Below are 135666 nucleotides of genomic sequence, written 5' to 3'. Positions count from 1 at the left end.
TCCGAGTTCCAACATTTGTAAACGTGACACCACTGGATATTTAACGAGACTGCAGGACAATTTCCATCTGTGTTTGTGGCAACAAAAAACGTGTATTTTGGAGGAGAAGTTGGGACATCTTGCTGTGTTTGTGGCGACAAAACTGGGTGTTTTTAATGAGACCTCGGCACATCTCCAGCCATGTTTGTAGTGACCAAGAAAAGTATTTTCATGGCAGAACATGATGAACCCTAACCAAATGGGTTTTCATGTCCTTTTTTTTGCAATCTGTCCTTTTGTCGCAGTTAATGATTTTTCAGAAAAGTGTTTTCCAAACCCGGACATTGCCATCATTTGTGCAAACATGGAGCAGCCTGAGTATCTAATTCCTGCTCGTGGGTTAAAGTTGCTGCCCGTGATGCCAACAGATGTCACGGCGGGATGATGGTCCTCGATGCTGCCGAAGTTTCACCATGGCAACGCTTTGCCTCTCGCACCCTGGCGTGTGCCAAGGAGGCCCCTGGCAGCACTCGCTCTCCTCCTCAGCGCCGTGGCAGCCCCGGTGTTCCAGGCCACCACATTGTTTCGGCAATGATTAATTACCGTCCTGATGAAATGTGAAGGCCCTGGAAATGTCACACGGATGACATGGGCTTGTCAGTGTGGGCCAGCAGGGAGGAGTGTATCGCACACAGACATCTGGAAGGATACGGAGCACCAGCCGCTCGCTGGAGAGAACTTCTTATTACCTGAGCTGGTTTCTGTTGGATTTTATGTAACTTCATTTTTTACCCATTCTATTATATCTTTACACTGTCAGTGTGCTCCCTGAGTCTGGATTTCAAGCTGATGTCTTTTGTCGTCTCTCTCCCGATTAAATGAAATGTAAAACCCAATTAAAGTCGAGCCAATTTATCACGCAATGTCAGAAAATGTGTTTTCTCTCCTAACTCAACAATCAATATGAAACTCACGGTGAATGAGCAGTAAACACCTGATTATATTAATTATCACGATGCCTCTAAACATGCACCGAGCTCTTCTCCTTTATGCTGTCGGCAAACAATAACCTCTCATGCAGACGTACGGTAGGTTCGAGATGTCTGCATAAGTGTTTAATCCATTTGTGTCCTCGGAAAAAAAGCGGAGGAAGGTATCGCTTGATGAAAAACACAAATGACATACCAAATTTCCCTGATGAATTGGTCCATTTACTGAAATAAATTGAATTGATGCAAAGGATCCCAGAGGAGCAGAAAATTGTTCAGCTATGGATGAAAACCCTCTCAGAGCTACGGCACCTACAAGCAGCCAGGCTTATTTGTATTACACATAAGACGTGTAAAGATGTGCTGACAGCCCCTGTTTATCCCACTTAATAAGAGCAGGTTCTGGGTTTTTTTTCTCAGAGCTAAAATGTTTGCTAATTAACTGGGGACAAAAACAGGAACAAATGCAATTATTTAAATGGATGAATCTGATTTCTTTTTGTTATTATATGAGAGATGCATGTGTTGAAATCTGAACGATGATGAAATCCCGTCTTTGTTTATTTTTAGCCCATCTGTTTAAGGTAAACCCCCGCCACTGAAACACCAGGTATCCATATGGTGAGGCAGACTGTGAGTGATGTTGAAACCAGCTCCGTGACTGGGAAGCCATCGTTTCATGTTAAAGCACATGTTCAAAAATGATAGAGATACATGCTCATGCTAATTCCTCGTTGAGTTTCAAAGTCACATTCAAGGATCTTTTCCACTCGTGAAACATGATCCGAACACGTGCATTTTTAATCTTTGCTGTTAGTTTTCTCCATTTTGGCAACACATCGCCACACATCCATCTCTCGCCGCCGCCACTTTGAGGTTGCGGAAAAAAACATATGGCGAGTCACCAGAATGGCTTGCGTTGAGCAGATGTTTTTGGTTAATTGAAATGCATTTGATCTTGAATGATTAGTGTCCATCAGAGCATTTCCTTGTTTGGCGTCCTAATGACCGGGATGCTGTGACAGCGTGTTCCCTCATGCTGGTTTTATGGGCCAACTTATCCACACGCCATTACCAGTTCCAGATCACTGACGTCAGCACTGTAGGTCAATTAGATCAGCTCTAGTGGATGCACAGAGAACAACATCATTTATTCAATAACGTCAGTATTCTGTATGTAGAACTTGTGTTTCACCTCAGTCAGAAGAAAGAGAAGCAGGTAGAGTATATATTTTTAACCAGGTTTTGAAGAAAGTGCGCAGTATTGCTCTTACCTCCATCTGAACTGCTCTTACGCCCACAGAGGACGCCAAAGGTCAGTTATAGTTGAATTCCCCGGACCGATGTAGATGCAGGGTCAAAAGCTCGGAGGCAGAGCTACTTTGTTAGACAAGTGTCTCTCTGAACCATCACTCAACCCTCTTTTCATGCAAGCTCAAGGGTTACCAGCAGTATTCAGCGTGCTTAATCGTCCATGCCGACTTTTTATAAGCGTGGTTAACATATCCAATATGTTGAGAGGCTGGCGGTAAATTCACCTCTGAGAAATGTTTGGCTACATTTAATGACTCATGTAAACATGCAAGGCTCCTGTGGGGAATTGGCAAAATTCAGAGGAAATAAAACCTTTTGAAAGAAAAGTTTCTCTTCCCTCCAGACTTAATGAGCATGATTTTTCAAGTCTTTGCATTCCTGAAACAGGAAGCGGGTGAAATTACCCAAACATCTAAAGTGTAGTCGGTAATTGGCTCCACTCATTTTTAAATCTGCAGGCTATAAAAATAAGTACAACAGTAAACTTTGGCTGGAATGCTCATTTTTGGGATAAAATATTAACTACAAAATATTAGCGCGCAGACGGGCCAAGACATATATTATTGGTACAACAGCCTCTTCTAACATCAGCCGATAAAGGATGTTACCACTCTTAATGATTTTCTTGCAATGCCAACACCTTGTGTCAGCGAAATTAGTAATATCGGACAATAAAGTTTATCCTTGAACTTACAATATCCAGCCTGTGTTTGAAAACTGTTGAGGGATCTTTGCAAAAAATCTGTGTTTATTTAAATATTCTGTTTTTATAAGAATATCAGCCAAAATATCGATATCATATTTATTTATTTTTTACTCCATAACATATTATCACAGCAAGAGCGTCAGACTTTTGGACATAACTCTACAAATGTGCTCACTTCAGTGACACAGAGAGGACTGACTAGTCTGTCTTTAGTGAAAAGATGCAGTTTAAAAAATAATTTTGTTTAGTTTGTTGCTGTATTTGCATTGTGTGACTAGTGTATACCTATACAACTATTTTCACAGGCTTGTATCGTACTGGACATGAAGCCTAAATTAGTTTTTGTATGTTTTTCGTTTTGGTGTGATGTTATTTTGCTGAGCTTGAGTGTCTTTGTATCTAATATGCAGAGCACTTAACTGTCACGATGTCAGCTTTAGTATCCCCGCTCATTCTGCCACCTCTTCAGACACATTACCACAGGGCCCCTTTAGCATCACTCTTTACCTGTCCACCAGATGTACGCTCATTTTTCTCCTCCCACACACACCTGCCCGAGCACCTCATTCCTTTATCAGACACTCATATACAGTATATACCGACATAGATCCACTGTGATCCATGTGCCTCGTGCCTTTGAGTTCCAGCCATCTGTATTTGTATCTGATCTGTTACTGTTTTTTTTCCTTTTACCCGATCTGGATTTACCTGGATTTTGGCCTGATGCCTGTTTATCACCTGCCTTCCTGCCTTGCTCCTCTGGATTTGTTTTTGTTTGTTTGTTCAGACTGCCTTCCTGGTGTTGACCCATGCCTGCTTTATGGACCTTATTTTTTTATAAATAAATCATTGAACTGATCCTGCCTGCCTGCTTTCGTCTGCATCACTGTTGCCTGTGTTCACCAGCCATGATACATAACTGTCAATCTCCTGACAACCGAGGATGAAATCAACAACTCAAAGAGCCACAAGAAGCCTAAAAATGGAAACTAAAGAGAGTATTTAGTATGAAACTATAAAAGACTTCTCGTGTAAAAGTCTGGTGTGGGATTTGCTCATTAAGTCTTTCGACAGATAAAAACAGCATACAGCTTTCATGTCTCTTTGGCTTTTTTAATTTCTGCCACGGTGGGTAGAGGTATGGAAATTGCAATCAGAAAATGTGAGAGTCTTCGACGACACTACCACTTTCTCTCAAGATCATTTTTGCTGATTCCCTGCTGGGCTTCGATATCATCAAAACTGTCTCACAAAGTGAAGAAAACTGAGACATCATGGGTATCTAACTTGCAATAATGAAGACATTTTTTGATCACTATCAACCTATTTATAGCTGTTTATTAGTCAGACATTGATTTCAAATGAAGCCAGTCAGTTAGCTTCAAACTAAATGTTTTTTAAAAGGACAAATTATTCCTGCTCAGAGCGCTGCTGCTACATTTTAATCACTCTTACTTCAAACCATCTCCCAACATCAAAGATGGTGTTTGGGGCAGAAGTCAGACAGTTACCTGCAGATGAGAAAAGAGCGGGAGCTGATTTACAGCAGGAATATTCCTGCCGAATGGTAATTTGCAGTTTCAGCCCCATATTGGCAGTGACCCTCTGGCCCCTTGTGCCTTTGAAATGCTCATCTGATTAGGAAGGTCGTGCAGAAAGAGGCAAAAACTGGGAACAAGCTCTCCGAACGCAGCGATGATTATACAAGCTTCCTGTTTTATCTGCAAATGAGAGGGTCTGCAGCAGAGAGCGGACTAGACAACTTTGTTTAGTTTAAGTACATGTTCCTTTAAAAATAATGTAGTTCAGACTGCAGTTTTCTCTGAATCACAGTGGTCATCAGTGGTCTGCTCCCTCCCAAACATAACATTTGGACATTGTAGAATTCATAATTAAGCGCACTACTGAAATGCACCGATAAGCAAACATCACATCAGCACACTTCGCTGAAGAATACACAACAGCAGCCGTCCTTGGGCTCAGTTCAGGCTGGGCAGAGGGGCAACCTAAAGACTCAAAGTGTGTAATGAGGATTTTACTGCTCATGGGGAATGGAGGGAAACAGTGGTCTGCTGCCCTGGTGGCTTGTGTCGTGGATCAATGGTCATTAATCTTTCCAGAGAGGCTCCGGCTGCACTTTTTAGGGGGTAGAAGGATTGCTGACCCAAGTACAGGACGTCTTTCTGGGTCCAACAAGCAAGGTTTTCTGTGTTTGGACGCCACAGCACTTCTCGTCTGTTCTGTGGAGCTCCAAGCAGAGCTCAGTCAGGGTGGAGACTCGAGTGGGGCGCAGACACAACTCGTTAAGCAGCAGCTGACGGATGTGAACTTAGTGCTCTTTGTGATTCTGCAGTAGAATATTGGTAGACTCAGATCCTTTGATCTAAAAACACAACAATGAAAAATACACCTTGCAGTCTAAATTCAAAATCTAACTTCTGAACTAACAGGCCCCTTCAAAAGTTTAGATAAATCTGAGGAGTCATGAGATGGAAGATGGGCTAGGAGCAAAGAAAAAGCTATTGGACCACTGCTACTATTGGATATTGAAGTTATTTAAATGAAACCATATGAGAAGTTTAAAGTGTAAGTTGCTCTTTGTTGGAACGACGTATAGATCATTGGAGAGTACCAGCGACAGCCAAAGCAGACCTTCATAGTCAAGTAATTAACCTCGTGAACTGTGCAAAGTTTGGTTAAGTTTAGGCACAAAAACCACTTGGTTAGGGTAAGGAAAATATCAGGGTATTAGTATATGCAGTATGTGCAGTATGTGCAGTATGTGATGAAGTTTGAGTAAGTTACATAAGTTGCAGTTTATTTTTAGGGTAACACTTAACATGATTAATAAATCGTTAATTTAAAGTTGAAAAATGGTTCATAAAGCAGTTCATTGTTTGTTAAAAGTGAAATAACTATTAACGGGCTGCACCCTAAAACTGATTTATGCTTCGGCGTTGAATCTACACTGCCTCTGCCCTACACGTTAGCCTACACCGTGGCCTGTCGAGCACCTCCCCAGAAATGTAACTACATGTCACAGCAGCGCGAACAGCAGCAGCTACGATTGGTCCAGTAAATGTACTTGAATAATGTTACTTTCCGACACTATGTATTGCATGTAGTAACTGATTATGCACTGTAAAGGCACTTACTACTTTAAACCATTATACCTAAGATACATCAAGTGTTATGATGCAGTTTTACGTCTCTAGTTACAAGACATGCGTACATAATATCTTTTACCAACAATGACAACATTTACAGGCCTTTGAATGTAATATTGGCACTGTAAAACCTGCACTAAACATAATAATTGTAAAATTAAACACTAATATCTTCTGTCGGATACAATCATATCATGCTGATCTGTTCCAGCTCCAAGGTTGGAAAATTACCAATAAACCACCTGGGAAGGAAAGAGCAGTCCTCCCTACCGCTGTGAAAAATATTTGGAGGGTACCTTTCACTCTGAAGTGAAGTCGTGAAATTTAATGGCGTCAGAGTATGGTTGAATAGTTTAATGAACCTGCACATATAATCCCTGTGTGAATCAGCCGCCCACACAAGAGTTTCACACAGCAGCTAATGTAACGTTATAAAGAATTATTGGCAGCGCTCTAAGTAAAGTAGAGCTGACATCACACAGACATAATATCACTTTTTTATACAGTTTTACTAATATTAGTGCAGTGTACCGTGGGGTATTACACTGTATATGTAGCATTCGAGAAAGTCAGGCGACCTACTGCCATTCAGTCTCTTTTCTGAAGAGACATAAGAAGATGTTTGAAGTTGGTGAGTACTTCGCTTTCTCCCTCAGGTCAACACGGCTTGAATAACTAAACACCATTCAGTTTAAGAGTATCCTTCATCCGTCCTGCACTGTGCTGAGCTGCGTTTTGGGGGCGTAGACTGTAAATGCAACCCGGCCGGACTTCAGCATCAGGCACAGCGCTGCTTGACTGGAGTCAAGGACACTTAGTGACATGATACTAATAGAGGTTGGCACTGAGACATAAAAAATACAAACACATTTAGTTAAGAGGACTTCAAGGATCTCATAGGGCAAAGCTGTAACTCTTTACAGCCCGACAACAGCAGCAGTGCTTTTAAGGAACAATAAATATGAGGTTTTCCAAAGGAACAATTTGTCTTTGCTTTTGACAACCTGTCTACCTTTTCATTCCAGTGCCCAGTGCGATGAAATACATGAGAAGCATTGGAATAGATTCCTCAGTTTTCATTAAAGTCGTGCAAGATTTCCATCAATTGAAGCTTAGAAATTTTACCTGAACAAGCTATGCTGTGTAAACTAATCCTCATAGTATACTAAATAAATACAGAATACTGAAAAATTCTGTTGAAACTAATTAGCACTAAACACAATTTTTTCTATTTGGCCATGCTAATAGCAATTACCACCAAAAACAAGTACAAGTAAGGCTAATGGAGACAACATTTATTTCTATTTAACAATTAGCACCAAACACACAACTTTTGTTTGTAGTGATAAACCAAAATAACAATATTTTTGATCTAATGATGGCTTAAGGGTTGGCCGTGTTTATTACAATTCATCCTGAGGGCAACATGAATGTAGGCGCCAGATTTCAAGGTAATCTAGTTGTTGAGGTATTTTGGTTGGGACCAAAATGGTGGCATGACCAATGGTCTTGACAACCCAAGAGCTAAAAAAAAATAACTGAATTAAAAAAACAGTCGTCAGTGAATGATTTATAAATCATGAAGTTGCTGTAGCCCTCGAGAATCATGTTTCTACTGTTCTGTCCAAAGTAGGATGCAGTTAAATCCCCTCTTGGATTTATTTTGACACACTGGCAGACCACAAAGAGGCAGAGAGCAAAACACTTAACAACAACAGCCCATCACTGTGACCAAATGGGAAATGGTGTGAGGTTATTCCAGTACATACAAGGGAACAGTTGACTCCTGCACCTCCAACATGGCAAAAGACTCTGCATGCATCACAGCTCTCCCTTCTCCTAGTCCATTTCTTTTTACTGTCTTAATTGTTTCCTCTGGTCAGTATCACAATGGCACCAAGGAAATATTTTATACATTCACCTCATTATTCACTATGTCTAATTAATGCTACACTCGAAATAAGGAAAGTGCAATTTAGCATCTCCTGCCCGTCCCTGTAGGGGAATCCATTTAGGTGCAATGTAAAATCCTCTTTGATGTAGAAATCTATTTTCATTGGTATCCAGAACTGTTGGTGCGCAACACAACAGCTGACCCTCTATTTTGTATCCCAAAAGGAATTCATTTTGCTGCAGCCCCTGTAGCTGTTTATACTTTATAATTTCAATTTTATAATGTTTTTTCTGGAGTTTAATTAAATGTTTGTGCATCGTCTCCATGATGCGTTTACCACAACTTGCAACAGTTAATATTTGTCTTACATTTTGAAGAAATAAAGGCAGGAATATTAACGCCATGTTCGGATATAAACGATTTAGAAACAAATCTAGAGGTATAATCTCAAATCGACACAAAGGAAGATAGGTAGGATGGTTATAATCACAACATTTTTGCTATTGTTTTGATGCTGCTTGTCAATCTCAGAACATTAACACATCTCCACTCCCTGGTGCGTGTGTGTGACTGCTTTGTGTTTACTTTCAGTTAGTGTTAAGATGAAAGTTAGTGGTGCGGTGTGACAATACGTCAGAAATTTGATTTACTGCCGAGGAACCATTTGTCAACACGGATAACTGCGACAGATCGAGTGAATGAATTCTCCAATGACTTTTACGCAGACAGAGAAGTGTTGTTCTGTAAAGTGTGTCAGCACTTGGTGGGCTACCGAGGGAGACAGACAGTCCTGGAGCATCTGAAGTCCTTCATATTGGTGATGAAATAAATTATCAAGAAGAAGAAGACGTCATTCCGGCTCTCCAAGTCTTCTCAACATCGTCAAAGGCGTTGAATTGACGTCTTTTGGATGTGTTTTGCTCAGTGGGGTAGTGATTCAAACTGTCCTATAAATGGATTGGAGTAAGAAGTATGGTATTTCTCTTTGTAGTGAACAGTACTTTCCACCGCTGACATATTTAACTTAAATACAACACAGTAACGGACACTGTCAGCTGACACATCCTGTCTCCAGAGAGTTCATTCACAGGAAAGGAGTATGAGTTTTAATTGGAGCGTCCCACTTTTTCCAAACCACTATGAGCAAGAAAATAATGGAAAAATTAAGCTCTCAACTGCAAGATGAGGATAAGTAAACAGCCTTCTTGTTATTGCACGAACATAGCTGTGCCCGCTAGCAGGCTGTGGTGGTTTAATATTTAATGATCTTCTCTGACTTCAGGAGCAAACCTTGGCAAAAAGCAACTGTGAAGAGCCCTCTATTACATTTATCAGTGCAATGTTCGAAACTTGACTCACAACTGTGTCGCATACGAGAAGTAGATATGAAGTAGTTCAGGGGAGGTTAACAGATGTCTCGCATTCAAATTACAAAAAAGTCTGTTTGCTTTTTTCTTGGCTCACGGCCGTCCAGCGAACGGGGCCAGATGACCCAGATCAGGGCCGGTCGAGCTGAGCAGAAAGCAAGGAAACACTGCGGATCTCATCTGGTCTTCAATGTGGACACATGACGGACCTCAGCTGGATCTCAGTTGACCACAGCATGCAATCACAGGAGAGCCAAATACACTAATTGGTTACATAAAGAGTTGCTTACCAAAACTAGATATCCACCATCAAACATAGCATTGTTTACTCTTTTAAAACGATTGTTGGCATTAAAGTAGGACTTCCTGTGGAGGCTAAATAGTGGCATTTGTTAATATATATATATATATTTAGCCATTAAACTCATTTGACTTCTTTCTGTGGATGTACAACAGTAGAAGATGCAGAGTAAAAGTGCATGTACATGTTGTCATATGTAAATACATGTGTCTATATTCATAAGAGTGAATTAGCGTGTGTCAGGCTTTACAGTCGCCTATACAATAGAGCTGATTTGTTGTCAAAATAACTACAGTACATCTGCATTTTCTTGTATGGACGAGTGTTTGCTGTCATTTTGCTCACCTAAAAAGCTGAAAATCCCATTAAATCTCTTTCAACATTCTTTATGTTAATGCACGTGCCACCCATGCAGGTCCTGCCCTTAATTCCTTACAGGCGCTATTCCCAGTAATTAGGCTGACGTCAGCTCCCAGTACCGCCCCGGCTTTGAGATTCAACTGTAACAGAGTGGCAAAGTGTGTCAGGTATAAATTATATTTACAATAAACTCAGCCGGTGGAACGTGTTCCTAAAGCGTGCCAGCCTTTCAAACGACATCATTTAGTCTCTGCTGTCCCACAGAGCAACACGTACCATTCAGCATTACCTATAAACTGATGTGTTATTTGGTGTTTTTTGGCCCGCATATCCTGACTCCAGCTCGTGGACATTTGTCCTCTAATAGTAGATGTACCTCTTAGTCACTGACCTCATTTTTGTTATATATTAAGACTGTTTTTGTGTATAAAGACATGAATTATTGTCCTTTTATTTTGTGTTGTCTTCTTGTTTTTCTTGTTTTGTTTGTGTGGGTGCAGCATTTGACTAATGAAATCTCAACTTTTTTACCACTATAAGCAAAAGCAGTGTGCACAATCTTTAATCTCTCCTATTTAAAAAGGTAAAACATTAATGTCCCTGCTTCACTTGTTGCCTCTGGTTGACCTCGCTGTTGTCGCGCAGCATAAAGAAGAAAATGATGTTATGTAGATTGAAGCCTCAGAGAGCCGTTTCTATCAAAACATTTGTCATCCAAACTAATCAAGGCGAGGCAGCTACATTCATTAGCTCGCCGCAGTTCGTGCCCACTTGTCTGCAGACTTCAAGCTCCATTATTGTTACGGGATAGCTCAGTGACATTTGGCTACCACTCTGAATATTCATAATGCTCAAAAGTGCACTGTGAGTGATCTGCAGGCCTGACATTCTCCATGTACAAACAACAACTGGGACAGTGTCCTGATTTGTGAATGGTATTCCAGTGAATTGATTACAATGGTATGTTGATATTTCTTGGTGTTTGCAGTGGTTGCCAACCTTTTTGGCTTGTGATACTTAAAAACAAAGCTTTGTCTAACTGTTTACACTCATCTGACCGATTGACTTTCCTTCACATATTGCTTTATTTCAATACTTTGTAGAGGCCCTTGTGAAGACAAGATTGTCCATTAAACCATGATAGAAAAGTAAAATTATTGTAAAATTTATTTCGTGTTGTTTTTTTTCTGCTTTACTCAGCAGGGCTTTAAGTTGTAATAAATCTTTTAATATGGTGAAAGATGTTTCAAGGTAACCCATGTGTTTTTACAACTAGGGAAATATAAAGATATTTTATATGACTGAGTCCCGTTGGTTTTCATTGTGCATGCCCACAAGGGAGCCTTTCTTCCCAGGAAAGAATGAGAGCATCGATGATTTCAGTCCTCTAATGATGGTAGGATCATGCGTCTTGACCGACATTGTTATGAGCCACATAGTCCGTAGAAGATGGAGGTTGTGGTGGTTGAAACTCCCATATGAAACATAAAATTATTTTCTTATGGGAGTCAGCTGTTTGCCTCCTTCTGACAGTCAACATGGTTTCTTTTAACTGTGAGCACGATCATGACCCGCAAAATCGTCATTTTAACCCAACCCTATGATTCTTCCTTTAATCTCACCAAGTTGTTTTGTGCCCAAATCCAACCAAAATATAACAATTGCTGTGTAACATAAGAAAGTATTTTTATTTTTGCGGTGGCGGTTTGTAAATGCTTTGGAAGGCGCAGACCACTTATGTGATCCTGCTGATACGGCATCAGATTAGAAAATGCTTATTTGTGTCGTTCTAAAGGGCTGTTACAAACAATGCACTTAGTCGTTTAATCTGAAAGACTTGGCACCGGTCAGTAGTTTCACATTACTCCACTGACTGACAGCTGGCAGCAGTAATGATCAAAGTGTTTGGTGTGGCACATTGAATGTAAACAATATTTGTTTACAAGAAAACTCCACAGAGTATGATGCAATACAGTACGGTATGATGCGATGCGATGCAATGCGATACAATACGGTATGGCGCAATGTGATACGATGCAATACAATACAGTACGGTACGATGCAATATGATACAATACAATGCAATACTATACAAAACTGCACGTTACGATACAATGCGAAACAATACAATACGCTACAGTACAGTACAATACGATAAGGTACGATACGGTACGATACGATGCGATACTATATGATACGGTATGATACGATTCGCTACAGTACAGTACGATACAATGCAATGCGATACAATTCATTTTGTATGTAACAAGATTGAAAAAACTTTTATTCCAGTTTTTCGAGTAGAGATAGGTGAAATAAACTCACTCCACAAGCCGATATTTTCATTTACATTAGGAAAATGTATTCTTGGGAGTAATAATTGAATGATTTCTTAAAATTGAGATTTTGGTAACGCAGACTGAACTTTGCATAATTACTTTCTGATGCAATAAAGCAGCAAAACTGTAGTTCCCATTTTCCCAACAAAGCCAAAAATAGAAAGTAGTTGCTCATCAGTCCAGGCGTGTCTTTCGGTGGATGACTTGCTAAACACTGCAAAATTTCATAAGTGGGTGGGAATCCGGTAAACAACAACAATCTCCCCTGTTCATATAGTGAAGATGAAAGTATGTGTCTCTGTCAAAATAAGGGAAGAAAGCCTGACGGTTTTCCAAGTAATGATAACTAGAGGCAAGATGTAAAAGATTAATGAGAGGACCCTGTCAGGAATGAATCAGTCAGGTTAGAGCTCAGTCATCACAGGCAGAATTGGTCTCTTGGCTTTTTCCTTCCTTCCTTTTTTTTTAAACAAAATAACACCTCCGTGTTTCTCTCAGATTGTCATTTTCTGTTTCTTTTTTCCAACACAGCAGACAAGATGACAGACTGGACAATGAACACAAACTGCATGACTAATATACTGTACAAAACATGGCCAGGACCTCATGATGTAACCTTGCATGCAATCAAAGTCTTGCATACTGATTGGTGTTATCCTGCGAAGTGACAGACAGTGAAAGGTCAACCACGGAAAGTCCTAGACAGCATGCAATACTAAAAGGCTGCCATGACCTTCAGGCAGTGGCATTCTGGGAAGAGGAGAGCGGCGTTATGATGTGGGGGTAATTGAAACACAGTGCCGTGATTAGTGGAGGTTTTTATTCGTGACTTCATGATGGTGAAAGGTCGCAACAAAGCTGAGGTCGTTCATTTTGATCTGGCGCCTTGCACTGATGTAGCATGTACTGTATATATCACAGGTGGCAAAGATTGCAAAAGAATGAATCTTGTCAAATGCACAAGTCAAATGACCCGATTTAAAGCATGTTTATTATAAAAAGGAACCAACGTGGTTGCAGGAAATCATCAGTCATCCCCTGAGTTATCGTGGCATATGGTTTGCGACCCCTTCGTGATATCACAGTTTAAAGGATCAATAGTTCACAGCTCGCTCCTTATCAAGAGATAATCAAATGCGGTCTGCCTACACTGGCTTATCCCCTCATGTTTTTAAATGTATTCACTTGCCCAGAGGCACGTAAAGTAAGGTCAGGTAAGGTTACACTACAGTAAAGTTAGTCTGTTACAGAGGGATTAACAGCTTTTTGCAGAAGCAGGCAGAGCCCTTTTCTCGGAAGGAGAAACCAAATTATTCATGCTTTGATTATTTGTTGCAGTCCTGAAAAAGTGAAAGCTGATGTGTATTTATGTGTGTTTGTAAAGGGTGGATTTGCACGTATGGAGACCAAAAGTGTTCAAAAAACTATTAGCGCTGCACTAACCCTAACCCTGCACTCACACTGCTAGAGATTTTTCTGTTAAGAAGCACTCGTTTAGGGGTGCTGTTTGTGCTGTTTTTGTTTTTTCCCTGCTAATAAGGAGAGATAGTGAGGATTTGTTGTCCACACCTCTCTTTCTCAGCTTCGAGTCTGCATCACAATTATTTTTAATCGGTTGATTATTTTTATAATGCCTGGTTTTCTGAGGGTGATGAATCCCCCTCAGCATCCCAAATGAAGTAATATTCTTCACTGTGTTGTCCAGGTTAATATTGCCTGCATGAAACAACAAAGTAAGAATGTACCGGGCGACTACTACTACAACTAAAAGATGACTTTTAGTTGTATGTCTCCACAAAATTGTAGTTTCGCCATGGCAAACACACCCACATCAATCAGAATCTTAAAAGAAGTATCCCTCGCACACTCAATCGACTTCATGACATTTTCCATCGCCGAGGAAAAGTGGTTAGGAAAGAACATAGGAGGTGACTATTCGACCGCACCCTAGACCTTAATTCAAAAGTCTTTATTTGTCAATTAAGGAAGAGCCTGTTATGTGAGTGGCTGTTGTCTGAACAAGCAGAGCAAAATGTAATCTAAATCACTTCCAGATCTGGTACACTTAGTTTAAATGTCATTGAAATGGAAGCAGACTCTCACACGATGGTACAGGTCTATTCCTCTGCTAATGCCGGCCAAAGCAATTAAATTGGTGCTTAATAATACCATATAATAGGAGCTTATATCCTGGCACTTCTTTTACCTTAACATTGTGACATGACTAATATCTTTGTGAATATAACATTAATGCCTAAACAGTCCTATAATCAATGATTGTATTGCAACTGGTTTTAAAACACAAGAATAGATTTTGGCCTAAAAAACAGACAGGTGCTTCTTTTTTTCTCTTAATGTCCAACCGGAGAAATCTATGTACAAATCAAAGCCTGGATGAGTTGAACTACAACAGAAGGCCAGCTTGCTCTATTGCTGCTGACATCCAGGGTAATTGCCCTGCTCCGCTGCTGAAATGTCACGGCTGCTCTTATCCCAGGTGGGCTATTCCATCAACTAATAAATGCCATTGCCCCTCTCTCAGCACCATAGCACCATAACATAATATGATACAACACTCATAAAAATCAGCGGATGACACACACCTCACCGCAGATGTAATTAGCAGCACTTATCAAGATCTAATTTGCTCGCTGCTAATTTGTTGTGTGACTGGTGTTTTACTGCTCGATCTAATCAGATAGCTTTAAGGGGATTAACATGATTCTAAATAAGACTGTTTACCAATGTTAACGTTTGCATTTGCTCTTATAATTGGCATATTTATGATGTCGGGATATCAAATCAAAAAAATTTTTATTCAGGATATCAGCAACGGACAGAGGGTTGAGTAAATAAACTGCCTTGCACCCTTTATAATGTACATTTCTGCCTGGGTGTCACACTTTGTTTCAACAAAGACAATAGCCGTGACATCAGAAAGTATAATCTTCTTCATAACTTGCAAATGCATTAATTCAGGAAACCCAAGTTAATCTACTGTAAGACATCACCATTTCCTTCCACATGCAGACAAACTGTCTCCAATGCATATGACTATTTGGCTTTAATTTCAGCCAGCAATTACTAAAGACCTTATCTCATTTATATGGTAATAACACCTCTGATGTCAGCTCTGGCAGCGCAGATCGCGAGCTAAGCAGGGATGGCCTTTTGTGGCCGGGGCTCGTTCACTTCATTCTCCTGCCTGACTGCACTGACCGGCAAAGAGAGGTCAGTGTCTAAGGGGATCGAGCAGCAGCTCCAGCCTGTGTGTGTGTGTGTTGGGTGGATTTAATTTACTGTGACATATTGTTGGTAGCACTTACAGAGGTAATATGTAGTCTTTTGTTTTGGGATGCGGCCTCAAGGAAGCAGCTTGACCTTCAGCTGTGTTTATTAGCAGCAGGGATGTTGTCATCCATGATAAGACAAACCTGTATTTGAGTGAAGTTGACAAAAAGCAACACAATATTAATAAGAAATTGTTTTGTCATTGGTAAGTCGTAAATGAAACCAAACTTGCGTCACCCCTTGAACAGTGATTGACGCTAACAATAGCTCAATAACCTTTCAAGCATTAATGATTTTCACTATTCATACATGTGAGGCAATCACCAGCGAGCCAGCTCAGGACTTTGTCTGCTCACCCGGTTGCTTTTTTACGTTACCTGCAGTTGCAATGTATCAATTATCAGTTAAAAAAAAAACTTTTTTTACAGACATTTGTAGCAGTTGCTTTCCATTTTACACCTTTGCACACATACCATGGCAATGGTGGAATACATAGGGCAACGGACAGTCCAACAGATAGTGGTAATGTAACACTTAGGGATGCCATTCGCCATAAAACTGCAGCGAAAGACATTAATTTATTACTTTTATTATTTTAAGGAACACGGTAGGTTTGGGGCTGTTTTTGTCTGGTGCTCTTGAATGCCATTTAATAGTCAACAAATTTGTGAGACAAGTATTGTTTTGGTTTGTTGCCAATGAGAAATGAGAAGTATGGTCATGTCTATCTCAGTCTGAATTCAGTGACTAATTGTTTTAAAATTCTTGAGAATTTCGAGCTGTCAATCTGCCACCTTATCATTGTGATTAGCTTGACAGGTAAAGCAACAGCAACTTTAAGGCCGAGTTATGTTTGCATGTCGGATTTACGCAGAGTCTGCGTTGTTGGGGTTGGCGAGCGGATTGCTGGCTGTACTTTCCCTGGTAAACACACCAACCCCTTCGGCTCACAGTTGTGTCTCTGGGCTTGGCAGGGTGGAGTGTCCGCAGGGAGGGCACCCAGCCTGTCCGCTGTCTCTAGCCCAGACACGAATAATAAAAGAAAATGTAATGTGTCTTACTAAATAAACATGGTTGTAAATGAAAGTGAACAAAAACCATCAGTATTCAGGAAATCAAATATCCTCAAAGTCTGGCAAGAGAGTTTTTCAGTTACACTGAGCCACCTGATTACTAATTTCTCACTTCTAATCAGTATTCCAAGAAAACATCTTGCAAGTATTTCAGGAAAGAGTTTTTTTGGCAAATGGGGAGATAATTCTTTCGTTTTTGCCCAGAATGGATTAACAGAAACTTGGCAGGAAAGGGCACTCCACTTCTGCGGTGTGATTTGAATATTGACCTGAAGCAGTGATATCCATGTCAGACTGTGATAGCTGTTGCTAATGGGAGGTCAGCCAGGGGTCACAGGAAAGTGCTGCGAACATGAGAGGTGAGAGTAATGAGATTGCCTAAATATCTCTGAAAAGTGAGCTCAGTTTGAGTCTTGAAACTTTTTTACTGAAATTAAAGAGCTCTTTCAAAGGGAGACATTATTTACAATCTACCCACCTGCCATGTTTTCATGGCAACATTTTTTGTATTAGTGTAGTTACCCCTGACGAGTGTCCGCTCGGACTTCTAAAATTGAGACAGACTTGATCTCACTTTCCTTCATTGTTCCCTACATGTTGAAAAATCTGAGCTGTCTTCTCCACAGCAGTATGAGGACATTAATGAGAAGCACGGTATTGATTTTCAGTGAAAACACTGCACTGCTTTGTTGCATTTCTTTAACCTTGGCTTCCCTGAACCCGAAGCTGCCCAATTCAATTTTTCTTTGCTGGATTTTTCATCTCTCTCTCTCAAGGGGAAATTTCATTAACTCTTTACTCCAGTGCTTGGCATCTGTTGTTCCAACCATAGTTTAGTTGAAAAAAAAAAAAACAAGAAAAGGAAAATAGGGTAGAGTCGACCTATTTTTTCCGAACTGAAGTGTACAGCGCTCAGTCAGCGCTTTGAGAGCTGAAGATGTAAAAGTGGCATTTACAATTCCACAAACGTCACGTTCCAAAACAGGATTTTGTGTGACGGATCTGTACTGTCACCTCTCAACAACTCTTGAATCCGCAGCTTGTGGCGAGCAGACTCCCACTCACAGATGAGTGTCGACAGCCTGTGTTTCATGCTGCGTTTTAAGCTCATTTGGGCTCAACAGTCTTGGCAGGTCAAAGGAGAGCTATGAGCACCATCAGGCTTGTCACTGAGCGGAGCTTTCGGATGTTGGTGGTCTGTTTAACAGGCGTAACATTTCTCCTTGTCAGCCTGGCAGGTGGTTGAACCAACACTGTGCCTCTGGATGGTGCTTAAAGTTTAGTCCTGCAACCTGTATGACTACTGGACTCGAGATCAAGTCCGATATCAGAGGACAATATACAAAAACTCTTTTATTTAGGGAGCTACAGTGTGACAAATATGAGACAAAGACCATGTTCACATGGCGGCGCGCTCAGGGTGGGAAAAATATCAACACACCTCTCGGACACATATATTCGAGCCTGGAAGTGAAACACACTGGATTTAATCACACAGTTATGTAAGCTAGGAAGTGGTTCATTGCTAACGGTAGCTAATGGGCTATCAAATATGTTGTTTTACCTTGAAATATGGCGCAATCACCCTCCAGATTTCCACTATCTATCATCTTTTCAGGTACTGATCAATCAGGAAGTGGTGAAATTAAAACAACTTGTCAGATTCCCTACATTAGGCCTGCAACCTGTCGCACAGTGGTGTGATTTTTTAGCTTTCCACTCTGAGCGTGATGTTGGAGGAAAATGGCCGCCGTTTGAATATAGTCTATTCTGCTCAGTCTTGTTCATTCAGCTTTAATCTCTAAGGCTGTCAAAGGCTGATCTTGTGCACAGAGTTTTTTATCCTGGCCATGGTTGATAGCCAAAGCTACAGGGCTGTAAGTCTCCAGCCCCCTGCCCAACCTGTAAACTCCTGATGTAAACTAGGTCGGTGCAAAGAGAGAGGTGCTGCTGGGAGCATTGAATTATTCAGCCCAGTCCGCTGAGCTCTGATAACACAAGCAGAACAACAGCAGCGCGGAGCTCTGTGCAAGACAGCCGGAGAGGCAAAATCAGTTCATATGGGCGATACATCGCACCCTGTTTGGAGTGAGTTAGCTTCTCTCTCTCTTTCTTTTACATCGGAGAAATGGCTGAGCATTTTTCGGGGTTACATTGGCTCAGGAAGGACTAACGTGCTTTAAAAAAGGAGCATTTCTGTGGGGCAGTTTCTTAAAAAATCTTTATGCTGTACAGATATTGTCATATTTCATCAAGCATACAGTTTAATTGGTGTGACATTACAAGCTTTCCTCCAGATTTTCAGATAAGAAAATGTCATCAAGTGAAGAAATGCTGAAATCTCAATCCCCTCCTGCTTGCCCCTCATCTAAACCCCATCGTAAGCCGTTTTGATCAGCATAACCTGCCGTATGTCAGAGTATGTTTACCGCTTTCCTATTATATGCAGAGGTCGTTAACTTTTACAACCTCTTTTGAATGACGGGGGAAGTGCATACGTCTTCACAAAAAACTGTTGAGGAAATCTCCTTTTTTTTCCCCCATCACGGGCTTTCTGCCGTGTCTGCCAGATCCAAGTGAATTAGATGCGAACGCAGACGTGCTCATAAATCTTACAAACACTGAGGTAACGTGTTTCAGACTTGCTTACCAGGTGTAATTTGTCAAGAATGGGTAACTCTATTCCGCACAAAGCGCAGCCTTCTGCTTCAATAGTTCACCACAGCCGTTGGGGTTTGTTGTTCACTGTGGCATCACTACATCAGGCCACGCCAGAGTTGTTATCAGGACTGAGACAAGACAAAGCAGGGTGTCTAATTCATAACCTATATCACACTTACAATGATGCTTAGGATAGTCCCAGTCTTCCAGCTCTACATTGTAACCAGAAAACAGTGGTAGAACTGAGGTTATATTCACTCAATTACTTAACTTAAAGGGACAGTTCGTCCAATAAACGAAAATTCAGTCGTTATCTACTCATCCCATGCCGATTAAAAGTCGGGTGAAGTTTCATTGTAATCAAAACATTTCTGGAGCTTCACAGCAAAACAGCGTTGCAGCATTCTCCAAAACAACTGAAGTAGATGAGGATGTAAGAAAAAAAGCGAACTATTTTATATAGTGGAGTGCGGAGGATGAATTAAGGAGTCTCACAGCCTGAGGAAAGAAGCTGCTCCGTAGTCTGGTGGTTTGGCAATGTATACTTCTGTATCTTTTGCCAGATGGCAGCAGGGCGAGCACACTGTGGCTGGGATGGGTGTTGTCTGGAGGTGAATCAAGTCTCCAGGAGCACTGATATCCCAAATTGATTTGAAAAAAAGCTTCTTTTTTTTCCAATCAAGTGTCAATCTGGAAGTGAACCAATAGCTCATACAACTCTGTCATTTTATAGTCTCTACACAAAGCAAGTGCGCACTAGATATCTGTATAAATTGTGTCCAATCTGAGTGTATAAGCGTGCCAGTTTCTCAATGATGTTGAAAATGTAAAGAAGATCAGCCTTATAGAGGCTGCAAATGACAATGAGGTCTTCCCGTCGACTTAAACTGCATGTTAATTAGGGGAAACATTTAGCCAATAATGCTGCTCTAATCACACTTAGTAGATTCCCTCCCCAGAGGCTGATCTGTAAGCATGAGACGCCGCAGAGGGAACAGAGGATAACGTCACTCTAGACGAGGAATCACCTCAACGCATCCACATGCTGCCTCCTGATAGTAAAGGTTTATGTGTGATGTTAACAATGTCACAAAAACAGTGTCGAGATTACTTTGTCTTTGTTCCAGAAGAGTGATCAAGGCGCAAGATGGTGTTCTCGCGCTGAGGTTCTTGTAAATACCTGCATCAACAAGAAAAGAAGACAGCATAGATTTCTCAACTGTTCAAGTTTGTTTTGATACCGTTAAATATATATAAGTTCATGTTTTATCAACAGACCGCTCGCCAAGCCTGTAGGCTTGTTGCTAAACCTATCAAAATATCCATCCTGGCACAGCATAATACAAACATGCAGCAGGCTTCCAACACAAACAGGCTGCTCATTTCTAGCTGTCAGACGTAGATTTTGTCAACTTAAATGAAATGTTGCTGGCAGATCATATCAGTTGTTGCTAAATATGTGTGTGATAGCTACATACATGATATAATGCCAAAGAGTATGCATGTAATGTTATTTGGCTTTTAGTAGGACTAACTGTCTTGTAATGGTTGTATGCTATGATGTGGTTTATTGTTCCATGAAGGGGTTTAGGGAACGGTCAATGAAGAATTTAGCACTCTGAAACTCGGCTAATCTGCTTCATGAAGACTGTGCGTGGGCGGTCTATTCAGAAGTGATCGACAGTGGACAGGAAACACGAACAAACAAACCCACAACTGTCAGATTCTGGTTTAAATGTTGCTAATTTCTGATTGGTGGACAGAAGTATGGGACATCACGCTTCTCCAGCTGAAACCTATGGAGGAACGAAACTGCCAAAAATCAACTAAGAAGTCAGTTAATCACCAATAAGTTAATATGCCATATAAAGCACACAAAGAAACTATTTATTTATTTCATTTGTTTTACAATTTGTTCATTTATTTTTTTACTTATGTATTTATTTATATTTCATCCTCCGAAATGCAAAGGGAAAAGGACAAAGGAACTCTTAAAATAAATACATAAATAAATATGCTTAAAAAATGAATTAATAAAATAAAACATTGGGAAATTAAATAAATAGGGGTTAGTATGAAGGTAAATAAACACAAATTAAAGCAGAAATATCAATTCATGTCACATTTTCTATATAAATGTATGCCTACATTTACTTTTAATATAATTTTGGGACATTTAATGGCCTATTGATTTATTTATTAAGCTATTTATTTATTTGTGATTCTGGCAGTGCCAGTCCTGCATAGCCCTCTTCAGACGAGTGACAAAACCTTCATTAAAAAACAGATGGGTGAGAACGTGCAGAGTAGCACTCAGCTCTCTACAGAGTACACACTGCACAGAGTAGAGAGCCGAGTGAGAAAATATTTTTTCTGGACCTCTGAAGAAAACATATTAATTGAAGTGGACGCTGATTTTCCATTCTCCTCTGACTGACATTCAGGACTCTTCCTTTCATTTATTAAACTTTATTTAGAAGCTGAAATCAAATTTAATTCCACTTTTACTTCACTTGAGAGTGCCGTTATAGTTTGCAATATACTTTATTGGGATAACACCTTTAAGGGTTATAAAATTAAACAGCAGAAGGCTGTTTATGTTGCAGAGAGCTGCATTAGCAGAAGATGAACCACAGTTTGAAAAAAATATGCTGCAGATGAGTGAAAGTTTCTTTGCAGGCGGCCCTTGCAGGGATATCTAAAATGTGCATGATAATGGAGCTGAGGTACCTCCACCTCCTCCACACTTCTCATCGTCTCTCTCTCAACACTCCCCCCTACTCACTCAACTCCCTCCCGCTATCTTTTTCTCTTTTTACTCAACTCTGGATCTTTCCTCCTCGCCCGCCCTCTCTGTCACATTGGCTCTGGACTGTCATAGAAACAGCTTGTGATCCAAACCCCTCTCCTGTCCTCTGTCGTTACATAAATGCCACATACAGTTGGAGTCCTGAATCGTATTTTTAGACTTGCATAGACAGGGCCGATAATGATGTGAGCCATCAACAGTCCCATTATATAACATGGACAGGAGGGTGTGCACATGCATGGCACTTTTTTCAACAGCACACTATACTTTTTCCTATATCTGGCAGGCTTGCTTGAAGCCAGGTACAAGCATTCACATACACAGTAAACACTGAGTTGTGTTTCTGTGTGTCATGCAGTGCATCCATACTTGTTTTTTAGAGGATAATACACTGTGACTACTGATCTTTCTACAACCCACCACATGCTCTGCCACGTCTAGCACCTCTGCAACAAAGCCGAACGTGGATGTTACTTTGTTGTTCAGCGACCTGTGAAGGTTTTCTTATTTCACATCAGCTCAAAAGAAAGATTTGTTGCACAGAATCATTGCAAAGTTTCTGCAGGAGGTTTCTCAATTTCTCTATCATATGATACGGCAATCCACATCCATTTTAGCAGGTTCTTCAGGCACAAAATCCTTGACAAATCTGTTGACCCCCTGGTACGTTATCAATTAAACAGTAAGGTTTTAAGTGCAGCTGTCCATTCAGTGCCATCTGTGGCCTGTCAGCACCATGGACAGCATCAAACTGGTGTTGCTTCCCGTTGCGGACCTTCTGTACTTTTTCCTCTGCCGTCAAAATGTTTTTGGAACAAAAGTACCTTGGGAAGGAATCAGATCAAGTTTCACATTCTCTGTGTTGTTCAGACAGCAAGTAAAAGAGAAAGGACAGGAAATTACTGACAACTGTTCACCAGCTTTTCTTGTGATGGCGGAAACAGTGTCTATACAGTTCCTACGCGGCCATATTTTTTGGAAACCATTGCATGTAAATTCCTTAAACATGAAGAAGATAAACAGGATCGTGTATTGTTATTAAAAGCTTGCTTTTGATTGCTACTTACCATGTTACCCACTGGGAAAAATCTACTGTAGCCACCAAGGAGGAAATAAAATGGATGAATAAATACTCTATTATTCCAGTGTTACAGAGAGAGTTTGCTGAGAGATGAGTTGCTTCGAGCACCAGCAGATACAGACATCAGCCCAATCAAAATTAAAACTCTAAGAGTCTACTGTGCTATTGTGATGCCACTGCTAAACAATACTTAGACAAACGTGTAAATGCAAGAAGAAGAAGAGAAGAAAGAGAAGAAGGAGAAGAAGTATCTTTATTTATCACATCACAGTCATACAATCTACAACATAGTGAACATGGCTCGCTGCATGCCAACGTATAGCGCCCGGGGACCAACTCCAGATCCAAGCCAGTGCTTTTGGTCAAGGGCACTGACCGGAGAATTAACCTGATGTACATGTTTCGATGTTGAGGGAAACCAAAAGAACAAGCACAGGGAGAACATACAATCTCCACACAGCTTGGATTTGAACCCAGGACCTTCCCTTCCTGCTGAAAGCTAACAGTGCTAACCTCTGCACCACCATGCTATTAATAGGTTGATGTTTAACGGGTATGATGTTCATCTTAATTCTGCCTTTTAGCCATGCTAACATGGCTTTAAACACAAGGTACTGCTGAGGCTGATGGCAGTGTCGTCAGTTTTGCAGGCATTTTGGTCATAAACTTTAATTTGACAGATACTTTGTCATGTGTCACTTTCCGCTGCCTGTCTTTGTCTGTTTTCCCACCCTTTTTCCTGCTAACCTGTGTTCCTCCCCTGCCTGCTTTCCCTCCACACCTGCCCTGCATCAGCCTCATTAGCCCTGACCTGTTCCTAGCTTTTTTTACCAGCATATCAGCTATCAGCAAGTTTGTATGAGTCAGTAGTTCAGTCTTTGTCGAGTCATCTGTTGTGTTTGCCTGTTCCCGGTGTATACTTTGAATAAGACTTCATCCATCGATCCTCCTGCCTGCCACCTCCTGCATTTGGGCGCACTTTCTTCGATCTTTGAAAAGACAGAGGCTCAAAATCAAGTTCGGATTGATTCTCCAAACTACTTCCAACACATCAGTAATAATGCACAAAGACACATGAGTGATTCCAGAGAAACCGGGTCTACTGTGTATTTACCTTGTGTATATTCTTTCTACATCAACACCGGAGCCAGGACTTGACTGAGCCAATTCTTCCCCGCAACTTGCTCTAATCGACATGACACACTGTCTGCCAGAGGAAGTGTCTCGAATAGCTTGGGAAACATTAAAAAAGTACAAAACAAAGGAGCGCCATTTAAAACTGTGTGGTGTGGAGGCAGAACCATGTTAGCACTAGCCTGGGAGCGAACAGGAGGTGTAAAACAGGCAACCAGAATATACATTCACGTCAGAAGTTTAGAGTTGATTAAATTAAAAGAAGAAAAAGTAACAATACGTGCGAGAAAATATGTATAGATTAAAGGTATATAGGCATAGGGGAAGTTAATCAAACAGAACTGAGCTGAATGGACCTGACACTTCCAATCTGACACATTAGGATGCTGACGAACAAGCCAAGTATAATGCAAGAATTGATTGCTGTGAGTTCCTTTCCAAATGAAGCTTCTTACCTAGTAGGTAATTAGAAGTGAGCAGATGCTGGTATTGAGTGCTTTGAGCGCCTGAGAGAGGCAGTAATTGTTTCCTGTTGATTACATGGCCTTTTGACAGAAAAATGGGTCACTGCAGTAGTGACCACAGACCTTCCAGCATTAAGTGTTACAACAAACACAGAAGCAGAGGAAAGTAAGGCAGAAGTGAGTGGAAATCTATTTTCAATCTATATGCTGTGAACCTACAGAGAATTATCACCAGAATCTGCAGCTCCCCTGTATTAAATACCTTTATCCTGATTTTTTTTCACTTATTGTTTAGCTGGTCATCAGAAACTCACTCTCGCCACTCTCGTAGCATCTTTATCAGCCCAGCAGGCAGTAGTTTTCAGTGAAAATGCCTTAAAAATGAACTGTTCACTACCTGCCCAGTAACAAAAGGCAGACATGAATAGATAGAAACTAGCTGGTGAACATAGTGGAGCATTTACCACTTGAAGAAGCACATATTTCCCTCAGGAGATGGTAGAGACCAAAAACAGAGCAAAAAGAGTGAATATTGGACTTACATTTATCAGGTGGCCAGAAACACACAAAAAAAACGCTAACATCTACTAACATCTGTAGTAGTCACGGTTGTTTATCGGCTCCAGCTCCCATCGATGCTATGACGCACATTGAAGTTAAAGTTGCTGGCTTGTTAATACTTTTAAATCCATCTCTGTTCAAGCAGGGCTCGAACATCATCCAGTCTGTGCTGAGTTTGAGGGAGAGACTTAAGTAAAGTTAAAGATATTTTTACTTTTTAAATATCCAAAATGCGAGATTTCTTACTTCCTTAGCTACTTCTATCATCAGCTTCGAATGAGTGAAGGATGTAGTTTAGAATCTTATTGATTTATTTAATTTTTAACATTCTGCTTTAATTTCCACATTTCCTCCTTGTCTTCTTGAATGCTAGTCTTCAATAGTTGGTCATTCAACTTAAAATAAATTTGTTTTTAATAAATAAAAACAAATTATTAAACATAATGTACAATGTTTGTCGTACATCACTATTCAAAATACTGACAAAAAACAACATCCATGCAGTATTTTTTTGGCTCAAAATAACCCTTGTATAAAGGAGCTCTTTGTTTACTTCCAGTGGTCTCAACAGAACCTTCCACAGAAAATTAAACCAGGAAATCAAAGTGATCAGATGCAGGGCGTCCTCCCACTGTCCTGTACGAGGACCCTTAAGTCTCCTAACTGGCAGGCATCTATGGGGGATCTACTGTGTGGGTTGTTTTCCTTGAATGCTGGCTCCATCTGCTGGTGTTACTCTTCACACTCCTCTCGCCATGTGCTGCTATGGCAACCTGAACCAAATCATGAGATCAGAAGGTCGATGCCTCATCTCTCCCTGAAAACCTTCAATGAGAAATATACTTGGTGTGTCATTATTCATGTGTTGACTGGGAGTAAAAGGCTTGCAGTGAGCACTGAAAAGGTTTCCCACAAACCTCCTCCAGAGGTCGGAAGTTCATCTCTGTGACGTACTTTCAACGTCAACACAACAGCAAAAGCCTTAATTTACATTTAGTAATCGAGCGGATTAAGAGGGATAGCTCAAAGATAAACAGGGCTGCCCCTTCTTCTTTGACTACAGTTGAACTCCTCTTGGCTGCGTTGACTGTTCCCCTGACAACCTTATGTCACCGTGTCAGAGTTACAATATCCCTCTGTCTGAGCTTTGCTCATCTGTTCAGTTGATTACATCTGTGCAGCGTCACGATGGATCTTCTGTCAGACTGCAAAGGAACAAGCTTTGGTTTCCTTTGTAGAAAATGAAGCCTCTATTACGTACGTTCAAAATACTTTCAGTAGCTGACATAAAGTTTGTAAAGCAAGAGGGAATAAATTGTATGCCGCCCACACACATTCACATGCATGTTAAAGTCTATCCATCCCTAGCTGAGAAATGACTGAAATATCTGAACAATACTCTGGTGGACTGCCGTGAAATTTGATTCGGACATTCCTGGCACCCAGAGGATGAATCCTAATGACTTTGGTTATCCCCGACTTTTCCTTTAGGCGCCACCGGGAAGTTGACATTTGTGGTTTGGAGTGAAATGCCTCAACAAGTACTGGATGGCTTGCCATATGAAATTTGGCTCGGACATTCATGTTCCCCTCAAGATGATTTCTGGATATTAACTTCAGTGATCCCTTTGTTTTTCATCTTGCAACATCACCAGGTCAAAATTTCAGTCAAACAGGAGACCCTCCAGATGTAAAGTGTGTATATGTTGGTGTGTATTTCTTCTCGACCCCGTCATGTTCGTGTTTGTGTACTTGGCGAGGGTAAGAGGCCCACACAGTTTTACTGGAATGCCTATCAGCGGGCAGCTGGCTTGTTAAATACTCTCTAGACATTTTGTTTCGCCAGACATATGGCAGAAATGTTTCTTTGAGTCAAACATGACAACAACAGTTTTTATTTGTTGCCCTTCAAATGGAGCCGTTGACTCATGATAATTAAAATTTCTCACAAATGCTTTCCTGCTGTTGGGAGAAAACAAAGGGCATTTGTATTCATGACAGTGCAAACGCAGCTCACAAACAGTCTCATAACAGCCGCAACATCATATCAATTCACATAGCCTCAGAGGATTCACAAAGCCAGCTTTTTTTCCCAACCTTTTCCCTGCGTTGCAAGTCCCCGTCCACGGGAAGAGGAATATTCTTCAATCTGGGAAAAGTCAGAAAAACCACAGTTATGTAGCGAGCTGGGCTGTGGCCTCCGTCTTCTGGCAGATCCTCCCCCTCGTCTGGAAGCTGTTGAGTTCTTCTCCAGATGTGGCCGCCTGATCTTTTTAATGATATACTGGTGCAGAGAGAGAATAACAGAATAAGGGTGGAACAAGACAAACAAGACTCGGCAAGAAGCAGCCTTTGTGTACTTCTACTTTTGGGTAGAGTCTAAAATTAGGACTTGGACTTTCACTTGAGTGGATTTTAATGGTGTCTTGGACTTTTGAAGAGGCAAGCACTAAAGTATACAGTTGTAAAAGTCTTGCACAATCAGGAGGATGTTCCAGTTTTGCTCTGAAGCTCTTTTCCCTTTAAGGCAAACCCAGAGAAGATGTTTTTCATAAAGAAAGGATGAGTACATCTTCGGGCCGCATTAGTGAAACAGAGAGGGACTGTTTAGTAAGAGGTACTCATGTAAAATGGTTATAATCAGGATCGTACAGCAGCGTAGTGGCTGCCATGATGGCATAGACAGATCAGTGATGATCGCTGTTTTGGTTATAACAATATAGTAGAGGAGACCAGGGACCGTTTTTGCAATTTTCCCAAAAACTGTTAAGACTGGAGTGGCCAATTTTCTATATTATTAACTTCCATGTGTAATGACATTCGACCTATTAGGCATGAGGATGTGCTGATTTTTACATGAGTAGTTTTCAGCTTAAGGATCCGATTTCAGTAATGTTTAAGTGAAGGAACAATAGTGTTTATATCTTTCCTCAACATCTTAGACATGTTCTCTAAAATATCAAAAAAGGAAAGCAAGTATTTCCTTGATGAGACATCTGGGACTTGCAGGCTGATTCTTTTTTTCTCTCGCTCTCTCACATTCACAGCTTGGAAAATGCCAGTTGCTTCAACAGCAGGTGTCTTTGACTTGGTCATCCTCCAGAGAGAACAGGTTGCACAGCTGTCTGGCACACACATATGTGCACACACCAGCAAGTAAAGAGAGAGTATGAGGCACTTAATGAAAGATAGCAAACAACACCTTCAGTCCGGGTGAACCCTGGGTTCTTGCCGGACAGCTCTGGCAGGGAGATGCTGTCTTTTGTATGTGCAAGTGGACCAAACAAAAGCTCAGTGAGGAATCTCTGGGAAGCCCAAGCTGTCGGAAAGGAATGCCCCCCTCCCTCCGTCTCTCTTATGGCTCAGTGCTCGAGTCTTAATCAGTCACTGGAGGGGCTGGCTGTGCTGGGGGCCTCCTGGACCTGTCGGGCTGACAGGAACTCACTCACTCCTGACCTCACGCGCCTCAATAAAATCTATTAGCTGAACACAAACAGGTGAAAGGCGGGTCATTGTTGCTGATGTGATGCAGATAAATCAAACTAATTGGACCCTGTTAGCCTTTTTATGGTCATACTGTCTAAGTCCTTATGTAATCTCTTGTGTGTAGGGGTTGTTGTTTTTCAGCTTTTTACAAGTACAAAACTGTCTAGACATCCTCTCCATACATGTATTAAGACATACAAATTCTCTCATGTGTCTCTCACGTGGATTTTGTAGAAAAAAGTTTCGAAAATACACTGTTTTAAAGGTGCAGTATGTAGTTTTGGGGAAGACATTTTAATCAGAAGAGAAAGATCTTCATTTTGTATTCCTAAACAAACTAAATAAACAAACTCTCTTTGTTTTCACGAGTGAATAAACTGGATAAACAAACTGACATTAAAGGACAACACAACTTCATACTGGTTTACTGTGCTTACATTTGGCGGACCCTGCCACCTTTCTCTCTAAGAGTTTTCTCGGGAGCTTATTTTCCTCTGAGAACAGCTTATTTATTCAGTTATGAAAAAAAAGATATTTCTGAGTTTGTATTATTACCTTATTAATATTGTAAATATAAAATTCTGACCAATACTGCATGGTGCACCTCTTTCTTCATTCTCATTTTTAAAAATGTAGAATATATGATGATCCAAAAACTTTATATGTCTCAAGTTTAACTCCTATTTAAGGGTATGCGCACTGGATGCTGACTATTGGACCAGGATCGGATTACAAACTATTTGCAATGTCACCAAACATGCTCTCAAACTCAGATTTCCAATGCGCACAGGGGAACTTTACGCTTTCAGCAATGAATGTGGAGAGAAAAGCCTCCTGGTGTCCAACTCTGCACATGCACCATGCTGCACGGTGAAGCTCAAAGATTCAGGAACAAGAAGAAAAACACACTTTTGACTTGAGGAGGGGACTGAATTCTGGAGCCAGATGCTCTGAAGTAAAACTAGAAGTTACTTTTGTCCAGTAGAAATAATGGAAGTATAAAGGGTGTGTGTTTCCCTCTATACGAAGGCGGAGTTTTCTCCCTGGGGTCCTGAGCCAAACTGGTGTTATGTAACGGATACTTCTCATCCTGATGTGGAGTCACCCGAAAGTTTACAGGCGGCGACTCGAGCCCGGCCCGTGAACATGGAATATGCGATCATTTCAGCGGTGCGTCTGCAGATCAGATCAAGCGGATCATTTTTGGAGAAAAGTGGCCTTCAGAGCTGATTTCTAGCCAAAGTACTGCCTCACGACCGTAAAACTAATTGAAAACTGACCTTAAACGCTGCCAAGGATCAAGTCTTTGTTGGTTAATGTTCAACTCTGGCTGCTCTCGGTGCGCCTGGAGAGGAATCTGGAAATGTGAGTTTAGATTTTGAAAGCAGCCAGACGGAGACATGGGCAGCGGTACAAGCCGAGGGAAGAAAGTTGCACCTGCGTGTGTCAGCGAGGTGAACGCGACCAAAACAGCTGCAGCCGGCACCACGGCCAAACAGGACAGCCGTCCCTTCAAGCCTCTCAAAATCCACGCAATTTTACGCAACGCGCGCAACCGTGCGCAGCCGGACTGCCACAGCGAGGGGCACGACTCTGACTTCTCCAGGGAGGACGATGACATCGATGCGGAGCTGGATACGGTCCTTGCGGACGAAGAGGAGCGAGGGGGAGCTGACGTGAAGAAGAATCCTCCGAAGAAGACTGTCATCAGATCCAAAACGTACGGACTGTGTCATTTCAGGCAGGAGGACGAGGAGGACTTGAGCTCGGAGGAGCCACGTGGCTCACACGGCGGAGGGAGAGTTGTAAACAAGAGGAGCAATGATGCTTTCACGCACTTTGAGAAACACACACCTGCGTCCCCCGGTCAGCACAGTGTAAGGACCCTTTTCCTACTATGTCAGAATGACTTTTGGAGAAGAAGAAGTTTTCTAACCAGTTATTATTGATCATTAACATCAGGATGGTTTTTAAAGTATCAATAAATCTGGAGAATTGTTCATTTCTGAAATAAAAACACATCACATTCTTATTTCCTCTCTGTCTCAGTCCTCCTCTCGGGGCTTTCTGACAAGAGGAGCTCTGTTGGAAGCTGTTCCCACACCAGAAAAACAATCGTAAGTAGACAACTGTGATAAATAATTGATTTCCGAGCTCAGTGGAGTAGTAAAAGCCGAGGAGGGCCCAGATCAAATTCACTTTAAGAGATCGAAATACCAACCCATTATTGTCAGGGCAGATCAGATTAGTTAGACGTCTGCAAGCAGGACAGACAAACAAGTGTCTGTTGTTGCTGCTGCTTTGTTGGAGGCGAGTGTGAAAACCAGAAGAACAACCAAGAAAAACATCTCCATAACTTTGTGCGTTGTAATTACTGGAAATGACTCATCTGATTGGTGTTGTTTTGGGGTTGATTTATTTAAAACTGATGCATCTGGTGTGAAAATAACAACATTTGGAGCCTCGCTCATAATCCCTGTTTTTACCACCATGTTGTTGACATACCTCTCTTCCCTCCCCAGGACTTTTGGCAGCTGCCATAGCCCCTCTCTCACAATGCCAGTCATCCTGTACGATGGGTCAGAAGAAGAGCTGATGGACACTATTGAGAGAGAGTTTAGCTGACCCCCAGCTGAGAGAGCCGCTGTCCTTTTCAGCTGGCTTCATGTGAGACAGCAGTTTGCGGGGGAAAAAATGTTGGTGACACACTTTAATTTACAGGTCTGGAAGGTAGGTGGTAATAACTGAGCAACAGTTAGGATTACCTCAAAATTAGCTGAATCGTCCCAACATCACCCCAATTATCTGCTGTTTTCCAAGAAGCAGCATAGTTGTTATTTTCTTTAGTGCATTTACAGGAGACTTCCAACTGGTTTCTGCCCAACATTCAGTCTCACTTCCCCTCAGCAGGCCACTAAATTGAAGCGAGTTGTTGCAGCTTAACATCCAACTAGTTTCCGCCCAACGTATGCAGGTCAGTAAATGTAAGGACATTTTGTAACCATACGTTTTCTAGTGGGGAAATTAGGCATTCACAGCTCACTTCAATTTAGTGGCCTGCTGAAGTAAAGTTAGACAGAAACTAGCTGGAATTTAAAAAGGCATCATCAGCAGAAACCAGTTGGAATCCTTGAAATGTATTAAGGAAATAAACCAGCTTTTTATTACTTGCTTCTTGGAAAATAGCGGAGTATCATTATTAAATCATGTTGAGGTCATTTTTGTGGTAATTTCAAAGCAATGTCAAACATGTTTCTTTGTAATTACCACCTACTTACCATGGAAGTTCCTGACCTGTAAAATGAAGTGTTACCAAAAGTTTAAAAAGAGAAATGGAACCAGGGTTTCTTTCGACAATTTCCTGCTACTCAGGAAGGCTACGTTGTATTTAAGCAGGGGCTCCTGGATAAATCTAACATTGTTTGTGTTGAGCTGAAACCGCTGCACTCCAGGCCTTTGCATTCACCCTAGTCTTATTTACCAACATGCAGCAGTGTAATCGCAGAGTTATAACACCGACTTGAACAGGTGCCAGGAGGTTCTCCTCAGTCAGGTCTGTGTTGTCTGTTATCTGCAGCGGTAAGGTGTCACTGTCACCCCCTCGGCGCTGCCAGTCTCCCACAGAGCGCACACATACTTATTTGTTACCTATTACTTACTTTCCTTTAACTTGTCTGTTAATGGGTATGGGAGAGAACAGCTATTTCTCTGCTTGCTGAAACTCAAAAAAAAAGTAGCAGTAAAGGCACATTCTTGCATTTAATATGCAAACATAACATTTTCCACCAGCAGTTTTGTACGTGCTGCACAGTTATAGTTTTTCTTAAGTGGCAACCCTGCAAAGGTATGAGCTGGGGTTGTTTATTTAAGGTTTCCCTTCCTGACCACAGTTCCTGCACTTCTCCACCCTTATGAAGAAGGAATGTGTGGCAACAGAGACTTTCACTCAGGCTCAGTTTGACTGAACGTTCAGCCACATTCAAGCGTAAAGTCGTGCTGCCACTTAGTGGTGGAACAGAGGAGTAGTTGGTAGAGCTGCAACGATTGGGCTTTGGTAAGTTATGATAAGGATTTTCAATTTCTTTTGACATTTTATAGACTAACCAATTAATTGTGAAACTATTTTGCAGATTAATCGATAATGAAAAGCATAAGTTGCGGTCCTGCTTCTGTGCTTGAACAGTTGTGAATACCGTTTGTATCGACAAACTGCACTTGAAACTGATTAAGCGAAGGGAAATTTCAACCTAAAATGTAGAGGAGGGCTTTTGTAATTTTGTTTTATATTTCAAATTAAAAAAATGCTACATTTCTGATGCTGTCTGAAGTTTCTAAAAGAAACTGGTGTTGTGTGTTTATGGCTTTTACAGCATAGCTTAGTTGACTAATACCTAAGGGCTCTGGGGAATTCCTGTGTTGTGCTGAAAGCCTGTCATTAGTTTATGGTCAGCGGAGCAGAGAGAGGCACCGAGACAAGCCACTCGAGAACGTTCAGGAAGCCACGTCCTTTGGACTGTTGCAGAAAATCCAATGTGGCTCCTTCACAAAGAAATCCACAGTCCAGCGGCATTAAACAACTTTAACAAATCATCCACAGGCTTGTATAGGCAACAGAGGGAGACGGGGAAGGTCTCATTTACAACCCGCTCACATGCTGCCAATAAAAAAGTGATTCATTTATGTAAACTGCTACAAATTGTTACAAAGAGCCCCTTTAAAACACTGGTCTTACCTACAGTATTAATCCACAACAGGCAAAAACTGTTTGAAGTCCCATTTAATCATCACAGGAACAGGTTTGTTTCGTATTTCAGCAGGCAGACTGTACAAAATGAAATGTGCATCCATACTCACATAAAGCACAACACCATAAAATATTTTGCACAATAGAGTTAAAAAATAAATATGCTACCCAACGGTGTGACTGAGATGTACACACTGAAGGGAGTACAGTACGTTTTGTTTTTGGCAATAAAGGCTTTCTTTTAACTAATACTTGTGTTTCTTTGAAGGTCTGTAGAAAGACATCCTCCTCTGTACGGCTGTCAGTAGTTTGGGAGGCAGGAGAGGAAGCTGATTTCCGAGCGCTTCATAGTTGTTCACATTCTTTGCGATGTAATCCTCACAAATCCTGTCGGGGAAAAAAAGTCAATTCTATTTTGGGAATAAGATTACATAAGTAACCTACAAAGAAATAGACCTATTTAACAGCAGACATTTTTACCTGCAATAACAGAAGGAGAGCAGCTGATATTAATATCACTAATGAAAGCTCTGATCAGTAACTCAAAGCTCACATTAACAGAGCTCTGAAACTGACACACATCAACGTAACATAGTCATTATTAATTAATTGCATTTCTTTCAGCTGTGTTTGACAATTCTGTTGTGTAAAGGTCTATTTCTGCTGTAAAAATTATTTTTGCTATTCTTTTTATAACATGATCAAGCTCAAGATTTATCTTAAGTGTCATAACACCCAGGGGCAACAAAACTTTCTCTCTGAAGTAAAATAAAAGACCCTGGAAAAAGAATGTAGAATAAAGAAAAATAGATAAAAGCTAATAAATAAAGCAGAAAACAATAAAGACTAATAAAAGTATAGAAGAGTCTGTGTTTTTACCGGAACAGAGGATAAGGCTGCATCTGGAAGACAAGTGCATCATTGCAGTGACCCTGAAAAGAAATAATGAAAGTTCATAAAGGTACAGTCTTTAATGTACTTCCTTAACCAGTTTTGCATCCCTAACAGTTTTACAGGTCTCTCCACATACGCTGTTATGAGTGGTTTCAAATGAAGAGTGATACAGAGCTACTCAGTTTTATATTGGATGAGTCTTAATTCAATTAAAGGGAATTGTTGGGCCTTAGCAGAGGTATGCACTTTACCGAATCCCATCCTAGTTTGGCCTTGATAATGTGTCATTTTATTTGTATTTTTTTGTGTTGAACTATGAACAAGGACCAAAGCAAGACTGGCAACCACTAATGGGATGCCATTAAAGATTAAAAAACAAGCAATTTCATTCTTTTCAAGTCTGTAAAATTCGATACAGCTTTCTATAGTGTCTCTGTAATACTTACGGTATCGACAAGGAGGATGTAGTCACAACTTCCGCCGAACACAATCACATCAGAGTCTTTGCCTGGACAAGCTGTGTGCCACAACCTTGAAAAGAGGGGAAAATATGTCATTTAAAATCTGCTCACAATTTACAGTAACTCCTGTATGAGCTATTAAATATAAAACCTGTAACTTTTGGTTGTTGCTACCTTGGCTTATTCTTAAAAGGATGCTCAACTTCTCTCCATTTCTTTGTTTCGACATCAAGCAACCACCCATCACCTGATCGAGAAAATGGAAAAGAAATCAATAAAAGAATATTAAGTGACCAAAGCAACAAGGAAAATAACAGTGAAAAGTGGGTAAATATTCTTACTCATTGGTTTGCAGTCTACACTGAGACCTCCAAACACGAACAGGGAGCCGTCCGATACAGCTGTGAGTGTATGCCACGATCGGCCCACTGGAGAGGAGGACACCGGGACTCTGGAAAACACATTTGCACAGTACTGTCAAAGATGAACCTGGTTAAAGATTAGGCCAGCTAAAATATCAGTGGTAGTGTTGAAATAGAAGTTATTTGGGCACACGTACATTTCTGACCATGTCCATGATTCAAGGTCCAGGCAGTGGATGTCACTCGTCCTGGTTTCCTGCATTCAAAAGAAAAAGAACATGACTTACAAAAGGCAAACTCGGATTTGTGTTGCTGAGCTTTTATCTACTTGACGCTACTGAAGACTTCTTCTTGTCCACTTTTGAATGTGGATATACGTGGAGAACAGAGAAGCATGTCGAGCTCTCACCATGACTCTGCCTCCACAAATGTATCCTCTGCATCCAACTGTGGCACTGGCGTGGGCGGCTCTGGGGGCAGGAGGACGGCCCTGCACACAAAAACTGTCACTGTAAAATCATTTGAGGATGTTTGCAACTGTCTTAAACAGATTTCCAATGCTGCTAAAACTTCCCTTTGTTTCCTAAATCACTTATCAGATGTATTCAGTGTATAAAAGCATGGAACAGTCTCGAGCTGACTCACATGGGTCTTTGGTTCACTCCAACCTTCATGCATGGGGTCAAAAACATGAACCTCGTTGTTCCATCCCCAGAAGACGTCCTCTACCTGAGGACAACAACATAGATAAACAGAGGCAAAGAAACATATTTATATTGAGTATTCCTGGTCAGTACCACTGATTTAGTTGTGTCACCAGATGCTGGAATTGCGTACAGAGAAATATGACATATTTATAGTGAATAAAAACATTACCCACGACGCTTCATCTACAATGAAGCTTCTGTTCCTGCTGTCGACATCAGTCAGTAGTTTGTGACCATATCCTCCAAAGTAAACGAGCCTGCAGAACAACAAAGCTTATCACAACTGCAACCATGCAGGTGTAGATTATGGATTTAGTTTGTAATTTATTGAAATACAACATGATAAAAATAGGTATAAAACAAAAAAAACCCCACAGAAACCAAATTCATGGCACACACTAACCACCCTCATAGTCAGTGTCCAGCCCTCCAAATCTGTGTGACCAGCAAGTACTTCATCAAGTTAAAACTACATGTTACCTGCATTTAATTTTGCTGGAAACAGCGTTCACTTAAATTTAAAATATTTCTCGGTGCTTACCTTCCATTGTAAACCCAGCAGGTGAGTTTGTCTCGAGGTGAGGGAGCAGAACTACTTTCATGTATGATCTTCCTCCATGTGTATTTGCCGTCTGTCAGGTTGACACAATAGATCTGTTTGAAGTCAAACACTGATCACTTCTTCATGTCAACTTTGCTCAGTCTAAGCTGTGACCACACTGATGTTTTGTCCCTTCATTCATACTTGTTAACTGTCAGCCAATGAGGAATGTCCTTTAAACTTATGATCAGTGTGCCCACAGCCTTACTGAAGATTTTACACATATATTGATAACAAAACACTTATTTAACCACATAAAATTATATCAATAAACCATGTAGTTCATGTGAAGTAAACCATAGTTACGGTGTCATTAGCTGTCAGTTATGAGCCTCACCTGATTGGTCTGTCCGTTGTCATCACAACCTCCGAATATGTACATGTGTCCATTCAGGGAGCTGCCGCAGGTCCCAGACATAGAGGGAGGGACCTCCCCAGTCATGTGAAACACTTGCCTTCAAATAAACCAAACAAACAAAAAAGAAAGTTAAAAAATGTGACAGTGCTCGACTGTGTCAAAAAAGTAGAAAAAAATCTCCAGAACACTGGAGAGAAATTTAGATTATGAGAAAACATGCATTATGATTCTTTGTAATTGTAATTTGTTTAATATTCTTACCATACACCCCGTTCTAAGTCATATACCCAGATTTCATCATTGGGTAGGAAAACTTCATCGTCAGCAATTGACTGTAGAGAGTACAACATGTCTATTACTATTCTTACCGTTCTTTTCAAGCCACTTTCGTTTCCATTCAAATACATCTCACAACTTGTACTTTGCTTTTGTACTCATTTGTACTTCGCTACAGTTACAAAGAGCTCATAAAATATACGTGTTAGCTCACTATAAATTAAACTACCCAACAGTTTGTGGAAGTCCAGCTGAAACAATTAGTCGACTGACAAGAAATCTTTGGCGATCCATAATGAAAATAATCATTAGCTGACAAAATAGTTAAAAGTAAGCTCCACCTCAAACAACTACAATAGTAAAAGCTTGCAATTACATTAATGAATGAGTAGTAATAATACTCAAATGATTATTATTTAATAACATCCATAAACAATATGTATGTGAGTGTTTTTACTTTTAATTTTTTACTTGAATAAGAGTTTCACTGCAGGTTTTTCACAGTCTGGTATCAGTACTTTTACTTAAGTACTGAGTGTTTCCCAGTGAATGACATAGAAACTGGCCTAAAGTGGAAAACTGGTTTGGTAATGTGTTTGTTTTTCTCACCATGTAACCTCCCCACTGTGACAGTTAAAGGTTCTACATTTAAAATGTTAGAGTAAATTTAACATTTTAAACATCTGAAATATTCAGGTCAAGTGCAGAAGTATTATCTGCTGAATGTACATGAAGCATGCAAATTAAAAGGTCATGTTATGCTAATTTTAGAGTGTTACTGTGTACTACACTGGTCCCTAGTTTCAAGACAATAGAGTATTAAATATTAGTGAAATATACATGTAAGTACTTAAGGAATTAAATGCAAAAAGCACTGTTTTTCCATGTAACTCTTAAAACACTTTATATTTAACACTTTATTGTCCTAAACTAGGCCCCGTGTGTGACCCTGACACAGCAAAACCACTGGTTGTTACTGTTTTTTCTACTGTACCCTAAATTTCAAACAATTTCCTTTGGGATTAATAAAGTTTTATCTTATCTTAAGCAGCATCTTATTGCTGTAGCTGGTGGAGGTGTAATTCATTTTAACCAATACAGTATTTACTTTTAGGCAGTCTTATCTAATATTTCACATGATGATCATATGTTTTGCGGACAGAAGATAATAATTATTGTCAGATGAATATAGTTGAATAAATAGGGGTGCATGAAATGTAAAGCAGAAACTGGAAAGGCTGCTTGTGTAATGTTGTTTTGGTGAACTTGCTGGTTTCCCTCACCATGTAACCTCCCCACACATACAGCAGGTTGTCCTCCACCACAGCCGTGTGTCCGCTCCTCTCCCGGGCCACCAGCTCCGAGCAGTGCCTCTCAAAGGCTGGGTCCATGCCTGGCTGCTATTAATAGAAAAGGAAGACGTGTCTTCGAGCCTGAAATTGTCAGATTTATCTGAGAAATGTCACCTTCAGTGCATTCCCAGCTGTAGCTGCACTTAAATTGTGAGGCAAGTTAACACACACATGCGAGAAGAGCTAACACAGAAGGAGACTCGTGTTGTTGTTCTCGGTTTAAGGTCAAAATGAGGGAATTATAAGGTGTTTTTACAACATTACGAGGCTACGTAACGTTACACTCCGAGTGCTAACGTTAGTAAAGGCAGGTGAAACAAATACAACACGTTAATATTTCAAACACATGTTTCACAAACACTTTTAATCATACTCACATGTGACAGAGTCCTTTTATGATGTCGTATGTTTTCTTCTCATGTTGTGAAGCTCAGAGGACGACAACAATGTCTCGGTCCAGCCCCATAAACAATATAGCCACAGAGTAACATGCAACTTCCGGTGCTGTTCTCTCGTCAAAATAAAACATCCGGTCAACACCATGTAAAAAGGACCCGGAAGTCATAGATATGAATAGTACTGGGGTAAAAGGCTTTAAAATATCTGATATTAAATGTGCTTAAGTACAGAAGCCAAAAAGTACGGAAGCCCTAAAGAGCCATGCATTCATACATTTTATTTCCTCTGTTTTTCCGTGATAACGAGTTAATGTCATTTGTTTTCTCGAGATCTCAAGTTATTATCTCGAAATAACAACTGCCGTTTTCCCGAGATAAAGGGATAATTTTCTCAAGATCTCGAGATAACAAAACTTTGTTTTCCCGAGATAACGATATAATTAATTTGAGATCTTGAGAAAACAAAACGATAGTGTAGTATATTAAATCATTGCAGGAAACATCATTCAGTGTAGCAATGTCAGAGGAGCAGGAGCATATCGATCACCGCATCACATATCTTTTCAATCAAGGCCTGACATAGGCTGAAATAGATTATGCCTTGCTATTACAGATAATAGTGTGCGTCTAAAAAGACGTCAGCAAGGCTTCAGCTAAATCGGCGGTGCAATCTAAGTGAGCCTGATGTCGTCGTTAACTACATAGTTGACCAGCTACGAGGTCCCGGGCGTCTCCATAATCTCAGGCCTATCATATCACAGTCATTATCTCGAGATCTCGAATTAATTATATCGTTATCTCGGGAAAACAAAGTTTTGTTATCTCGAGAAAATTATCCCGTTATAACGAGTTAATTTCATTTGTTTTCTCGAGATCTCGTATTATTATCTCGAAATAACAACTGCCGTTTTCCCGAGATAACGGGATAATTTTCTCAAGATCTCGAGATAACAAAACTTTGTTTTCCCGAGATAACGATATAATTACTTTGAGATCTTGAGAAAACAAAACGATAGTGTAGTATATTAAATCATTGCAGGAAACATCATTCAGTGTAGCAATGTCAGAGGAGCAGGAGCATATCGATCACCATGTCACATATCAGCTGACCAGCTACAGGTCCCGGGCGTCTCCATAATCTCAGGCCTATCATATCACAGTCATTATCTCGAGATCTCGAATTAACTATATCGTTATCTCGGGAAAACAAAGTTTCGTTATCTTGAGATCTCGAGAAAATTATCCCATTATCTCAGGAAAACGGCAGTTGTTATTTCGAGATAACTCGAAATCTCGAATCATCGTTACATTGCATCACTGCTTATTATAAATTCATTATATAATTAAAACAGATAAGATGTATAACATAACCATGCCATTATGAAGTGATCCAATAACTTTTATTAATGTATGAAATTATAATATGTATTAGGCAACATATTCAATCCTGCTTGCCCTCATATGGAAGCCGTAAACAGTCAGTGGTCAAACATATTATTTCTTCTTTTTTCCCGTGATAACAAGTTAAATTTTATTTGTGTTCCTGAGATCACAAGTTACTTATGTCATTGTCACGTAACGACAAATATTTCCACGGGAAAACGGGATAATTGAATACAATTGCAAAAAAAACCAACAATTGCCATTCCACACCAGTATGTAAATAACAATGTTTATGATGATGCTTTGCACTTGGAATTTAAGAAGTTCGTTGAACTAATGCTGCTTCGTTGAAGGCCTGTCCAAAGACATCTTCCTCTGCACTGCTGTCAGTAGTTTAGGAGGTAGGAGAGGGAGCCGATTCCTCAGCACTTCATAGTTCTTCAAGTTCTTTGCAACGTAATCCCCACAAATCCTGTAAGAGGAAAAAGTCTGTTATCTTTTTATTGCTAATTTGGGTAAAGATATTTATACGATATACTGTGAAAGAACAAGTTTCACCTGAATAGAGGATATGGCTGCATCTGAAAAATGAGTGTATCATTGCAGTGTTCCTGAAGAGAAACGAACATGTCAAGAGCTTTGAACAAACAGCAGCTCTCAGGAGAGAAATCATTTCCAATATTTTTTTGTATTCAATTTATAAAGGTGTGGAAAGTTTTTTTAATCTAAAATTGATGGGGGTTCATAATTCCCTTTAGTACATGTTTCTTTAGTGTCTCTCTGCGATACCTACTGTGAGGATACCAAACATGTATTCAGAACTTCCACCAAACACAAACGCATCGGCGTCTCTGCTGACACATGCTGTGTGACACACCCTTAAACGGGAAACAGACGCAGAACTTAGTGCAAACAATTAAACGTTGTCACACAAGTTTAAATATTACAAAAAATGTATTCAATATCTGCATATATTCATGCTTTTATACCTTGGTTTATCCGTAAAGGGATGCTCGACTTCTCTCCATTCCTTCATTTCAACATCAAACAACCACCCATCACCTGATGGAAGAAAATATGTTTTAACGAAAGAAACATTTCAAGAGGTAAATGAATATATCAGTGGGTACATTTTCTTACTCATTGGTTTGCAGTCTACACTGAGACCTCCAAACAGGAACAAGGAGCTGTCTGATACTGCTGTGAGTGTATGCCACGATCTGCCCACTGGAGAGGAGGACACTGGGATTCTGGAAAACATATTGTGCACAGTACTGTCAAAGACAAACCTCCCAAAATCTTAAATAATAAAGGTAATATTGACAGAGCATATTTGTAGCTTACGATACATAAATCTGGCACAGAATGATCTAATGTGAATAGGTAGTACTGACATAATACTGTTGGTACCCCATGAAGCACTACAGTAAGTGTCCTTCGTGGAAACAACATCCAAAATGAAGCAGAAGTTGGTCACTTGCAGCCCCTATCAGCTGGTTAACAGGAGTGAGGTGTCAGCAGATGTTGGTGGTATAAAGCCGAGCAGTCAATAAAAAAGGGTTTTCAAAAACTGGGAATCAACAAAACCACAAATGGTCCTTGAGCGAACAGTCATAAATGTGCACAAAAAATATTAGGCTGATGAAGTGCTGTGCAAGATTAGCCACAGACAGATACACGCACATACATTTCTGACCACGTCCATGACTCAAGGTTCAGGCAGTGAATGTCACTCATCCTGGTTTCCTGCATTTAAAAAAAAGGGGGAGGTCAGGTTACAAATGACAGACTCTGACTCATGTTACTGTGCTTCTGGTCACATTTGAAAGCATATAGAGATCTCACCATGACTCTGCCTCCGTAAACATAGCCTCTACAACCAAGTGTGGCGCTGGCGTGCACCGCCCGGGGGCTTGGAGCCTGTCCCTGCAGACAGAAACCGTCACTACAAAAGTCTTTAGAGATGTTACAAATATTATTCACATTGTTCTTATTCCAAAACTTATGGATAAATATCAATAACCTGAATCTCTGCATTGTATTCAGTGTATAAGGGTTCACTCACATGGGTCTTTGGTTCACTCCAACTGGCGTGCGTGGGGTCAAATATATGAACCTCGTTGTTCCATCCAAAGGCGACATTTCCTGACTAAAAAAGAACAAAAAAAAACCACCAGGATGATGACAGAATGCTGATGTCTTTTAAGGGAGACATAAAATGCTCATTTTCAGGTTCATAATTTGATTTATGTATAGGTTTACATGCTTTAATACTCGAAAAACCACATCAGTTTTCTCATACTGTCCAGCTGCAGCACTGTATTCCCCCTCTGTCGGTAACACTCTGTATTAGCTCCTGTCTCTTTAAGGCACCCGGCCCGGATACCCAGTGTCCTCGGATTGGTCCACTGACATCCACCACTAACACCAGAGCAGCTGTGCAAAATAAATTCTTATGTGCCAAGCTAGCCACCAGGCATAATGATCATGCAAATGTGTAACTCTGTGTCATAGTGTGATGTCACAAAGTCGACGAGGCATTTCAGGAACTGTGTTCTGTGGGTGAGAGGAGCCTCTGCTGGTGCAGCAGTATTATTGGTGCCCTGGTGTAGACCTGAAATGGATTAGTAATCTGAAAAATACATTACCGATGAATTTTTAATGAAGCTTTCATTCCGGCTTCCGACATCTTCAACTTTTCTGTAACCATAACCTCCAAAGTAGATGACCCTGGGGAATGTTGAAAGAACATTTACTGTATTTGGCACCATGCAAGTACAGATTGTGGAACAAAATCATCGAACAGCAGCTGTTTTTGTTGCAGCTGTTTTTTTTCTTGTGTTATGCCTTTACTTGACGGCAGAGACAGACAGGGGGTTGGTGGGGTGGGTAAGATGCAACAAAAAGCCCTGGCAGGAATCTGTCTGGGAACGGGTTGCATGTGCGTTAGACCAACAGGTGAAGTTTCGTCATTGCAACTCCAAATAGTAATACAACCCAGAAATAAAAAATGCTAACAGGAACATGAGCAATAGTTGGTCACTCTTGACACAGAGTAAAGACAGGGTGTTTAGGCCCTTGAGCTGGGGATCTGGGGTTCCAGGCTTTGCAAATATAGGTTGTATTTTACTAAAACAAAGACATTATGGATGCAGAGTGTATGATTCTAGAAACAGTGTCAGTTTACTTATACAGAGTCTACATCATCATAACTCACCTTCCACTCCAAACCCAGCAGGACAATGCCTCTCGAGGTGAGGGAGCTGAACCGCTCTCATGTATGATCTTTGTCGACGTGTATTTACCGTCTGACAGGTTGACACAATAGATCTGTGTGAAGTCAAACACTGGTCACTTCTTCATGTCAACTTCTGATCAGTCTTAGCTAACATGCAGTTTATGTGAAATAAACTGCATCAGCTTTCAGCCTCACCTGATTGGTCAGTCCACTGTTATCATTGCCTCCAAATATGTACATGTGTCCATTCAGGGAACAGCCGCAGGTATCTGACATAGGGGGAGGGACTTCACCTGTCATGTGTTTCACTTCCCTTCAGAAAAACAGTTAGAAAATGTGGATGAACTACTCAAAGTCACTCATGTCATGAGAGATTTTGCAACAACAGACAGCAGAAAGCTCCAGGCAAATGCTCAGATAATTGTGGCATGACTCGACTGTGTTGAACAAGTGGAATGCAAATCAAGATACAACATGTTCAAAACAAATTGCATGCATTACTTTCTTTGTTTTGACCACAAACATTAGTATAAGTATCAGTATTCTCACCATACACCTCGTTCTATGTCATATACCCAGATTTCATCATTGGGTAGGAAAACGTCATCATCAGGAACTGACTGTAGAGAATACAACACGTCTATTACCATGACATAAATACATGTAATACCAATACTGTATATCTAGAGAGTGCCAATGCTGTGGAAATATGTAATTAATAGGAAACAAAACAATGCAAAAGCATGTGAATACAATTCTGAAAATGCGCAAATCTAAACTTTTCAGGAAGGTTTCCAAAGGCCAGCAATAACTTTACACTTATTTCATGTGTAAAATATTATTTTTTTTTACGTAATGTAAATCTAAAGAATATTAGCACACAAACTAGTGGTTTTCTCAGCTTTATTTATTTAATTAAAGTAGATATTACATATATTTATTTTATAATGTGTGTATGTATGGCTACTGTGTAAATGCTGGTGGAAGAACGAGACAAAAGTAGTCATACCACACTGTAAATTGGAGTACATTTTAAATTTTAAAAGTTTGAAATATTCAAGTAAATGCAGAAGTATTATCTGCTGAATGTACATAAAGCATGCAAAGTAAAAGTACATGTAACGCACAATGGCTCATTTCAGAGTGTTATGTTACACTGCTCCCAGTTTAAGACAATAGAGTATTAATTATTAGTGAAATATACAAAATATGAAGATTTAAAGAACCAAGTGCAAAAAGCACTGTTTTTTTGCACGTAACATGTAATTTCTGGATATAAAGTGTGAACCAGTGTGTGACCCTGACCTATTTCTGATGTATCATTAGTAATGCACTAATATATAGTTGAACAGCATCTTATTGCTGTGGCTGGTGGAGGTGTAATTCATTTTAACCAATGTACAGTATTTACTTTTAGGCAGTTTTATCTAATATTTCACATGATGATCATATGTTTTGCGGAGAGAAGATAAGAAATGTTGTCAGATAAGTATAGTTGAATTAATAGTGCAGTAGTCCCCTGAAATGTGGGAAATGTAAAGCAGAAACTGGCCCTTGAGCAAACTGGAAATCTGGTAGTGTAATGTTTGTTGGTGAACATGCTGGTTTCCCTCACCATGTAACCTCCCCACACATACAGCAGGTTGTCCTCCACCACAGCCGTGTGTCCGCTCCTCTCCTGGGCCACCAGCTCCGAGCAGTGCCTCTCAAAGGCTGGGTCCATGCCTGGCTGCTTTTAATAACAAATGATGTCAGAAATGCGGAAATGTTTTCAACAAGTCTTTCATCCAAAACACCTTCAAATATACTCACTGGTTACAGTACACTTTTAGATGTTGTTTATTTCTGTCTCATGTTGTGAACACCAAAACAAGGCAGACAGAAATGTGTCGTTTCAGCCCCATGAGCGAATCATCTACGTATTAAAGCACAACTTCCGGTCCTTTTGTCCTGTCAAAATAAAATTCCCATTGAAGACAGTATGGAGTCCAAAGTGCGTTTTATTTCATTAAAATTAATCAATAACCCATCATTAAAATGATTACATAAACGCAACAAATACAATACATAACACAACCATGACATTTGAACTTTTATTTAGTGTTACAAAATGGCATCGAGAAACAAAACAGTCACTGGGAAAAATGTAAAAACATAATATCAAGAACAATGGTGATGGTATTCAATACATACATCTTTAATTTCACAATGTTATATATATTATCATTGTTCATTTATAGAATCATTTTTTTAATACTGTCTTGTGCATTGCCACTGCATCAGTGTCATACATTCTTTATGTGCCAAATGAGCAAGAGTGGCAAGCCCAGGGTAAAATAAGAATTAAGCCATTTATTTATTAGCCGGGATTCATTTTTAAAGGTCGCCTTCCAGACTACAGTCTGTTTGTCTTATTTTTAATATTGTGTTAATTTCTTTTTTTCTTTTGCAACTGCAGCATTAAAAAATGTAGACTGATATTGTTTAGCCTAATAATCTAAATCAGATGAGAACTTTCTAATGTGCTATTTAATCATCAACATCAACACAGTAACTGCAGCACTTTTTGTATATTTCATGGGTTAGTGATGCGAAATTGCTCTCTTGGTATTTAAAATACGATAAAGTGCCTTCTAGGATGTCCTTCATCTGGATAGTTAATAGTTCCCTGTGTGCTTTATAACATAATCTAAACCAGAGTTTGTAGCAATTTCTCTATAAATGTATCACAACTTTCTGCACGCTGTTGCCCCACCGCATACAGCTGGTGCTCTTTTTATTTTTTTCGCCCCTGCACCTCACATATCCCTCCAGCCCTCCACTGGTAATATGGAAATGTGTGTGTAAAAAACAATAACATATAAAACCATAGACCATTTGGCACATTCTGTTTAATAAATACAAAATTGTCACTCCTGTATATATATAACAATGTTCATGATGATGCTTTGCACTAGTTTGGTGAACTAATGCAGCTTCGTCGAAGGCCAGTCAAAAGACATCTTCCTCTGCACCGCTGTCAGTAGTAGCTGAGGTAGGAGAGGAACCACAGTCCTGAGTGCTGCATTACTCTTCACGCTTTTTACAATGTAATCCTCACAAATCCTGTCAGAGGAAAAAGTCTGTTATTTTTTTTATTGCAATTTTGGGTAAAGATATTGAAAAAAGTGCTGTTGTTTTTGAAGTTTTACATGTATAAAGGATATGGCTGCATCTGGAAAATGAGCATATCATTGCAGGGATGCTGAAGAGAAACAAGCAAGAAAATGTGTCAGGAGCTTTTTGACATGATCATAAATCATAAAACTGTCAGTGTGTGATACATACTTTGAGGACATCAAGGAAGTATTCACAACTTCCACCAAACACAGTCACATCGGAGTCTGTGCCTATGCATGCTGTGTGCCACAACCTTGAAGAGGAGAAAAGATGGATGATTTATTGCGAATCATAAAAAAAAATCTATGCACAGCTATATTCAGGCTTTTATACCTTGGTTTATCCGTAAAGTGATGCTCAACTTCTCTCCATTTCTTCGTTTCAACATCAAACAACCACCCATCACCTGATGGAAGAAAGTGTGTTTTATTGAAAGAAACATTTCAAGAGGTAAATGAATATATCAGTGGGTATGTTTTCTTACTCATTGGTTTGCAGTCCATACTGAGACCTCCAAACAGGAACAAGGAGCTGTCTGATACTGCTGTGAGTGTATGCCACGATCTGGCCACTGGAGCGGAGGACACTGGGATTCTGGAAAACATATTTTGCAAAGACAACACCAAAATCTTACACCGCAGATCTCCGGCAGGCTTACATTCAAGAAGATAACAATCTTGTCTTACCATGACTAACTTGATTGTAAAATATCTGGGATGGAATTAATCTGCAGATGCTCCGGTTCAAGATGGGACAAAACTTTTCAATGCCTATCAGTTTTTGAGCACTGACAACGGCCAAAATGTGTCCAGCAACACACTAGGAAGGCCTTTTTTTTCAAGTTTCCAGTTTCTGGGTTTACCCTCTGGTTATTTAGCCCACTGAATATGTGCAGTATGCAATCACATACATACATTTCTGACCACGTCCATGATTCAAGGTTCAGGCAGTGAATGTCACTTGTACTGGTTTCCTGCATTTAAAAGAAGGAGGAGGTCAACTTACAAATGACAGTTTTACTTTCTGTGTTTTTGATCCTGCATGTCTACTAATGACTGTATGCAGATGTGAGAGAAGAGCTGAAAAGCATATAGAGCTCTCACCATGATTTTGCCTCCAATAACGTATCCTCTGTGACCAAGTGTGGCGCTGGCATGGGCGGCCCGGGCGCTTGGAGCCCGTCCCTGCAGACAGAAAGAGTCACTCCAAAAATCTTAAGAGATGTTACAAATATTCTTGACATGTTACATTCTTCTTCAAAATGTTCAACAACTTATGAAAAATAAATATCACTAGCTTGTATCTATGTACGGTATCCAGTGTATAAGGGTTGACTCACATAAGTCTTTGGTTCACTCCAACTGGCCTGCGTGGGGTCAAATATGTGCACCTCGTTGTTCCATCCCCAGATCAAATCCACTAACTACAAAAAAAAAAAATAATATGGAGGATGACAATATACATATCTTCGGTATCTCTGGTGTAGACCTGAGACAGATTAGTATTATGAAAAAAATATTACCCATGATTCCTCCTCGACAATGAAACAGTCCTTTCTGCTGCGGACATCATCCGTTGTTTTTTCACCATATCCTCCGAAATAGATGATCCTGGGGAATAAAAAATAAATGTTACCATTATCCACCATGCGAGTGCAAAATATGGTTTTACTTCATATTGGAGCAACACTGCTTCACAGCAAAACAGTGTTGCAGCATTCTCCTACTCAACTGAAGTAGATGGGGACTTAAAAAAATAAAACATAAAACATAAAAAAAAAACATATAAAATGGTTCCATGCAACTTGACTGGTGTAGGCCAAATCTATTTACACCCACTTCAGGCTGGGTGCGTGCTAATGCTTTTGGCTTAGCCCCTACATTGAAGATTTCAGCTTAAAAAGGGTGAAAATAACACCTTTTCATTTAACAGACGCTATTGTCCAAAGCCACTTACAGTAATTCATACACTGATTGCGGTGGCTGCCATGCAAGGTGCCAACCAGCACATCAGGAGCAGTTTTAGGGTTCAGCATCTTGCCCAAGGACACTTAGACATGCAGACCAGGGTAATCAAACCCACGGCCATCCATTAACAAGACGCTGGCTCTACACCTGAGCTGCTCAAATATTTGACCCTGACGTGATTTGAACACGCAACCTTCTGATCTGGAGTCAGACGCGCTACCGTTGCGCCACAGAGTCGATGCGTCAAATTAATTTTTTCTTGGGGCTTCCAGAGACTTGGATTACGCCAGATGGCTTTTAAGCACCTGAGCCACCAACCCAAAGTGTTATCATTTGACAACTTGGAGAGGAGAGTCAATAATCAACTATCATTCTCCAGAAAGTTACATTTTGTTGCTTTGAACCAAACGCCAGAGACAATTTTGCTGACTACTGGGGCTCCAGGTCTTGCAAAAATGGCTCAGAATTTACTTAAACAGATGCAGAATAAATGATACTGGAAACAGCTGTCTGATAAATATATTAATCTGTCTCAAAGACATAACTCACCTTCCATTGTAAACCCAGCAGGACAGTTTGTCTCGAGGTGATGGAACAGAGCCGCTCTTGTGTATGATCTTTCTCGACGTGTATTTACCGTCTGTCAGGTCGACACAATAGATCTGTGTGAAGTCAAACACTAGTCACTTCAGGTTTGCGCAGTCTAACCTGTGATCCTTTGCTGTGATCCACTGTGTCACAGGACTGATATACATTTTTTTGAAGGACTGGTATGTTCAAAAGGGTTTAATTTTTGGCACCCCCTTCAGGGGTAACTCCACTTTCATTCCACTCATTCGTCTCTCTTTTCAAAAGCTGCGCCTGCATAACCCACGATGCAACTTAGCCACTGAGTGACATCACTGAAGGCAACTTATGAGTACATGCATCTTCCTCTGGAGCCACTAAAGGCTTTATACCACTTTTTCACATATGCAGTAGTACTCATCAAGACCTGTAAACATACTTTAATGTGTGAAATTGTTGGAGTAACCCTTTAAGACAGTAAAATGTTGGTCGGTTTGATGGTGCCATCCTTGCTTCTCATTATAAATGTTAAAAGCAAAAAGGTACATTTATCAAATTCCTTGCCATGTGCCAACAGTTTAATCAATCATCTGAAGTATATGTAAGTGTCATGAAGTGTATAGAGCATCACTGTGCTCATCAATGTCCTCAGTTATCACCCTCACCTCATTGGTCTGTCCACTGAAATCATAACCTCCAAATATGTACATGTGTCCATTCAGGGAGCAGCCACAGGCTCCTGACATTGTGGGCGGCACTTGCCCAGTCATGTTGAACATTCTCCTTCAGATTCACAAAAAAATGTGGTTTAACTAGTTAAGTCATAACTAGTGACAACACTGATGCCTGCAGCAACAACTAGACAGTAAGCTTGTAATTACAAAACACAACACTGTCAGAAAATAGTGAAACAGAGAGAGAGGACAGCAAGAAATGTTTGACTTAAACATATTGAATATTCTCACCACGCACCCCGCTCAAGGTCAAATACCCAGAATTCATCACTGGGTATACGGGCGGATGGAGTAGCAACTGCCTGTAGAAAACACAACGTGTTTGTTACTATGAACAGAAATATGGAGTTGTTATATGTCTTGACTCTGTCATTGACTAACCATGCAAAAACATGTGCCATGTATGCAGCTGATAGCCATTTAATTCGGTACACCTAGATAAAACTAATGTTGCTTTTGGACTGCAACATTGCAAAATATTGAGAAGTGTTTGTAATATTTTGTCCACCATGTTTAACTCAATGAGGGTGAGGCAGATCCCAGAGACACCGGTTTGTATTTAAACAGCACCATGAACGGCAGCCTCTAACACGACTACTACTACAGTTCAACCGACACCTCTGTAAAAGAGGTTAAACCAGAACTGAACATTACAACCTTCTTGAAGGCAGCATTCACTTCAGGGCTGCTGTGTTAAATTGATCCTTGTGTACTTAATAAACTGGCAACTGAGTAGGTCGAAATATCAAGTTTGTTAAGTGCTTCAAAACACATCAAAAACTCCCAAACCCATGACTGATATTCATTATGTCATAACTTTTTGGATAAGGAATAATAATAATATCGTATATTATATTATATGCTGTTTGTGTTGCAGAAGTAATCTATTACACATGCAAAAGTTTATTTTCCTTACCCCAGATCCTCCCCACACATACAGCAGGTTTTCCTCCACCACAGCCGTGTGTCCGCTCCTCTCCCGGGGCACCAGCTCCGAGCAGTGCTCCCCAAATTCAGAATTCATGATTGGCTCCTTTAATGCAGTGGAAAGGTGTGTGTCCTTATGCCATAGTGATCGACATTTATCACACCTGTACACACCTGACCCGATTCAGATTCCCAACTTCCTTGGATACAGGGTAAGGTGGAGTCAAGTACAAAATACTAAAAAACAATTCTTAAAAAGTTATTGTAAGCAATCATTCATCGGGCAAATGAGTGGCAGATAAAAAACAAAGCAGAAAATGAATCCTCAATGATAAAATCCAAAAGCTTTTAAATACATATTTTGCTTCTCACGCGCTACAATATGCTTACTTTTTCTTGTTCGTGTTGTTCAACTACATTTGCGTGTCAACACAGGTACAACCCCTCACCTGTCATCCTACCTGAGTCGTAACAACCACAGAAACTACAACTTCCGGTTTCAAAATTAAACTGACAGCTGCCTCCTGTGGATACACGGCTGACTCTGTGAGACTACTATCGCTGATAATAATAATAATAATAATAATAATAATAATAATAATAATAATAATAATAATGGCGTTAATGTAAAATAACCATATTTTTAAAAAAACAACAACTTTATTTTGCGCGCTACAGGAGCGCGTCAGCGGAAGTGACGAAACACATGCGGAAGTTGACATTTAGCGCCAAGTCTTGAGTTGGACAGTCACAAACATGGATGTCGCTCGCAAAATAAAGACAAAAGTGTCGGCTGGCTTCAAGATGCGGGGACTCATGCTACGACCGTATGTATTTTAATAATGGGTATAAGTTGTTAAAACGATTTTGGCGAATGTTGTAACGTTGTTGCCATTCGTGCAGCGACAGAGCTAACACAATGCATCTGTCACCTCAGAGGACACACAGACACAGTGGTCGAAAAACTTTGTGAGCTGTAATAGTTTGATGCAGGCTGTGGTTTTGTGTAGGTTTTTATGTTTTCTTAGGTTTTGCTGTAACTTGTTATAACTTTCATTGCTTAATGTTGGATTTAACTGACTGTTCAGCATCAGCTGCTGAATGCTCATTGCAGTTATTCCACTTCAACTCAACTATTTTCAACACTTGAAAACCTTCAGAGGCTTCAGCTGACACTTTTTTCCCACATTAAAGTGTATTTACATGTCCTTGGGATTACTAATGCATATGGCTTATAATACAAAAACAGCAACAACATATGCCTGTCTTTTTGTTGTGTTGTGCTCCAGTGAAGCCAGCAGGTACCTCGTTGAAGTACTGGAGTCTGTCGATCCCTCTGAACTGGATGATGTCATTGAAAGGGTCCTGGATGCAGTGGAAAAGCAGCCGTGTAAGTACTGCGGTACTACCGGTCTCTCCAGATCAGTGTGATTGGTTCAGAATCTGCTGTATGCAGTGTGTTTCTTTGTTTTCCTGAGGTGTATTTGTAGATTTTGACCACAGTTTGTTTTTTTTCCCGAACAGTGTCCTCTAGTATGATAGAGCTGTCTGTGGTGGAAAGTGCTGTGCAGGATTGCACTCAGTCTTGTGATGAAACCATGTAAGTGTTTCGATCGACTGATCTCTCCATTAGTTTATTTTTCCATTTTATAGCTTATCAGCCTACTATTAGATGTAGTTCTTGTTATCAGCTGCATGTTCCTGTAGAAAATCTTACGAATAAGAATTGTTTAATTCAATTCCAGAGATAATATTTTCAACATTATTGGCGCCTTCGATGTGCCCAGATACATCTACAGTGTGGAGCGGAAGAAATTTGTACCGTGAGTAAAAGAGACTGTTTCTTTCTAAGTGAACCAAAAATGATTTCAGATGGATTGGCTCAGTTTTTTGCTGCTGAAGCTTTAATTTATTATATAACTTTTTTATTCAGAATTAGTATGACTCCCCATCCGGCCCCCAGCCTGTGTGGTTTGGCCAAAGACAAAGCTGAACTCTTCAGGGAGCGCTACACCATCCTACAACAGGTCAGTGAGCTCTGTTCATCACCCAATTCGACCCACTCTCTTTGCTGCTACGTCTAGTATATGTTGCATGCATGTTGTATTTATACGGACATGTTTTTTGTAGCGAATACATCGGCATGAGCTCTTCACCCCACCTGCAATAGGAGCTGCAGTTGAAGAGGGTCAAAACAAATTTCAGGTAACAAATCCTAAACCACTCGAATTACTACCATAATCATTTTTTTTGTTACTTGAGACATTGCACTCATGAATACTTTACTACTTTAATAGTTGGAGATTGACAATAAACCACATTTGACTGTTTTTGTTTGTTTTTGTATGATTTGCTCTTTCTAGCTCAAGACAATCGAAGCACTGCTCGGTAGCACAGCCAAACTGGGAGAGGTGATTGTACTTGGGATGGTCACACAACTGAAAGAGGTGAGTTAGTGAAGAAAGGTTCTATGAGGTCTGTGTTTCATGACAATATAGTTTATTTCCGTCAAGTTTCTGAAACATTTCTTAATTTTTTTAAGGGTAAATTTTTCCTGGAGGACCCGAGTGGAACAGTACAGCTGGACATGTCCAAAGCAATATCCTTTCATTTGTTTGTTGGAGCTCGTCAAACAAAAAACTACTTTATGTTATACAATATTTTGTTACTTCCTTAAGTAGGTTCTCACCAGTTTCATAATGGCCTGTACACAGAATCCTGCTTTGTCCTGGCAGAGGGTAAGTTACACCTACAAATGACAAAACAGAATATGATTAAAACTATTAAGTATTATTGCACTATAAGAAGTGAAGTTTTGCCCCTTGTCCCATAGGTTGGTACGAGGACTCGGTTTTCCACGTCAATGGCTTCGGGTTTCCACCAACAGAGCCGTCATCGAGCACAAGGTCAGTGGATTGAGGGAAACGTGTTCGGACAAACTTCCATTGCAAGTAAAAGTTTGAGCTGTCAGTGTGGTAATATGAGCAGTCTGACATTATATATTAGGTTAGGTCTATAACTTTTCACGTTTAAATTACAGTGAAGGTGAATGAGGATCCAGTGTCCCATCTGCCGTGTTGTGTTACTTTGTGTGCAGTAAATCTTAAGTAATGTAAAGACAAATGCTACATATTCTTTACTTAAGTGTTTAGGTCAGACATCTTTGCCTCATTTGCATCTTTCCTGATTTTTTCTACAAGCTCCATAGACTCTCTACCTCAGAGTGTCTGCAGGTCCTCAAACAGTCTAGAATTAAAATGTATAAATAATAGCCATTGAAAATCATTGAAAGGTATTAAATATGAATTTGTCAGGTCTAAACGTCGACATTTCTGATGTGAAAAGTCTTTAAACCTACCACTGAAGCTGATACTCTTTATTTACTTTATACTTACACTTACTTGTTGGCAAAATGTGGATTAGCTGAACTCACTCTAATACCAATATTCCTGCATAAAACCTACCTCTGCACGGCCTCATACAGTACATGCTGCTTCTCTACATACTTAAGTGAAATACTTGAAAAAGACAAGAAAAAGTAAATTGCTTAAAGATTATCTAAAAAAGCATTCACTTTGAATACTTTATATGCCCCGTTTCTTCTTACTTACTATGTGATCCTTACTTTATTGCCAGGGCATACTACGGCAATATGAACTTCTTCGGCGGTCCGTCCACCACTTCGGTGAAGGCCTCAGCCAAGCTGAAGCAGCTGGAGGAGGAGAATGAGGACGCCATGTTTGTAATCGTGTCTGATGTGTGGCTGGACAACGTTGAAGTGATGGAAAAGCTCAACCTCATGTTCTCAGGTATGTAACAGCATCATGGGCTCAGACCTTACACGTCGAGAATCTGCACTTTATGAGACATTAATTTATTTTAACTTCACTTTGTTGTTTCCTACAGGTTACGCTTCAATGCCTCCCACATGTTTCATTTTGTGTGGGAACTTCTCTTCAGCACCGTACGGAAACGCACAGATCAAAGCGCTCAAAGGTGAGAGTCTTTGGTCCCAATTACTCAAAACATGCTGGAGATATAGAGATAGAATCTCAGAATCTCATTAATGTTTCTGTTTTTAGAGTCACTGAAGGCTCTTGCTGATGCTATATGTGCACACCCCAACATTCACAGCAGGTAGGATCTTATAGAGTTGTTTTTCTAGTATACTCTGCTCTATTCTTAACTGTTTAAGTTTGAATGTGTCTGATGTGAACATGTCCATCCTACACCTGCAGTAGTCGCTTTGTGTTTGTTCCGGGCCCTGAAGACCCTGGTCCTGGCACCATCCTGCCAAGGTAAGCCCTCAGAGACATCTGCTTTTTAACAGCGTTGTGTTCAGTGATTTGGACAAACTTGGATAAATATGTTTCCCTCAGGCCTCCCCTGGCAGACCACATCACAGAGGAGTTCAGACAGCGGGTGCCATTTTCGGTGTTCACTACTAACCCATGCAGGTAAAAAAGATATATATTTATATATTGTTTCTTGTGCTCAGTTGACTTTTGATATACACAAGGTTGATTTGTAAGCCTTTGAGGCATGTGGAACAGGCTCATGACATTTGGTAGTTTCTCTCTTCCTTAAAACTTTTAAGTGGCCTGCTATGTTTTTCTCGTCAGGATCCAGTACTGCAGCCAGGAGATCGTCATTATGAGGGAAGACCTGGTAAACAAGATGTGCAGGAACTGCGTCCGCATGCCCACTGACAATCTTGACATTCCAAACCATGTGAGTTTTAACTTCTCTGAGCAAACCTTCAAACACAATTTTTTTGTATTTACATAAATTAACTTGTCTTCATCCTCCTCCTCTCCCCAGTTTGTTAAGACCATCTTATCCCAGGGTCACTTGACTCCCCTGCCTCTGTATGTCAGTCCCGTATTCTGGGCGTACGACTACTCCATGCGTGTCTACCCGGTCCCTGATGTTATCGTCTTCGCAGACAAATACGACCCCTTCAGCATCACAAACACAGAGTGCCTCTGTGTCAACCCGGTAAGAAACAGAAGAAACCCCAAGTGAGGGCTCTAAAAATGACCGTTTGACAGAAAATGATTGTGTTTGTCACTAATATAATTTGTCAATAATTAATTTCTACAGGGCTCATTCCCAAGAAGTGGCTTCACATTTAAGGTGTACTACCCATCCAACAGAACTGTTGAGGACAGGTGGGTTTCACTTTTCTCTCCATGCAATTCAATACAGATTACTGTAGTTTCAACCACCACTAATGTTCATACTAATCAGTTGTCTTCTTATGTGTTCACAGCAAACTTCAAGGACTCTAAAGAAGTGTGAACTTAGAACTGGATGTGTTTCAGTTGTTTTGTATATTGCCTATGTATGATAGTTATGCTTAAAATGGATTCGCAATCAAGCGACTGTAGTGTTTTATTTTCTTTGTATCTGTCTGTATGTTTTGTCATGAATAATAAAGGTTTTATTCTTTGTACTGAACATTCTGACACCTTAGTTTGTCCTAGGGTTAACAATCTGCCCTGAAGAGTGTAGAGTTACTGAATAAAATTGCACTCATTATAGATGAGTGCCAAATCAGGAGTTTTAGTTTCCATATTTGCAAGCAATTGACTATTGCGATAACTGTTGTTAATGAAAAGGGTTAAACAAGTAAAAACTTTTACTTTGAAAATGACTTGTAAATGTAATATTGTTGTTTTTTCACCAGCTAAAGACAAAAAAGATTATGAAAACTTAGCCTTAGCTTGATATAAAATATATATATTTATATATGTGTATATATATAAATATATATATATTTCTACTGTAAATAATAATTAAGAGATATGAGTGGGGGGAGTTATATTTATGAGAAAAATATATTTTAAAAAATCTCCAAATTCAGTTTTGTCTTAATATCATATTTGCGACTTTTTATATCTCATAATAAGGACTTTTCACACAGTTTCCAGTTTTTATGTTCATTATTTTTCGAATTTTTTTTTCTAAATGTCATAATTATATAATTATGACTGACCATGAGAGTACACTTGTGTATGCAGATGGCTGCTGTTTCATGCCGACCTCACCAAGATGACGGACTTTGGAAGTCGACAACTTCCGGTCGTGCCCCCAGAACGCTTGTGATGACCTCACTTAAATGTCGGACTGCTTTTTGAATTTTGCAGACAACAACCATCTGACAAGGTACGTTAACGACAGGTGTGGATACATTCAACTCAGATTTTGCGATTACAGGAGGGTTAGCGTCGACACCACCGCGGCTGCTAGCATTTTAGCACCTCTCTTTGTTTGCATTTTCAAGTTACAAAACGTGCTGTGGCTTTTCGATCCGATCTCGGAACTTCCTGCCGTGGTAGCCCAAACATTGCAGCCTAAAGTCTCCATTAAGTGTCGAACAGCTGTTGGATGCTCGCTAGCTCGGTGACCGGCCAAATAGATTATGGCATTTTTATTGAAGACGAAAGCCAAGCTAACAGCTAATGTTAATTTAACCCAGTAACCCGAAGGGGTAAGCTAGTCAAAGTAGGTCACCAGTAATCGTGCTGCCAGCTAGCATGATCTGATCTGTTCCCATGATTAATAGTTCCGCTGGTTAAGCTAGCAAGCTGAATTTTCGCCAACAAAGTGACGTAGACTGTAAAGTTGAAGGTATGTGTTTTATTTACCTAGAAAACTGCACGTTGGAGAGGATATACCAATGTTGTTGTGCCCTATTCTTTTACCTAACTATCTGGAAAATCTATTATCATTTCCTGACAGCCATTGTTTTGAATGTGGGTCGTTGTCTGATTAGCCTATTGCAGATCATTGAACAAACAGTCCAAGACTAATCAGGTAATCGAATAATCCAATCAGCTTTAACCTAGTGTAACCCAGTGATTTCTCTTTCTCACTCTTGCCCTGACAGCAGACAAAAGAGGCTGACATGGCAGAGAGAATGGCAGAGATGGAGGAGGACATGGGAGATGTGCCTGCCGGAGAGGATGACAATGACTCAGACAGAGATGATGAAGATGACAGACTGTTCGCATGGATGGTGAATGACGATATGGACGAGGATGAGGAGGAAGAGGAGGTGGAGGATGAACAGCCCTTGGACACTGAAGCGTCGGAGTCGTTTGAGTTGGATACCCCAGCTGAGCGCAGTGGTCATATAGCAGTGATTGACAGAAACATCATGTATGTGTGGGGTGGATACAAGGTGAGAAGTTAATTAGATGTATCTCCTAAAAACTGCCTTTTCTTTATATTTGTTTCTCCCCCTCACAGCCTGCATATTTATTTAAACAACATTTTGTTCCCCCTCTCTGCACAAGAATGCTCAAAACCACGGATTCTTTGACTTGTACCTGCCGAGGAATGAGATCTGGACATACAACATGGAGTCAGGAGTATGGTAATAGCCGTCACATTTAAGTTGCATATCGATAATATCATCCTAACCTTTAAATAAATGTAATTTGCTCACTATGAAAACAAATCAAACTTGTTTGTTTACAGGACGAAGCATGTAGCCGGTGGTAACCTGCACACGTCCATGTCGGGCAGCTGCGGGGTGTGTGTTGATGGGGTCCTCTACCTTTTTGGAGGTCATCACGCCAGGGGAAACACAAACAGGGTACGGTTTGCGTGTTGCATACGGCATCAAATGATTGCATCATGGTTAAGACCTTGAGGCGTGTCGGCCTGCTGTTTGCGCTCATCTTTCAGAACTCCTGTAATCTGTGTATTCTCTCCAGATCTACCGCCTGCCCCTGAGAGCGCCCAGCCTCGTTTGGGAGGAAATGAGGGATCTTAAAGGACTCCCTCCATCCTGTAAGGACAAGCTAGGGTGCTGGGTTCAGAAGAACAGGTGAGTGATGACTAAGTTTTTGTTTTTTCATTATTTGGGTGTTAAGCGGACACGTTAAATCCCCAGTGTTTCTCCTAGTGTGCTTGGGAAGTGGTAGCACGCTAATGAATTTCAGTAAGCTGCTCTTCATCGATAAATAAGCTCCCAGATCATCATCTTCTACTTTTCCACTTCGGTCACATGGTTAAATAGGATTTCAGTGAAGACGAGATTCTTTTGTAACAACATATTGATTTGAACAGTTTTATTTAAAAAAGTATTAATTACAAACTTCACTAAAAGTTTGACTTCTAGCCTGCAAATGCAAAGATGTAATGTCTTCTGGCCACAGTGTCATAAATGCAGTTTCCTGAGTGTGGTATGACAAAAATCTTAAACATGTGGCACATGTCAGAACATGTTAATATGGCCTTCAAGCCATGCGACCATGTTAACCATAGTTTGGGTGATATTTAAAGTATGTTTTGTCTGATATTGTTTCCACAGACTTATATTCTTTGGGGGCTATGGCTACGCTGCACAAGGACCTCATCAAGGGACTTTTGAATATGATGAATCATCTTCACTTGTGGTCTGTAAACCAAAAAATCTCTCCATGCATTACTGACTATGTGTTACTTCTAATTCTAGTGTGTATTTAAATATAATGCTGGAGAGTCTACGTCTGTATTTAAAATATTTGACTTGTTTTGTTGGTTTACAGTGGGACAGCCTCGGGCGAGGCTGGAACAACCACATCCACATCCTGGACCTGGAGACATATACATGGAGCCAGCCCATCACTACGGTAAATACTTGTACAGACGCCACTAATTCCACCTCACACAACCCTAATAACCCACACAGGCTTGCATGCACACACATGTTAAGCTAACTCCCTGCCCATGTCCAAACAGTAGCGTCTCCCCTTTAGGAGATATTACAATAAACACTGAACAATCTCTTACATTGTCCTTCTTCTCTCTGTAGGGGAACACCCCATCACCCAGAGCAGCTCACGCCTGTGCTACAGTCGGTAACCGAGGCTATGTGTTCGGGGGACGATACAAGGTGAAGAAAATAAAACTTAAGAATTCAGGATGTGTGTCTCTTTAGCCTCTTAATAATGAACACGGTTGATATTTCCTCCCTTATTCAAATGTGCATCTCTTCTGTTGTCTAATTCCACCTCCCGTCCTCCTTTGGCACACAGAACTTCAGACTAAATGACCTGTACTACATTGACCTGGACACATGGGAGTGGCATGAAATGTAAGCGCTGTTCTTTTTCATTCACACAAATCTCACTACACAATAATCTTGGAAGACATTAGTTAACAGGATACCTTTTGTTAATGACAGGAGGGGAACTATGCCCAATATTGACCATGTTATCTTCTAACAAGCACCAAAAGTGATCCATCGTTCTTGATTCCACCCTCGAGCATTCTCTCGTTTCTGTTTTCTATCGTGCTCACATTCCCCTGTGACCCTCCCCGCCTTGTTGTAGGAACGTTCCCCAGCATGGTCCCGTGGGCCGGTCTTGGCACTCCTTCACTCCCGTGTCACCAGACCACATCTTCTTATTTGGAGGATTCACCACAGAAAGAGAGACACTGAGTGAGTCTGGCGCTCTGTTCTGGAGTAGCAAATAACCCTCAAAATGATCGCTGGTCTCAAGCCGATATCATCTGTCTTTCAGGTGATGCTTGGCTGTACTCTGTGAGCAGAAATGAATGGAAGCCTTTCAGACACAGTCACGTAGAGCGACCAAGGTACGTCTTGTAGATAAGGTTTCAGCCAAATGACGCACACTGATTTGGGTGTGTGTTTGTGAAAGCAAACTCTTACTGTATGCAGACGGTTGTTGACATTGTGCTGTTTGTTTCAGGCTGTGGCACACAGCATGCTCCGGTCCTGATGGGGAGGTGTTTGTGTTTGGAGGGTGTGCCAACAACCTATTGTCTCATCAAAGAGCAGCACACAGCAACGAGTTACTGGTTTTCAACGTTCAGCCCAAATCCCTAGTCCGGTGAGTGTGTGCAGAAGCAAAGACGATGCCCTACAATGTACACCTGACACTGAAATGATCTTTTTTTTCTAATTTTGTGCTCCCTTTCGCCCACCCTCTCCAGTTTCTGCATGGAGACCGTTCTGCAGCACAAGGAGCGTTTGTCCAGTTACTGGGACTGCTTGCCGAAACACCTCCTGCACAGCCTCAAACAGAGAATGTCACGCGTCAACACACTGGGCTCCTAGGCTGAGAGGAAGCCATCAATCCAGACCGGAGCATTACAGGGGAATATGTGTATATGTACAGTATATACGAGATGAGCGGGTAGTCCTATTAGAGCATTAGTTTAATGTGTGTGGACACTTGCAAAAAAAAAAAAATCTCTAAGCAATAGTGAACAGCTGTGGAACTGTTGGAAACGGTCCTGGCCGTTTATTATCTTACAGGTTGAACTCTTGCAAAGCCAGTGGAACCTTTTTTAGTTGAGTAGCAGCGCTGACGGCGGGAGCCCAGAACTACCTTTCAGTTTTTTGTGCTCCTGGCTCAACATATATTTTTCAAATGGACTTTTATTTTATAACTCGTTCAGAAAAAGCTAAAGTTGAGGAAGAACACTGAAAGAAACCCTGTGTGAGAATGTGTTGTGTTAGTGAGGCCGACGGGGAAGAAATATGGTTTGGAGTTGGCAGGATTTAAGCTTTGTGAACTTCCTTCCCCTCCACAAGATTATGGTTCCTCCTGTACCCGAGAGTCAGAGGGAGAGATCTGGTCCAAACATGCCATTCACTTGTTGAAAATTGTGTTTTCACTCTTCTTGCTCAAAAATCGAACCAACTTAAAGTATGTGTCTAATGTCTTACAACTAAATTCAGCAGTGCAAGGCTGAAACAGGTTTGCTTTAACCGTGCAGACTTTTTTTTAATGATTCCTGTAACTAATGTTTGAGATCTTGAATGCAGACATCTCCTAGATCTTGGGTAGTTTAAGTTGTCACAGACCTAAAACTAGTGCTTCTTTACGCGAGACTATCTACTCTGAAGCCACAGAAATGTTAATTTTTATTTATATATATATATATATAAAGTAATTTATATATTTGTGAGGAAATGTGTGGGTTCTGTGTTCTGAAAGTGGCTTTTAAAGCCTTGCAATCGTCATGAGCGGCTCCTGTAGCATTTCAATTTCATCAATGACTTAAATACTGCAAGTGTATTGGCAGTGGAGCCATGTTGCAGTGGAATGCCTCATGTCAGCAGGGCTCTGTTTGTATTTGCCTGGTTTGCACAATGTACTGTTGGTGTTTTTTATTGTAGAATATGATGCATATTGTTTCTTTGTACACAAAGAATAAACACATACCATAAGACGTGTCGTGTTCAGCTTTGTTAATTTACATGTTTTCATTTCAGACAAATTGTTCAACAAATACAATCTTTAGAATAAAATTTTTCGTATCCACGTCTGCAGACTGAACTGACGGATCTGTGGTCGCTCGTCCTTTATTTCTTCTTGGCAGCCAGCAGGTTTGGTGCGGACACTTTAACTTTGCCCGGCATGTTTCTGGATAGATCAGCATCCTGCAATACGGGTGACGTAAGAGGGGACACAGTTTGAATTGTATTAAAGAAAAACAAACTAATATGTAATCAATCATTTGTTTGATCCCTGTTCCATTATATTGTAATCTGTCACTTCTTTTTTATACAGTTATTCACTATATTGTCAGAAAATAGTGAAAAATGTCCAAACAGTTCGAACTTGAAAGCATTTTTTTCTTGATAAATAAGTCATAAATAATAAATTAAAGTGCTGATTTGTTTTCAAATTGGTCTAAATCACCTTGACACTGCGGAACAGGTCTTTCTCTCTGGTCGACGACTCTTTGGCTTTCATAAAGCTCAGAACTGCAGTGCGTGCAGCTGGTGGCAAGAAAAAATAAAATTAACATCACTGTTGATTCTAAAAGCACTGTAAAACATCAGGCAAAGGCTTTAAGAATATTTCTATTAATCACTATTCTTACCTTTCCCTTTCTTCTGAGAACCTGGTGTCAGTTTCACTTTGTGTCTGCGGGAAAACAAATGGCTCATTTAGATCGTACGCTCCTCACATTCACTGTCTTACACGCAAACGTTAACGTCACCTACTTGTAGTTGGTCAGGGAGGTGTATGGAGCACAGACTGGCACAGCGAACAGCAGCACGTCTTCGGCATGAGGCTGGCCCGTCAGAGAGGTGAGCAGGTTCTCTGCTTCCTGAGGCGGCACGAAGGAAAACTTAGGGTAGACTAACGCAGTTGAAAACGTACTATATGATGCCGAATTAACGTGCTTTTGTCCCCAAAACATTCTTTGAATTGTTTAACAAACATATCATAGAGCAAATACTACTCTATACTCACCTCTGCTCCGGGGTTGTCCTGGTCCACCTCATCCTCCTGAAAGAGATTACAGCATTGATAAAGACTCAACATACAATACATAACACATATAGGTAGGTATTTATAAATCCATTTCTTGGTGAAAGTGTGTCAAGCACCTTTTCCTCCTGTTCAGCAGGAGCTCCCTCCTCTCCAGGCGGTCTCTCCTCGGTATCCTCCGCTCCTCCTGTCTGCTCTGGTTTCTTCGCCGCTGTCTCCACGTTACGAGGTTTCTGAGGTGGTTTCTGAGGGGCCGGTTTCCTGACGGGTTCATCTTTCCCCTTCCCCTTCTTTCCTTTCTTCCCCTTATCCTTCTCTTCCTTGGTGGTACCAGCTGACTAAATAAGTACAGCATTCATAGTGTTATTATTAATTATTAATGAAACCTTTATTGTTTATATTATTACACAGTGACAGCCTCCTCACCCCCAGCAGCTGCATCCTCAGCTCCCTGTCCTCTTCATCCTGGTCTTTGTACTTCTCCTTTATCTTCTTTAACTTGTTCTGGAGTGACAACAGGGAAGAAACACAAGAAACAACACAGACAGAAGAAGCTTTGTTCAAGTTCAAGATTGATCCATAATCATTATGACATGTAACTCTACTATTTCAGTCATGCCTTGAATGATTCTTAAATTTTGTTATAGAAATGAATACTGTAAACATACATTTTGTGATAGAAATTGCAGCCTTCTTTAAGATAGATCTATTACAGATTACTGAATGTGTATATACATGCTGACTATTCTTTATATGTATTTATTCTTGTTTTTATTGCATGTGTCTGATGCATCTTGGGGTGAAAGTGCCTTCTTCAGTACTATTTTATCTCATTTTAGTCTATTTTCTTATTACTACTTTTATTTTTTTTATTTATAGACTTAAACTTGAATCTTCTCGATATTTAGGCCTTGTTTTTTATTTATTTTTTTCACTTTCCAATTTGAATCTCCTTTAAATGTGTGAATTTGAAAAGATTTGTAAAATTAAAAGCCCTGTGTATTGTTAAAAGTAGTATGACTTTGTTTTAGATTTGGTCCCTAATAACAGGACACCTTATCTCCACACTCCTTTCTCACCCTTTGGCCTCTCTTCAGCGGCTGCTGGGAGGAGCCTCCTCCACCTTTGGATCCGTGATCGACCGCTGATCCGCCGGAAGAAACCTCAGTCTTCTCCTCAGTCTTCTCCTCTGTGTCGAACCCTTCCTGCTTCTGCTTCTTCTTCTTCTCTTCTCTAGTGGCAAAGGCAACAAGGGATTCGATTGTTAACTGGTCCGTCAGAAATGTTTATAAGGGCTTTTTGGCATAAGCTTGACAGGAAAAAGTGCTTGGTTTGCTGTGACTTATTGTACCTTCTCTGCCTTGCAGTCATGTGTTTCTTCCCCTGCGAGTCTACCTCCACCTAAGGAGAAATTCATTAATTAACATCATCATAAGTGTTGTATGATTTATGATTTTACTTAATATAACATATGTGGCCTAGGACTGTAACTAATTACCTGAGTGGTCACTTCCTTTTTGAAACCAGGGTTCTGAGCGCTCCTAGAAATAAGGGGAGACAACTTCATTAAGAGCAGTTCATCGCCATGTGCAGTGATGGTGTTTGTTTGAAGGAGCAGCAGTGGTGACATTACCTGCTGGGCTGTAAATGAGGAAGGGAGATGGTCGTATCCGGAAAGCTGAACTCTTCACTTTCTTCATTCTTCATCTCCTCATCCTCCTCCTCGTCTTCTTCTTTCCCGTCCTCCTCCTCTGCCTCCACGTTGTCCTCCTCAGGAACGTCGTCCAGCTCTCGACTCGCACTGTCATCCCCCTCAGCTTTCTTTTTAATCTTCTTTTCCATCTCTCCATCTCCTCCCTCACCCTGATCTTCATTACTGCTGTCATCACCTGCAGCAGGCGACAGAGTCGGTTACAACACCTGCATGTTGTTGTTGTTACACACACAGTAAATAAAGTCAGGCATTTTGTGTTTGCTACCTATCAGCTCCTCTCCCTCCTCCAACAGCTCAGCAGTTTTGGACGCAACGTCCTCCATGTCTTCCTCTACGGTCTTCACCTTTCTCTCTCCTCGGTGCCGAAACACACTCAGCTCATCGACCTGCGCAGACACAAGAATAATACTTAATTGTTTGAAGATGAGAAACAGTTCAAATGTGCTCATGATGGTATTTTACCTTGAAGAGGAATCCAAAGCCCATAATCAAGTAAGAAGGTGGCAGAAAGTTTTTCTTTCCTGGAGAGAAATAGATCAAATGTCAGACATTTTCTAATATTTTTCTTCGGTGAATTTACAAAATGTAGAAATTTTAATTTGAAGTGCCTCGTACCTCTGACCATGAAACTGCCGGTGGTTAGGTACTCTCCTGTAGGAGCAGTCTTAGACACCTAAAACAAAAGGAAAAATGGAAAATCAGTATTTCTAAACACCACAAGTTTGGAAATTCCTTAGGTAGAGAGAGCGATATCTGCTCAATATCGATGACTCACCTGATGATGATGAACCCACCAAGCGCTGGTGATAATCTTGGCATCCCAAGCAGCACTGTAGCACACAGCCATAGTGCCAGCTTCTGTCAGGGTACGAGGAGGGATGGGGTCACCTGGAGGAGGAAGACAGAGAAAAAATTAGGGAGAAAGTAACGTCACAAACTGATGAAATTAAGTCAAATAGCAAAGAGAGACTGACAAGCGACGTGGTTTACCTGACGGGTTTTTGATCACACAGCTAGTTGCTCCGTGGAGGTCAGCATGAACGTAGAGATCACCTGACAAAGTAAAGGAACACATGAAGGGATAAACTTTTGAAGGTGCTTACGTTTGAAGGTAAGAGTGTGTGTATTAATTCATTACCTGCCCGGAGGTAGCGTTTGACAATCATCTCGTTCTGCTGCTGATCTCTTCCCGCGATGACCAGATAATTCTCGGAGCTGATGAACCACAAGAACTTCTCAAACCTGCCAAAAAGGGGAGAAACGGTTCAGAGAATAAAGACTCCACTACTACATAAAAAAAAAATAAAAAGCTGGATCAAAGTCTGAATAGTGTAGATATACATCGTAAGTGTCGTACCAGTAGACCTTCCTGGCCTTCTGAATGGTGGTCACAGTCTGAACCTCCTTTAGTGTTTTCTGTGTTTTTTTCTCTGCAGACTTCATAGCCTTGAATGACACAAATAGAAGAACATGTTTATTGTTTGCTTACATTTTTCATGCCTTAAACCTGAGTGCAGAATAAAACTGCTTTCTTACCTTATCTGCTGCTTCAATGGTTTTTTGTTCCTTCTTCTCAGCGCTGCGTTTGAAGTCATAGTATCTACAAAAAAGAAAAGCACAATGACACTGCTGTAAAAACAATTTCCCTCACATAATTCTCAATTCTGTGTCTAAAGGATTACGTGCAAACCTACTTTTTGGCATTGGCGTAAGCTGACAGGCCAAGATCCACATCCACTAACATGGGCTTGTTCCTTTGCAACTTCTTGTTCTGTCCTTTGTCTTTATTCTTGTTTTTCTTCCCTTTCTCCTCTACCACGTCTTTTTTCTCCTCCTCTTCCTGGTCTTCCTCAGAAATGTATGGATTCCTAGAGGAGAAAAGACAAAAAAAAAAAAAAATGAGCTGAGTCGTCTGTGGTATTAAAGTGTCTTTATCAGTGAGGGTCTTACTTTAAAAGCATGGTGATATGGTTGGTCTGCAGCTTCAGATCCTTGATGGCGCAGGCCACAGGGTCCCCGGCAGCTTGTGCTTCTTTGACTATAATGCCGATCTCCGTCCAGTCCACCTGATTGGCCAGCGCACTGCGCACCACCTGCAGCGCCCTCTCTACCACAGGAAGGTTAATCTCCACCAGTTCACCCTTTATTCGGTCCATCTCCTGCAACACGCAAGACAAGATTTTTGTTGCATATGCGAGGTCGAGATGGGAAAGTATGGGAATGCAGGTGCCATCAAGTGCAACGTTTACACAAAGACAAATGATGCTGACCTGTGCTTGGTGCAAGGCCTCCAGTCTCTGCCCGTGGTCCCTCTTAACGTTTTCCAGCTTCTTCATAGCCTGTTTCTCCTGATGCAAGGCCTTCATGTCAATCTTCTGACTCTCCATCTTAGAAAAGAACTCATCCACTGCCTGAGTGAGAGGATAACACTGGATTCATATCACATTCTTGCAAAAAGTGTGAATTCATTGCGTAAAGAATAAGAAATCAATAAATTAAACAAATGAGCTAATATTTACCTTGTCAAAACTATCAAACTCCAAATAGGGGCTCTTTGCATGCTGGGCAAAAAGGAATGGGTGGAATTCATCATATCTGTAAGTAGACATCATAAATTGATTAATAAAGAACCAGCTAATAAAAATATGTTTAGTATTTTCATATGTAACATGCGTTACACAAAACAGGACATACGTGAGCAGTTCTTCGCTGGGTTTGCCAGGAGTTAAGCTTGGTTTCTTCTCACTCTTCTGAATGATGTAACCCTTGAATACAAAAAAAAACAGAGTGCGTTACTTTAACAGATCCAGTAGAGAGTCCTAAAGTACTTTTCCTCAAAAGAAAATCAAAAATTGCTTATGAAAGTTATCTTACTTTGCCACTGAAGTTCTCAGTCTTTTCCATATATGTTTCGGCAATCTGCAGAGCTTCCAGGATTTTAGGAGCAACTGCAAAAGTAGACGGATCAAATACTGTGTTTACATATTTAGAGAATGGATTTACAGAAGAACAACATTGCGAATAAACAAACCGGTCTGCTACTGCAATTAACCATACTCCAACGGCTCTACTGTACCTTGGGCAGCATCAGCTTGGCTGTCAACTTTAACAGAGCCCGACAATCCCGCCTCAATCAAACTGTGTTCAATCAGAGTGGCTCCATAGGCTGGAGAGGTGTTTGGAAATAAATTATTAAAAGAAGTTTAACATATTCAAACTTAAGAGAAATGTGTATCCATTATAGATTAATAATTGGTTGCTACTTACGGAGGTGAGGGTTTAGGACCCTTTTCACTTGATCCCCATTCTGTGCACTGCTGAGGATTTCAGTGAGTCTACATTTAAAAAAAAACATTAAGAGAGAATTAGTTTACACTGATATGAGGATAATATATAAATGGATGTCCATTTGGGCCACAAACTCAACAAGCACATATAAAGATGTGGTTACTTCTCTAAACTGATGAGAGGTTCAGGGGGTCGGGCGCTCTCCACAGGGTACCGCTCTCTCACAGCAATCTTAACATCCTCTGCCTCTGCTGTACGAAACCGCAGCAGATTCAGGATGGTGTACTCGTGGTCTGCGAGAATGATGTTGCCCTGAAGTTGGATACGGACAGGCCGACACATACACATTAGCGTACATCAGTGGCGTGGTTTGGTATGTTCTGAACAGCACGTAAAGTTCGAGCCATACATCTCACAATGTTTTCTCACCCTGTCGTACAGTTCAATGATCAGGTGGTAAGCAGCCTCATCTGAGCCAAACTGGATGTCAACAATCCTGTCAATCCCGAGTTGCTTAATCTGGGTCAACCGGCGCGACTTCAGGTGTTTTCGACACTGTGGAGAAAGTTGTTTTAAACATTCAGTTTCATCATAACTGATCCATGAATAAACAATCACAGACCTGATAAGAGAAAAAAATAAGACTTCAAAGAAACAGGAGTTTATATGAAAAGTCTCAGTGAAATCAGAATCACAATGCAAAATAGTATAAAAACCTAGAATACAGTTAAAATGTACTTGCAAAAAAGTTGGTCCGTCTTATTAAATAGGCAACAAGATGTTCTTACTTTCATGGCAAAGCCCGAAGGCATCATGTTCTTGGGCCATTCGAAGTCTGTAGAGTGAATCCGTGTCCCAGACTCGACCAGGAGAACAGCTTTGCTGTCAGGCCTGAGAATCAAATGACACTTGGTTAAACACACTGTCTGAAAGTGGTAAGAACAGAAAGTCTATTTACTCAAGTGACGTACTTGTACTTCTGTTTCATGCTATTTTTTTTTCAAAGGAAAATACTGTACTTTTCATTTCACATGTACTTGACAGCTATTATTCAGATTTTATAAAACAAAACATGTGGTGAGCTCACACATGATGCACTGTTAAAGATTGTCTAAACTGAGCTACAATGCAGCTTAGATATATAAATGCATCACCAATACTAATGAATGTAATGTATAATAATTCAGCACTGTCAGACCCCCTCTCTTGCATAATGCATACTTTCACTTTAATAATTCAGTAATGTTAGTGGTAATATTTACTTTCTTATACAGATTATAATCACAATTATGAATGCATGACTTGTATTCATAACTTGGCATTTTCATGTGCTAACTACCAGCTGTAAACAAGTTTTGGATGCAAGTTTTCAAGCTGTTCTTACTTTTGAAGCCGGATGAGATACGTCTTATTGTCGATGTCATACACGTTGTATACTCTCATGCCGATGTAGCTGTGAGGGGGGAAAAAATAAAGCAAAGCAAGAAAATGAATGGCTGCAAAACATCTGTACACAAAGTCCACTTTAACGATGCTAGGTTAGCTTAGCAACCCTGCTAGGGACAACAACACAAAAACACCTACTTGGCATTGACCTCGGCAATAACCGCCCTGATATCCACAGTGGTGAATCGTGTCTTCATGGTGGCAGAATAGCTGACAGCAGCTAGAAAAGGAAATGTAAACGCTGAGGCAAATAATTCACATTTCTAGTGCAACATCAGCAAGGGAAACATGCAGGGAACTTGCGAGCATGCGCACAAGCTATGTCGTTACGGAAGCCGCCTTGGCGCAAAAAGGAGCAGGTCAACGCCTTTTAGACACAAGTGCGATAGTATGCGTAATTTTTTTAATTCACAACGGTGCTTGGGACCGTTATACGACAACATGAACGACTGGAACAGCAGCCGTGATTTTGAAGGGACCGTTATGGATAATTTTTTTAACAATTTGCACTACTCAAACTGGCTTATTGGCGTGAAAAACATGGCAAGCCTTCAAAATGCATGCAAACCACCTAACAATAGAGGAAACGTTGCGGACGCGGGGAATAACACGCTGCCTAATGGAAATACACCCGAGCAAGTGGTCACCCCCACCCACCTCAGGAAAGAAGGTGAGCAGGTGAATTGTGCAGCTGTAGAGGCGTAAAGTCGTGATAAATATAAAAGGCCCCGCGGCGAATAATTGTGCTTGACTGGCATTTTTCTTTTCTTACATGGCAGGGCATATTCTGCTATGTCGGTGCTTTTAATTGAGGATTTTTCAGCGCAGCAGTTTGTAGTTTCCTCCACAGGTCAGGGTGCAGGGCGAAGGCGTGCTCCGTTACCAAGGCGACGGTCAGCTAACAGGGCTCGCTAGCAAGCGTGGCTAAGCTAGCACCCGGATGTCAACTCTCGTGTCCTTTTGACACACCGACACGCAAAAACCTTTTTTTTAATTATTATTTATTTATATTTTTTTAATCGAAATGCATTGAAATGCACCGTCCAGATACGTGTGTCATGGATAATCGACTAACATGCGGCGGCCGAGACTCAAAAGACATGCATTTTAATGTTATGACAGGTCTCAGATCAGAGAGAAATGTTTAGATCCTAATGATGACGTTATCCGCTCTTGAACTGCTGGATTTAACATTTGATCAAATCATTTTTGAGTCGAAAATTGTTAAATCTAAAGATGTGATTTGATTAATCAAGAATATAATCATTAAAATTATTGTTAGTTGCAGCCCTGTTTTTAATTTACTGTGACATGTGTACACTAATTGATTGATTTTTAATCAAGAATGCCAAAAACACACTGGTTCCTGTCTCTAATATATATATATATACACATATATATATATCAGACTCAGGATCCATAGCAAGACAAACACAAACACGACAACAGACAACACAAACAGTAAAATGCTTTCTATGACAGTAAACTGCATTTTGGGAGAGAAAACAAGACATGTAAATGTGCCAATTTGGTTCTGGAAAATCAAGATTTTCATTATTTTCTGACATTCTTTTTTAATCATTTTAATTTTTTTGGCCTTTCATGGCTTTATGTGACAGGACTGCTTGAGATCTGAACCCTGGGCTGCTGCAGTGAGGAAACAGCCTCTGTACATGCTCCATCAACTGAGCTACTGGGGCGCCCCATTCATTTCTGACATTTTAAGACCAAATGATTGATCAAGAAAACAATCCGCAGACAAATTGATAATGTGGATAAGCATTAGTTGCAGCCCTATATGAATGCAGGGCTTCCAGCGGTGAATCAGATTAAAAAAAAATCCTATCCCAATAAAATATTGTGCTTTAACATCCAAATAGGATTTACCTGTGCAGACTTGTTCCGCCACAAGCTGCTGCAGTAATATTATAGATGTGTGTTCATGCAAAACGTTCCCCTTTATCAGTCTTCTTCTCTGTTTTTAATTGTTGTGCAGGTTACAAAGCAATTAAGAAAATCGGGCAGGGGACATTCTCAGAGGTGGTGAAAACTCTGAGCCTTAAAGATTTGAAGTTCTACGCATGTAAAACATTGAAGCAGACAATAAACAGGTATGTATTCTGTGACCGGATGACCTGTGCACAGGCAATCAGTGGTGCGCTTCCTGAGCCATACGTCTGTGGACCCTTGAAACTTGAGTCAGCAGCTTGTAACCCCTTTTGCCTTAAGTATCCTATTAGATGTCAGCTTCCTCCGCCTTTGACCTTGTAGTGATGAGGTCACAATAGATTGCCTGAAATGTGAGTTGTCCATGCACAGGTGTTTAACCTGACTGCCCTTTAAACCTGTGCAACCATTCATCTTGTTAAATTTTAAATTTGCATCATGTTCCCGTCATGTTAAGCTGTGAATATGACCCATTAGTCCTCGTCCTCACTACACATTTTTCATGCAAAGTAAGCAGATATGCAATCTGACTATACAATTAACTTTATTACATGTATACACCTGTCAAACGCAATGTGCAAATGTCACCTGTTTTCCATCATCAAGTCTGGAGCAGGCCAAAAACCTGCGGGAAGTCCAGGTAATGAGGAGACTGAGCCCGCATGCAAATATCATCCAGCTACATGATCTGATTTTGTGAGTACTGGAGTGTCATCTATTGTGAAGTTGTTGTATTGCCTCAAGCAAGTTTCATGTGGCGTGTCATATTAATCTAATACGATGTTTCAGCAACAAAGATACTGGAACCGTGTCTCTGATTTGTGATCTGATGGAGATGAACATCCATGAGTTCATACAAGGTAAGTCTGCGAATATGAAAAACATTATAATAAATTCATCATAAGGGTGACGTGGAAAGATGGAGATGTCGTCTTTCAGTCAAGTTTTGGGCTGATGTTAGTTCTTCATTCCTTGCAGAAAGGGAAACACCACTGCCTGACCATATGGTACAGAACTACATGTACCAGCTTTGCAAGGCACTTAAACACATGCACAGGTAGTTATGAAAGCGCTTCAGTTCACATGAAACGTTAAAATAAACACATTAAGTATGCTGACATTGTTTTCCCCAATATCCCTCTTTTGTTGCAGCTATGGGATCTTTCACAGAGATGTGAAGCCAGAAAACATCCTCATCAAAGTGAGATGCATCATGATCGTAATTTGCTTGACAGAAACACAAACAGTGGCACTCTGGTTCTGGGTCATACATATTTTAACATTTATTTTGCAGCAAAACAGTCTGAAGCTCGGTGACTTCGGCTTATGTTTGAGTGTGTCCTCCAGGCCCCCGCACACAGAGTACATCTCCACACGCTGGTACAGAGCCCCAGAGTGCCTGCTCACTAGTGGGTACTACGACTTCAAGATGGACCTGTGGAGTGCTGGTTGTGTCTTCTTTGAGATCATGAGGTACCTCTGCAGGGAGAGGGCACAACTTTTCACCTGTAGTACCTTAATGGGACAACAGCTCATGGGCTCATAAGACAAGACTGGTTATTCTTGATTACATGTTCAGTTTTCTTTCTTTGTTACTTGAGAAATCCTTTCTGTCTCCAGAGACGTAAACAAATTGTTGTGTAAATACCTTTGTTGCGGCTTACAGATTGATCTATACCCATGTGTGTTTTAGTTTGAAACCTCTCTTCCCCGGAACCAGCGAGTTGGACCAGGTTGATAAGATCCACAACGTGTTGGGGACACCAGATCAAAGCATCCTCCAAAAGTTCAAGCGGTAAGTGTTCATCGTTTCTATAGGTCAATTGTAATTATTATTATTACATTAATAAAAATAATTATTGTAATATTATTATTATTATTTTATGTGCTTAAAAGATAGGACTTCTCATTGTTTTTGTTCAATGTCTGGCAGATCTACAGCGCTGGATTTCAACTTCACCCCTAGAAAAGGCACCGGTATCTCACGGTTGATCCCCAGCTGCCCTGCTCCGGCTCTGTCGCTGCTCTATCAGATGCTTGCCTACGACCCCAATGAACGCATCAGTGCAGGGACAGCCCTGCAGCACACGTGCTTTAGGGAAATCAGGTAGACCATGCAAATCAGAAACAATTCACAACCCTGCAGCTTTTGAATGAAATTTGCATGACATTAATTGCCAGGTTGGTTGGTAAGATAAAAACTGTGGAAGGACTTTAAAGCTGGGGTTGGTAAGATGAGAGGCATGCGTTTCTTTCTTTCTTTCTTCTTTCTGTCAGAACATTTCATTTCTGTTGGGATGTTAAGAGATTGTTATACTCCGCACCAGCGATGGTCGTGGCCTGAGGCATTATGTTTTCGGGTTGTCCACAAGTCCGTCTCATTCTCTTAAACGCGATATCTCAAGAGCGCCTCGAGAGAATTTCTTCAAATTTGGCACGAGTATCCACTTGGACTCAAAGATGAAGTGATTAGAATTTGGTGGTCAAAGGTCAAGGTCATTTTGACCTCACAAAGCACTTTTTTGGCCAAAATAACTCACCAACCATAGCTTTAATAAAAACAAAAATGTAATAATTATACCCTGTCCATTGTAATAGAAGTATTGCCTTTTTCTCCCAGGCTGGCAGAGCAGAATCCCGAGTCTCCTCGAAGACTTTACGGCCCTGCATCCTCAGACCACATCTGGCGCCCAAGGCACACAACTTTAATGAGTGTAAGTCGAATTTCTAATGGTGAAAAATTGAAAGTGAAAATGTCCAAAATGATTCAAACTGGTACCATCGTTACCTTCCCCTTGGCTTTTTACATTTTTTTAAATCAGCAAAGTTCAAAATTAACCAAGAGCAATATCTAATTGAGTAAAACACAGTTGACATGATGTTTTTAAAATGCTTGCTATGTTGTATTGAGGGGAAAAAGAGCAATGTCAAATTAATATAACTGAACAAGTGCCATTAAAGTGGTCATTAAGGGATTTGATTCGGCATTCAGGCTGCATTTCCTCTCTTCACAGCCCCGAGATGAGTCGCACTGCACAGCTTTCAAGACCTTCTACTTGCCACCTCTGGATAAGAGACCTAGAGACTACTGAAAGCCAAAAACACCTTAAAAATGGCCTTTTAAAAACAAGAGAGTCTGTATTAAAGAAACGCAATGTGCACTCCACACAAACAGTATAAAGTCTGTCATATTATGTTGGATTAAGAGTGTGTAGTGTAGTTAAGACCTCAGTTTTACTTGACTTAGGCAGGTGTTACATGTTTACAATTGTTTATAATTATTCTTCAGTCTGAGCCTATTACACAAGCAAAGCAATAAGATATTAAACATGTGAACAGCTGTTTACCGGGTCAATTAAAGGGTGCAACTTCTTTGATGAGGGAGCAGGGTCAGCGCCTTTAAAAAGTAGTCATACTCAAAGGAGTACTACTATCAAACAAATCTCCAGTGAAGAAATAGAGGACTATCATTCTTGGACAGGAAACAAGAAGATTTTAAACATCGCATGGGTATGTTAGTGTCCTGGAGCGACTGAGGGGTTGACTACTTTTTATAGGCACTATATACTTGTGATAATTTTTTTTTTAAATAGCTGTGAATGAGCTGATTTGTAGGGCAACAGTCTTCCTGTACAAAGGTAAACAGCAAAAACATTCACATTAAGTGCTTTGCAATTATTCCGAAGGCACAGCATTGGGGGAACTAGTTCATAGGGAGACACTGTCATAGCCGCCTGCAGGCAACAAAACCTGAGTGTGAATAGTTGATAACAAAAAAAGACTTGCATTTCAGATCAGTGATGTATGTGAAAACATCTGTGTTTGCAGATGGGGCCTTAAGAAAGTCCTGAATATTTTTTTTCTGTGATGATTTGTTTATAATGTAGCGTGACCACCTCCTCACTTGAAGCATCGTGGTTTAAAAAAACAAAGGAAGTACCATTTCATTCAGAGCTGTGAGCTCATTAACATGGACTGTGACTCTGTATGCACTTTATTTTTGTTGGTTATTGTGGCGCATAAACAGATTTAAAAAAAAGTCAAGTATGTGTGATGTTGTCATTAACTTGTCTGCGTAACCTCCTGACACAAAAAATGTTGAGAACAAAATGGTAAGAATTGTGTTTTGTTTGATAAACAAAATGCATTATAGAGTGGGAAATATAAAATATAATCCACTTTAAAAATATATCTGCCTCACCAACTCTGTCTAGTGCAGGGGTCACTGGACTTTTCATGGCACCCACAAGGATTGGTTATTATCACACAAAAATAAAAGTACGTAATACTGCAGTAGTGTCAAATGGGAAAAGACTTGTTAGTTTATCTCAAGTTTCTTATGAGAAATCTTTCCTGTGACTCAAAGGTCCAGTGTGCAGGATTTAGTGCCATGTAGTGGTGTTGTTGCAGATTGTAACTAACTGAACACCCCTCGTCTTACCTTCCCCCACATTTGGCTGATAAAATGCAAAAGAAACGGCCATCGAAAACACAAGGATTCTTAGTTTCTAATGATTACACACTAATGAAAACATAATTATGAATGTTATATTCATTTCCTGCCCCTAAATACCCCCAAAATCCTATAAACTGGACCTTTACAATAAATAAAAAAGAGCCATATCAAGTTAAAGGTGCAATATGTAAGAGTTGCCCACCTGTTCATACTCCAAACAAATAGCGGACAGCATTTTATTGGAGTAACTGCTGTTAACACTGGGAGATCGGAGCATCAGTGGAGCATTGGTGTTGTTCCACCACTAGCACTGGAGTTTCTTACTGAGGGAGGAGGTTTTTTTTAGGCCCAGGACAGGAGGACCCAGCGAGGAATGCTGAGTGCCACAGCCAGGTGAGTGGGCAACTAAACCGGGATCAACAGCCCTCAGTGACCACGGCCAGACTGGGAATGTTTTTAACCTAAAAGTCTTAAATATTGCACATTTAAGGAGTCTTGAGATTCAATAGTTGTCTATGAGAGTTCCATACTTGAAAGCTCCTGTCGTGCACTCTTTTGACACTGTAACCAATTCCAACACCAGAGGCATTACAAGTTTGTTATGTAAATACAGTGTATGTGACACAAAAAAGAACAGAAAACGGTGTATTCAAGATTATTTTAATATTATTAATATGTATACTTTAGGCTTTAGAAATATAACTATCAATGACAAAACTTCCACTGGAGTAATGGTAGTTTGCTTAGGCCCCCATCAAATCAATTAATTACAATATACACATTATGATACAGAGCAGATTTGAATCTGAAATAATATTAAAATAAATGCTCAATAGATAAAGGTTTTAATAGTTTTTATCATTTTCTCCAACCTACTGTATTAGCCATCTGTGAGTTCTGAGCACACCCAAAAATGTAAAGCCATTTTCTTCTAATAAACTAATTTTAAGTGCAAACATTTTTTTTTTCTTTAAAAAGACTCTGATTGCAGCATCCAGCTTTATAGATTCAGATTTCAAGACTGAGGATGTTAAAGCCGAGTGCAACAAGGCAGTCCTCAACCCTCTTTTTTTTTTGTTCCATTAGAGTAGTTATAAAAACAAACAACAAAATAACTAACAAAATCAGTGCAAAGTCGAAATGGGGAGATTCTACTCAAGAAAAGACAGAAGTGGTGGGTGAATGTGGATGGATGCAAAATTTTCAGATGCTTACGCACTTGGTCATAAAAGGATAGTTCACCCAAGAGTCATATTTTAATCAGTAACCCTGAGCCGAGACCAGGCCACGCCATTTGGTAAAAAAAAACAAAAAAACCCAGGGGGTTCACACAGATTATGAAAATTAAATGAACTATCCTTTTAATCTCAAGCCACAATTGTCTGGTTCGCATCTAACAAAGCCAAGCTTTTATTTCCAGAGGGGACAACAGTCTGATGAGATCTGACATGAAAGAAAGATTTTTAAAACTCTAAAATGTGTTAAAACTCCAGAGAACAGAACAATAGTACATCAGCGCAATAGTCCACCATTGCACCACACCTTCTCTTGCTTCATTCCTCCACTAGGTCAAGTGAGTGATAAACGAAAAAGAACAGAAAAGCCATTAACAAAATCGTAGGAGGGGATAGGGCAGGGAGGGGTATCAAAGAAAAGGAAAACTTGCAATGCTTGCAGGGTGAAGAGCAGCATCAGACTCTGGGTTGCAGGGTTCTTTAGCAGCAGAAATATTGTGGCTATACTACTGTTCCACTGGGAGAGCTGGCTTGGTTTTGGGATGACAATAAACCCTGGAAAAAGGAAAACAAGGAGATTTGCATTGGGAAAGTTCACAAACTGTAGCAAAAAATCAAGCAACAAATAGGATACTGTTGCAAATAGCAATGGCAGATAGCAACAAATTAGCCTCTGGCCGCTTCTTTCCATGTTACGGTCCGCTGCATTTAATTAAAAGCCTGCGCACAGCAGTCAGAGTGGAGTGTACAGTGTGACACTAATTATGTCTTTGAGAGGTTTGCTTGATCAAGGCACTTCTAATGTTTTAACATGGAAAACTGAGGCTGCAAATATCAACATTTTGTCTATAAAATGTCTAAGAATTGTCTCATCACAATTTCCCAGAGCCCAAAGTGACGTCTTCATTTGCTTCTTTAGTGCAACCAACAGTCCAAAACCCAACGACTCTTCATTTACTACAATAATGACAAAGAAAAGCAGCAAATCCTGACAGAAGCTGTAACCAGCCTTTTTTAACTTTTTTAAAAATTACAAATGATTATCAAAACAGTTGCAGCTCTGGGGCGAACTTACTCAACTGTTTAGCTTTATATTGTTATTGCACTTTTGGCTAATACACACTGAATCTTCCACCATAAAAACTTCCAACTTGCACTTCCAAATCAAACTTTTGCTGCATAAAGTGGTTTGTTTTCATCAGATACATTTTCTCACTCCTCAATATCACAGCATCGTTTGTGTCCTCATTTTACTGAAGAGACTAGAATTTTAGGGTACTTTTGCCTCGAGTGTTGTTAATGTCTGGCTCTGACAAAAGTAAGAATGTGTCTGGACTCACTAGCCTTCAGACTGCCTGTTTGTTCCAGATCCGCTAACTATCATGTGCCTCGTTCTGGCAAAATCTCTCAAAACACACAGACAAAAGGGAAGTATACGAGGGCGTATACACACATTAAGCTGTAAGCATGTGAGAAACAGCAGAGACTCTTTGGGCATATACAGAGGCATTTGCATAAAAGCTGAAATGTGAGAGTGTATTCAGATGACTTCTTGGCTATGCTGCTATGCATTGTGGGATGATTATGATGGACCAATGAACACACTTCATATGGATTAACGTCTTATTTCCCCTCACAGGTCTACACAGGAAATCCTCCTTTTCAGAATGTATTATATAACCAGACTGGGATATTTTCATAGCATTGGTTATATTTGAAACTTAGGCATAATTGGTCTTTCATTGGAAAGCTGATGCGCATTAAACAAAGTCTGATATGTTCCTTGCCTGCCTGCAGAGAGAGACAATCTGACTATAAAAGCTAAAAAATGCTTTTCCAAATGTCCACAGTTTATTTTATGCTTCCAGTATATGTCTTGATTTTTACTTACAGCCCACCAACTGATTTTAGGACAGCTAAAGACTGACAGACATAACATTATTTATCACGTCAACTTTCCCCCACATTTCCTACATTAAAAAGAACTTACCACTTTGCCTGGCCTCGCCCATGTGCAAATAAATCCCTCCTGACAAGCAGTCACTAAACAGTCCTCTAAAAATATGAGTACAGTCAGTCTCTCGTGTGCTATCTTTTTACAGATGAGGGGCTCAAGGAGGGGCACATCCTCCATGCGCGGGCACAGCAGCGTGCCCAGAGTCTTAGCAGGGTCTGTTTTGGTTTTTGTCAGCAGGTTTAGCTTGTCGCTGCTCTTGCTGCTGATGTGGCCCATGCTGTGGTTGCGTTTGTGGTCCTTCTCATGGTGGCGTTCCTTCCGATCATGGAGTGACAGTGTGGCAAACTTACTCACGCCTGTAGCGATGGCGCTGTCCATAATACCACTGCCAATGCCACCACCACTGCCAGCCTTGTTGGTGTTGTTTGCTGTTGTTGTGGTGGTGGTGCCGGCTGAATGGGGTAGGCTGTTGGAGCGTGGTAATGTAGTAGAGAGGGAGTTAATGCCAGGAGTATTGGCACCACTGTTGTTTCCGTTAGTAGTGTTACTAGAGGTGTTAGTGATTATTGTAGCACCTGCAGGGGGGCTGGTAGCATTCATCACGTTAGTGTGTGTTCGTGTCCGTGAGAGCGGAAGATGGGGAAAAAGGATGTCCTCAGTGAGATCCCATAGGCAAAGCTGAGTGTCCTGGCCCACTGAGCCAAACCGGTAAGTGACACTAACAGGCCGGCTGTCCGTGGAGTTGCGCTTGGAGAGTCGAGACTGCGTGCTGTTGGCCCGGTCCCGTCCAAAGTGGATCATCTGATCCTGGAAGTCCTCATCGCTGCCGCTGAACTCCATTGGGTCACTCTCTTCCACACTGGTGGTGTAGTGGTCAAATGCCACCACACTCACCCATGACTTGTGCCCGTGACCTCGGGCGATAACTCTGCAGTCCAAAAACGACCACACAGTCACTAGATCGTCCTCTCCACCTGCAACAATGTATTTCCCATCGGGGCTCCAGCACACACACAACAAGCCACCAAAGTAGCTCTTCATGGTGCCGTGAAGCTCAACCGCGTCAAAGTTGAAGACCCGTAGGAAGCCATCTTGGCTAACACAGGCTAGGAACTTCCCATCTGGAGAGAAGGCAAACTCATTCAGAGCCCCCTCGCCTACTGTCCATTTAAGGAGAGGGTTCCGCGTGGATTTACTCTTACAAGTGTGGACAGAGTAGTTCTCTCCCTGTTTTAGCAGCTGGTAGTGTGGCGCCGTGGTGCCACACGTATGCTCCACGTTGTACAGGTACATGTTCCCACTGGCATGAGAGACCAGAAACAGGCTCTCAGAGCCTGGCACCCATTTCACGCATGTTACTCTGGACTTGTCTATAAGTCTCTGGCAGGAGGAAAGGAAGGTTGAAGTTTGAGAGGCAGACAGGGGAGGAGAGAGCAGAGGAGGGAGGGGAGAGGAATAACAACAATGTTAGTTCAGTATCATCAGAAAATTCATTTTCTTATACATACAATACTTTTAAAGTCTTAAATCTTTGGCAATGTTATGTTTAAAGGCATTGGGTAGAGAGAACACAAAAGGTAATATAAAGTACAGGAAAAGCTATGGGAAATCCTGTGAACACATTCAGATGCTTTACAGAATGGATATAAACAGTACTACTATGATCAATTCCTCTACTGACCAATACCAGCTACCAGAGGAACACAGAACTCTTAGTGATCTAACATCCGTCATTCATGGACCTACCTCTTCATTGAAGAGCTTGCTTGTTTCCTTCTTGATGGGGTCAATGAGCTGTACCTGTCCTGCTGAGAAACCCACCAGCAGGGACACACTCTCTGCCGTGGCTGTGAGGTGGTTGAAGTCATGACAGGTGGGCTGCGTTCCCTTGTAGATGCGCTTGTCTATGGGCTTGCTCAGGTCAGCAGCCTGAAGAGAAAAATACATGAACGCACATGGAGTGCAATAACGTTTTAAAATATCAAAAATAACTTTTTTTCCTTGTACTTCATTGCAAACACACTGAACTAGAGGAGCTGAAGGGTTGAATGTTAATGAATCACATTTATTATAAAGAAGACGCTCATCTGAAACACAAAATAGTTCTGCATGATCTTTATCAACACAACAAATAGCTGACAGTCGCCAAGTTAAAATAAGGAGGAACTCGAGTATAGAGGTACGTCTTTTTGCTGCAGATGGGTAGATGCTAGCAGTCTATGATGATGTCGAGCTTCTTTCTGAGGTCGGGGAAACAGCATTTTACTACTGCGAACAAAACACCCTAGGCATGTACTGTAGATAACCAGTGTAACTGTTCCATTTGTTAATGATTTACAGTTTACACTACTCATAGAATGGAAAATTCTCTGAGTGTAAGATGATGACTCAGTGGTTCCTCCATTACTGTTGGATGTGACACTGAGTGTTTCTGTCTCACCTCAGAGACACAAAATGTCAAACCAAGTCTTAAAAGTAGTTTAAATCAAGAGTCCAGTCCAAAACACAGTATCTATGCCTCACAACAGCATGCATGGTATTAAGCCAACAGTGTTGAAGAATACTTCAAGTGTGGTTGTACGTGAGTTTTATGGATTTACACACAAGAAATAAGTCTTCAGAGCTGCTGGCTTTGTTTAATGCTGGCTGTGATACAAAGGACGGTCTAACTATTTTTGTTTTGAACCTGTAGCAAAGTAACTGCTCATGCAAATCATATCAGATACGTAAAATTGCCAATCTTTTTCAGCTGAGGGATGGGACAAATAATCAATAAGGTGATGTATTAAGAACATTTTCTGACATCTTACTTATTCTTGGTTGTCTTTATGCCATTAACTACAAACTCTTGATGTAGAAAATCATAAAACAGTCAAACACTCTGTCATAAATGTGGCATAAAGTGGTTTCAGCTGACACATCAGAGGTTGACAGGAATCAGCTGACTTCTAAGTTAAAGCAATGTGTCACAGCCTTGTGCCATAACATGTGCATGTCATGTGTGTCATCACTGCGATACAAAACAGCAATAGACTGGCTAAAGGCTGAACTACTAGAAACTAGAATAAATGTAGCATTAGGCAGAGCATCCATCAAGATACTCCTAAACTACATCAGGAGTTTGAGGGCAATGTATAGTGATAATAGTGAGTAATCATTTCATTCCTACTTCCAACTATTCAACTAGAAAAGCCTCACATATTTGTCAGAGCCAACTTTCACCATGACATTTTGCAGACTGAAACCACTTATTTGTTACTGACTTAACATAACGCAGAAATATAAGTATACTCTGCAGTGACTGAGCCTTTAAAAGATGATCCCCTTTAACTGCGGATGCTTTACCAGATATGCTCCATCATACATAGCACAAGTTAGCATTTCTCTACAAGCAGAGCAGTCAGCTAGTTTGATCAGCTCATCCACTCTGTCCAGACATATCCCCAAGCAATAAGCTGAGTGCCACGATATGAAAAGATGACGGCAGCAGTTAGCTTGTTAGCCAAATGACTGTCCATACACTCATATCTGCATCACTGTTGTTTGTGGACAGCTGTCAATCAGAAGGCGTCGACAGGTGTTATAGCTGTCAGCGTTTAACTGTCAGTGTCATCACAAACTACAACCACTACAGCAGCAATTTCGACCCTGACAACTTAAATAAAATGAAAAAGGTCAACTTTATCCTAGTGATCGTTATCCAACCTCACGAATGCCTCTAACCGGCCAAACGAACACAGAGTGACGGACTGGGGACGGAATTTAGCCCCTGGCCTCGGGGTAGCTACTGGCTTGCTAACGCTAGCTAGTTGCGTTGGCTAGCTAACTAGTAGGCTAGCTTCAAGCTAACTAGGTGTCAGCTAATTTCAAAGTCAAGCACCTGTCGGAGCTATTTAATACAGACAGCACAAGCCTGAAGCTCAGCAACAGCTCAGGCAGCAGTGATGTTTTTCTCAACATGAAGTATCGCGAATTTCCGCTGACATTAGCCGCGTTAGCATGCTACCTTTCTAACGCCTTTGTAGATGTAGAAGTAGAGCTCACGGCCCACATTGAAACAGATCCTGTCGCCGTTGCCCGACTGGTCGTTGACGTTCACGAAGGAGACCTTGACGGGGTTGGAGCCTTGCGAGTTGAAAGGCACCCTGTTAGGACGGCTGTATTCGGAGTGAGTGAGGAGTTTGTAGACGCCTTCCCGAGTGGTGAACTGAGTTTTAATTTCGTTCATCTCCTTCCCTCCTCCCTCCGCCGCCATCTTTGAAATTAACATTCATCCCTTTCCCCCCGGCCGGATCTTACGCACGGAGGGAAACGGGGATTCCGACTCTCTCGTTCCCCCCAATGGTTCAGCGGGGAACTGGTGGAGGAGGAGAGATAGCAGCTATTTTAGAATAATAAATAATGATTAAGAATAATTTTAGAATAACTTTTAAACAATGCGGCAAGAGTATGGTGTGTTTAACGTTGGCGGTAAGTTATATACATGTTTAAAGGGGCACTGTGTAGCTTTACAAACTCAGGTCCCAGGACACTGTTTGAAGCAAGAAAGGTGGCAGGGTCCGCCACATGTAAAAACAAAAAGTCAAAACAGTTTTGTCCTTTAAAGTCAGTTTGTTTATTCAGTCATGAAAACAGAAAAGGTTTGTTTATTTTATTTGTTTAGACTCTTCTTCCCCCAAAACTGCATAGTGCTCCTTTAAAGAAAGGTCGTTTATTTTCTTCGTTTCTTTTTTAAATACTACATTGTTTTATTAGCTGGGATTCGCTGGTGGTTTACAAATTACAAAATATTTACAAAATTCACAAATTAATTATACACAAACTGTTTAATCTTCACTCAGGACTTACAAATGAACCAAAGAAAAGAAAATAAGACTTTCGTGCATCTTTAATAGGAGCAAGAACACTAAGACATAGATGATATCTGCAAATACAATTTTGAGCTTTCGGCTGGATTACCAAGTTAAGGGTTATGGGAATACTGATTGCTAGCAAGCAAAACGTGATGATAAGGGCCTTAAGGTGAGTCCTGCTTTATGGCGGATCTTGATATCTTTATATGTTTATTTTGATTTATTATGATTTGCTACCTTAACACAAGCAACTACAACACAACGAATAACAACAATGGCCACATTACCACAGTCTCCACAATAATATGTGTTAGTCTTTTACCAGTGTGTCTAAATTAAAGAAACGTTTGACATTATTGGGAACTCATTAAATAATAAGACAGTCGACAAGATGGTCCTGGTGAATTTAAAAAGTACGACACGACATTCGGGTGTCGTGCGGAGGCAGTGAGAGCTTTATTTTGAAAAACAAAAATAATTCACCGGACGTATTATTTTGTAACAATTTCAAAATGAGCGAACTCAGGTGCTGTGAGCGCGTGTCCACGCTGCCTGTCGCGTGTCGTTGCTCACCTGTGCTCACACTCAGAGGCAGCTGGTTCTCTGCAGGTTCACCAGACTGCACCACAAAGACATCCTGTCAGTGTTTCACTTCATCTCTGGTCCGTTTTAAAAGTTAGACCCGCCAAATGTCATGGCATACAGGAGGAGGCGGCAGCTCTCACTTCCAGGTATCAATACTTATCATTTTAAAATGTGCATTATTTGTTTTCTTGGACGTAGCATCCTCACACTGCATGGCTAATCATTTGAATGACCACACATCACTTTTAAAACAAAACTTGTGTGTATTTAATTTTGAAAGTGCACTACACTTCCTCCATTTAGACCACAGTGATGGACACAGACCCAACAACATGGACCAGCTTGCTTTAAAATACATGGTGAGATCACTTCCATCTCCATGCTTAGAGAGTGCTCCAGCCTCTTTATCAGAAGCACATGTGTTTGATGTGTGTGTTGCCTTGACATGAATGTGGACTGGAGTTTCCTCTGTTTTGTTTTTTGTATTTTTGTCAGGAGATGTGTAAAGTGGAGTCCAGCACAGATTCTGACTCTGAGATCAGTCCGAGGTGGTCAGACACCAGCACTATGGTATTTCTGAATGGGAACATCACACACACACTGAGCACTAGTGACGATGTCAACCAATACAGCATACATTCAAAGTGGCTGAAGGTAGAGTTCCAATGATTAATCGATTAGTTGTCAACAATGAAATTAAAGGGGCAATATGTGAGAATTTTTGTTCCTGCTCTGAAGCGCCGAAGCAAAACGAGACATTTGCGGATGTCATCTTGGGCTTTTTTCACCATTTTCTGTCAACTTATAGACCAAAAAACTAATTGACAGAATAATCAACAATGAAAATAATCTTCAGTTGCATCCCTGTCTTAATTAAAGACTTTTAAAATGGCTTCAAAATGAGTTTCTATCCAAGAAATTAGGATGATTCTGCATGCCCATTACTACCACCGGACCTTCCCACACCCACAGTCTTTTCAGTAACATCATTAAGGCGTAGCACACTGGGATGGGCTCCAGCTTGTTCTTCAATCAATGAAATTAATTAATTGCCGTCTTGTTGATGTAAAACTAACTGAATTTCTTTTTGAGCAGGGATGTGTGAGCAGTGCACCAGAGAGTGAGACTTTCAGGCGGATATTGCCATTAACACACAAGCCAGCAGGAAGGCATGGCTGTTACTCTTTGGTAAGCTTTCTCCATTTTCTGCTGCAAAAGCATCCTGCTGTTTTGTGTGTTCATCAGTGAATGCGCATATGCTCATGGTTGTAGTTCCTGGACCCGTACGATGGGAGCTCTGAGGATTCTGACAAGTCAGACGTCGACATGGGGGTCCCCAGCAGGCGAACAAGGCAGCAGGGAAGAGGTGGAGGAGGAGGAGGCTGTCGGTTCTCGGGCAGGAGCAGGAGACTCGTTCTTCATCACCCCGCCTCCCTCAGAGAAGTGGTGAAAAATGGGATGAGAGATCATGAAACGGAGCAGGAATGTCTTTTGGACGTCGAGATGAAATGCGGGAGTGACTCTGAGCTGTGGGTCTGCGAGCTTGACCTTCTGCCCTCTCACCATGACCAGGAGGGTTGTGGAGATCTTAAAGAGGAAATGGCCAATGATTCAACAACACACGCCCAAACTATGGATGTAGAACTTCACTGCCAATTTGATGATTCAGGCTTGCACGCTACAAGATCCTCCACGCCTCAAACAGCTGAAGCTTCAACCCCAGTGGACGGTAGTTTGTCCCAGAGGCTGGGTAGCTCCTCAGAGAGATCCCAGAGCCCCTGTCACCTCAGACCTCTTTACAAGAGGAAGCTGGGGTTCCCCGGGGTGGAAGTGGTGGAGCTGGTGCAAAGGAAGAGGCAGTGTGTGGTCAACATGGAGGAGGAGCAGGAGGGAGGGGAGTCAGCATCTGAACCATGTTAGACTCATTAAACCACTGACTGGAGTACTTCACTCATATTAAGTGTGTTAAATTACTTAAGGTAGAATGACATACTATAAATAGCTACTTGTAATGCACTTTTGTTTGGTCATGTAAAGAGACTTGAGGATTTATTTTTCTACCTACATTGTGCGGATTGTTTCTTTAAGAAATTATTATTTTTGTTGGGAAAAGTACTCAATAACAGACGATGAAGAAACCGAAGCAATGAAGAAACTGTACATTTGCCCAGAGACCAATAAAAGAAAAACATCTTTCAAAAGGTAATTTAAGACACAGAATTTATTTTATTTTTTTATCCATATACACTAAATGAGTGTCTTTTGCTGTACTGGATAGTAATGAACACCACCTACTGTAGTTCGAATGAAAAAGATGGAGCAACTGTAGCTCCACTGAATATCAGCAACAGGTGCCATTCCTGTGTAGCTGTGGCTTCACGTTTGGAGTAGTCTAGCTGGAAAATAAATTTTTCAAGTCAAAGTTCTTGCAGACTGCAGCACTGTAGGCTTCCTAATTGACTAACCACAGTCAATCTCCTTCAGTCTTGAAGATTATACAAGTTCGATAGGTTCTCATCTGCAGCAAAAACATGAAACACCGTCTCATACCAGTATCCTTATTTCCATTTCTTAGAAATATTCTCACAAAAGTGTTGTGAAATATATTTTTATACCTTGCAGATTAGTCCAGTTTCATTTCCTTGAAACAATTGTTTTGTACTTTTCTCTTGCAAAACTACGACTGTCTCTCTCCAACCAGCAGGCAGTAATAATACACTGAAACTAAAACTAACATTTTTAAATGATTTTTTCTCAGCCTATTCTGATCCGTGAAGCCTTTATTATCTTTGCATAAAGGTTTGGATGATAAGCTGATTAAATGTTTTTTAAGAGGGTGGGCAGGAACTAACGTCCAACACTATGTGCACTTTGGATCTCAGGTTGAAGTTTCACCATGTCAGGGGTCAAATTATGATACAGGCTGAAACAGGAATGCCTCCTCATCAAGCAGAAAGTCACTGGGTGTGGGATTCCCCTCAGATGTTTCTTAAACAGTGACAAAATGGGTTCAGACATTTCAACAAGGACAATCTTTCCATGTTTATGATGTCATGGATTTATCCTACAATTACCATATTTTATCTTGCCGGTGAATTTGTGATTTCAAAGTTGGTCTCTAGAAGTCTGGCAGACGGAAGTTAATTTCAGTGATTGACAGAGTACATAGACAGTAGTGACAATCAGAAATCTTCCATACTTTTTAAGTGTGAGGATCAGGTAATCAACTTCCTTTCTATTCTCATATCAGACTTAAAATTAAACATTTACCACACAAACACACTGAAGTCATTAATGCAGTTTTGTTAATTCCAATGGACTTTATTTCATCTAAAAACATACAGTTTCTTTCCTAAAAACATCCTTTACTTCCAGCTTTCCTTTCCCACATTTCATTTTCCCTTCCTTTAACATCTGACAACATCCTCTTTACCTTTTCAGACACTTTCCACAAACACTACAAATGGTTACATGTTCATTACTGCTCCAGGAATGTTCCCAACTACGTCTAATATTGGAATGCAACAGGCTACAAACTACTTTGTAAATGGTGATTAATAAGCAATGAATGGAAGTGATTATGTGTGGTTAAATAATCAAGACTCTCTGGTCTTCAGGAATGACTTGTTTCATCTACTCGGTGCACAGGACAGCAACTCCACGCTCGTAGAAGCTGTGTGGATCTTCCTTGGTGGCGATGTCAAAGTCGACAGTGAAGATGAGATCAGACCTGGTGAAGTTCAGGTACACGGGCAGAGTCACCTGCAACGAGACGAAAAACCAAACGTGATGAGTGGTTCAACATTTACCAAGGCAAAATCTGAATTTAACACCATTATTAGAATATTTTTCTAAATCGTTTGATTATTTGATAGGAAGGAGAATATCTTGTTCATACCGTGTGTCTCTTCTCAGCGTTGCTCTGCTTGATCCAGCGCAGCTGAGTGAGAGGCAGCTCAGTGGAGATGGAGGTGGACAGAGAAAGCTTGTTGTTTGCACAAGTAGCTCCCTGCAGTTTCAGACCTGGGAGAAAAAGGACATTTTGAACCCTTGAATTTTACAAATCTTTAGTGTACATGTACGAAAAGTTATTTCAGTGACATTAACTGGACTGCATTTTCAAGAGTAGTGCGAGTATTTGCCAGAATCTATTGTTTCTTTTAGTTTTTAACGATTGTGAATCCCCAAGGGAGCAGACAAAAATGAAAACAGTCCAGCACAAACCACATATATCCCATTTCATGCGCCACAATATAACTTGTTACACAACTCTAGAGTACAACAGATGACGTGCTGCCTGTCTTACCTTTGATGCCGAAGCTGCAGGCATCCAGTGTGGCACCCTGGGCGGTGGTCACAGTGACCTCCAGACACAGCTCTTCCAGAGACCAGCTGTTGGCCTGGGCCACATACTGGCGGGTAGCGGTGATGTAAGCCTCTGGCACAAACAGGCTGCCGAGGCACACGTGGATGTTCTGGAGAGGGAGGAGAAAAGAAAAATACAAGTACTGTGAGTGGCTTGGGCAATGAAAACTCACAGTCTGACTGAGGCTGTACACAAACGGTTAACAAAACAGCACCTTCAGTTCCTTTGCACCCCCGCTGGCAGCTCCCTGGGAGATCTGCTGCAGCTGTTTGATTCTCTCACTGAAGTCTGCCACCCACTGGATCACAGTCATGGCGGCTGGAACTGTGTACCGACACCAGCTGCGAGGGAGGATGCCTGGGGAGAAAGAAAAACAGGTGTAAACCAGTTAATTCCTCAATGTACAAACTGTTCAATGACACCTGTTTGGTCAAGCCTGACAATGGGGAAGAGTGTAGTGATTTACCCGTATTCATTTAAACTTTTAAAATTAGAGAGTAAGAAAGTAAGATTCTACCTTTAACAAGGTCGCTGATGAGTGTGCGCAGGTAGTTGGTCTGCTTCTTCTTGCCCTCACACACTTGCACCACATCGGACAGATCCTGACGGACCTCCTGCAGCATCTTGCCACCCATCTTCACCTCACGCTCAAAGAACCGGAACAGTGGGTCCTGGTGTTTGTGTGTTTGGATAAACAAGACTTTAAATCAAATACAGATGTTTGGCAGATGCATCGATAACACAAAGAAGATAAAATATTTAAACCTTTGCTTTTGTTTCTTTTCATTTTACCTCTCATTACCCCTCACGAGTCAAGCAGAAGGATTTTCAACATTACATTGTAAAGCTTCTTGTAGACAACACAAAACACTTAAGTCCCCAAAGTTCTGCTTACCAACCACCTCTCCCCTTATTACTGCCATTACCTTGATGTTCTCCACTGTGCGTTTGAGTGGATTGACCATTTGGGGCATGAGCTGCAGCCAGTTGCAGGCAGTGGTGTGGAGGGTCCTCATCCAGGCCGGCTGGGCATCGGCTGTGGACGAAGCGCGCTCCTTCTTCTCCGTCTCATAGGCAAGGTCATCCTCATCCTCCAACATCTGCATTTTCAGCATCTTACCCATCATGTCAGTGCCTGCGCAGCCCGGCAGAGGGAGGGAGTGAGTGGGGGAGGGAGGTGGAAGACAAGGCCGTGGTGGGAGGTAGGAGGGAGAAGAAATTAATAGTGGAACAAAGAAACAAACAGCTTACCTTCAGGGTTTGTTAATGTAAGAAGAAAAAAAGGAGTTGCACTAGACAGACAAATAAATGAGGACTACACTGGGCAGGACGAAAGACATTCAAGGCTTCAGGCAACATTTCAATCAAATGTTACATTTTAAGTTCCCAGGAGGATAAATTAACCACATTCTTGACTGGATCTGTAAAAGAAATGAATATAACCAATGTAGGGGAACAGGGTTGATGGAGAAAACTGGTGGGAGTCAGGTGATTCAAGGGGTGGATGCTTCAGGAGCTGGGATTGTGGGAGTTTGGAGGAGGTGTGGAACTCAATTGGAAGAAAAAAATAAACAGGGAGGGAGGATGAGACTGAGGGGGTGGGGAGGTGTGTGGATGTTTTGAATCCTAAACTGAGGGTGGGTTGGGGGTAATAATTCAGCAAAGCGACATGATGGCTGTGAAATACAGCTGCTGGAGGGTGAGGACACACACACCCTTCTTTTGGCAGAACACCTTTTGAAGCAGGATGGCTAAAACTACACAGCTAAATGACTATGATATACAACACTGTGATAAGGAGCTACTTATGATGTCATAGAAAACTAACAGGTGAAGTGAAGATGAGAGATTAGCAGAGGGAGCATTTGTTCTTTCCCACACACACACACACACACACACACACACACACACACACACACACACACACACACACACACACACACACACACACACACACACACACACACACACACACACACACACACACACACACACACACACACACACACACACACACACACACACACACACACACACACACACACACACACACACACACACACACACACACACACACACACACACACAATTCTGCCCAAAGCAGACACAAAAAATAAGATCTTGATCTCCCTCCACTGAGTCACCCTGTCAGGATAAACGTAAAGATGCTAGAACAGAGAGAAAGATGGTTAATGTGAAAACATGAAATCTGGGAGATGGACTGAGGAAGAAGAACCAGGATTTGTTGTGGTCCAGTGACTGTGACACAGCACCAGAGTATAGATGATCACGACGATCGACTTTGCCGTACCCTGAGTGGTGAGCAGGACCTTCTCGGCATTGCTGGGCAACCCGAGCCAAGATGGAGTCTGAGTGTCAGGAAGCATCTCTACCCAGTGCATGAACTCCTCACGCCTGTAACAAAGCAAAATCATGAATAATTTTTAACCAGTTTAGGTCATCAGCAAGATGTTCGTTCAGTATCAATAACCCAGAATACACTAGTGTAAAGCCAGTACTGACCGAATGCCGTCGGGCATCTTGATGTCCTTGTGCCCATCAACCTTGAGAGCCAGTTTGAACTCGCTGTCAAAGCTTCCCTTGGTGAAGATTCGATCCAGGAAGGTGTTGAGCAGACGCTGGTCAAACTCATTGTCAATGCGGCCACCATAGATGGACAGGGCCATCAGCGTTTTCAGAGCCGCCCAGGGGATCTTGTCTGGTGCAATATTCTGACGACCCTGTTTGTGTGTGTGTGCAGAAGCAAAATGTATCATTTTCTGTCAAAACTCTATACAATCATAATTTATCTGATGAATTTTGCATTTATAAAGGTAAGAAGGGTATGAATTAATGGGTTGCTGGTAGAAATTTCAGTTGGCAACAAATAAATCTTACATGCAAAGATCTGTAAACAATTTCTGAAATGTTCTCCAACCTTAGCAGTGTCGTCCAGCCAGGTGTCAACTGTGTCACAGGCAGACCGCAGGTCAGACTCTCCAAACTCGTATTTCTTGGACCAGCCCAGTGGTGCATAGCGCAGACGCTCCTGAATGACTGCATGGAACCAGGCCAGCAGGAAATAGAGACGAGCACGCTCGTTGGGAGCCTGTAGAGGGATTAGTGAAAAATCATCAAGACTGAAAACTTGCAGGGAAGTGTGCAATAGCTTTATTGGTGATGATTAAGGTTTTGGTGGAAAAGTGTGAGTATTTGTGTTTGGTACGTCCAGATTAAGTCACCTTGCACATGCGAGCCACAGGGATGCTGCTGAAGGTTCTGAGCATGTTGGCCTTGACACCAGGAGGAGGCTCAAACACAAAGATACGACCGGCACGAAGCAGATTCACTGGAACCTGACAGGAAAACACAGAACAGAAACTTTGAGGAATGAAAGCAAAAAAGGAAATTTGGGGTTTGAAGAAGTTTCACTGAAGTCTTCAAGTCTATCAAGATTATGAAATGTTGGAAATATTATTTATAAGTGATGCGGTTTACCTTAGGGTTGATCTCCATCGTCAGGAAAAGCCTGAAGCTGGCATGAGGGTGCATGGAGTGGAGCTTCTTTTCCAGCTGCATCAGCCATCCAGGGGCCAGGTGGACGTTCTCCAACATCACCCACCTGCAGGGCCGAAACAGTCAGGATACCAGTACAACAAAACAAAGTGTACATGCTCAGAAAATACACAGAAAAAAAAAAAAGTTAAATAAACACCCACCTGCCAGACTTGACAGCAGTGTTAATGTCTTTGTCTGCCTTATTGAAGCCCTCAGCTGAACCTGTGGACAGTGTAAGAACACAAACATTTACGAACAATATCCTCACTGAACTTTGACTTAATGATCCTCTTTGTGTGTCAAGAGTATGAGCTTATTCATTCCTTACCGATAGAGATGGAGGTGATTTGTTTGTTCTCCTCAGCAGCCAGATCTCTGACCAGGCCGCTGGCATCATAACCTGGTACAGAGCACATCAGCACTGGAGTGCTGGGCTTTACCTACAGACAACAGAGGAATGTCAGAAACAGGTTAAACAACATCAACAACGCCAAACACCATAGTAGGGAATAATAGTAAAAGAAGTATTGGTTTACTACCTCACTATCCACGATATTAGCAAGGTCAAGAGGCTGCTCGATGATGTTCATGAAGGACTCTCCGAGCACCTTTGAGACGAAAATATGTGACATGGCCAGCAGACGATCGGGGCGGAAGGCTTGAATCAGCAGCAGCTGGTGCACTGCCTGGCCAATGGTAGCTGAGCAGGGAAGAGCAGATCAGGTCGTGTATACACAGGACATAAACCTCATTATTTAAAATAAATTTATGCTTGGTTAATCCTTCATTTGCAAAATATAAGTCTATACACTCACTGGACTGCTTCTCCTCTGTCCACAGATAAGGAACAGCCAGCTCTGGGGTGTTACTCTCAATCCACATGAAGAATTGCTGAAATAACAAAACAAAAAACAAAAGATATGACGATCGCTGATGCAGTTTGTATTCAAAGAAAGTCGTTTAATCAGATGCATGTTTATAAATACAAGTTGGTTAATATGCATCTTCTGTATAGTTATCTAAATATAAGTGATACCAGATTGACAGTATCTGTTTACACTCACCTCATCAGCCTCAACTTTGTCCACCAAGTCGCTGAATTCTGGCAGGCGGCTGAGGCGGACCATAGCCTCACACTGCTCAGTAGTCAGACCTTTCACTTTGGGCAGTGTCATGCCAGTCAGAACGATCTCTTTACCACGCAGGTAGTGCTGGAACTCTGAATCATAAGAGGGCTCGCTGGAAAGATAAGGATTGAAATGATTGAGATTTATGTTGTTTTATCTAACACTACAACTGATGGCACATTAGTGTTATACTGGCATCTTACCTGGTAATGCCCTTTAGGCTGATCTTAGCCAACAGCATGGCAAAAGTGATGTGATCCTGGTGCAGCATACCTCTGGCTGCTCTGTTGAACAGCACCTACATCAAAAAACAAATAAAATTAGATTCTGTATAACCAAAACCATCAAAGAGAAGGAGTCTCCTAAGTGTCTGGTTCAAACCTGGAAGAGGTCTTTGGTTAGGACAGCGAGTCTCTGTGTATGATCGCTGATGCTCTTCAGGTTGGGGTTCTCATACAGCACAGTGTGGTAGGTATCCAGGAAAAAGTGAAGGGAGTACTGGTACAGGAAGTGCATCTGTAGCAGGATACAAAGTATTTGTTTATCATTAGACATCATAAAAATATTTCTGATAGTACGTGTAATTTAAAGGGTTTTTATATGTTAAAAAGAAAATAAAATATGGGGTGAAAGTGCAAGTTAGATTGGTCCAGACCTGGTTGAGAGCCTCCATGGTGAAGTAGATGCTGCTGCAGGCAGAGGACAGAGACAGGTACTGCTGTGACACCATCTCCACCTCTGCCATGACGATATCAGTCTCCTCCACCTTCCTGGTCACCTCAGCTGCCTCCTTCTTCAAATTCTCCAGTGTGGTGATGATGGTGTCATCATCAAGGATGCGTCCCTTCACCTCATTGAGGGCCTGCAACAGGGACTTTTCCAGCTGACGCAGACGCAGTTGGAACTCACCTATAAGAGACGGGGGATCAGTTGTTCATTTGCTTTTTTCTCCACTGTGACTCAAGTCTGAATTATCTTGTAACCCCTGCCATTATCATCAACAGCTGTGCCCTGTGATTGTGTAAGCACATCTCTATCTTCTTGTCTCACCCTGCAGTTTGAGGAGGTCGGAGCGTTTCTCATCCACATCAGGCCTCTCAGCCTTTAGGACCTCGTTGAGACACTGGCTCTGAAGGCTGCTGCGTGTCACAGTGAAGTTGACAAATGTAACACGAGAACACAAGTCTGGTGCGAACTCGACCTGCATACACAAGAGACACCATATAGCACAGATTAACTTCTTTGTACAATCATCTTAGTGAGGGAAGTGCTCCATTTCAGTCTGAGACGAATACGATTGAACTGAATTAATTTTCTTTAATAGACTGTTAATCGACGGGTACCTATAGAAGTCTGTTGAATCTAAGTCACTGTCAACTCACCGTTGGGTCTCTTGTAGAAAGGAAGATGACGAACGAAGGAGACAAATCGATGTCCTGGTCTCCAAGGGTGATGAGGACACGTCCTCCAGTCCTGCGGACCTCTCTGTTCAGCACCGGGTTTAGGATGGGGTCGTAACTTTCTACATCCTTAAGGGCAAAAAAAGAAGAAGAACTGACTATAAATTAACAAATCCTTGATGAAAATGAGGGCTTTGCACAGTGAGTAAATAGCAAGTGCACAATGAGATGCTGGCTGTGTGAGGGTGCTGTTCATACCTGGACCAACAGTGGGTTTCCGAAACGCAAAGCACTCTCCAGGTTCTTCCTGAAGGCATCGTCCAGGAAACTGGTTCTGGTGATCTTGCGGTCTTTGTACTCATTCATTATGAACTCTGTGGCCTGGCCTGATGGATCGATGATTAGTGGATACCTGGAAAGGTCAATAGCATGGAATTGATCAACATGGGATATGAAATCAACCTGAGGCTAATTAATGCTCAGGAATACTTAGTATTTTTATTCTAAAACCTAAAAACATTACAATGTCAGAGGAAAAAAAGATACTGACCTGTTGAACCTCTTGAGCATGATGGCGTTCTCAGTGCAGAGATCATCAGCTGGGAGGGAGTTGGCTTGCCAGCGGAGCCTCTCGTCAGCATTGGACAGATACTCAGTTCTGGCAATGTCTGTACGGAACTGTGTGGAAGAAAAATGATGCCAATCAGATATTTGAATAAAACATGTGCCCTGACGGTACGTAGTACATGTGAGGTCTATGTGAAAAGTTAAGTAGAGTGCTTAAGTGCACATTTGATGTCTTCTGACTGTGAACATAGGAACCAGAGTAACAAAAAAAAGTTCCTCCTAATGGTGATTTGGCTTAAGATTTGTGAGTGATAATCAATAATGACTTGAGCCTTGAGTAACCAGACTTTAACTACCTGAATGTTGGCCTGCTGCAGGTGGTGAGACCACGTAGTGAACAGGTTCTGTCTCATCTGCTGTTCAAAGTAACCGGCATATGTTATGAAAGCAGCGGAGAGCAGACAGTCTCCAGCAATGGTGGACATCTGGTTCTTGAATGTCTCGCTGGTCTTCTCCCAGCGGTCCCTTTCAGCTGACAGACTCTTCAGAAGGGCTGTGCTGCGGTTCACCTGTGATGAGAGAGTGAGAGTTCAGAAAAATGCTTCACGAGGCTTCAGTTTTAACTCGAGATTAATAGAGTGAACTAAACATTTGTTTGATGATCAGTTACCTTGGCCTCGACCGCAGCCAGGTCAGCCTTGATTGCCTGGGCCTCTGAAATGAGGACAGCGTACTCCTCCTTGTAGCGAGCAATGCTAGACTCCAGGTCTTTGATCATCTGCTCCACCTCCTCTGCCTTCGTCTTGTTGTCTGTGGCGTCTTCCTCAAGCTTCTGCAGTTCATTACGCAGAGGCTCCACGCGCTTCAGCATTTCAGCATAATTAAGCTAGGGAAATGATAGAAAAGTATATGTTAAAAGGAGTACTCTCTTTACCCAGTCAACATCTTTATGTTCATATTTTTTTTAGGTTTCCTTACCTGAGCAATCGCCCATTTCACCATAGGTCCGCAGGCCAGAGATGCCCTGTTGACTTGGTCATAGTTGTAGCTTGGGTTGGAGAGGTAGTTCTTCTTCATCTTCTCACGGATGGAGTCACTGGATTCAGTGGAAACAGTCCAGTCAGACGAGGTTTACACAGTCAAATACTCCAATGTGAAGTGTTGAACAATGATCATGAATCACAGGAAATTAAATATTGCACAAGATCATTTAGATTTTGTTTGGGATGGGGAAGGAGAGCGATTTCTACCATCTTCACTGTAAGAAATGAAAAATCATGTCAACAACCACTAACATTATAGACATCATCAACTTCATAGTGGTCGTTGCTACCATCAGCTGGTTTTCTGATTAAGCAAAAATAATATGCTAAAATCAAATTCTGATCATGGGTGTCACTTGATTAATACACTGATTGATTGATATAATTTGTGCTTCCATTAAGGACTGGACAGACGTTTTGACACCGGTACCTCATCTCCTCAGAGGAAAAGTTGACTATGCAGTTGATGAAATTGTCCCTGATAATAACTTGTCTGATTTTTTTCCAGTCACTGGTCTCCTCGCCCAGCATGAGGCAGATAGACTCCAGGGCCAGCTTGACTGCAGCTGGGGGATTGGTCATGGCCCGCACTTCTACTAGGTGCTGCCGCTTAATAGAACTCACCGCTAGTTAGGTGAAAGGGGGAATGTGTTTGAAAGAAAGAAGAAGTAGTATGAGGAGAGGGAGAATGGGGAGCATACAGGGCAAGAAGTCAGAGAGAGGAAGAGACAGAGAGGGAGAGAGCTTTAGTGAACAACTCCAGAATATTTGTTTTTCTTATTTCACCTGATCTCTTCAGCCTCGAAGTTAACAATAGTGGGGATGAAGTTCTCCCTCATGATGATGGAACGGATCTGCTTCCAGTCAGTCGTGCTCTCTCCCAGGAGCAGGCAGATGGACTCGAGGGCCAGCTTCACAGCCGCTGGTGGGTTGGCCATGGAACGCACCTCCACCAGGTGCTGTTTCTTAATGGACTTAACAGCTATCGGCATCAGGTAAACGAGGATGGGGATTATGAAAAGGATGGGGCAGTGATGAAGGGAGGATGCAGGTTAAGAATAAGCTGTTAACCAGAAGCCCTTCACCATGAATGACTAACTGATAACATTGTAGGCAAAATGTTTCAAGAAAGGCAAGTAAAGATTGTAGGACATTTATAAAAGTTATATACTTACATAAACTCATTCTGTAACAACAAAGCAAATATAGTATAAAGACTGCTGTGAGGAAATAAACAACTGTACCATTCTGAGCCTCAATAACAGCAGGCTCCACCTGGTCCAAGTCCTCTTTCACACTCAGCTGTTTGTCCTTGATCACCTCCTGCTGCTTGTACACAGCTTCCTGGATCTCCTGACTCATCACCTGAAATCAGATAATGGTAATGGAGTATATTTTAAAGAAATCAGTTAATCCAAAAGTGCAATGCAAGGATAAAAGGATCACTCCGCTACACTACCAAGAAGAAAATTCATCTTTCTAAATGTAAAATTTCTTCCTGTGTACCTTCTTCTTTTCAGCCTCCTGCTGGTCTTTGACCATCTTCTTCAGCTTGTCATTGGCAGCAGCGTTCTTTGCCTCCAACTCCTGGCTCTTGATTCTCAGGTCACGACGAAGCTCCTCCACCTGAATGAAAAGGCGCAAGTAGAATCAGGGAATGAGAAACAAGCAAATGAATCCATCTCGACTGTGGAGACCAACTCTTGTCAGGTTTCAAGAAAAATAGGTGGAATAAAATGGCACATAATCTATACAAGCACATTCAAAGTGAAGTAAAATACAAAATGAATGTACCTGATCGACAGTCTCCTTGATCTTGCGGAGACCAACGTTGAGATGCATCTGCTGCTCCTCCAGCTCGCTGCGTTTCTCATTGAACAGGTTGGCATACTGGTTAATGAAGTCCAGGTAGTGGCGAGGAGTGATGGCCATCGTGTGACCACCTCGCTTAGCCAGACGGTTGTTAGCCTGTGTATAGCAACATATGAAGTATGGATTAGCAAGCTGTTACATGTATTAACTTGGTTTAAAATGCCCTCGGTGGAAACATCCCTACCTGGTGAAGAGTCTGGTGTACAAACACACAGCCGTTGACAATAGCCTCGCGGTGGGATGGTGGCTGGGGCAGTTTGTCATAGACGATGGGCATGTAGTCTGGCACCTTGTAGTTTGGTTTCTCCAGATCCATCTTGCACGTGAACTCCTTACCCACCTGGTACAGGGCCTCTGTGGACCAGTCTCCAAACCAATTCAGCACACACCTAACGCAAAAAAAAAAAAAGGTTTTCAGTTAACTCAGAAACACCATCTTGTCATTTTAAAGTTGTAGTATCTACTCTCTGCTTGTGATGTAATCAGTTAATGTCCACCATGTGTTGCCGTACCTGTTGAAGAGGGCAGGAGATGTGGCAGCCCTGTCCTTCAGGCCCTCTGATGATGGGTTCATGGTGAAAACAACATGGAGGTTCCTGATAACCTGGCTGGTGAACCACTTGTACAGCTCCTCGTGTGTGTCGAGCATCAGGCCCTCTTTCTGGGCTCCCTCTTTACATTGAGTCATCAGGGTGGCATACTCATCTCCCTCAAACAGGCCAGGAACCTACGAAGAACAGTCAACATTAAACATATTAGGAAGCAGATACCAAATAGATACCTCAGAAAACAAAAAGGCAGTACTGTCCATCTTGTTCCCCAATGAGTTGCAGATCATAATGGCAGTTACCTCTCCGTTGGCCAGCAGTGTGTTCATTCTCTCAAGGAAACCAGAATCCAGCACGTTGGATTCATCCATGATGAAGGCAATCTTCTCGTTCTTACATCCTGAACGACGTAGCACTGTACGCAGGTCCTCATCAAAGTCCTCTCCAGTGTACTTCCTGTGTACCTGAAAACACATGCATACAAAAAAATCAATAAACAGACCAAAAAATGTAGTAACATGACCACAAAAATCTTCACGTGTTGAACCAACCTTGATCTGGTACACACTAAGTCCGTTCATCCATGCTACGAAGCGGGACAGGGTCGTCTTTCCTGCTCCGCTCACACCAATCAACAGGAGATGGCCCTGAGGCTGACGGAAGATTCTGGAGGAGGATATACATTTTTAAAATTTACTCCAAAACAATTATTTCAGACCTTAAACTAAACGAACAGCAGATGAAAAGACAATCAGCAGCTGGAGAAGCGGTTACTCACCGGTCAATTCTGAGGACATGGTCCAGCACTTCATTGAAGAGCACCAGAGGGACGTCCAGCTCCTCCTCATAGAACACCTTCAGACGGGCCTTCACATAGTCCCTCAGCTCCTCCTGTTCCACTGGGATGTAGTCCTGCATCCACAAACAATAAACTCAGTGAAAATGGAAATAAAAAATGATGAAGACTCAATTCTCAATATTTCAGCATCATTAGAAAAGCAGGAATTTCTCATCATGTTCAGCCTATTTCTAGTTTACCTTGGAGAGCCAGTTGCTGTAGAGGATAGGCCTGTTGAGGCCCTTGTCCTTATCAATGTTGGGGAAGTGTTTGAGAGCAACCATGTCGATGTTTTCATCTGTCCACCTTCTCTCTTCATCACCAACCAGCCTGGAAAAAGGTTGAAGACAAACAACCTTATCATCAAAATGGCCATTCTTAAAATACTTTTTTACTGCATTTATCACCCACTTTACCATATCAAGACTAATGAACACACTTTAATGTCCAACAGATTAACTGTTACCATAACAAGTCCCTTAAAACAATACCAGGGATAATAAAAACAGTCCCCTCTTGGAGTGTTAAAGCTCAGCCTCACCTGTCCTGGAAGAGACGGAGGGCTTCATGGGCCCAAATGCGGATGAGACCCTCCACAGGCAGATTCTCAAGTGGCCGCAGGGCCTCGAAGATGCCCCTCACCCAGCGGGTCATCTCTCTGGGAGAGTAGATGTAGTGAGGTTGGGTGTCCTGGGTGAACCGCTCCTAAATGGAAAAAGGGATTGAAATTAGATATGCAGGCAAATTAGTAACAGTATGAACAAAAGGACTTAAAAGTTTTATGTGACACATGTACAGATCGTAATCCCCATACCTGAGACATGGTATAGAACTCAACCATAGCAGCAGTAAGAGGATCTGCATAGGTACGCAGAGATGGGATGAGGCGCAGCATGGCACGGTTGAAGGTTCCATAAATCTGGGTTAAAGAGGCTGGACCTGGATAGTCCACATACACCACAGGAACATGACGCAGGAACCTAGAAACAGCACACCACCAAATGGTCACTGTTAGGGCTATTCATATTCATATTCATATAATTGTGTTATTAATGATATTATTGTTTTAAGCAGGTATGAAGTCTGAACTGCACCTGTGTGTGAGAGGCTTTCTGCCAGGGTCAGTGGGAGGATTACAGGCTCCAACAAACTGGATCCTCTCCAGTTTGACCCAAGTCTGGTCTGAGGTGCGGTAGAAACCTCCATGTTCAACCATCTGCAAAAAAACACAATATTTATTGTTATACTGAATTTAACATAAAAGGAGGGATACCACATTTTATGCTGCTATGACAGTCCTATAAAATAGCCAATGTATTGCTACAAACGCAATATTTCAGGTTGTAAAAAATATATCATACCTGTCTGATGAAAGAGATGACTCTCTGTGTGCAGTACTTGTCCATGTCTGGCAGATTGATCTCATCACAGAACAACACCAGCCACTTGCCCAGCTGGACGGGGGCGAGGACCACACCGTTGGGGGTACGGCGGTACTCGCAGTAATGATCAAAGGTCTTCAGCAGCAGCTCTGGGGTAGTGGCACTGGAGAAGTTCAGACCCACAACCTGGTAGAGTAGAAGGCGAATGTGGATATGTTGACAATGTCAAAATCTTTCCTACATTTTATCCCCTTTAATTTATACTCATTCTCTCTCATCCAGCCTCTCACCTCCATATCAGGCAACGCTCTGAGGGCACTGAACAGAGTCATGGTCTTTCCAGAGCCGGGAGGTCCACAAAGCACCAGTGGCTTGTGCTCTGCCAGCCATGTGTAAAGCAAAGCCTCATGGCGAACAGTGTCCAGGGTGGGAACCACAACATCAGGGGACGCCACCTTGTGGGTCTCTACCTCAATCTGGGGCACCTTGACCTGCCAGGACTGCCACTCACCCGAGATGCACACCTGCAGATTCAAAGAAAACGATGCAATGGTCACTCATATCATGAGAATAACATGTTATATATATATGAAATAACATGACTGCAGTAGTTTTAGGTAGATTCTCTGTATCTGCAAGTCACTGAAAGCAAACTATATTTTTTATTTACTCAAGAACCATTTATCACTAAGAGGCTGTACCTCATAGTCGATGATAGGGACATTGGGTGCAGCAGGGAGGGGTACAGTGGTGATGCGACGGATGTATTCTCCAAGCTCAGCCCTCATCTTCAGCCGTCCATCACCAGAGAAGGACCACAGCACAGCGTAGATCAGATATTTCTGTAGAAAGATAAAGCCACAAAAAATATCAGTTTTAAGAAAATGCACATATGTTTTGCAGTGATTAAGTTACACGTCTGTATAACAATAAAATCATATTAGATAGCATAACATTACCTGCATGTATTTCTCCAGCTGATCAATGGGCATAGGGAAATCAGGGTGGTTATTATTGTAGAGTGCCACATTACGGCAGGCCTGGTGCAACATTGAGAACAGGGAACCCAAGCAGCGCAGGCGGGTGAAGTCCATGATGTGCTCCATCTTGGAGGCATGCTCTAAGGCCTTGATCACCAGGCCTGTAGAGGTGAAGTAGGGCTGCAGGACAGCTGCAGAATCACGCTGGATCTAATGTAAAGGAAGGGAATAGGACATTAGTTAAATCAAAATAAAATATCTTTATTGAATGAATTGCTACAAATGTTTTTGCTTAAGAGGTCTTGTTTTTTGTAATAGTGTATTTTCTTTGCTTCAATTACCTGCAACATTGGTGATGCAGTCTCTTCCTCATCATCTGTGCCCTTTCTCTGGCGCTGAGCTTCATCCTCTCCCTCGTCCAATGGGATGCTGCGTATGCGAGCCAGGAAGTTGTTGAAGATCATGTCAGTGCTGAGGACGTCCTCACTGAACCAGACCATACCACAACGAGACACAGTGGCCAGGGTGGCATACTTCAGATCCTGTACTTCAAACATTACACGCACCTACAGAGAGAGAGAGAGAGAGAGAGAGAAATTTCAGGTCAATACACAGAACATTATTGTCTAATAAGATAAAAACAGACATTTGTATTTTAAGTGCCATGCACTTACATTTGGTGGCAAGCTGAGACGCTCTCCATTGGGCAGGGTGAGCAACTTGTTGTCATCCAGGACTGAGTTAAGATTTTCAACCCACTCAGGGTCAACATCACCATCAAAGATGATCCACTGACGTTTCTGCAATTCTCCTCGAACATTGTCAATGATCCTGAAAAAAAAGAACAAAATATTTTAAACCACAGTTATTTTTCAAAAAGTCCTACTTAACGAGATAAAGATGACAGAGCTGACTTAATAAAATGTGTTAGAGAACTCACTTCCTGAGGATGTGCGTGAACAACCCATCGGTCCATTCACGGGTGTTGGGGTCCAGGGTTCCATACAGGTGGTCTTTGCTGATGGCCTTGGGATCGATGATGTGGGCCACACCTTCAACACCCTCCAGCCTCTCCAGGGCCTTGAGCAGCACCCTCCATGCCATGGACTTCCCGCTTCCTGAGGGTCCCACCATCATCAGACCGTGGTTGATCTGTGTGATCTGGTACAGCTGGAGTACCTGGAATGGGATGAATGGAAAGTAGAGGAAAAGTTGGGGAAAGCCTAACAGTGCAGGCAGGGCTGTACAACTCACCATTACTGGTCACACTCAGTAAGATATACGTTGACTTAATTTGTCTATTAACTACATACCTTCTCCACCCACATACTGCCAACATCGTCACCGTCTCCATAGGTGAGGTACATCTCTGCACAGACTTTCTTCAACTCCTCCCTCAGAGCAGTCATCTCTCCACGTAAATACTGGACTCCAGGGAAGACGTCTGACAGCAAGCTGAACAGCAGAGGGATGTCCTCCGCCACCAGCTTGGGAACCATGGTCTCACACACACTCTGGATCAAGATCTACAGAAACAAGACACAGACTGTGTGAAATAACTGAAAGAAAGTACCTCAAATGTTTTGTTGAATTTTAAAAACAACATGTAAAAATTCCACACCTCCTGTTCTGGAAGGTTCTCAGCAATGTCATTCTCATCCACAACCTCTCCACGCTCCAGCTTCTCCTTTTTGATTCTCTGGATTCGCTCACGCTTGACATTACCAGCACTGATCAGCACACTCTTGAGAGCTCGGAGGCCGAAATCGTAGTGACTCTGGGATGACAGCTGCTCATCACACAGCCTGAAATGGAGGCAAGGGATAAATTCAGAGAAGAAAGTACCTTCAAATTTCTCTCAAAGCCACATGCATTTTTCTTAAACAGTACATACTTGAAAAAGGGCACAATCTTCTTGGCGAGGATCTCAGCTGTGCGGAAACCTTGAGAGTACAGCATGACCTGAGCAATGAGCTGGCGGTCGGGCTTAGTCATGGCCAAGCTACGGAACAGCTTCTTCAGATTGTCGGGCAGGTTAGAGCGGCCAGCGTAGCCAGGATTCATGGTGATGAAGATGGCCATGTCTGGACTGACCTTCACCTGCTTGTTCAGGAGCTCTGTGGTAACTGGCACACCTGAGGAGATGACAGATATATAGTTACTCGCAATGTAGTTCTCATGGAAACATTTTGTACAATTTGTGTTCTCTTAAATGTATATTTCTCTGCAGAGAGGAAAGCCATTTTGTTGAATCTCCTTGGACCCCTCTTTTAAAGGGAGTTGGTGTTCAAAGATACGGAATTGAATCTGGATATTCTTATTAAAGGACAGTCTCTCTACAAATTATGACACTTCCCATTTGTATTATACTCACTCCTGTCTCTGTTGGGGTTGCTGTGCTCCCTCAAGGCAACCTGGATGTACTGCACCTGCTGGGAAACGGCAGAGAGCATTCTCTCTTCCAGTCGGTTGAACTCATCGAAGCAGCCCCATGCACCCACCTGGCACAGACCCACGAAGATACGACCCATGGCCTAAAGAACAGAGATTTATAAATTAAAATGACCAATATGAGAAATAGATACATTCTTTAAAAAAGCAAATGATAAGCACAAGAACAAAGAGTGTGAAGGCAGTTGTGTACCTGGAAATCGAACGTCTCGTCACAGTTGAAGACCAGGACAAAGCGACCCAGCTGGTGACCGAGAGCTTTCACTGACTCAGTCTTCCCTGTGCCAGCAGGACCTAGATGGAGGATAAACTCAGTGAAATTGATCGTTGATATGAAAACTTAAAAAAAAAATCTAGATTTCCATTTCTTGTGTGTACAAAAAGCTTTCATACCAAATGGTGACCCTCCAAGGCGGGCCTCCAGAGCCTGGGTCATGGTGAGATAGCATCGGTCTGTCAGTGGGGTCTGGACAAGCTTGTCCTGAACACCCAAGTACTCAAAGCCATAGTTGAACTTAGCATTGGCCATCTGAATGGAAAGCTGCTGCAAGACATCTGTCTGCTTGGGGTCAAAATAGAAGCGCATCTGGCTGAGCCACTCGAAGGACTTGGGGTTGTCAATCTTGATCTTGATCAGAGCCCTGGTCACATCACGCTGGTGCACCAGCTCGGTGATCTACGACAGAGCAGAAGAGGGACTAAAGATACATTTTTTCATTGGAAAACAATTCGTAAGAATGTTTGAAAAAAAGATTCCCTCTAACCAGGTGCTCCAGTTTCCTCCTACGGAGTGGAGGCTGCTCCATCAGCACGGTGTCAGCCAACACGTTGAGGGTGGCCTCCACGTTTGTCTGCACTCCCTGCATGAGAGACATGTCCCCACCACCAGAGATGGTGGTCAAGGCAGACTCGATGTTCTCAGACCAGGCAATCTGAGTGGACAGGACCACCAGCTGGGCCTGTGAGGAGTGGAAACAGAGTAAAATTACAAAAATAAAATACATTGCCCAGTTTCCATTAATGCTGAATAACTATGTGTAGAGTAAATGCTCTCAATACCAACCTGGTAACGGTCAATCCAGTTGATGTACTGACTCAGGTCAACAGCTGTACCCTTGTTGAAGGATGCGACCTCTGTGACAGACTCAGCTAGCAGCTTGGCCAGCGTCACCCTCATCTCCTTCTCCACCAGTGTCAGCCACTCATTGATCTTGGGGTGCTCAGTGATGGAGACTGGTGTCTTGTAGAGAATCTCTTCACCCTCGCGGGAGGAGATTCCCAGCACCACAGTGTTGTCCTCGTTGAGCAGGATGCTAGAAACACCAGCAAACATCTTTTTGAAGTGCTTCTGCAGTTTGGCCACATTCTTGCTGTTGCCGATGATTTCCAGTAGGTCCTCGTCTCCCACGAAGTAGAACCTGGAAACAAAGAGAGTGTGATGGCTCATTAAAGGATAGTTAGTGAATGAATGTGTGAATCAGTGGAATTGATTACAAATATTCAACATAGATTTTTTTCTTGCTTTGTTTTTCATATCTTCTTACCTTGGGAATGAGGATCTTTCTCTCTCCAGATATTCTCCAAGAGCTTTCTGGATTTTTCCCAGAAGGTCAGCCAGTCGCTCCAGAGACCTCTGCACTCCCTGTATGTTCAGCACATCCATCACTAAGGGAGACTTTGACACCTTCTTCATCAGTGCCAAGAACTCGGTGCTGATACTGTGGAATAAAAACAGAGAGATAAAATAAAGTGTGTTCCAGTGTTAAATATTGTTACAATAATATTTTTTTATGGTCTGTTAAAATAAAGTGTAAAAATAAGGTTCCTTTATTTACCTCTGGAATCTCTGAGTTTCTACAGGCAGCAGATGTTTGATGTCAGCACTGCCGGTAAAGATGCCTTCCAAATAGACCCAGCGACGCTGGACATCAATCCAAACGTCAAACAGAGCCATGATGCGATTCAGCTTGTCCTCCCAGCTCAGAGCGTCTTCCTCAAACACCTGGGAGAAAGAAAGGAGAGAAGCAAGGTGTTGATGCAGTTCTGAAAACTTAAATACTTTTAAAATCTTAAAGAACACAACATGTCATTCAGTTTACCTTATAGTATGGAGACAACTTCATGGCAGACACGCTGTTAATATGTTCTTTGACCTTGTTGAAGAGGTCATCCCAGCCTCTAATCAGACGACACTTGTTCTGATAGTTCACCAGGTCGAGCTCATACGAGTTCCACACTTCACGGATCTGAGGACCAAAAAACACAGAATTATTATTAAAAAAGGTCTATAAACCAGAGCGTCATTTTTAATAATCCAGACTGAAAGCTGTAGATTATATAATAACGCTGCAAAATATCTTGAGGGTCTTTCTCTCACCTGTTTGAGGAACTCCTCCAAAGCCATCTCTCCCTGGGCTACCAGGAGAACATCCTTCACCACCATCTCATTCTTCTGCAGATCCACATCCCAGATCTGTCCCAGGGTCAGCTCTGACGGGACCCAGTTCACATGCAAACGCTTCATCAGCTGCTTCCAGTGGCGTTCCTTCAGAGCCTCTGATTTCAGCTCAATCACCAACATGTTAACCTGGTCAGAGGAAGGAAGAGGAAGAGAATTTAATAACCCATTTTAAGTTTTCTTGTGAGCAAACATTTGTGCTTAGTAGGAAAAACTAGCTGCCTGACCTTGAGGTATCCTTTAAGCATCCTCTGGACATACTCATAGGAGGCATACTGTCTCAGTCTTGCTTGGAAGTTCTTCAGCTGGTTCAGAAGAGCATCCAGACTCTGACGAAGCTACAAACATAAAACACCAACACAAAAATAGTTATATACCAAGAATTTGACAAAAAACTTGAGGTTCAATAATGATCTGAATGATTATGTCGATCTGTTACCTTGCGAGGCTGTACAGACACCCATGGCTGCTCTTTCATCTGGTCGATCTGCTCCCAGATCTTTGACAGCTCAGACCAAACCTCCTTCAGGTCATGCAGCTCCTCTAGTGCCACCTACACCACAAAGATTAAAAAAATAAATAAATAAATAAAAAAAAAATCAAAAGATTGTTTTCTTAGGCATCAGTACGGTTTTAAAACATCTATACAACTAAAGATAAGACCTGTAACTCTTAATATAACTGCTGGCATTACCTGCACCCTCTCTTCACTGCCACTGAGCAGACCAGTGTCAGTGAGCTCAAGAGCTTCTTTGGCACGGGCACACTTCTCCCTTTCATCTTTCAGACGGCCAAAGTTGCCCTCATAGATGGTCAGAGACTGAAGAGCCTCCTCTGGACGCAGGTTACCCTGGTGAACCATAATAAAAGTTAGACATCAAAGAAGCCAAAGTTTTTAATGTCAAACATTTGATATTGTTTTTACAAATTATTCCAGTCACAAAAGCAAATGCTTTAGATGATTTAATTTCTCTTACAGCGACTGGTTTGGTCTTCTCCCAATCATTGAGCAAGTCAGTGGTGCGGTTTTCCACAGCTTTGTCCTCCTGGACGATCTTCATCTGCAGGTTGGCCACCTGTTGCTGGATAGCAGTGTCCTTGCGCTTCATTATGTCACTAAAGGCACCCCATTCACCTTCGATGTTGTCAATGTACAGCCAAGACGGAGGGAACTGGAATCGCTGCTTCTCCAGCAAACGCTGTCCATTACGGTACAACTAGGGGTAAAAGGAAGATGAAGCTGATTAGCGTAGCAAAAGTTTTTCTTAAAACCTGAAGTTGGAGGAATGATTGGATATTGAAGGTTTTAGAGTAAATATTTGAGCACTTACATCCACATTTTTCTCAAACTGTTTGATCTTGCGTTTCAGGGTCTGCACATACGTAATGAAGTTGACAGCATCTGACGTGCTAGCCGTGTCCACAGAATGTTGCTCCAGTTCTTGACGAGACTATTGAAGAAACATAAAAAGAAACGTGATGAGGAAAAAAAATCTAGTTCATGGAAAATCTTCTGATCAGTGTCTTCTCTAATATGCGTTACCTTGGAGATCTGGCCATGGAAGTCCTGCATGTTCTGGCCGAGCATCTGACCAAACTTGCTCAACACTTCTTTGTGCCAGGAATCATACTTCAAGTTCACCTTGGACTGGACCTGTTGTCAGGGACAAATACAAACATTAATGCTTGCCTTAAAATAACAGACATTGTTTAATACTGTTAACTAAAATTTGGTCTTTTTTAACAACCTCTTCATGTAAAAGACTCTTTTAGAGATGGTCATTTGAGAATTGCTGTTCTTATATAGGACCTCGGACTCTAGGTCATTATTACCTTGCCATAGTCGATGACCACAGGTCCAAACTCTTTCCGTGTCTCTGCATTGTCAAAGGTTCCACGTGCTTTGCGGATCTGGACCAGCAGAGCCTGCCACTTGGTGAGATCTTCACCCAGGCGGTTGTAGATGTTCTCAGCTTGCATGTCCCACAAGCACTGGTACTGCAGCCACACCTGGACAGGGGCAACACAGGGATGAATCCTCACAAACTAATGTACATGACAGTGTATATTATACATGTTTATGATTAGCAATAAAAGTTATAACACTTTTTTTGTGTTGTTATAACAAGATGACTCTTACCTTCACATACTGTTCCACCTCACCGACAATGTCTTCTACTGCATTGTAGGCCTCCTCTAAAGCTGCAGGGCCATCTGGCATCCTAGTCAGGGCATTTCTGTAGAACTTCTCCTCCTCTGACAGCTCATAGTGAACTCCCACCTGGTGAGGAAGGACAGGTTAGCTTTGATCAAAGCAAAAGCACAAGTGTAACAGGACACAAAAACCACGTCCGTCTATATATCACGTCAGAAGTAGAATGAAATACAACGTATTTTGTGTTTGGCAGATAATATGTTCAAAGTATCTTGTGCTTTTTCACAGCCTTATTATTAAAACCATTCAGAAATCTCTACCTGGTATCTCTGGCTCTGGATCCTGGGAAGGGACAGGATGACCATCTTCCAGGCAAACATCTCCTGGTAGAGCTTGTAGCGACAGTCTTCAATTGGTGGGTTCAGGTAGATCACCTGGTTAGTAATCCTCAGCTCATGGACAACATTCTGATAAAAGAAAATATCACAATAGTCAATCAGCTTGTCAACGAATCCAAGATTTAGTAATGTATGACTGAAACAAAACAAAACAACAGAGTCACTACAGTCACAATGGCTACCTTGATCTTGGGCTCCCCTCCAGGTTTGTGGCTCACTTGTGGAGCCTCAGTGTCCATGTCCACATCAGCTTTGTCCTCTATCTGGCCACGGAGCACCTGGGTCCAGGCCTTTAGGCCAGCCTGCAGACGCACTCCCAGGATACGCTCAATCTATGAAAACAAAACAAAAACCAATCCTGTTTGAAAACCATTCATGCTCGCCATATGTAAAAAGAAAAGAATGGAAATATTTTGAACATTTAAACCTTTCAAACTCAAATAAATCACAATCTAATGAAATGACAATAAATAATTATTTTGTTTTGTGGTGCCAACCTCAATGTCAAGCTTGTTGACCCAGATGGGCAGGTTGGAATAGGAGTGGAGATTGAGGTCGTCCACAGCCTTCTGGACTCTGCTGAGGATGTCAGTGAAGGTCTTGTGATCAAACATGCATGTATCCAGAGAGCGAACCTCAAGATCAATCTTCTCCTCAATCAGCAAGAGGTCATCCACCTGGAAACAAAACAAACAGCAAAAAAAAAAAGTTTAGAACTAATGTTTTGGGTATTTAAACAAGAGCACTTGTTTCCTTCTAAAATGACACTGAGGAGAAGCTTTACTTCTGCAGGATGTATGCTGCAATTTTACAGTTATAGCTCCTCCAGACTGACCTTCTCCTGGAAGTTGAAGACTGTCTCAGCCAGCCTCTGGACATAGGGATCAAGCTTGTAGGATTCCCAGACCAGAGTGATACCTTCAGTAATGAGAACCTGAACCTCTTTCTTCAGCCCAGCCACCAGCAGGGAGATGGAGGACCTCTCCTCCACCTTCTCACAAGTGCGCTCGTAGGTGCGCACACTCTCGATCAAAGAGATGGCAAATGGGTACAGCTGGTTAGCCTGGTGGGCTTTGTTGACGATAGCCAAAGGAACACGGAAGCTCAACCATTTAAGGTTGCGGACCTCTTTGGACAAGGTGATGATCTCTGGGAGGAAGTTGACTTTAAGCCTGAGCATGTTTCCAGTACGCCCGCGGGCACGGGTATTCTCAATTGTGAAGATGCGGCCAGATACACCAAGGTTACGCTGCTGCACCTGATTTACAAACGAAAGGAATAACAAATATTTAGAAACAGAAAAACTGTCAAAAATAGAAAAATGAAGCAAAAACTACAACTTTTATTAAATGTTATTGTCAAAGATATAACATTTGATTACATACCTTACGAGCCCAGTCATCAAATATCTCTTGGGTGTTCAGTTTAGCCCTGAAGCTGTCTCCATCCTGCTTCAGCTTGAGCCCCTCCACATGGTTCTCCCAGCCTTTTCCCAGGACATCCTCCACTCTCTTCATATATGCAGTCAGCTGACGATCGATCTGCTTGGCCCAGATGATGGAGCCGGACACAGGTGGCAGGTCTCGGACATGGCTCATCTTACAGGCCTGGCTCTGAGGATACTGCACTTTAAACTTGTCGTGCAGTGACTCAATATCATCCTTCACACGCTGGATGAGTTGAGTCTGGTACTCCCGGATGGCACCACGGATGTGGGGACGCACAAAGAGAGCATTGAAGCGGGAGAAGATGCGGAACATTTCGTTGGCGTTCTTGGCGGTTCCCAGCTGATCACGCAGGCGGGCGGTGATACGGGTCTCCACACGGTCAATGCGTTCATCATAACGCTTCATGGCAGCTTCCCAGGCTTCCATGCCTTCCTTAGACACATCAAGGCCATCGACCTCTTTGACATTCTCATATGCCAGGTTGACCTCCTCGATAGCATTGGCATCGGCAGCATCAAAAAGAACTCCAGCTACCTTCATGTCCTGAGGCTCAACTGTCTCTCCAGGGGCATGTTGTGGCACAGCAGACACCTGAAGACAAACAAGTAGAAGAACCATTTCTCAGTCAAGTGTGGATGAAGCCAGATATTAATTAACAACATTAAATACATAAATATATAAATAAATAATGGTAAGCCTGATGGTGATTTACCTGAGGCCTCAGCACACGGACAATCACAGCCCTCAGCTGCTCGTGCTGCCTTCTGAAACGTCTCATGTGATCCAGACGTGACTGGAGCTTCCTGTGGGCAGGGCTCAAACGCCACACCATCTTCAGGTTCTCCTCCCTCTTTCTCTTCACAATGTCCCTCAGAAGCACCTGCAGTTTCTCATACTCATCCTCCCAGGTCTGGAACACCTCGAAGCATGCCACCATCACCTGCACAGGAACATTTAAATAGGCATTTAAGAAGACATGTAACGTTTTGAGTAATTACGTAAGAGTGTACTTTTCAGGGAATACAATAGGTTTTAGTTTCAGCTTGAGACCCAAGCACACAAACCTTTTCAAATTCCTCGTAGGCAACATGCATGAGCTTCCTGGTGCCCAACACCTTGAGGAGCTGGGAGCTCAAGTCCCTTGAAATGGCCTCCACCAGACGCAGTGCTCTCTGGATAGGGTACTTGGTGTTCCTAATCTTTTTCAAGTGAGTGAATATGGCCATCAGGGCCTGACGGATCTTATCGAGCTCAGAAGCAGAGAGCAGGTCATTGAGAGGGAAGTCCTTCATCAGAGGATTGTAGTCATTGACGGTTTCCACAGCCTGTTTCAGACCTGTGAGAAGTACAGAGAGGACAAATAATTAATCATACTGTGGCAGCAGAAGTGAAATGAGCCAAAGAAAATTTGTTTTCCGCTTGTTGCCACTCACCAGTGTCGGTGTCAAAGCTGACAGTAGCATGGAAACGTTTGCCGTGTTTGAGGATGTCCAGTGTGAGCAGAACCTCAGGGCTCTCTCTCTTCTCCTGGATCCTGTTGAGGGCTCTCTCCAGATTCAGCCAGAAACTGATCTCCTGCAAGGCTGTGCCTGAAGCTGGGTCACGATCAAGCTTTGTCACCTTAAAAAAGTACAGGTGCAGACAAATATTTATTTTAAATATTTTAATTTTAGTTATTACATGGAGTAGAACATCATTGTTTTGCTTGTGAGGGAACTATGGGAATGTTTCTTACCTTTTGGATCTCCCTGATCCAACGGTTGACTCCAGATTGCAGCTGGTTGAGGAAGGTTGGGTCCTCCACTTTGTCGCCAAAGTCAGTGACCTTAGGCTTCTCCCCACGCTCATAGAGCTGCTTGGCGATGTTGGTGATGATAGGGTGGATGAGCAGGCTGATCTCAGGAATTTCAATATTCTGCTGCAGGTGGAGAAGACCCATCTCCAGCTCAGCAATCTTTTTCTCCACTGAAGGCGCCATCTTATCCCCATCTCTACAGGATTAGGAGAGATTATAGTGTAAATGAATGATCCATTAATGTTACATTGTTCCTTCATGCAGGTTCACGCCTAAGCTTTTTAGATGAAAGGTTTCAACAAAATATAAAGACACTTTTTAGGATTACCTGTCTGCCTTGCCAGACTCGCGGATGTAGGACTTGAAGAAAGGAGCGACAGCATTGCTGATGAAAGAGTGGAGTGTCTCGTAGGGAGAATCCTCACTCAAGGTCAGAACTCGAACTTGGGTTGATATGGGCTTGTCTGCATCGATGACACCTGTCCTCTTGATCAAAGCCAAGCTGCAGTGAAACAAAGGGTGAAAAATTAATAGTTCAGGATTAATAGAACTGCACAATAAGTTGAGGATGAGTGCTATGCAGTAAACTAAGAATCTGCTTTCTTAAATACAGGTTACATGAATAAAGGGAAGCACTTTTTCAGTTTTACTGATGAAATCACATGCAGTTGCATGGCTGAAAGGAAGACTCATGTTCAAAGCATTAGTTTCATTACCTGTTAGACTTGATCCCATAGTGTATGTCAATGCTGACATTGTAAGTGATGCACTCCTTCTCCTCCTCTCCTTCATCTCCAACGTCCTCTGTGTGAGCAACATAGAAAATCTACGTCTTAACTGAACAAATAAACAGACGGCTCATAAAGTCATATTCTTTACACTGCCAATCTTAATCAGTGTGTGTTTGCAATACCTGATGTTTTTCACCATGCAAGTTACTATTTTAAGACTTGACTGAAGCAGTAAGGACTGATAGTTCAAGGCCAATAAAATGACTCTGCTGCTGGTTTTATCTGAATATAAAAAGCCACGTTACAGCAGGATGACAGTGCAATCTGACACTCAACTGCTTCCACCCATTTATGTCCCCACCCTCCTTCAGAAGTGAGGTCATGGTTTGAAGGGAAAGATAGCCATCTGTAATCTCTGCATTGCAGCATTTGTATTCTTAGTGCAAAAGCATGAATAGGTTGGAGAAGTTACTGTCTGGCTGGGAATCCAAATCCTACAGGCTCAGACTGTCGCTATCATACTCAGTATCAGGAGATCAGGACTAAAAATATTAGTGAAGGCAAGCAGCTCTGAAGCTTAATTTGCCTGGAGAAAACTGCATATCATGTGTTCATTGACACAAGCTGGTTCACATGATAAACCCGCAAGAAGGTGCAGACAACATGACTTGGAAGTGATTACAAAGGATTCATTCTCTTTCAATGAATATGATGCTGTTGCTTGCGTCATTTTTATATCCAGAGCTGGGGGCTTTATAAGCACAGTGTTTGTTCTATTCTCTTTTACACAACACAACAGTTGTCTAAAAGTATTAATTGAATGTGCTTTATAAATAATCAGAGCAAAGGTAATGCTCACTTGCAATGAATTCTACAGTACCTTAGCTAAATGTTTATAAAATAGGTCTTAATTTGACCAGTTTTCACCCTTTAAATGATATCCAACACTGAGCAGCTTCATTGCAGTGTATTATGCTGTCATGAGCTTTTTTTTCTCCTCCCCACCCAGTGTGGCGTAGTTGCCTTACAATTAACATTGTCATGGACGGTGGTAGCACGCTAGGCTAGCACTGTTATCGAGCCGGCTGTCAAATAATGCAGGTTAGCTCACATGCACTGTTAACTTAGCTAACTAGCAGCGGATTTAAATACATTTCGCTTGTGAAGAATGAACGGTTAAAGACAAATTGCGTTCATATTGTATTAAAACTGAACAGTCATGTTATTGATATAAAACTAGCTAGCTAGGCTCTTCTGCCGAGATGTACCTTTGAGTGCACTTCTCTCCACAAGGATGGTGTGAAGCTGAGGGTCTGCCAGAAATTTCCTCATCTGCTCCACGGCGCTCTTCTCCTCCAGGGCGGTTTCCAGTGAGGCCGGGGCCTCGCCGCCATCTTCCAGGAGCAACGGTACCAATTTCCGAATGTGCTTCTGCAGCACGGAGGTATCAGCGACCGTCTGAACGGCCGACACCTCCATGGTGCCGGAGTTTTCCTCCGTCCCCCCGCCGTCAGACATGCTTTGAAGCGGTCAACGACGACCGGTCCAGGCGTGAAAGTGAACAAAGAACCAAGGCTGACGTTAACTGACGAGCTGTAGTGACTACCGAGCTGGTCAGAGGCTGACTGCCGCTGTCAGAACGCCGCAATCGGTACCGTCAAGTTTATCAGCGCAATGGATTGTGGTACTTGTAGTTCAAGAGTGATAAGTATTCAACTAGACTATGCCAGCCGAAAACTACAATACCCACAATGCAGTTGAACGATCAGTTTCATTCTCTTTTTGTTTTAACCGTGTATGAAAGATAGGGGGAGAAAGGGAGTTGTCTCTCCAATGATGCAGCAAGAAATCAAGACAAGCTTCTCAGCTACAGCACAACGAAGCTGTTAAAAAACAAAGTGTTGATTATGGTGTTAGCTAAACATCAAGAATAAGTGCTGTGTACTTGGAGCTTGGACTTGAGCCAGCCAGGACCCCACTGAATATGATCCATTTGGCAATCAATCTGGGATATGGTGCATATTGAGAGTAGCATCCTAAATCTGAAAAAATGAGTCATAATAAAGAAGTGGCTGATAGATAAATACTTTCCAGAATGACAGCACAACGCACACATTTCCAAAGATTTAAACACAGTTTCTTGTGGAATGTAAATGTTGTTTTTATTGAATAAATATCAACATGAAGTAAAATCTCAGTACATAGAAGACAACGTGAGTGTGCCAGTATATCAGATCCCTGAGTTTGAAGCATAAACAGCATTCAAATGTGGGAATATATTACCAAGTTACACATCTCACACACATCAGTAGTAACTCTGTCCAGTAACAAATGGCTTATCAAATTGCTTATGGCTTTAACAATTCTTACTGACCTCACTGAGTGATTATGAAAGCACAAATAAAAGGAAATACAGTGTCAGAAACCTGAGAGAAACATCCTGCCATTTAAAACAACCTAGACGAGCATAAAATGAATAAACAAAGGCACACATGAGCTGTAAGCCTCCTTTCGTCCAGCAGATATCAGCTTGTGCACAGCACATACTGATTCCACCTTCACATTAATCCTTTAAGATTCCTAGTGGAGGCGATAAGAAGGAAAGTGTAGATACATCTACAACATCATTAACATAAGAATAATGATTTGGATCAATGACACTTCCCAAATGATTACTCAAATTTGAGATAACAACAAGAGACACGTATAACAGCTGTTCCACTGACAATGAATGGTAACTGAGTTCCTGTTTTGCAGCGAGGACACTGCAGTGTTGAGTTCTGCCTCACAAAATGACACCAGGCTTCTTCTGCACCTTAAGGGAATGTCTTCACATGTGATTTCAGTTATAGGGTGAATTCCAGCTGTATTTTGTGCTTTATGTGAGTACCATACTGTGTTTTAATCATCCCATTTAGAGAAAACAGAAAAAAAAAGTTTGATAGGGTGGATAAAGCACATAGCTGACAACAGTCCATGACCAGGAACTCATTCTTCCTCAGGAAACTTGAATTTGGCATAGACAATGAGCATGACTATGGACATGACGATGCACATTGAACCAATCACGAGGTAGGCAATGCCTAGGAACTCATTCTTGCCACCCATCCAGGACACGTTGCTCAGCACCACCTTCTTTCTCCCGTCAAAGCTCAGAACAGGATAGTCTGGGGGACAAAATGTTAAGGATACACAGCAAAAATGGAAATACAGAAATACAAGAATAGAAAAGAATAGAAAGTAATGGCTGTCTGCAACCAAACAACAAAAATGGTCTGGTTTGCATCGAATATTGTAAGCAAAAATTCAAAGTGTCTATGAGTATTTAGCTTTACTTAAGGGACTTGAACACAGAAACACAGTAGAATGGTGCTTTAAGCATGAAGGAAAATGCCTTTGTGGTATTTACATAAGCCTTCATGGGCTTTAGGTAGACGACAATTAATCATGTGAATAGTTATTTGCCTAGCTCATTTTCTTATGTCAGAAAATTTGCTTCTTTCTTCCCCTCATCTCAAGGAACTCCCGAGTCAGTGTGTTCACTCTGCCCCAGTAAAAACTGAACCGCACCCAACTGGTAAAACAAGTTTGACTTAAGCTGCTGTTGTTGTAACATGATACAATACATGTGGCCAAGTCAATGGCCGACCCATTTAGGTAGATTTGAAGCTTTGTAAATCTCCTCATGTGGATGATTTATTATTCAGATTTATATACGGATTTAATAAAAGTAACGGTGTCTTTTTTACTCATACCCAACAAAATGATTGCACTCGTGAAATGTGCAGAAAGCAGAACAGTCTCATCACTAATCTGTGTGATGACAGAAGATTAGAGTCCAAGTGAAAAATGGCTCATGTAATCTTTAAATGCAGGACCTACGCTAAACAAACCACCCTTAAAAACGTGTGTAAGGATACTGTAGGCAATTTCAAGGGAGTACTCTCCAGCCGGCAGACCCTGTGCATAATCCCCCTCTGTGATTCGTCGATACAGCTTTCTGAAATCTGGCAGGGCCGCCCTCCTCATCCACACCAAGAAATCTTGATTGATGAAGCCGTTGTTAGCAGGGTCTGAGGTGTCCAACTCGTAAGCAGGCCTCGGCCAAAATAGGGGTTTCACTGTACCTGGAAGTCAAACAAACGCCTTTATAAAATCCTTGCAGCAGATCGGGAAGCCTTTTGATGAACAAAATCAATCCGCATCATAGGACTACTTAAGCAGAACAGACAGCAAGTGAATTTGAAGTAAATTTGACTTTGGTTACTACCGTTGAAAGCGTTCCTCAGAGGTGTGACAGAAGGGTTTCTATATTTCACGTTGTAGTCAGTCCACCAAGCAATCCCTTTTCCATCGAAGGGCACCTGCTTTCTGGTCCCGTTAACGTTCTGATACAGCTTGAAGGTGTCTTTAAAAAAAACAAGCAAGAATCAGAACCTCGACACAGCCAAAACACTTCATGACAGACATGTTATTTCCCCTTACGTACCATTGAACATGCTGTTTGCTACCGATCCACATGGCACAATTGGTTTGTCGTTGCTGTCAAACTCATAGGGGGCACAGGTGTCACTGGGAGACTTCAAGAGAGACGGAAAACAGTGTTTGAACGCTCAAAGAAAATCTTCGTGTTACCAAGTCTTTATTTCAATTTAGAACAGATGATTTTTGTTGAGTGTCTCACTCACTGTGAAGCTATCCAGGTCTCCAGACAGCTGGTCATCATCTTTGGAGACACCATACCTTCTGTAGTTCTGGAAGTAGTTGGACAACCCATAATAAAAGAACACGGGCCCCTGAGGAGGAAAACAGAGTCACAACCCCACAGCCAAGGGTCAGAGGCCGGGGTAAAGGCTAGAGTCAGAGGTAGAGTTCAACTTAACTGAATGAATGAACGCACTAGTGCAAAGCTTCAACACAACCTCAAATAGACTGGGAATGGAGAAGTCCAGCTGGCACACACAGTTCTTGACATCCGGGTCAGAGCACCTGAAGCACGGTGAGGAATTTTCAACCCCTGTGTAATCCAACTGCGGAGGGAAGAACAAGAAAGGTTACCATTAATTATTGACGGCTACAACACCTATCTCCATCGAGTGCTACTGACACCACACCTCTTTAAACTCCAAGAGTACGATATGGCTCACAAGTGATAAGCCGATCCTTATTTTCTTTTATCTCAACACTGAAACACACATTGCTTCAACACGGTCTCTATTAAAACAATCTCGTCTCTATTCCCGTCTCTTGCCGTTGACATCTGACTCCCAACTCTCAGCATGACACCCGGCTGATTTGTGTGTTCAGTGGCCACACAGCCTCACCTCCATCACTTGGATGCTCCGTGACGTCACAAAGAGGGCAACGCCGATGCCGATGAAGGCCAGGCCGATGAGGATGAACCCCGGGATGACGATGCCAGCTGAGAGCATCGGCTGCCATGCTGGAAGCCTCTGCTGAGTGAAGGCGGTGTTGTCAGGCCGGTTGGCTATCTCCCGCTCCTCCTTCACCATTTTCTTAGTTCTGTTGGACAGATTGTCGATCAGCTGTACCCTGCTTCAATAGTCATGGCAAACATTTAACTTAGATGAATGATCCTTTCACTTCCTGTGCTCTGACACTAAATACTTCACTATTTGTGTTACTTTAAAGCCTCTTTCACACATTTTTGTGTTTTGAGTTACTGTGGGATGATGCAGATAGCTGCAGCAGTTAATATAACTTATTTACACAACAGTTTAGCTCACAACACCTTCAAAAGGCACATCACACACAAAAAATCTTGAAACTTCACCACCCCCAACACCCAGATTAGCCGAAAACAAAACAGACGAGAGGACTGCCTACTCGCAGGTTTTAAAACTTGCTGGTAAACAGAAATGGTTTAAATGAAATCCAAACATATATATACACACATATTCACGATTTAAACCTGTTTTTTAGGTGTTACTTACACGCAGTCGGCTCAAAATGGAGAGACAAAGGAGTCAACAACTCATCGGTATGCTTCCTTGTGTAGTAGGCGCGATGCAGCAGCACACCTTTACCTGTCTACCCCCACCTGCTCCGCCCTTACTGTTCATTTACATGCTGACGTCAGATTGTTTGCAGAGCTGGGATCAGTTTCTCCACAGGCAGTAAAACGAGGAGACAACTCCGGAAACACCATGCAACTTTGACCCAATTAAAAAACACCTTTTTATAACCTGATCAATAATGTCAGTATGTGTATATAAAACGATCCTGCACCACTAAACCTGAACTGAAAAAATAGATCCACTGCAGTATTTAGAAGTCCCCGCCTTCTTTCGGATTGACACTTCTTTTGACCAATCGTTTCGCTGTGTGTTGTTGGGTAACACTTTCGATCAACCAATCAGGAAAGGGTTCATTGAAAGGAGACCTGCTACTGTGCCGTCTTTGTGTTGACATCTTCGGAGGATTGAGAGGTAATATTAACATATTTTTTTAATATCTAATGCTTACCTTTATTCCCCAAAACATGCTCCCTGATGTGGGGACGTTTGTCTCAGAAAATTAACCGTCAGCTGATCAGTTAAGACCCTCTTTCAACCGAAGCCGGCGCTTTCTTTTCCACTCGCACCTGCTGCTGTGCCACTGTTGTTGCTAGCTAGGTCTCATTGTTAGCTGCGTTAGCGAACGTAGCATGGTCTTGTATGATACATTTGAAAGGGAGTTCATTTTTGAATCTATATTTGCAGTACAGCTTATGTTGCAATGCTATAAAAGGAATATTATTTTATATTAATGTGTGCTAGATGCTAGTCGTTGTCTAGAACAAAGCTATAGTTAGCTAACGCAAGCTAACATTGATAGCCACGCTAGTCCGTTGCTAGCTTTGCAGTCAATTTGCTAGCTAACGGTGGTCCATTTGGTCTGGATGGCAATCGAGGATCTACTAGAGGTCGGGGCACAATAAAGGTTTTGGAGTAACGGCTGTTCTTTCCAAATAAATTAATCAAGCACCAGGGTTCATACGGGAACACGTTCAGCCTTCTCAGGTTCACTCGAGTCGGTCTTTCCACTTGGCTAACTCGGCTAGCTAAGTCTGTAAATGAGCTTCACTGTATTTGCCAACAGGTTTTTCAAAATGTTTAGCTAAATCTCAGTTGATATAATGTGAAAGGCCAACATTTATTGTTCAGTTGGTCCTGATCGTAACCATATTTCTGGTTCTGTCTTCATTTCTTAGTGTTTGAATGGATATTACCAGGTGCACGGAGAAATGGGTAAAACAAGACAAGGTTACTCTAACCATGGAGCCCTCATTTCATAAACCATGACATTCATGCACAGTTACTTAAATCATCTAGTGATATAGATGTGATATTTGTGGGTGAAGCATCTCCCAAAGCCCGAAAGCACTTGGTGGTTGTTGCAGGTGCATTCACTGCCCCCAGCAGCAAAGTGACCAGTTGACAGAGGGGTTTAAAGTGAATGTTTGAAGAAGTTAGTTTTTTTTTGTTTTTTTTTAAACACACAAGCAAGCGAGCAAACTAGTTATTTGACATGGCCTTGTAGGTTTTAGATTTTAACTGTTATAGGCTATAATTTTCTAACAAATTTGTGTGATATCCTTAATTGAGAATGCCGCTAAGGGCTATAACACAGGGCACCAACATTTTATTTTGTTTGATTGGTTTCGTGTTTTGTTTTTCTGCGTACACAACCCACACTTCATCATTTTCATTGTTTCTTTCAGGAATATTTTGTATCTTCTTTCATTGGTTATACTATTTTGAAAATTCAAATTTCAACCATTTCACAAAAAAAGTTATTGTGTCTTGGGCTGTTGTATGTATTATTGTGATGGGTTTCATCTAATTTCCATACCCCCCTTTTGTTCAGGAGAGGCCTCCAACATCCTCCATGATGCTGTCTAGCAAGAAGTCAGATGCTGGCTCCTCTTCCTCCTCCTCTTCATCTTCTGCGGGAGCAGCAGGAGGTGATAGGGCCCCGGTTTCTGATGCGCAGACGGGTCCCTCAGCCTCAGCTGCAGGTCCAATGGATGCAAAAAAGAAAGAAAGGTCGTCCCCTAGTGGGGAACCTGGGGGAGCCCCTATGCCCCACCCAGGCCCTGGTGGGGTAGACCAAGACTCTGCAGAAGTTCGCAGAACGAGTCGTCGCAAGCGAGCAAAAGTAAACATTTTAGGGTTCTCCACCCTCCCTGTATGCTCAGGGAGGGGAGGATGCTGCCAAAAATATTGAGTGATGAATGTCACTATATTTTATGACCATTTGTTTGATTTAAGAATCAATACGTGTCATCATTTAAAATTTACGTGTAATATTGTTCTGCATCTGTGATTCACAGACGGGTTCTCACTGGCCCACAGGAAATTCCAAACAAGAGTAATTAACCCCCAGAAAGGGTTTGGCAGTTTCAAGTGATGTGGGAGCACACCAACAAATCTGCATTCGCGATGCTGGTTTTAATGATGCTTTTATTGTGCCAACCGTTGCAGGTGGAGTACCGCGAGATGGACGAAAGCCTGGCCAATCTGTCGGAAGACGAATATTACTCTGAGGAGGAGAGGAACGCCAAGGCAGAGAAAGAGAGGAAGCAGGTCATCCCACCACCACCTCCACCAGTAGAGGAAGAGAATGACAGTGAACCAGAGGAACCATCTGGTGAGTCTGAAACTTAATGCAGTATATCAAAGCAGTCACATCATACTGATGTTTTTGTTTAGGAAATAAAGTAAAATTGCTCATCATAATTACAAACCCAAGCTTTACTTTATGCAAGATTGCATAGATCACAGTGTGATCGTTTACCCCGTGTTCACTTTCAATAAGAACTTATTGCACTTAGTCTTAAATAGATCTTAAAATAATGGTCAGTGCTGTTAGGAGAATAGTGATATGTAATTGTATTTCCTAGGTGTAGAAGGAGCAGCTTTCCAGAGCCGTCTTCCCCATGACCGTATGACATCCCAGGAGGCCGCCTGCTTCCCTGACATCATCAGCGGTCCCCAGCAGACTCAGAAGGTCTTCCTCTACATCCGAAATCGTACGGTAAGTGCCGATGTGAACCCACTGCTTTGTGTTAAAACAGACTGTTGTTTCATAGATTTAAACATCTTGTATATTAATTCATATCAACCTCATCCAGCTCCAACTGTGGCTGGACAACCCGAAGATCCAGCTGACCTTTGAGACCACAGCACAGCAGCTTGAAGCTCCATACAACAGTAAGATTTTGTAAAAAAAAAAATGTTTTTACATTTTAATCCTTTCTTGCTTTTTAAAGAAGACTGCAGTCATACAGGTTGAGACTTTATGTGCTTTTGTTCTCTTTTTAGGTGATGCTGTGCTGGTCCACAGGATACACAGCTACTTAGAAAGGCATGGTCTCATTAACTTTGGCATTTACAAGAGGGTCAAGCCATTGCCCAGTGAGTTCACTTCTTTCTTTGCTCTGGTAAAATAACAATTGCTGTTAAAATTCTCCTAAAAGGAGAATAATAATACACAGTTGATGAATCCCTGCTTGTTGTTGCAGCCAAGAAGACAGGGAAGGTTATAGTCATCGGTGGAGGTGTGTCTGGCCTCGCTGCAGCCAGGCAGCTTCAGAGCTTTGGGATGGATGTTACAGTATTGGAGGCCAGGGTAGGTCGCCAATAGAGTCTCTTATTATTCTGTTGTTTCAGGTGTACAATTTGCATAATATGGTATACATATGTTTTCTAAGAGTTTATATGACAACCAATCAAGCGACCTAAACTCATCTTACTTTTTGTATTTTCATTCATTAATAATTGCAATAATTTCACCATTGTACCGTAGGAAATGTTAACTTATTTGTTCCATGCAGGACCGTGTTGGAGGCAGAGTGGCCACATTTAGGAAGGGCAACTATGTTGCTGATCTGGGAGCCATGGTGGTGACAGGCCTGGGTAAGATACAAATCCAGAGTTTTTATATGAATAGTGAAGTCAGTCAGAGCATCTTGTAAACCTCTAGTGTTTAATCATGTGCTATTGGGGTGCAAGTGTTTACATATTCATTCCACACTAATATTACATCAGCTGATTTCATTAGCATATGAGAGATATTTTACAGTAACTAACATCTACCTGTAGAGGGTGGTGTTGTCCATGTTACGCCATGTCCTCAGCAATTCTGTGTGTGTGTACTTGTTCAGGAGGGAACCCCATGGCTGTCATCAGTAAGCAGGTCAACATGGAGTTGGCCAAGATCAAACAGAAGTGTCCACTGTATGAAGCCAATGGCCAGGCTGTGAGTATAATGAAATGTATTAATCAGTAAACTGAGTGGTCTCTTGTCCATAATCCTGCCATAGCCAAGCTTCTCAGACTATTCTAATATAAACAAGCAGAATCCTGAGACATGTTATGACTGAATAAATATTTACTATTTGCTTAATTTCCTGTTGATTATTATTTGCAACAATCCCAGGTTTTCTCATAAAACCAAGAAATTAATTGAAGGAAGGCTGTAGGCTAATGGCAGCATGGGCATGCATGTGTAAAAAAAAAATCTGCCTGCTTCAGTCATACTAACATTTTTAGCAATGCATGAGGTTAAATTCCCTTAGAAACAGCGGACCTCAAGAGTAACCCTCCATCAGGGCGTTAGGTATGTGCATGCCAATTACATTTTTGAAACCAGGACCTTGTGTTGTTTACTTCCTTTAACAGAAGATGTTTATGGATGCACAAGAGTTCCCTCCTGGCACAGAAGTGCTCCATGTCTGTGTTTATAGCTCAGCTTTAAGCCTGTTGTTGTCCTGAGGCAGGGATCTGGCTCTCCACGAGCCACAAAAACACAATGAACGGCAGATTCATTTAACTGCTTACCCTTGCGTGTCATCAACAACAGCTCCCAGTTCCATTCAGAATCGAGCAGACCAGAAAACAGATCTAGCCTAATGTAATTAGACTCAAAATAAACATTGTTTTTCCCTCTCATTTTTGTTCTGTCGGTCAAGTGGCAGCAACAGTAGTAGGATGTTTAGGTTCACGTTCAGGGCACTTCCACTGAAGTCAAGACGAGCCAGCAGGGCTCCTGAAGCATCCACGTCATGTGTAACTGGTTTCCTCTTCCGCAGGAAAAGGCAAATTAAATGTACATGTTTTACTTTTGTGCAAACCTGTTTGAGGTTAAAGTTGTGTTTACTTAATATGTTCTCTCTCTCTCCCCCTCTCGTCTGCTCAATCCCTTCCATGTTCATCTTTTGGTGAACTTCTAAAGGGTGAAAGGTGCACAAGTGTATGTATTGGTTTATTTATTTAATACTTCCCTTAATGTATTTCTGAACCACCTTTTCAGCTTTTTAAATTCTACTTTGTGTAACTCACCATTCACCATCCATGTAGGAGATAAAGAGAGACAGCTGCTCATGTTAAACCTTCATCTTATAGAACAGGACACATTACAATCCAATCATCAACCATAACAACATCAAGAGGTTTTCTTTCTTAAGATGAAGGACAGTTGTGTAAAAGTTTGTGAATCTTACCATTTATAATATGTCTTGTGTCTTAAGCTTTAGTTGTGTCTGGCATGCTTTGCCTGTTTTTCTATAGATTCCATAATCACTGTCAGTATTGTGACTGATGGTCCAGTATTTCTGTGTGTGTGTGTGTCCAGGTGCCAAAAGAAAAGGATGAGATGGTGGAGCAAGAGTTCAACAGATTGCTGGAGGCCACCTCCTACCTCAGCCACCAGCTGGACTTTAACTTCCTCAACAACAAACCTGTTTCTCTGGGACAGGCCCTGGAGGTGGTCATACAGTGAGTGTGGTGTACATTACACAAGCTCACACATGGGCAGTGGTGACAGATGTGTCCTGCACATGTGTACTCAAAGAAGAGATGTATACAGATGCAGTCTAATCCTAATCTTGTGTCTGTGTGTGCAGGCTGCAGGAGAAGCATGTGAAAGACGAGCAGATAGAACACTGGAAGAAGATTGTAAAGACTCAAGAAGAGCTGAGGGATCTTCTCAACAAGGTATGAATCCCCACAGCCCACAAGATTTAACTTGAAAAATCTGGTAAAATTGAAAAAATACATCTCAATTTCTATTTTGCCAGCAACAACAGTGAGATGGTAAATACAACTCTTTTGTCTGAAAGCTTAATTTGAAGGGGGAAACTGCTGGCCTGGTCTACCAGCAGCTTTTTAAGAGTCTCTAATTACCATGTTATATCTTATTAGTTACTGTACAACAGAAACGAGCTTTGTATTTCGCACACACACTAGCATTGTATCAGCGTGGATGAGCAGCTCTAACTTTGTGAAAGAAAGCAAATAAGTGTTTATCCTAAAATGATGAACAATTCCTCTAAATTACTTAACCTGCAATATAAAGGTCCACCAGTGCCTGCACTTTTTGTGGTTATTGTGATGTATCTTAACATGCTTGTATCCCTAAAATCTGTACAAGCTGAGCTAAGCTAAAAGCTATGTAATTCACGTAACCATAAACATTGTTCAAAGTATTCAAATTATCATAATTGTAAAAGGCTGTGTTGGTCATCACAACATAATGACTGGTAAACTTACCGAAACTGTTTTATAAAAGTCAACCTGCTTCTCTTCTCCTCTGGCACCACTTCACTGTGCCACCACACATTTTCACCATGTCTTGCACTGCACATAACGTAAAGTAATGACTTTATCACATAAAAGTGCAAACAGAACGAATGTTCTAGCTATTATGATTTTTATTTTAGATTTATTTAAACAGGGTTGAAGGGAAACCTTTGAGCGCAGTAAAGAAATGTTTATTTTCCCCTTTTTTTGTCATATAGGTAGAAAAACGAGTGACCGGAAATCATACATTCAACATCAAAAAAGACAAAAACACTAGCTGTTACAATTTCAGGATGATCTACAAAAATTTAAGCAGGAAAGGCAGAGACGCAGCTGACTCTTAGTAAAGCACTAAAACCTGTTTGTTCTTCAGAGGCCACTTAAACAACATAATCATTGTTCAATCTTAAAATTCTTCCTTTGAAGAAGCAATTCTTTACTAATTGCTTCCTCATTTCTTTCCTTTCATCCACCATCATCTCATGCCGGTCTCACTCTCCCTCTCCCTTTTTGTTGTACCTTTTTAGATGGTGAGCACTAAGGAGCGAGTGAAGGAGCTCCATCAGCAGTATAAAGAGGCCAGTGAGGTCAAACCACCCAGAGATATCACAGCTGAGTTCCTGGTGAAGAGCAAGCACCGTGACCTCACCGCACTGTGCAAAGTGAGCTCAAACACTGTTTCAGAAAAAGCAGAAAGAACTGTCATCACCAAAAAGCTGAAGAAGAAAGTTGCAGTAGAGCTCTTACATCTCCTTACACTTCCTACAGATATTTACAGGCTGTTATCTTGACTGGTTGTTATCCAGAAGAGATTCCAGTGTGACACTTTGATTACCTCCTCAGATCTCTTGGATCAAACAGAAATCAGGCTACTTCAGTCAAAGCAGTTAAAAGCTAACTGTTTCCAACTGTGTTTGTGGAGGTGTGTGTGTGTGTGTTAAATATCGTCTGTGTTTCCAGTGTTGGCTCCTAATTTAAACAATGTAGAAGCAATATTATTATTATTGACAACAGCCAAAGATCATCCATGTAACAGTTTTATAAAGCGGCAGTAATAGCATGTGAAATGCATATTTCCTGGACTACTGGGTCAGGGTGGATGCCTCACAGAATTTTTAATGCCGTGCTATCCAAGTAAACCAGACAGGCCTGTGTTTAAGTGGTTTAATGCCTCAGTAGGATGTATTATTAGAGCGAGTGCTGCTGTTTTATTTTTGGTCCAGATAAATCACCTCCACTACTGCTATGTGTGTACTTTAGAAGGAGGTTTCAGTTGGTTTAAACACAGCTGGTGTCTGAACTGGATTTGTCTGCTGCCCATCCGCCGTCTGAGAAACCACTTCAAGGCCTTGAATCACGGTCTGACTGTCTTTATGTCTGCGGATGTACACACACAGTTAAGCGAGACAGAATGAGCATTTAAGAGTGTGTGTGTGTTCATTACATGCATGACTACACCATATAACAAGATTTTAAAGCCTGTGAGGGGATGGCTGTGTCAGGATATTTTCCGGTTTTCTTTCCATTTTAGTATTTTCCCAGGTCAGCCTGCTAGCTTCAGGGCGTCATTAGGACGTTTGACTCAGTGTAGCTGTGTCCTGGGGCCTGGCATTGTAGGTGGTATTACCAGACTCTCAGCTGCTGTCAGAGTTGGTTCTATTGTGGTGAACTGATGAACAGGTTGAGTCAGCCCTCTGTCAAGACTGCTTGTCCTTTCTACATAACCTGAAAGAAACCCTCTGGGTGTGTACCTTGAGCACACATGGATATGAAATGAAACACATGCTCAACTAAAGACATCACCATCTCCCTAATATGCCAAAAGTGTAACAAAACAATTATATCTCATTACTTTAAAGTTCATTAGTTTTTTTTACCCAGTAGAAATATAATGGATGGATGAAATTAACATGTGTATGCATCTCCTTGCTGTCTTTATTCTTGTGTAGGAGTATGATGAGTTGGTGGAGATGCAGGTCAAACTGGAGGAGAAGCTGCAGGAGCTGGAGGCCAATCCACCCAGGTAATTATCCTACTGAAGTTTCAGTACAATCACCTCGACTGCTTCACCTTCTTCCTATATAGTGTCATATTATCTAAACAGCTCGCTGTATGTAAACCAGTAGAGAGGACGTTGAAGATTTTGTGGCCAGCTTGTCTCAATGTTCACCCATGTTTTCTTAGAGTGCAAACATTCTTATGTTAAATGGTAAAACCACACTCTATTTTTATCACATTGTTATTTATTGTGAAACAATGGTCCAGTTAAAACATAATGTAATTTTGGTCATACTTCCCATCATTAAAACTTGTATATTTGAGAAGCTAAGGCAAAATCATCCCAGGGTGTGGAATGCAGCCCTATCAATAACAAAGCAGTACAGTTCTTGTTGACTTTAAAATAAGCAAAATAAAGCATTCCTATAGAAATATCTCTAATATTTCACAGAGGTACTGTTTTGTACATCTCTGAGCTCCCAGCAAGCACGTATACCACTTGGGATGTTGAGGACAATTCAGTGGCACTCTAAAAACTAATTATAACTTGAACCTGTTTACATACACATTAAGCAATTTCCGAAATGTCTGCAATATATTCGTGAACCAACACGGCCATTAAGCACTGCAGGAGCTATCCAGGCCAAGAATGTGCTTAATGTCATTGCTTGTTGGAGCCCTGCAGTCCTTAGCAACAACTGTTTACTCGTGTATGTACTATGACAATCTGGTTATTTTTTAGTTTTCACTTAAATGTGTTCAATTATGTATAATTACTTTGACATCAGTTGGCGTTCAGCTTTTTCAGCTTGTGCATGAGTAAACCTGTCCCTGTGATGTGTGAATAGCTGTCAGTATACATCACCTCGTCTCTTCGCTTCCCCTTCTTTCCCACAGTGATGTTTACCTGTCATCCAGGGATCGGCAGATCCTCGACTGGCACTTTGCCAACTTGGAGTTTGCCAACGCTACGCCTCTCTCCACCCTTTCTCTCAAGCATTGGGATCAGGTATATACATGTACCCACTTAGAAAGTCATAACCGTGCAGTCCTCACAACAATCCCATGTGCGTAATAAGTTATTACTAGTCTACTATAAGACACTTCTGCTCAGTTCATTGTCTTCTGGGATAACCGGTTATTCATATCTCCACAGGATGATGATTTTGAGTTCACTGGCAGCCACCTGACCGTAAGGAACGGTTACTCTTGTGTTCCTGTGGCCCTGGCTGAAGGCTTGGACATCAAACTAAACACAGCCGTGCGGCAGGTCCGATACACAGCCTCTGGTATGTGCACGGGCCGTGTGTGTGAGGTCACAAGTTTGACTATGGATTTCATAATCATGGATTTAAAAATGTGCCGATCAGTAACTCGTCTGTTCATTCTCCAGGCTGTGAGGTGATAGCTGTCAACACTCGCTCCACGACCCAGACATTCATCTACAAGTGTGATGCTGTGCTGTGCACCCTGCCTCTGGGTGTGCTGAAGCAGCAGCCCCCCGCTGTGCAGTTTGTTCCCCCGCTGCCTGAGTGGAAGACGTCTGCCATACAGAGGATGGGCTTCGGTAACCTCAACAAGGTTGTACTTCTAATAAAGCACATTCTTCTGTCCTATCCTTAACCAGTTCACCAAACCTGAACATGTTTGATATAAAAAGCTACCAATACACTTTTTTTTAATACTTGAATTTAGATATCCGTCGATATCAAGTTGCTGTCATGCTTTTTTGTGTTTTAAGACAAACATATCTCCAAACTAAGGACATGTAGTTAATAGGATGTATGATTTTGCTCCTTAGAGAGGAAAAAAATCATGAGTATTCAGAGTTTGTTTCTGTTCCTTGCAGGTTCATAAATCATTGTCCAAGTCAGCCGCATCCTGCATGAACATTTCCCTTTCCTCCTTCCTGTAGTTTTTCCCCAGATAGATCACGAATATGTATTTTTAATGAGCTCAGACGACAAGGGATTCCCTCTCTCATCTAAACTGCCCTGGTGATATTGTTTTATCCTGGTTTATATCAGGACTAAGATGTAGGATTGTGAGTGGGATCAAGGGGATAGCCAGGCCAATGATTTTGCTATGTATAGGACAGCAGCGGCAGTCAGATCCTGGTGGCGTGCGAATGAAAGATGCTTTTTCCCCTCTGTTAGTAATCCGATCAGAGTACTCATTCTGCGTCACTCCTGACCCACCAGCCACCACTCTCTGTAGCTGAGCATCATCCGCAGCAGAGTAGTTTATCTCCTAATTCTACTGCAGCACAGAGAAGAATACTGCATTATTATGCAACCTGAGCTGCTACTAATGCTGAACCTCCAGCAGAGGGCGCTCTGCCATTCACACGTTCGCAGAAGTAAATGTGCTGAGCCTGCCTTGTACTTCACAGGCAATTGAGCTTTGGGTTAAAATAAGCACTTTGATTGTTGTGTGACTGTTTGTATTTTGTGCTCCTCCCTGTCTGAAGGTGGTGTTGTGCTTCGACCGCGTGTTCTGGGATCCCAGCGTCAACCTGTTCGGTCATGTCGGCTCCACCACAGCAAGTCGGGGCGAACTCTTCCTCTTCTGGAACCTCTATAAAGGTGACAAGAGATCCCCTTTTAGTTTCTGTTATTGTAGATCAGGGTTGTCCAAACTTTTTCCCTTGGAGAGCCAAAACTGAAAGTTAATGGTGGGACACGGGCTAAAAAGCAGACATGTACTGTATTGTATTATTGCTGTGCTCAGATTATGAATAAGTATGTATCCTATTTATTTAAAGAGCATTTTCATCTCACAAAACATAAACCAGTAGTGATTATTACAATTGATTTATTACATTTTTATTGTTTTCACTACAAACATCTGGCAGACCACATTAGACCTTATGCCCGCCCCCCTTTGGGCAGCCCTGTTGTAGATGATTTGATGCAAAGTGATGTGGCACTGAAATATATTCACTGATCATTTGTGCCCTTCGCTTCTCTAATCTCTGTAACAAATGTTGCCTTCTCTCTTCCCAGCCCCGATCCTACTCGCTCTGATGGCTGGTGAGGCTGCTGGCATCATGGAGAACATCAGCGATGACGTGATTGTCGGACGCTGCCTGGCCATTCTCAAAGGAATATTTGGAAGCAGCGCCGTTCCACAGGTACATGACTCTCTCTTTGGTCGTTGACCTTTCATTTGGAGCACAACATCGGCTCCAAAAGCTGTGGGACGCTGTGTATATGTCTAAAAGGATTAGCAAATTGTCACATTTTGTCCCAACATTTTTTTTAAATCGGCGTGTGCTGCTTTAACTGAAGTCCACACACTAACTTCTGTATTCTTTTCAAACATAATGTCCAAGTAATTTAACACAGCTGGAAGTTTTGTTTGCCTACAACTTCAATTTGTTGTTAACATAAAACTAGTGGACTGGTGGGTTATATTTTTAAGCTCCATCATTAGAAGTTTCTCTGGTTTTTCCACTACTTTAAGTGGAATGTCCAACGTTCCTGAGTCGACCCCCATAACCAAGCACAACTTTACACAGCGAGCACATGTGAAAGGCACTCATAAGCGGAGTCGTATCCAAACCACCCATCGTTATAAATCATTTGCTTATGGTTTCAAATGGGATAAAATCATATGCATGGAGGCCAGCGTTGAAGCTGTTTGCCATCCAGCTGTTTACAGGTCCCTCCAATGTCATCATGGAAACTCCTCAAAACTATGTGTTGTTGTTTGTTGTCATGGCAGCCAAAGGAAACTGTGGTCACACGTTGGCGTGCAGACCCCTGGGCACGGGGCTCCTACTCATACGTCGCAGCAGGCTCTTCGGGGAACGACTACGACCTCATGGCACAGCCCATCACACCTGGCCCTGCTATACCGGGAGCCTCACAGGTAAGCCCACAAACCGTTAGAACCCTGAGTGTTGAGTTGATATGTGTGTCTGTGTGTAAGTGTGTGAGAAAGCGAGGGAGAGAAGGCATCCCAGCCCTGACCACAATATTTAACCAAACCAAAGCAGAGCAGTTTATTCCCCACTCAGATGTTCTTTTGGCTGTTTTGATGTTGGCATGCTGATTGATCTGAACAAGTCATATTTATGCGTTGCCTGATGAGCTCTGGCAGTTTACTACCACACTTTTTTTTTTCCCCCTCTCATCAATCCCCTATTTTCTTTTAATTCCTCCTCATGCTGGGACAATCCAACATCGAACTGAATGTGGTCTCTCTTTACAGCCCGTCCCTCGTCTCTTCTTCTCCGGGGAGCACACAATCAGGAATTACCCCGCTACGGTCCACGGCGCCCTGCTCAGCGGGCTCCGCGAGGCCGGACGCATTGCAGATCAGTTCCTGGGTGCCATGTACACGCTGCCCCGACAAGCCACTCCCACAGCTGCCAGCAACCCTCAGCAGGCCCAGCCCACCCCCAGCGTCTGAAATGGCCTCTCCCAGTTCCTGCCAACACTGGACTCTCACACCAACTACAGCATTTCTTGAGAAAATACGAAAGTTTACTCATAAGTTGTCGATATTTCTGTGTGTGAAAGGTCGTGGAAGTCCCACACACAACTAAGCATCTTTGGCTTAACTCAAAAAATGATACTTTGAGGATTTATTTTGTGGCTTTACATACAATGTGAAATTCCTTAACTGGAATTTAATTTCAGGATGTTCGTGATAGTAAAACATGGAGACACATGTATTCTACTACAAAGACTCAGTTAAGAATATGGATTAAATCCCAGTATTGTTACATACTAATGTAATAACTCTTATACAACTTTATAAATATGTGATTTTCCAGTCTTAAAACCAGAAGAATTGCATTACGTTTGGTACTCATCCAGTGCTTTCAATTCCACATGGAGCATGTTTTGCAAAACCCACCATGTATTTATGTGTCCCTGTCTAAATACTAAATGTACACACAGCCTAGATAACATATAAGACAGATGACCAACGCAGTAGCACAGACTCAGTCCACTAAAACTGTTCTGCTTATCTAAGCAAAAGACATCGCTCTGGTGTCGTTCCAGAGGCCTCGTCTTGGTTGTCTTAAAACATTTGCTGTGTACTGTAGCTGTATGCCTCCTAAATTTACTTTCTACCATTTAGGTTGCAGAGTTTAGTGAAAATAGTTTGTATCAAAAGCTAATATGACAGATATGTTGAAAGAATTTTGAATGTTTTTGTTTCCATAGCAGTTTAAGTATTTTATTATGATTGCCATCACATGCTTTTTTTTATATATTGTCAATTGTTTCGTTATTAAAAAAAAAAGAATTGTACCTTTATCGGTTTGTTTCTTAACAGTTAAACAAGGCTGAATGTGTTTATGCAGACAATGATTATAAGATAATAGGCAATGTAGACTGATTCCTAACACAGAACAAAGTGCTTCCTGTCCTGCTACCACCTACAGATGTGCACTTCTCTTGTTGGACATGCATGTGCAGAACTAACATGGCTGCTACTGCACTGACCCTCCAGTGACCCTCCTTCATTGCAGGTCTAGCTGCTTCCCAGGCTCTGTGGTACCGTGTGTGTGTGAGGGAGAGCTGAGGGTCCCTGGCAGCAGCTCCACATAGTGGGGGATCTGATGAATGAGGGGGGAGATTAAAATGGTCAACCATGAGCTATGAGCTTTTTTGCGGAGCTTGTATTTCAGGGCTCTGTGCCCCTCTGTTTCCATGCACTTTTGAGCGTCACAGGCCTTGTTTTCCCCCAGAGATGTGGTTATTATTATCGTGACCAAAGGAGATGTTTGATGTAACAACAGTAATTTGGGCTGGGGTTTTTGGACTGCGGCACTCGGGTATTTTCACCTTCCTGGTAAACCATAGAGCTCAGAGCAGTGTGTTACTGTTGACTGGTGAGGTTATTTTTCATAATAGCCTCAAGCCCACATCGACTGATTACTTGATAGAGAGGCAGAGACACAGAAAGTCAAATAGCTGGCTATAAAAATCCTTTGGATGAGAGACCACAGCACATGCCCCGGCACATCTCATGTGATTCATAGGTGTGGGGTGGAATGTACACTTACACGGGTACAAACACCTCCCACATGCTGTTATGTGTTTTGAACATCATCCATAATAATCAAATGTGAGATGAATCCAGGAATTATAGTCACCAAAGATTCAGTCAGCTCCTCTGAGGGTAATCCAAATCTCCAGAAGCCTTTCCTTTTATTCAAGTATGACTTTTGGGTACTTCCTACAACACTACCAGCTACACATGAGTGTTTTTTTTAGCTTGAAGCATCATTGTAACTACAATCTTATGGCTATTGGCATTGCTGTGGACTTAAAAATCCCATATAACATGCTAGCTACACGTCAAGCTAGTATCACTCCTGAATTTGTTCAACACAACCGGCTCGACCTCGGTGACCCTTTGTTTGTATTCTCACAATCGATATCTCCCTCAGTTTTCACATCTGTCGTAGGCAGCGAAGCCTCTTTCTCGCCTCCCACTCCTCCATCTTCCTCCTCCTACACCCGCCTGGAGTGCAACTGAGTCATTCCCATGGTTGACTTCACAGCACTTATTCAGGTCAGGCACCAGCGCCGAGGCTCAGGAGTACCAGGGTCCAAACAGGCACCACTGTGTTAGGGTAGCACCTCCCTGCATCTGAACTTAGGACAGATTACACCACACAGGCAGGAGACAGTGTTAACCCCTGACTCTCAACCAGTTTGGGTCATGACATCCCCACAAATCTACATTGCTAAATGGTGATCTCTGACAATGAGTGACAGCTTTTCTTGTTATTGTGCCGCTTGACTTGATTAAAATCTGAAAGAAGCCTCGAGACTACAAGCATTCGTGGTTCATGGTAGGCCTTCTTTACAGCAAACATTTGAACTCATCACAGTACCTCAGGATACTGAAACTGAAGCAGCAGACTGGAATTCAGACGTAAAAAACTGTCGTGGATAGAAAATAACCAGGCAGATCGAGGTAAAATGTGTAAAAAGAAAAAGGTTTCACTGGAAAATCTCTCCTGAGTATCACTGAGGATGCCAGGTTGGTTATTTTCATCACGTAGATTATCATTTAACCTACAGTTGCAGGAACCAAAGTGCTGGCTTTCACAAACTGAGGCGTAGCTGTTTAAGAGAACGTCGTGTGTGCTGACTTTGCATTCCA

General features: G+C 41.7%; 11 protein-coding genes across 18 annotated transcripts; 5 read left to right on the top strand and 6 right to left on the bottom strand.

Annotated features, from left to right (window-relative positions):
• The first annotated feature begins 30087 nt into the window (after positions 1-30087).
• LOC311274200 (uncharacterized protein) lies at positions 30088-33605 on the top strand. Its single transcript, XM_084381683.1, has 3 exons — positions 30088-30853; positions 31026-31093; positions 31499-33605. The coding sequence occupies exons 1-3, from the start codon at positions 30377-30379 to the stop codon at positions 31599-31601; spliced, it is 648 nt and encodes a 215-aa protein (XP_084237809.1). The 5' UTR covers positions 30088-30376; the 3' UTR covers positions 31602-33605.
• A 131-nt stretch (positions 33606-33736) lies between these two features.
• Positions 33737-45652, bottom strand: LOC311274057 (uncharacterized protein). The gene is made up of 29 exons (XM_084381474.1): positions 45563-45652; positions 45366-45482; positions 44300-44370; positions 43946-44063; positions 43730-43842; positions 43161-43242; positions 42578-42661; positions 42358-42438; positions 42200-42258; positions 41653-41762; positions 41502-41574; positions 41306-41390; positions 41071-41123; positions 40847-40984; positions 39312-39349; positions 39109-39143; positions 38663-38779; positions 37365-37435; positions 37083-37200; positions 36686-36798; positions 36314-36401; positions 36083-36166; positions 35847-35927; positions 35635-35693; positions 35417-35526; positions 35250-35322; positions 35061-35145; positions 34600-34652; positions 33737-34107 (listed from the first exon to the last, which is right to left on the bottom strand). The coding sequence occupies exons 2-29, from the start codon at positions 45471-45473 to the stop codon at positions 33966-33968; spliced, it is 2442 nt and encodes an 813-aa protein (XP_084237600.1). The 5' UTR covers positions 45474-45482; positions 45563-45652; the 3' UTR covers positions 33737-33965.
• Positions 45653-46621: 969 nt separating this feature from the next.
• Positions 46622-51562, bottom strand: LOC311273614 (kelch domain-containing protein 1-like). 2 transcript variants are annotated; one of them, XM_084380742.1, is made up of 14 exons: positions 51495-51562; positions 51094-51304; positions 50409-50479; positions 50109-50226; positions 49426-49538; positions 48432-48519; positions 48249-48332; positions 48013-48093; positions 47824-47882; positions 47394-47503; positions 47243-47315; positions 47078-47162; positions 46942-46994; positions 46622-46855 (listed from the first exon to the last, which is right to left on the bottom strand). In XM_084380742.1, exons 2-14 carry the CDS (start codon positions 51199-51201, stop codon positions 46717-46719), a joined length of 1182 nt encoding a protein of 393 aa, XP_084236868.1. In that variant the 5' UTR covers positions 51202-51304; positions 51495-51562; the 3' UTR covers positions 46622-46716. The 2 variants fall into 2 exon arrangements, with proteins under 2 accessions (XP_084236868.1, XP_084236867.1); XM_084380741.1 differs by lacking the exon at positions 51495-51562 and having other exon boundaries at positions 51094-51426.
• Positions 51563-51820: 258 nt separating this feature from the next.
• LOC311274056 (DNA polymerase epsilon subunit 2-like) lies at positions 51821-61179 on the top strand (the record flags this gene model as incomplete). The annotated part of the gene is made up of 31 exons (XM_084381473.1): positions 51821-51931; positions 52394-52494; positions 52629-52704; positions 52850-52927; positions 53038-53131; positions 53235-53309; positions 53468-53551; positions 53647-53703; positions 53794-53842; positions 53938-54010; positions 54741-54913; positions 55011-55100; positions 55187-55241; positions 55343-55402; positions 55484-55561; positions 55727-55835; positions 55926-56102; positions 56208-56275; positions 56377-56392; positions 57997-58290; positions 58406-58485; positions 58590-58707; positions 58829-58941; positions 59428-59512; positions 59645-59728; positions 59911-59991; positions 60134-60192; positions 60431-60540; positions 60623-60695; positions 60812-60952; positions 61056-61179. The coding sequence occupies exons 1-31, from the start codon at positions 51861-51863 to the stop codon at positions 61177-61179; spliced, it is 2946 nt and encodes a 981-aa protein (XP_084237599.1). The 5' UTR covers positions 51821-51860.
• Positions 61180-62304: 1125 nt separating this feature from the next.
• nemf (nuclear export mediator factor) lies at positions 62305-70678 on the bottom strand. The gene is made up of 33 exons (XM_084380550.1): positions 70573-70678; positions 69939-70020; positions 69739-69807; positions 69143-69245; positions 68784-68909; positions 68518-68666; positions 68334-68401; positions 68143-68232; positions 67941-68014; positions 67761-67831; positions 67586-67661; positions 67337-67477; positions 67017-67225; positions 66761-66934; positions 66603-66666; positions 66424-66512; positions 66205-66308; positions 66057-66119; positions 65842-65954; positions 65682-65739; positions 65529-65587; positions 65332-65452; positions 64986-65241; positions 64851-64893; positions 64704-64753; positions 64432-64585; positions 63779-63856; positions 63472-63690; positions 63335-63370; positions 63082-63188; positions 62958-63001; positions 62774-62853; positions 62305-62511 (listed from the first exon to the last, which is right to left on the bottom strand). Exons 2-33 carry the CDS (start codon positions 69995-69997, stop codon positions 62434-62436), a joined length of 3225 nt encoding a protein of 1074 aa, XP_084236676.1. The 5' UTR covers positions 69998-70020; positions 70573-70678; the 3' UTR covers positions 62305-62433.
• LOC311273466 (MAPK/MAK/MRK overlapping kinase-like) lies at positions 70005-75779 on the top strand. Its single transcript, XM_084380551.1, has 11 exons — positions 70005-70470; positions 71797-71911; positions 72354-72443; positions 72537-72607; positions 72726-72804; positions 72900-72948; positions 73042-73220; positions 73441-73542; positions 73681-73854; positions 74368-74461; positions 74762-75779. The coding sequence occupies exons 1-11, from the start codon at positions 70089-70091 to the stop codon at positions 74837-74839; spliced, it is 1413 nt and encodes a 470-aa protein (XP_084236677.1). The 5' UTR covers positions 70005-70088; the 3' UTR covers positions 74840-75779.
• Positions 75780-76847: 1068 nt separating this feature from the next.
• On the bottom strand, positions 76848-83688 carry LOC311274405 (WD repeat-containing protein 20). Its single transcript, XM_084382070.1, has 4 exons — positions 83402-83688; positions 81142-81324; positions 79429-80775; positions 76848-77993 (listed from the first exon to the last, which is right to left on the bottom strand). Exons 1-4 carry the CDS (start codon positions 83663-83665, stop codon positions 77940-77942), a joined length of 1848 nt encoding a protein of 615 aa, XP_084238196.1. The 5' UTR covers positions 83666-83688; the 3' UTR covers positions 76848-77939.
• Positions 83689-84775: 1087 nt separating this feature from the next.
• LOC311273387 (uncharacterized protein) lies at positions 84776-87039 on the top strand. 3 transcript variants are annotated; one of them, XM_084380414.1, is made up of 5 exons: positions 84776-84979; positions 85137-85192; positions 85332-85403; positions 85929-86021; positions 86106-87039. In XM_084380414.1, the coding sequence occupies exons 1-5, from the start codon at positions 84943-84945 to the stop codon at positions 86751-86753; spliced, it is 906 nt and encodes a 301-aa protein (XP_084236540.1). In that variant the 5' UTR covers positions 84776-84942; the 3' UTR covers positions 86754-87039. The 3 variants fall into 3 exon arrangements, with proteins under 3 accessions (XP_084236540.1, XP_084236539.1, XP_084236541.1); XM_084380413.1 differs by having other exon boundaries at positions 85329-85403; XM_084380415.1 differs by having other exon boundaries at positions 85114-85192; positions 85329-85403.
• Positions 87040-88128: 1089 nt separating this feature from the next.
• Positions 88129-115592, bottom strand: dync1h1 (dynein, cytoplasmic 1, heavy chain 1). The gene is made up of 78 exons (XM_084380412.1): positions 115219-115592; positions 113936-114023; positions 113548-113721; positions 113160-113415; positions 112858-113044; positions 112489-112760; positions 112137-112364; positions 111362-112015; positions 110812-111234; positions 110474-110653; positions 110159-110308; positions 109899-110045; positions 109564-109704; positions 109257-109433; positions 108967-109077; positions 108755-108874; positions 108401-108640; positions 108118-108273; positions 107863-107976; positions 107651-107761; positions 107343-107552; positions 107065-107211; positions 106801-106967; positions 106510-106683; positions 106029-106383; positions 105730-105924; positions 105359-105641; positions 105159-105259; positions 104889-105048; positions 104409-104649; positions 104136-104319; positions 103828-104040; positions 103455-103693; positions 103189-103345; positions 102856-103080; positions 102494-102724; positions 102236-102376; positions 101825-102058; positions 101514-101720; positions 101247-101368; positions 100967-101132; positions 100694-100857; positions 100353-100482; positions 100093-100226; positions 99866-99980; positions 99617-99778; positions 99279-99493; positions 98951-99155; positions 98689-98862; positions 98401-98520; positions 98139-98259; positions 97681-97876; positions 96830-96947; positions 96522-96737; positions 96208-96420; positions 95835-95962; positions 95543-95696; positions 95267-95413; positions 94935-95085; positions 94540-94793; positions 94266-94400; positions 94088-94182; positions 93822-93996; positions 93573-93648; positions 93297-93457; positions 93086-93197; positions 92919-92979; positions 92698-92821; positions 92442-92555; positions 92138-92308; positions 91723-91940; positions 91511-91614; positions 90126-90334; positions 89717-89870; positions 89414-89556; positions 89140-89308; positions 88732-88856; positions 88129-88595 (listed from the first exon to the last, which is right to left on the bottom strand). Exons 1-78 carry the CDS (start codon positions 115466-115468, stop codon positions 88467-88469), a joined length of 13923 nt encoding a protein of 4640 aa, XP_084236538.1. The 5' UTR covers positions 115469-115592; the 3' UTR covers positions 88129-88466.
• Positions 115593-116309: 717 nt separating this feature from the next.
• On the bottom strand, positions 116310-120013 carry tmem30b (transmembrane protein 30B). The gene is made up of 8 exons (XM_084380735.1): positions 119905-120013; positions 119275-119473; positions 118873-118980; positions 118639-118746; positions 118440-118530; positions 118221-118358; positions 117871-118077; positions 116310-117117 (listed from the first exon to the last, which is right to left on the bottom strand). Exons 2-8 carry the CDS (start codon positions 119461-119463, stop codon positions 116939-116941), a joined length of 1020 nt encoding a protein of 339 aa, XP_084236861.1. The 5' UTR covers positions 119464-119473; positions 119905-120013; the 3' UTR covers positions 116310-116938.
• Positions 120014-120312: 299 nt separating this feature from the next.
• Positions 120313-133799, top strand: kdm1a (lysine (K)-specific demethylase 1a). 5 transcript variants are annotated; one of them, XM_084381424.1, is made up of 22 exons: positions 120330-120399; positions 121164-121200; positions 121820-122110; positions 122434-122602; positions 122856-122989; positions 123087-123165; positions 123277-123369; positions 123477-123583; positions 123789-123870; positions 124119-124213; positions 125189-125206; positions 125588-125730; positions 125859-125949; positions 127062-127196; positions 128484-128557; positions 129430-129541; positions 129689-129821; positions 129926-130113; positions 131003-131117; positions 131538-131665; positions 132259-132405; positions 132748-133799. In XM_084381424.1, exons 2-22 carry the CDS (start codon positions 121171-121173, stop codon positions 132946-132948), a joined length of 2565 nt encoding a protein of 854 aa, XP_084237550.1. In that variant the 5' UTR covers positions 120330-120399; positions 121164-121170; the 3' UTR covers positions 132949-133799. The 5 variants fall into 5 exon arrangements, with proteins under 5 accessions (XP_084237551.1, XP_084237550.1, XP_084237549.1 ...); XM_084381423.1 differs by having other exon boundaries at positions 120357-120399; positions 121164-121215; positions 122862-122989; XM_084381422.1 differs by having other exon boundaries at positions 120359-120399; positions 121164-121215; positions 122437-122602.
• Positions 133800-135666: the final 1867 nt, after the last annotated feature.

Source organism: Pagrus pagrus, assembly GCF_965226575.1.
Source record: "Pagrus pagrus genome assembly, chromosome: 18".
Taxonomy (NCBI): domain Eukaryota; kingdom Metazoa; phylum Chordata; class Actinopteri; order Spariformes; family Sparidae; genus Pagrus; species Pagrus pagrus.
The sequence above is the reverse complement of the archived record's forward strand: the minus strand, read 5'-3'. Positions and strand labels throughout refer to the sequence as shown.

What these genes read in the sequence shown, in the direction of transcription:
- LOC311274200 (XM_084381683.1), top strand. Translation starts at nt 30,377, where the DNA reads ATGGGCAGCGGTACAAGCCGAGGGAAGAAAGTTGCACCTGCGTGTGTC. An exon ending in CGTCCCCCGGTCAGCACAGT is followed by an intron (nt 30,854 to 31,025) that starts GTAAGGACCCTT and finishes TCTCTGTCTCAG; the next exon opens with TCCTCCTCTCGGGGCTTTCT. An exon ending in CCCACACCAGAAAAACAATC is followed by an intron (nt 31,094 to 31,498) that starts GTAAGTAGACAA and finishes TTCCCTCCCCAG; the next exon opens with GACTTTTGGCAGCTGCCATA.
- LOC311274057 (XM_084381474.1), bottom strand. Translation starts at nt 45,473, where the DNA reads ATGGACCCAGCCTTTGAGAGGCACTGCTCGGAGCTGGTGGCCCAGGAG. An exon ending in ACATGTTTGGTATCCTCACA is followed by an intron (nt 41,124 to 41,305) that starts GTAGGTATCGCA and finishes GTTTCTCTTCAG; the next exon opens with GAACACTGCAATGATACACT. An exon ending in TGTAGACTGCAAACCAATGA is followed by an intron (nt 35,323 to 35,416) that starts GTAAGAATATTT and finishes TTTCTCGATCAG; the next exon opens with GTGATGGGTGGTTGCTTGAT.
- LOC311273614 (XM_084380742.1), bottom strand. Translation starts at nt 51,201, where the DNA reads ATGAATTCTGAATTTGGGGAGCACTGCTCGGAGCTGGTGCCCCGGGAG. An exon ending in GACCTTGAGCGGGGTGCGTG is followed by an intron (nt 50,227 to 50,408) that starts GTGAGAATATTC and finishes GTGAATCTGAAG; the next exon opens with GAGAATGTTCAACATGACTG. An exon ending in TATGGACTGCAAACCAATGA is followed by an intron (nt 47,316 to 47,393) that starts GTAAGAAAACAT and finishes TTCTTCCATCAG; the next exon opens with GTGATGGGTGGTTGTTTGAT.
- nemf (XM_084380550.1), bottom strand. Translation starts at nt 69,997, where the DNA reads ATGAAGACACGATTCACCACTGTGGATATCAGGGCGGTTATTGCCGAG. An exon ending in AAAAGGAAGTGACCACTCAG is followed by an intron (nt 64,754 to 64,850) that starts GTAATTAGTTAC and finishes ATTTCTCCTTAG; the next exon opens with GTGGAGGTAGACTCGCAGGG. An exon ending in ACCTCCCTGACCAACTACAA is followed by an intron (nt 63,002 to 63,081) that starts GTAGGTGACGTT and finishes GTTTTCCCGCAG; the next exon opens with ACACAAAGTGAAACTGACAC.
- LOC311273466 (XM_084380551.1), top strand. Translation starts at nt 70,089, where the DNA reads ATGCAGGGAACTTGCGAGCATGCGCACAAGCTATGTCGTTACGGAAGC. An exon ending in TTGAAGCAGACAATAAACAG is followed by an intron (nt 71,912 to 72,353) that starts GTATGTATTCTG and finishes TCCATCATCAAG; the next exon opens with TCTGGAGCAGGCCAAAAACC. An exon ending in GTCTTCTTTGAGATCATGAG is followed by an intron (nt 73,221 to 73,440) that starts GTACCTCTGCAG and finishes TGTGTGTTTTAG; the next exon opens with TTTGAAACCTCTCTTCCCCG.
- LOC311274405 (XM_084382070.1), bottom strand. Translation starts at nt 83,665, where the DNA reads ATGTTAATTTCAAAGATGGCGGCGGAGGGAGGAGGGAAGGAGATGAAC. An exon ending in GCAAGCTCTTCAATGAAGAG is followed by an intron (nt 80,776 to 81,141) that starts GTAGGTCCATGA and finishes TCCTCCTGCCAG; the next exon opens with AGACTTATAGACAAGTCCAG. An exon ending in GGGCGAGGCCAGGCAAAGTG is followed by an intron (nt 77,994 to 79,428) that starts GTAAGTTCTTTT and finishes TCCTTTTTCCAG; the next exon opens with GGTTTATTGTCATCCCAAAA.
- LOC311273387 (XM_084380413.1), top strand. Translation starts at nt 84,943, where the DNA reads ATGGCATACAGGAGGAGGCGGCAGCTCTCACTTCCAG. An exon ending in GCGGCAGCTCTCACTTCCAG is followed by an intron (nt 84,980 to 85,136) that starts GTATCAATACTT and finishes TCCTCCATTTAG; the next exon opens with ACCACAGTGATGGACACAGA. An exon ending in GGTCAGACACCAGCACTATG is followed by an intron (nt 85,404 to 85,928) that starts GTATTTCTGAAT and finishes CTTTTTGAGCAG; the next exon opens with GGATGTGTGAGCAGTGCACC.
- dync1h1 (XM_084380412.1), bottom strand. Translation starts at nt 115,468, where the DNA reads ATGTCTGACGGCGGGGGGACGGAGGAAAACTCCGGCACCATGGAGGTG. An exon ending in GAAACTCAGAGATTCCAGAG is followed by an intron (nt 106,684 to 106,800) that starts GTAAATAAAGGA and finishes TTTATTCCACAG; the next exon opens with TATCAGCACCGAGTTCTTGG. An exon ending in TGGCTGCGGTCGAGGCCAAG is followed by an intron (nt 96,421 to 96,521) that starts GTAACTGATCAT and finishes CTCTCATCACAG; the next exon opens with GTGAACCGCAGCACAGCCCT.
- tmem30b (XM_084380735.1), bottom strand. Translation starts at nt 119,463, where the DNA reads ATGGTGAAGGAGGAGCGGGAGATAGCCAACCGGCCTGACAACACCGCC. An exon ending in CCATTCCCAGTCTATTTGAG is followed by an intron (nt 118,747 to 118,872) that starts GTTGTGTTGAAG and finishes TTTCCTCCTCAG; the next exon opens with GGGCCCGTGTTCTTTTATTA. An exon ending in CTCCCTTGAAATTGCCTACA is followed by an intron (nt 117,118 to 117,870) that starts GTATCCTTACAC and finishes TTTGTCCCCCAG; the next exon opens with ACTATCCTGTTCTGAGCTTT.
- kdm1a (XM_084381421.1), top strand. Translation starts at nt 121,171, where the DNA reads ATGGATATTACCAGGTGCACGGAGAAATGGGTAAAACAAGACAAG. An exon ending in GTCGTCGCAAGCGAGCAAAA is followed by an intron (nt 122,111 to 122,433) that starts GTAAACATTTTA and finishes TGCCAACCGTTG; the next exon opens with CAGGTGGAGTACCGCGAGAT. An exon ending in TGAACCAGAGGAACCATCTG is followed by an intron (nt 122,603 to 122,855) that starts GTGAGTCTGAAA and finishes TGTATTTCCTAG; the next exon opens with GTGTAGAAGGAGCAGCTTTC.